At 45.2% G+C, this 112,488-nt stretch overlaps 2 protein-coding genes across 5 annotated transcripts; one reads left to right on the top strand and one right to left on the bottom strand.

Moving 5' to 3' along the window:
• Positions 1-32,695: 32,695 nt before the first annotated feature.
• PRKAR1A (protein kinase cAMP-dependent type I regulatory subunit alpha) lies at positions 32,696-54,487 on the top strand. 3 transcript variants are annotated; one of them, XM_025436573.3, is made up of 11 exons: positions 32,696-32,847; positions 36,163-36,345; positions 41,720-41,890; positions 42,697-42,788; positions 42,982-43,043; positions 46,904-46,950; positions 47,841-47,999; positions 49,253-49,313; positions 50,428-50,549; positions 51,492-51,573; positions 51,954-54,487. In XM_025436573.3, the coding sequence occupies exons 2-11, from the start codon at positions 36,169-36,171 to the stop codon at positions 52,124-52,126; spliced, it is 1,146 nt and encodes a 381-aa protein (XP_025292358.1). In that variant the 5' UTR covers positions 32,696-32,847; positions 36,163-36,168; the 3' UTR covers positions 52,127-54,487. The 3 variants fall into 3 exon arrangements, with proteins under 3 accessions (XP_025292358.1, XP_025292361.1, XP_025292359.1); XM_025436576.3 differs by having other exon boundaries at positions 32,700-32,834; XM_025436574.3 differs by lacking the exon at positions 32,696-32,847 and adding an exon at positions 33,915-34,300.
• A 4,197-nt stretch (positions 54,488-58,684) lies between these two features.
• Positions 58,685-107,821, bottom strand: FAM20A (FAM20A golgi associated secretory pathway pseudokinase). Of its 2 annotated transcripts, XM_049113958.1 has the most exons (12): positions 107,601-107,796; positions 107,287-107,375; positions 69,933-70,117; positions 69,160-69,210; positions 67,176-67,254; positions 64,666-64,758; positions 63,586-63,701; positions 62,898-63,078; positions 61,774-61,883; positions 61,294-61,375; positions 60,736-60,795; positions 58,685-59,319 (listed from the first exon to the last, which is right to left on the bottom strand). In XM_049113958.1, the coding sequence occupies exons 1-12, from the start codon at positions 107,688-107,690 to the stop codon at positions 59,055-59,057; spliced, it is 1,401 nt and encodes a 466-aa protein (XP_048969915.1). In that variant the 5' UTR covers positions 107,691-107,796; the 3' UTR covers positions 58,685-59,054. The 2 variants fall into 2 exon arrangements, with proteins under 2 accessions (XP_048969915.1, XP_025292437.1); XM_025436652.3 differs by having other exon boundaries at positions 107,287-107,821.
• Between the last annotated feature and the right edge of the window lie 4,667 nt (positions 107,822-112,488).

Genomic DNA, 112,488 nt, shown 5'->3' with positions numbered 1-112,488 from the left:
GCGCTGCAGGCCACGTGGTGGTGTTGTCATTGCCAGATGCTGCGAAGCGGGAGTTGGGAAGCAGCAGCGCGGCTGAGGCCTCCGCCGCCGGCGTCCGCGGTGGGGCTGCGGCGACCAGGGCGGGCGGACGCGCTCGGTCTCACCCCGCCCAGACCGCTGTCACCAGTAGCTCTCTGCCTATTAAACTTAACAGCGTTTAGTAGAGAGCGTGAGACGCGGAAAGCCTCACCCTTTTGTAGAGTCTTCAAGCTGCCTAGGGAAAAAAGTTTCTGAGATGGGGATGCTAAAGCCGGAGAGATCTCAAGTTATTTTACCGATTGTCCTGCAGGGGAGAGCTCTTCCTGCATGCCAAGCACTGTCTTAACTGCGTGTGGTATCTCGCTGAATTCTTATAAAACAGGAAAATATGCTTTATGCTCGATTTTTTTTAAAAACAGGGGCAACTGAACAGCTAACGAGTCTGTCTAAAGTAACACAAGTGGTAGAAAGTGGATTTGTCTGATTGCAAGGCCCGTGAACCAGACAATTCTGCTGGAAAGTTTGGCAAAGCCTATCTGATCTGTAGTTGAAAAAAAATGAAAAAAAATGTGGGGTCCCTGGGTGGCTCAGCGGTTGAGCGTCTGCCTTGGGCTCAGTGCGTGACCCTGGGGTCCTGGCATCAAGCTCACATCAGGCTCCCTGCAGGGAGCTTGCTTCTCCTTCTGCCTGTGTCTCTGCCCCTCTGTGTCTCTCATGAATAAATAAATAAAATCTTTTTAAAAATGAGTTTAAGATGGTGTATTTGATGAAAGGGATGAGATCTTGAAGATGGCACAGTTCAGAACTCACATATTTAAGATGAATCCTGACAAGGATCATGTTGCCATGTAAAATACCCAACACAGTGTAGAAATCAGTAGCTCTGCTGGCTTTGGATTTATATAATTCCTGATGAATTTTTTAAAAGATTCTATTTATTAATTTGAGAGAGGGAAAGCAAGCAGGAGGGGCAGAAGGAGCAGCAGACTCCACACTCAGCAGGGAACCTGATGTGGGGCTCCACCTCAGGATGCTGGAATCATGACCTGAACCAAAGGCAGACGCTTAACCGCTTAACCGTAACCCAGGTGCCCCATTCTGATGAATTTTTAATTCATATTTTGAAAGTTGAGATGACATTTTAATTGTTATGCCACAGTAACTTTATCTATTTTGTGACTAAGCTATATATACGTGTGTGTATGGAAAACCGGACCTAGAATGGATGACTGAAGAACACTATTTCACTTAAATTTTTCTGGTTGCATTTCCGGTTTGGATTTTCTGAAATGCAAATATAAGAGTTTCTTCACTCCACACTCTCATTCTTTTCTCCCAACTGATGTAAAAATAGTTCAGCTCACAGATCCACCCACAGATATTGATTGCTCCTTAGTTGATTGAAAGGTGTTGTATAAACTATCCTCCCTGAAAAAGGCTTCTGTTTGGCTGTTTTAACTGCATCATCTTTGTTACCTCTTGGAGCAAAGGTGCTTCTCCACACCACTCCCAGCTTGGCCATTTAGAAAACCAGGAGTCTGGTAGGCTAGGTGCAAGGTTGTTTGAAGAATTAAATGAAATGCAGAATAAGTTTTGTTTTTTGTTTGTTTGTTTTTTTTGTTTGTTTTGTTTTGTTTTTTACAGTGGAAGCTGTTATGCTCAATAGTTTGGACTTTATGGGCTAAAGTTGGGAGCTGGTGTTAGTTTTTGAGCAGGAGTGTTTCATGATAAAAGCAGTGTTTTAGACAGATAAACTCAGCCAGGGTGTGCACAACAGATTAGAAGGGTGAAAAATTTAGACTAATGTGAAATTCTCAGAGTGACAGGACATGAGATACAGGCTATTGGATGGCAGCAAGAAAGGATAGAACAAACCCAAGAGAAACTTTTTTTCTATTGAAATATATTTGACATATAACATTGTGTGAATTTAAGGTGTATAGCATGTTGATTTGATACTTACATATTATAATATAATTGCACTGTGGCTATGATTAGCACCACTAACAAGTCACACGAAGAGATATTTTGAGGCACTGCTGCCCAATAGAAAGATAATGAGCCAAAGAAAGAAAGAAAGAGAAAAAGAAAGAATGAAAATGTCAGCCACAGATGTAAATCCTATTTGTAATTTAAAATTTCCTAAAGCCACACTAAAAAAGGCAAAGAGAAATGAGTAGGTGAATTTTAGTAATATATCTAACACGATATGTCAAAAAATCTTATTTTAATGGGTAATCAGTGTAAAAGTACTAATCAGCCAGTTTCGATTATTTTCTGTTTGACATAAGTCATTAAAATCCAGTGTATCTTTTTTCACATAGAACATACCTCGATTTAGGCTGGCCACACTTAACATGCCTATGTGGCTGGTAGCTATTTTACTGCTCAGTGGAGTTGGGGGAGAATAAACCGCAGAACCCGGTGGCTGATGGGGGAGGTGTGGTGTGGCAGGGAAGAGGAGGGAAGAGTCAAAGCTGATTCCGTGGTTAGGAAAATAGAAGCTTATGGTGCTGCTTTCAGAAACTAGTGGTTTGGGCAGGTATTCAGGAAGATGCAGTTAGTCATATGTTGATGCAGCAGAACTGAATGCTCATTGGGATTATGGTTCAGGCCTAGAGATGTGGGTATGTGAGAAAATTGATCATCTTCCCAGCCCCACCTTTCCTGTGAATGGTCCCCCTTGGGTGTTTCCCATTGAATTAATGGTCCACCGTCCACCACTACCCATGAGCAAAGAACATCCCAGGGTTACCTCAGCTGGACTTATTTTTCCCAAGATAATATCAAAATCTGTATTTTTATATAAATACATTTTAAATAAATATTTTATATACCCCTATATTTTTGTGTAAAAATTTAAAATGTCCATGACCAACTCTTATAAAAAACAAAAAAACAAACAAAAAAAACCAACACTGTGTGGACCAAATTAAATAGACCAGCTGGCTGAATGTGGTTTGTGGAGGTCCAGTGTGTGACCTCTGTTCAAGGCATAAGCAGTCTCTTTGAGAAGCTCCACCCTCAAAAGAAAAAAAAATTCCAAAGAAAATGTTACAAATAAATTCAGAGGTGTTAGATTCATTTCTGCTCAGGCTGATTTTTCTTTTTCTAAGTTCCAGTTCCAGGTTCTGTGGGAGAGGAAACTCCTGATTTATATTGTTATATTTATAGCATCCTAATCCTTCCACATTCTTGGAGCAGAAATTTCAACACCAAGTAACAGAAGCAGAGGTTATCTGGAAGAAGAGGGATATACAACACTTGACCACAATAAAAACAAGACTTCAGCTTTTTGTCCTTCTTCCAAATGAAACACCTAAGTGTCTGTCTTTTCCCAGACAAAATGTCTATTATTTCTAGGGAAACAGTAAATCAGCAAAATCTGGAAGAATAAAGCTGAGCTTGGGAATTAAGTATCCTTGGTAATACAAAATTGCAGACCACAGTTCAGCTAATGGGAAGACTTCCTATTTGTGCAGCAATCAGGTTGTAATTTTAAAATGCTGATGAGGGACTGCACAGGGCAATGACAGGGGAAGTTGGAAATGACACATCCTGTCTGATGCAACCCGCATGTCACCCAATATGGTTGTGCATAACACCCAACTGTCTATAATTAGAGTAACTATGAGGTGAACAAATACCATTCCTGTCCACTTCTTTGTATAAAAATCCATTCTATTTTTATAAAATCAAGTCATAGGAAATAAGCTCCTTCTTCTTTTCTGATATGTTTCAGCACTCAGAACGTGAGCTGAAAGAGTAGAACCGGAATGGACGAGTGTATGGTAGTCCTTTGAGGAAAGGATGAAGGAGGAAGGGCCTGGGGACTCGAGGCAGAATAGGTAAGCCTTGAGGGTAGGGAGAGAGAGGGGATGTGTCCCAGGCTCAAGGAGTCACCCCTCTGCTACCATTCTAGGGTAGGAGGTAAGGGGTTGGAGCGTAGGATGATTTCTGGGAAAGGAGGTGATCCCATCAGATTGGCAAACAGGAAGTACCCAGCCAGAGGCATGACTAAACAGTGGGCACAATTGGCCTTTTTAAAACTAATCACAGGCACAGTCTGTGTGTGAGGGCATGGCTGCAGTGAATGAACAGCCCCTATAACGTGCCTTTGCTCCCAAAATGGAACCACTCTATCTGGCTTTATCAATTAAAAAAGGGAGGGTGGGGGCAAAGACCAATAACCATTCTAACATTCCTTGACTTACATATTTCGTCTCAAAAGCAAGAAACAATGACATTTCATTGAAGAGTGAACTAGTGTCTTTGTCTACATTGTCTCCCATCTGTCTTATTTTTGCTTCCAGAATAATCTTAAAATGCTGAGGCAAAATCACAAGTGGCCCACAAATACTTGCTAATTGGCTGACATTCATGAAGACAGTAGCTTTCTATGTGTGCATTTGCAGACATACCTTAAGCTAATGGTCTGTTAGTCAAGGCAGTATAGAGAAGCTCCATCATGGAGATTTTGTTCACTAGTCCATTTTAAGACCAGCCAGGATTACAGAGAAGTGTTCATTGGGTCAACCAATCGCCCCGACTGAGGTTTTTGAGTATAGATATAGGTGACATCTGGAAATGGAAGGCAAAGCTTTATAGAAAGCTTGGCCTGAAGCCTGCCTCATGCATCTTCTCATTTAATGCTCACTACATGTCCTGTCCCAGAGATTTTAATCCCCATCACACAGCTGTGGAAACCAAGGTCAAGAGATGTTGGATAAGTAGCTCAAGGTCCTAGGGCAGTTTGTGATAGAAATGTGTTTTTTTGCTCACCCTTTTACTGCACTTCCAGGCTGCCTCTCATTCCATGCTTCCTCTCGGACTGCTGTGCCTCAGATCTGGTCATAGAATTGGCATCTTAACCTGTACTCCATTCTCTAAAGGGACAGAGAGGCAAGGGTAGAGAGACAGAGGGAGATTATGCCAAGAGGGCCACTGGCCAAGTGCAAGGGGCAGGACATCCAGCCTAGAGGTTTTCAAAAGGAGCCAAAGCTTTGCTTAGGTTTGTTACTGGTGGTACTACTAGAAGTATCTAGAAATAGCTTTTGCTCTCAGATAAAAGATTAACCTGCACTCACGGGTGATGGTGGCTAGTTAAGTGGTGCTCTAGGACTCTGGGTTTCTTCTTGGTCTAGAGAGCTGGCATGAACAGTCACTATTCCTTGGAATTCTTCACTTCTGGGGAAAAGGTGATTTCAAAGGCCTTAGGGGAGCCAGGGAGAGGGCGAAGAATGCCATGATTCTTGGTGAACAGTGCCATCTAGTGAACCAATTCAGTTCCAGGCTGGTAGGTGGACATTGAAGGAGAGACCGGCTTGTGTGAGAAGATAGAGAGAGCTCATCCTGAAACCCTGGAAGAAGAGTCTCAGACTCTCCATGTGTTCTTCCAAAACCTCTTTACTGTCTGTACATGGAAAATACAGAGGCCTCACTCAGCACTCTTTTGCAGAAGGAGAAGAAATTTGGAAGGCGTTGGCCTGTTCATTCATTTGACACATCTTTATTCAGTGCCTGTTCTGTGCCTGCCATGGTTCCAGGTCCGGGGGATGCATCTTGGGGAAAAAATTAAATAAAAATCCCTGCTTATATGGGCAGAGAGACCATAGACAAGAAAAACAGAATGGAAAGTATCTCAAATGGCCGTGAGAGCCAAGAAGGAAAATAAAGCAGTGGGAGGGTGTTGAAGGCTGTAGGGGAGGGGAGGCATCACTGGAAGGTCCCTTATGAACAAAGACCTGGGGGAGGGAAGGGAATGTGTGGGGAAAAGCTGTCTGGGTAGGAGGAGCCTGAAGGAGGTGAGCATGGTTGGTGGAGAGATAGGAGGCGTGGATAAACAGGAAAAGAAGTGGAAATGGTAATGGTAATGGTAATGGAAAAGAATGTGGGAGAGGGACAAGAAACCACTGGGCATTTTGACTTTCATTTGAACAGAATCACTCAGGCAGCTGGGTTGAAAATAAATTAAAGGTTTCTTGGTAACTCCAGGAGGGGATCCCTGGGTGGCTCAGCACCTGCCTTTGGCCTGGGGCGTGATCCTGGGGCTCTGGGATTGAGTCCCGCGTCGGGCTCCGGGCTCCCGGCATGGAGCCTGCTTCTCCCTCTGCCTGTGTCTCTGTGTCTCTGTCTCTCTGTCACTCTCTCTCTCTCATTAATAAATAAATAAAATCTTTTTAAAAAATAAAAAATAAAAACTCCAGGAGGCCCAATTTATTGTTTCACATTGTTTAAGAAGTACTTTCCAGGCTTATGTAGATCTCTTTCTTGTAGGAACACCCACTAACTTCTTGTGGGACCCAAGAAAATGAAAGTCAGCCCTGATAAGCAGACTGTGATGTTCCCAACAGTCATAAACGAGGCCAGCACGAAGCCAACAGAAAACAGTGTTTTTCCCAAGGCCACACCACAGCTGCAAAGGGGCTAACATTGAGTGATTAAGTCTCTTTTATCAATGCTTTCCACAGGCTTTCTCCATCCCTCCCACCCGCTGAACAAAGATTTGTGAGATGCCCAATTATTAAAGCACCCTACTTCATGACCACCTCCACCCCTGGTCTGATGTCTGTTCCCCTACCCTTCCCACCTTAGGATCACTTAGTGCAAACCCAAACCCTACACAAAGCCCCTTTTCAGAGCCTTTTACTGAGACAGCCCATGGTTCATTGGCTGTACACTTTCCCTTAGCATACCAAGTTAAGAACATTAACATAAATTGGGTGAACTTGGTGGTCTTTCCTACGACTTCATCTGCCCCCAGTATTTTGGAGAACAAAGTTTAGGAAAAGCCAGGCAAAATAATTACTTCCTTCTCTAACATTCTGTGGGCCTAAAGCTGAGATATTGCACCCCGCCTGAAATCTTGTGTACCCGTATATGATCGATGAAAGCGCTGAGGACCGAATTGTCAAATATTTTAAAAAAAATAATCTGGATGTTTCCTATAAATGAGGTGATACAACATGTGACCTTTTGTGTCTGGCTTCTTTTATGTAGCATAGTGCTTTCAAGGCTCATCCATGCGGTCGTCTGTGTCAGTAAGTATTTAATTTCTTTCTACTCCTGAATAATGTTCCATTAAGTTATATACCATAATTTATTTATCCATTCATCAGTTGATGGACATTTGAGTTGTTTCTACCTCTTGACTATTGTGAAAAGTGCTTCTATGAATATACATGTACAGGTGATTATTTGAGTATGTGTTTTCAATTGTCTTAGAGATCTATCTATCTATCTATCTATCTATCTATCTATCTATCTTGGAATGGGATTGTTTGATTATACAGTAATTCCATGTTTAACTTTTTTGAGGAACTGAAAAACTGTTTTCCAAGGGGGCTGAATCATTTTATATTTCCATAGCAACATACAAGGGCTCCAATTTCTCCATGTCCTTGCCAACATTTGTTAGTTTATGTTTTCATTTTTTACAATTATTATAGCCATCTCCAAGGATGTGAAAAACCTTGAGTTTTTTATGCCATGTCTGCAAAGCTGCAAACTCTTGGGACACCAGGTAGTACTGGGTCCCTTAGCACTAAACAATGAGCCAAAGCCATGAAGTATTTCTGGGTCATGCTCTGACAGTTGGACAAAGAGCTTTGTATCATATAGAGACTCATTCAGCTTCAACGTATAAAGCTGAAATGTGAGCCCATGAGGCCAAGTCAAGGGAGAAATATCTGAAGCAGACCCTGGGCTGCCCCTTCTGGCCTAGTCTCTCTGTTCTTATTTTATCCTCCTTGTTAAAAGCTGTTGATGCTATGACATGGTCTTCAGATATTTCATATGATTAACCCCAGCTTCAATTCAGCCGGAGTACCCCATTGTGTGGGTTTCTTGTTAGGATAAAAAGTGGTGCTAACCCTATAACTAATGACACAAAGGACAAAGTCATTTCTTGAACTGTGAAGACCCTGTATGACATCAAAGAGGGAATGTCTCAGAGGCATATCTGGAATACATGGCATAGGGTAGGTATATGGGATTGAGAGAGAGAGAGAGAGGTTTGGAATCATTGGTGAAGATGTAGTAGCTGAATCTACGAGAGGAGGTCAGATGTAAGAAAAATGTGTCAGTGGTGAAGAATTGGGGTGAAATGTCCTCTTTTGATGTTTTGAGTATTCCTTTAATTAATTTTAGGAACACTACAGAAAGGAAACTGGTGTGTGCGCTGAGCCGGCTGCAGCAGCTCTACGTTTCACATTGTTGTTGAGTGAGAACCTCTGTTATAAATGGAAACCTGAACTGGCAAATGCTCATTGGCTAAAACTGAATGCACCAGTTTATTTTGGTACCTATTATCTACACAATCTCCCATTTTGCTTATTGATAGCAAATATGCATGAGGAATAGAAAGCTGGCATGTTTTCCAAAAACAAGACTGAGAGTTTTCACTGCTGCGTGTCTGAAGTAGGTATGACTTGGACTTTTCATCTTTTCTCTGCAATCAGAAATGTCCTTTGGTGGGTTTCTACTTTTTTTATAGAAGTTTGGTTCCAGAGGCTGTTTAAGAGCTTTTCAGAAAGATATCAAGTGTTTGAGGAGACATATCTTAAAATACTTAGGGTAGCTATTTCCTAGGCCCTCGGCTCTTCTTTCTACACTTTCTCTGCAGGCATCTGTTCCCATATGTGGAGGTTTAAGTCAGCCTCTATCTACAGATGACCCTTGTCTGACCCCACTCTCTGGAATGCTCTGCCTGCCTCTGTCTTTCATCCCAGAGCACATCAACACTAACTTCCACTTGGCATTCCTGATAGGATCTCATTCTCCTGAGCTCTTGAAAGAATCTTGCTTTAGCAACTCCCAGGGAATGGTGGGGGAGTTGTTTTTTAAAAAGAGATTTATCCCATACCAAGGACAGCAATAATTTATCGTGTACTGTTTTGTGCATTGATTCTTTTTGGTGGGCTATTCTTCTTTTCTTCCAATCCATGAACATAGTATAGATTCTTAGGTCCTCTTGACCCAGGCATGTAATTTCCCATGACTGCATAAACAATTCTGTACATTCCCAGGGATTCTTTTTTTAAAAGGTTTTATTTATTTATTTATTATTTAGAGAGAATAAATGGGGGAAGGGCAGGGAAAGAGGGAGAGAGAAAATCTCATGCAGACTGTGAGTTGAGTCAGAGCCTGATTCAGGCTTGATCCCCTGAACCCAAGATCATGACCCATGCCAAAACCAAGAGTCAGACGCTTAACCAACTGAGCCATTCAAGTTCCCCATTACCACCGTGGATTCTGATCACATTAACCTGTGTATTTACTTCAAAACAGTCATCAGACCTGAAATTATCTTGTTTATTTGTTTACATGTTTACTGTCTATCTCCTCTATCTAGAAGGTAAGCCCTGTGAGAGCAAGATCTTATGTGTCTTCTCCCAGCATCTAGAGCAATGCTTGACCACATAGTAGGTGCTCATGGAATATTTGCCAACTGATTGACCTAAAGAAACAATAATTGAAAAATCATACAAAAATTTGCTTTCCATTAGCTTCATAAGTGTCATTTCCTTATCTCTCTTGGACAATGTTATTGCCCAAATGTAACTAGAATTATGAATTATGACCAAAGGTCAATTAACTATATTAGAGGCTCTCAAAATTTTTGGAACCCCCCCTTTACACCCATAAAAATTGTTGAAAGCCCTAAAGAGCTATTGTTCATGTGAGTCATAAGTACCATTATTTAGTAAGAGATAAAAATTAAAACTGAGAAGAGCTCAAAATATTTATTAATTCATTAAAAATAATAAACCCATTACATGTTAACATCAATACCATATTTTTTTCTGATTCCAAAATAAACAAAATAACAGGGAAAAGAGAGGCATTGTTTTACATTAAAAAAACATGTTGATGTTTGGCTTAATAGAAGACAGCTGGATTCTCATATCTGCTTCCACACTCAATCGGTGGTGATATCAAAAAAAAAAAATCGGTGGTGATATCACACATCACATAGGCTTTATGCACTTGTTGAGACAATAGGAGTGAAAAAGGCAAATAATATCTCAGTGTTATTAAAAAATAGTTCTGACTTTGTAGATGCCCCAAAGCCCCAGAGATATTCAAAGCACACTTTGAGAATGAGTGATTGATATTAATGGAGAATAATACTTTACTTTTTTAAAAAAGGATTTTAAAAAATTTATTTGAGAGAGAGAGAGAGAGAGAATGAGATAGATAGTCAGATAGACTAGATAGAGAATGAGATAGATAGTCAGAGGGAGAAGCAGAAGCCCCACTGAGCAGGGAGCCTGATGCAGGGCTCAATCCTGGGATTCCAGAATCATGACCTGAGTTGAAGGCAGATGCTTAACCAGCTGAACCACCCAGGCACCCCTTTTCTTTACCTTTGAACCACATTACCTTTAAATAGTGTATCTCCCTCTTCAACTTCCTTTATTTAGCTTACTATGAAAATGTTTATATTCCTCAACACTGCATCAGTGCCAAAAGCAGCCAAGATGCATAGTGAGTGATGAGTGATGGAGAAGCAAACAAAAAGTTAATAATTTGTGACATTCATTCAAGACACATCCACACACAAACAACACTAACAAAAATGCAAGCCTTTACTGAGCATATACTCTATGTTCCACATTTTCAAAAGATGGTATCTCTATTCTTTATAATAATAATTTCAGGTAGAAATTACTAACTTCATTTCAAAGGTAAAGAAATGGAAGCTCAGAAAACAAACCACTTATCCAAGGCCACCAAGCTAATAAGTGACAGAGAAGCGATGGTCATACTCCAGTCTCTCTTACCATCAGAGGCTAAACATGGGGGTAAAAACCCAGAAGCAATTAAGAGTGCCCATCCATAGCCTCTTTCTTCTATGGCGCTGGCAGGTGGCTGGTGAGGCCCTTCAAGATGATTCCAGCCTCGATAATTCCTTCAGCTTCTGTTACCTGGGGAGCTCATAAATCCTTACCTTGTCACAGCTGGGGTAGAGACTTCCCCACTGCTACCCTCTCTCTCCTTAGTCTGCTGGTGGGGGGTGAGGGAGTAGGCACTAGGCTCTATCTTCACATATTTCCCTCCCACATTCAGAAAGACACAGGCCAAACTCCATGGACTTTCCTCCTGTCTCCGCTCAGGCACACTGGGATGGGTCTGTGAGACCTTACAGGGCAACAAATCTCCCAAAATGGACCAGTACCTGATTTACAAGGTCCAGTGCAAAATGGGAACTCAGGGTCCCTTGTTCGAAAAAGCGGGAAAAAGTGTTGATAAAAATCACTAAAATATAAGGCTTTCCCCTAAAAATATGTTATTACTTATAAAGTATAATAGGAGTAAGAAAGATACTTGAATATTAACATAAACTTACAAATTGCAAAAAATAACATTTTGATGTCAAAATTTTATTTAACACAATAAATAATGATTTGTTTATGTGACATCTATCTTGAGTGATCATTCAGTTTTTCTGGCTCATTTTTATGCAAATTCAATTATTAGGCCACCAAAATTTATACTTTCAGCAGCTTCATTTTTTGTTAAAGATTTATTTATTTGAGAGAGAGAGAGTGAGCAGGGGAAGGGCAGAGGGAGAGGAGAGGCAGATTTCCCGCTGAGCCCGACATGGGGCTCCATCCCAGGACCCTGGGATCATGGCCTGAGCCAAAGGCAGACACTTAACTGACTAAGCCACCCAGGTGCCCCAGCAACTTTATTTTTAATTAATGTAATTGAAAGTGATGTGAGTCACTCATGGCAAATGCCAGATTGTAAATAATTTTTAATTTTGAGAAAGATTATTTTGTGCATGTAAGTTTCATATTCTTATATGACTTTTACAAGTTACAGGAAATATCAGAAGAAACATTCAAAATGTCAGGTACAAATTTACATTTAAACTTAATTTCAGGGCCACCTGGCTGGCTCAGTCAGAAGAGCATGTGAATCTTGATCTCAGGGTTGTGAGTTGTAGAGATTACAAAGACAAAACAAAACAAGCAAAAAAACCTTTTTTTAAAAAAAGATTTTATTTATTTATTCATGAGATACAGAGAGAGAGATTGGCAGAGACACAGGCAGAGGGAGAAGCAGGCTCCATGCAGGGAGCCTGATGTGGGACTCAATCCCCGGTCTCCAGGATCACCCCCTGGGCCCAAGGCAAGCGCTAAAACCACTGAGCCATCCACGGATCCCCACAAAAAAACTTTTAAAAAGCCCTTAAATTCAGACTTACACAGAACTGATTATTATGAAGAGATAGGACCATTAATTTAGCTACTGATCTGTCAATGAACCAATCAACTGGTCTCCCTTGGAATGCAGTGTCAATTTCTGGAAAGATGGAGAGTAACTGGAAGGAGTGATTCCCCTTCCCAAAGCCTTTGAAGCTGGAGAAATGTGGTAGGAGGGAGCTTACTCTTTATTTGTATAATTTGCCACTGTTTGGCTTTTTTTCTTTCCTTTCTTTCTTTCTTTCTTTCTTTCTTTCTTTCTTTCTTTCTTTCTTTCTTTCTTTCTTTCTTTCTTTCTTTCTTTTCTTTCTTTTTTTTAAAGATTTCATTTACTTGATAGAGAGCACACGCAGAGGGAGTAGCAAAGGGAGAGGGAGAAGTAGGCTTTCTACTGAGCACGGAGCCAGGTGCAGGGTTCGATCACAGGGCCGTAGGATCACAACCTGATCCGAAGGCATATGCCCAACCAAGCAAACCACTCAGGCACCCCTGGCTTTTTTATTTTTATTTTTATTTATTTATTTAAAATTTTTATTTTTAAGTAATCTCTGCACCATACATGAGGCTCAAAGTCACACCCCAGAGTTCAAGATCCCATGCTCTACCAGCTGAGCCAGCCAGGAGCCCCCTGCCACTGTTTGGCTTTTTAAAAACACAGGCATGTACTCCTCATTCAATTTCAAAACTTATTAACAAGAAAAGGAACTCTTCAAAAAAGGAATGCATGTTACCTTGTAATCTCGGCACTCAGTTGCTCATTGGTAACGTTTTGATTCTTGCCCATCTTTCTGAAGCCGTTCAATACATTTTTTATATTCATTTTATATCATACATAGCTATGTAAACTTTAGCATTCCTCAATTCAGCCAAAAAATGTAAGGCCTGGAACATTTCTAGATTTAGAGCATTAAGTCAGATCCACTCTGCTTTTTTTTTTCCTCCCCTATGTTTTTTGGAAAGGGTAGGGAGCAGCTGTAATTTGTTGGCTGTTTTTAAAAAGATGAGGTGTGCTTCCTAAGGATTGAAGAGAATGCCGGCAGAAGGGTACTTCCTGCGTTGGACATCCGTGCGTGAACAAGAGGAGTTGAGCGCTGGGTAATTTGGACAGCAGTGCCCCAGGGGCCTGCTTGATCTCCTGCTGCCTGATGTCACACGTAGTGACAAGGCTGACAGCAAGCGGGAAGGGCTGCCTCCGGTCCCTGTGATGAATGTTCGGCAGAGCAGGATGCCAGGTGATGTGTATTGCAGCTCCCCATCCAGCTTCTCAACCAGTTTCTCAAATAAAAACCAAAGAATGCCAACAGTCAAAATCAAAACACCTGAGTTTTCCTATGCACTTAAAAAAGGAAGTAAAACATTTTTTAAAAGATCTTAAAAATTCCAAAATCTAAGCTGGATTTATTCCTGTAACAAAAGGGTGGTTTAACACTCAGAAATCACTTGCTGCATTCAAGGCGATTTTAATGTATTAATGGATGAAGGAGGAAAAACAGTCCTCTCAATAGATCTCTTTGTGGATTGATAAATTTCAAGAGCACTTATGATAAAAATTCTCAGCCAGCTGAGGATAGAAGGGAACTTCCTTAACCTAAGAAATAGTATCTACCAAAGACTTCTAGAAAATAGCATATGTACTGCAGAAACATAGCAAGAATTTCCTTGAAGTCAGGTCTATGTGCCCTGTGTTTCTACGTAACAGTTAAATGGCTCAATTAAATTTTCATGTGTCAATGACATACCGAGAAACATAATATTGAGCAAATAAAGCAAAAGCAACAGAAGGATGAACATTGGATGAGACATTCCGTGGAATTCCTGCTTTAGCTTCAACCCAGCCATTTTGATACAGTTTTTTCATTGCTGCTTCTGCCTAAATATTTTCTAATTTCTAATTTCCACTCTGGTGGAAACATATATATGCATATGTGTGTGTGCGTGTGTGTATGTGTATATGTATATTTGTTTATTTATACTAAACTGTATTAAACTATTAAACTAATATACATCAGGCTCTGAGCTTTGCAGAAAGTCTGCTTGGGACTCTCTCTCCCTCTCTCTCTGCCCTTCCCCCAGCTCATGCTCTTTTTGTCCTTCTAAAATAAGCAAATAAATCTCTAGAAAAAAATTAAGGGAAGACATCCAAGACCCTAGAATTTTAAAAGTTTGATTTATTTTTTTAAAGAAATCAAGTAACTTCTAAAAACAAAAAACAGGGGCAGCCCGGGTGGCTCAGCAGTTTAGCGCCGCCTTCAGCCCAGGGTGTAATCCTGGGGACCTGGGATCAAGTCTCACGTCGGGTTCCCTGCATGGAGCCTGCTTCTCCCTCTGCCTGTGTCTCTGCCTCTCTCTCTCTCTCCCCCTCTCTGTCTCTCATGAATAAATAAATAAAATATTTTAAAAAACAAATAACAAAATAAAAATGAAAAACAGGGTCATTGAAATTACAAGTTCATAGACTGGTTGAACAGCATGTTAAATACAGAGAAAGAGAAGATTTGTTAACTTTAAGGAAAAAAATCATGAGGGATGCCGGGATGGCTCAGTGGCTGAGTGTCTGACTTTGGCTCAGGACATGATCCTGGGGTTCCGGGATGGAGTCCCTCATCAGTCTCCCTGCAGGGAGTCTGCTTCTCCCTCAGCCTATGTCTCTGCCTCTCTCTCTCTCTGTGTGTCTCTCATAAATAAATAAATAAAATCTTAAGAAAAAAAAGAAAAAATCATGATAAAATTAGGTGGAACACAGCATAGAGAGATAAGAAAAAATCAATTACCGTGGTAGTGGAGCCCCAAAGACCTCAATTTTATGCAGGGGACTCAATTTCAATTTCCTGCTACAAGTAGGTCCAGCATTTCATCTCTTCTGCCTACGTAGGCACTGCAATCTAAGCCTGTCATTTACCAAGCCTAATAGTCATATCTTTCCCTACCCAGTCATGGCATCAGCTCATCCCCCTTGTGGGTCTGGTTTTCCGTGTGTTTTTGTTTGAACTTTTTACCTGTTTGTGCCATGTTTTTGACTCCTGAGTTTCCCTTTCCTCCTTGAGAACTTAGCTATGCATAAACACATTATTATATTTGATCCCAAATTTCCAGGTGAAGGTGGCCAGAATGTCTCCTCTTTATCACAGTCTCCACCATGATAATTACTCATCTAACCAGCCATTCATTCATCTATTCATGTGATATCACTTGGGGATTCATATGTGTGGTACAAAGATGACTAAATATGTAGAAATCAATAGCACCATACACACACACGCGCGCGCGCACCCACATCCAGTAACTATGTGGGATGATGGGTATATAAACTAGCTTGATTGTGGTAATCACTACATAAGGTATACTTATATCAAAACATCACATTGGACACCTTAAATGTCTAGACATTTTTTAAACGTCTAGAATGAAAAGTTAGCTCCACACAGTTAGGAGAGTCAGAGATCGTGATTGACTTCACCGCCACAGAGAGTGACCAATGCCGAGTGACCTCCAAAACCAGATCTGGCTGTACAGGGTATTATCTTAGACCTCTGAGTTACTCGGTGTGCTTGGATTATGTCGTATTAGTACAGCAGTAGGTTTGCTTTGTAAAAGAGAGAGGGCAAAGGAAAAAGAAGGCATCTGTTACTTCCACTGAGTTAAGCCTTCTAAAAATATTTCCCTTAAAGTGACCACTTGTTATTCCGACCCTTTGATCTTTTATTCTGGAGATGAGATCTTCTAAACTCTCCTACTTCTCTCCCTGTGTTTGTAAAATGGTGATCATGCCTGAACCCCAGAGGCAGAGACTTCATTTTGCATCCACAGCATTTGAACACTGTGTGAATAAAGGAGGAAACATTTCGATTGTTCTGGCACAGCCTAAGAGGGCTACATTTTTCCTCACTTAAAAAAATTATGTTCATTTCATTGATGCTAAACACATAAGCTTTAAGCTCAACGATCAAGTCCTGTGGTCCATAACATATTTAGTGATTCAGTGAGCCGTTGATTGATCAAAATGGAAGAAAAGATTCTCTCAGGAACCAGCCAACTTTGCAATCAATTTCACATTAGTCAAACTGATGTCTGGGCTAGGCAGAAAAGACCCCGTGAGGTTTTTAAAATGTCTGCATGATGATGATGTCTTGAAAGCTAATGGGTTTCCAGGGGACTGTTCTATAAAAATCATCAGGCTGAAGTCTGCTGTAATGTCAGGAGGCGCAAGCTCTTGATTAGAAGCTTCTTCTTATTCATCTTCCTCTCTTTCTCCTTCTCTTACTCCATCTCCTCTTTTTTTCCTTTTGTTTTTATTTTTAAAAATATTTATTTACTTTAGAGAAAGAGAGAACGTGCAAGCATGAGTGGGAGAGGGGCAGAGGAAGAGCATCTCAAGCAGACTCCTTGTTGAGCGCGCAGCCCAATGTGGGGCTCTATCCCACTGACCCTGAGATCATGACTTGAGCTGAAACCAGGTGTCCCTTCTTTTCCTTTTAAGTAAGCTTTCCCTCTCCCTCCTCCTAATAGAAGAATAAATTGAGCTCATTGTAGAAAGTAATAACATAGTGTGGCTATACTTTTTTTCCAGAATCAACCTGGAGTTTGAAACCTGGTTCAAATTCCTAGTCAGGGAGCTGACTACCCGTACCTTGCAGAAGTCACTCATGTAATACACCTCAGTTACCTAAGTCTTAATGGGTACACTAATGTTGGTTACCTCCCAGAGCTGATGTGTGGATTTCATAAGATGTTCGTGCACACACGTATGTGCCAGGCACACGGTGAGAACTCAAAACATTTTATTAATAAAAGTCAGAAAAACATAAATAATAATGAAAAAATCCAGTAATTCCACCGCTGGAAAATACACTTTACCCTCAGATACATTTTTTACATTCTAGAGTTTTCAAATGAAGGTCACCAAATTAGTTCATCAATATTTATTTAGGTCGACACTGTGCTATCTAGGGAGAAGCATCTGGTTATAAGTTAAGTCAACATTTTCTGACTTTCTCTGGTGCCAATAACCTTTCTAGTATTCATTCATCCATCACTGAATCATCCAAATATATTTTTTGGCAACTTTTATATGCCAGATACTATTCTAGGTACTGGAGGCATTATAGTGATCAAAACAAAAACTCTGCTCTTGTGAAGCTTATATTTCTTTTTTTTTTCAATTTTCAATTTTTATTTATTTATTTATTTTAAAGATTTTATTCATTTATTTATTTAAGAGAGTGAGACAGAGAGAGAGTGAGCACAAGCAGGGGCACTGACAGAGGGAGAGAGAGAAGCAGTTTCCCCCTCAGCAGGGAGCCGACGCCGGGCTTGACCCCAGACCCCAAGATCATGACCTGAGGCAAAGGTGGATATTTGACCTACTGACCCACCCAGGCGCTCCTAATTTTTAATCTTTTTTTTTAGGTAAACTCCACACCACATGTGGGGCTTGAACTCACAACCCCAAGATCAAGAATTTTGTCCTTGACTGAGTACACCAGCCAGGCATCCTGGAAGCTTACATTTCTTTGTGTGTGTGTGTGTATGTGTGTGTGTGTGAGAGAGAGAGAGAGAGAATAAACTAGTAAAATACATATAACATGTCATTCAGTGATAAATATGGAGTAAGTGAAAATATAGGGAGTCAAGTGGCATTTAGGCACAGACGTGAAGGAGGTGGACCATGAGCCCTGAGGCTCTGTGGAGAGGTCAGTGTTCAGGTGGAGGGAAGAGCCAGCCTGAGGTGGTGGGCCTAACTTGTGGGGCCGTTGCAAGTCTTCTCTGCTCTGCATACAAGCTCGTTGTCCTGTGATCTGCTTTGACCAATGACATGCACGAAGGACTGACATGTATCCCTCCTTGGTAGAATCTTTAAGAGCCAGTATTTCTTTCCCTGTGCCACAATGTTCTACAAAGAGGTCAGTCTTGAAACCTGAGGCCCATGTGAAGACAATATGGAACCAAATTTCAGGCCACCTGGTGGATAGATGTGGTGTGAGCAAGAGGTAGGTTTTCAGATGACCTTTTCCAGCCTGTTTCAGGATTGGGCTTGTCTTGAAGCTGTATTTGTGAAACACTTTATACAATATTTTTTGAGATTAAATTGTGCATATCAAAAAGATGAAGCGGGGAGAAGCTCCTGGAAGGGCAGAACTCTCAACCTCGCAGGGGCCACTGCCTCCATCATAGAGTAGCTGTCCAACTGGTCTCCCTGCCAAGCTCTTTTCCACACTGATGCCAAAGTAATGTTTCAACAAGCAAATTAATAATGTCAATTTCCTGTTTAACATCTTTCAGTGGAAAAACCCAAAAATACATGGAGAGTCTGAAGAGATTGATCATCAAAAATACAGAATTCTTCACAATGTTGTGTGATAGTTTCTGGGTGGTGGGATTGTGGATGATTTTAATTTGGGGGGTATTTTTCCATATTAATAATGTTGAAAGAATCCACATAGTCCCTCCCACTCCTCAAAAAAGCCCTTTACTTGCTCCTGTATTTCTAGTATGGCAGATTCAAGGTGGTCAAGGACCTTGGTACTCCTTGACTGAGAGATTGGGTTCAATGCCCTTCCCTTTGGATCTGGGCTGTCTGAAGTCATTTGTTTGACCCAGAGAATGTGGCAGGAATAACATTCTGGGACTTCAAGGTTAGGTTGCAAAAAGCTATGCAGTTTTTGTATGGTGGTCTGGGGACACCCTGTGAGAGCTCTGGGCCGTGATGGAAGAAGCTTGGCATCTTGAGACTTCCATATTATAAGTGTCCCAGCCAACAGCTCCACTGGGGTCCATTCGCTTAATCCTCCTCACCACAGCAGCAGACATTTGAACCCCTTCAGACCAGCGCATCCTCCAGCTGAATACCACCCAGGGACCTCAGTTGATACCACATGGAGAAGAAGATTCACCCAACTGAGTTCTGTCAAAATTCCTGATCCATAAAATTATGGTACATAATACAATGATTACTGCTTTAATTGTTGGGTCAATTTGTTGGGTGGTAATAGATACCTGCAATTGCAGTAGGCAAAGAAAGGCTTCTCCATGGGGCTAAGGGCCTCCCAGATCTGGCCTCTGCCTACCTTTCCTCTCATCTCTTACCCGTCCACTCCTACTGCTCTCTTATAATCTCAGACTTCTTGGTCTTCACCCTCTGTGCCTTTGTCCACACTCAGGCTCATTTTCCTTTTATTTTTTTTAAGGAGTTTTATTAAAGCATATTTGATACCCCAAGCCTCCTACACAATCGAGGTAGAAAGCATATCCATCACCTCCAAAAGTGTCCTCATGGCCCTTTGCATGTATGTGAGTGTGTGGTAAGAATGCTTAACATGACATTTACCCTCTTGGTAGATTTTAAGAGCACAATGCTGTGTTAACTCCAGACATGATGTTGTACACAAGATCTCTAGAACTTGTTTATCTTGCACAACAGAAACATTATACTCATTGAGCAATGTCTCCTCATTTCCCTCTCCTCTGGACCTTGGCAACCACCACTCTGTTCTCTGCTTCTATGAGTTTGACTATTTCAGAAACCTCGTGTAAGTGGAATTTTCTATGCTAAGTGAAATAAGCCAGTTTCAGAAGGACAAATCCTATATGATTCCATTTACATGCTGGGCCTCTTTTCTTATTTGTTCCATTTGCCGAGACTGCTTGGGCTAAGGTTGTCCATTGTCCTGCTTCTTGTTGTACTCATCTACACATCACATTTGTTCCCTGTCTGACTTTACTGCTAGTTTGTGTGTTAGTTTCCTGTTGTTCTTGTAACAAATTGCCACAAACTTAGTGCCATGAAATAACAAAAATTCATTATCCAGGGCTCCAGAGGTCAAAAGTCTTACATAGGTCTCACTAGACTGAAATCAAGGTGTTGGTAGGATTGCATTCTTTTCTGGAGGCTCCAGGGAAGAATTTGCTATCTTGCGTTTTCTATTGTCTTGAGGCCACACATGCCTTGGCCTATGGCCCTCCATCCCCTTCAAAGTCAGCAATGGCCAAATAAGTCTTCCTCACATCACATCCCTTTGACACTGGCTCTTTTGCTTCCCTCTTCCACATTTAAGGACCCTTGTGATAACGTCGGGGCCACCCAGATAATCTGGAATAATCTATCTTAAAGTCATCTGATTTGCAACCTAATTCCATCTTCAATCTTAATTTTCCTTGGTATGTAATATAACAAATCATAGGTTCTGGGGAGTGACATGGGGACATCTTTGGGGGCTATTATTCTGCTGCCTCTAGTCTGTGAACTTTTACAGTACAGATGCTGTGTCTTGGGAGAGTCTCCCAAATGTACCAAGAGTCCACTACATAGCAGGCTTTCAGTGGTAGGTATTCCAGGATATGGAGCTATGAATGAGATGGAAGTTTTATCTAGAAGAAGCCTATACTCAAGAGCAGAGGGTCATCAAACTATGGTCCACCTATTGTTTTTCTACAGCTCACAAGCTAAGAATGACATTTACATATTTAAGTGGTTGAGAAAACTCAATATCTTGTGAAATATGAAAATCATTGAGATTCAGTTTTAAGTGCCTATAAAGTTTTATGGAACACAGCCATGCCCACTCATTTATGCATTTATGCATTGTCTATAGCTGCTTTCATGCTATGTTAATGAGGCTGAGTAGTTATGACAGAGACCATATGGCTGCCAAGCCTAACATAATTACTATCTGGCCCTTTTTGGAAAAATATGCCAATCCTTGTTTTAGACCTGCACTGTCCAATAGAACTTTTGTGTTAATAGAAATGTTCTTTATCTGTGCTGTCCAAAATGGGAGCCATTGGCCACATGTGGCACTTGAAATGAGGCTAGTGTCACTGAAGAACTGGCTTTTACACTTTTCTTATTTATTTAAATGATTTATTTATTTATTTATTTATTTATTTATTTATTTAAGTGAGTAAGAGAGAGAGTATGGGGGGAGGGGCAGAGGGAGAAGGAGAGAGAATCTCAAGCAGACTCTATGCTGAGCACGGAGCCCAATGCGGTGCTTGATCCCACGATCCTGAGATCACAACCTGAGCCGAAATCAAAAGTCAGATGCTCAACCAATTGAGCCACCCAGGTGCTCCCTGACTTTTGCCATTTAATTACAACTGATATTAGTTTAAAGAGTCATGTGTGGCTAGTGGCTACTAGGGACACTAGTAGCCACTCTAGTGGCTACGAGAAGAGGGACAGCTCAACAGCTACTAGTAGAGGGACAGCTCAACCCTTGGGGAGATGATTATGAAGATGCTGGTGATTTCACCATGTGCCAGGAGCTGTGCTAAGAGAACAGGGACAATGCTCTTATAATTCCTACCTAACAGATGAGAAGATTGGGGTATGGAGATGAAGCAATTTCCTGGAGGTCAGGCAGCTGGTGGGTGGCAAAGGGGGAACCCAGGTAGGTTGACTCCAGAGTTGTCGCTCTAACCAAGAGGCAGTACTGCTTCAGTAAGATAAGACCTATACACATTGAATTAGGACATCTAGTCGAATATGATGGGTGCTATGGAATTTGTGGGAACAAGGCAGGGAAGTGACATCTAACCAAGGAGGAAAGAGACAGCTTCATAGGCACCAAACTCTCAAAGCTGGGCTTTGACATTTGGGCAGGATTTTGACCATCAACTATGTGCTTGTAAGCCAGGAGGGTCTGATGCCCTAAACACAGGCATGGCTTTGGGAAAGTTGACCGGCTGTTAAGGAACTGGAGAGCAGTCCAGTTTGGGAACCCATGTCAGAGCTTCGCCAGCCAAGGGCCACAACAATTTTCTTGACAGATGGGGCATTTCCTCTTTTCTATCAATAGCAACCATGTAAATGACCTTGTCTCTCTTTTTGCCTTGTCAGGAAGCTTAGCAGCAAACTTGAACTTAGCTATAGCAACAGTAGGAAAATCTTACAGCTTGGATATTTATGTTTCATTTTCCCGCCCACCACCAGCTTGATTTCTGCTCTTATTTATGGTTTCTCTCCCCGCTTTGATCTTACTATTTATCCTTATTCATGTTTTAATCTGATTTTATTACATGCTTTTTTTTACTAAAATGCTCCTCAGTCCTTTTGTGAACGTGTCTGAGTATACATAGGAAACTAGGTTCCGGGGCACCTGGTGGCTCAGTGGTTGAGTGTCTGCCTTCATCTCTGGTCGTGATCCTGGGGCCCTGGGATTGAGTCCCACATTGGGTTCCCTGCAGGAATCCTGCTTCTCCCTATGTCTCTGCCTTTCTCTCTGTGTCTCTCATGAATAAATAATTTTTTAAAAAATTTTTAAAAATTTAAAAAGAAAGAAAGAAGCTAGGTTCCAGTCGGGTGCATATCTCAGGTGAGTGCAGGCAGGTGAGTCTGAGAAGAGAAGAGGACAGTCTGAAAAGACACTTGGTGTCAGGCACTGGGCAGTCACGGGCAGGTGCAATCCCCATGTCCCTTTCTCCTGCAGCCTTGACTGGCCTCCTGCCAGCTCCTCACTCAGCTCTTGGAAACTTGGCAACTGACTTTAATTCCATCCCATGCTCTTGCCCCTTGCTTCCTGACTTGGCTGATGTGTGTTGATATCTCCTTCGAGTGTTAACTCCCAAACATCCTTGGTGTCGGCTTTGCTGTTAGCACCAGAGAACACGCTGGCATCCTGTGGCCTTTCTAAAGCACACTTGACCAAGCCCCTCTTTCCACTGAGGTCTTCAGTTGCTCTCAGGTGAAAGCCCAAGTGCCTTGGCTTGGCTCCGGGTCTTGGTTCACACCGCAAATCTACCTCTTTCTACCACTATGGCTTGGGGCAAGTTCCTTAGCTTCTCCTTGCCTCAGACTAATCTGTAAAATGGAAATGACAGTAGCCCCTGCCTTAGGAAATTGTGACGAGGATGGGCTGAGTTAGCATGTATAGAACACAGGAATCACTCTAGGCACAAGCAAACACTGTGTGTGTGTGTGTGTGTGTGTGTGTGTGTGTGTGTTAGCCTTATTGTCATGAGCTCTTCAGACTCATCTTTTGCCAGTTCCCCTCACACAGTTTCTGGGGTCCCGTCTTGAACTACTTGCAATTTCCTAAATGTCATCCAGAATGTTCCCCTGTACCTCCGGGTGTTTTGCACAGGTTTCCTCTGAAAAGGGTTCTTTTCTTCTTCTTCACTGACTCTTCCTCATTCTTCTTGTATTGGTTTAGATGCCACCTTCTCCGGGAAGGCCTCCCTGCCTACTCTCCATCCTCCTTCCCCAACTTGTGTTTTCCTGTCTCTCTCCCTAGAGACCAGCCACTGTGATCGGCTCACCCTTGTAGAGACAATCACAGTTCCCGGTAGAGTAGGTACACATTAAACTGTTATTGAATGCCTGGATGATTCCCCTGGTCAAGTCAAGACACAGTACAGACAAAAATGTTGGAAATTAGATGACGTAAATTTCCAGCCACAGAATTTCAAAGCTGGCGTGAATCCTTAACTCGTGTTTATACCGGTGCCACTTGGTGGCGCCACTTTAGCCATGAATAGCTATCAGCCTTCCTCGGGGTCAGTCTCAAATAATGAGTGTTTCTGGAATTTATGCTTTGCATAAAATCCTAACATCTTGTACTCCCCACCAGGGCTGAAGAACAAGTGCATACCATGATGGGTGGTAGGAAAATGGGGAAGAGCAAGGGCAAACTGAGACAGGACATTAGACTCCACTGGGGATGGGAAGATAAGAAGGGTCTCTGAGAACCTGGGGTCATGGCCAGGAGGTCAGGGGCAAATCTGGAACACCAGATTCAGTTCAGAGGGCAGGGATGTCATGGAGGCAAGAGAAAGGGAAAGGAGAGGGATATGAGTAGGTAAGACCCACTTGGCAAGAATTGATGAGAAAACATTGAAAAATGGAGCACTGAATTCCACCCTGGAATCCAAATCTAGAAGCAGGCAGGGCTGGGGCAGCAAGCCAAGATTCGGGCCAGAAGGACCAGCCATAAGAGCTGCTTTATTAAGGCTCACCATAACCATCATTAAGATTGGTGCATTTAGGATGTTTATTTCAAAGTGGAAAAAGCACATAGGTTTTCTCAATGTAGGTGGTAGAAAATTTTCTATGCTTTTCTCCAGCTCACAGAGGAAAATTACCGGTGTTAGTCCTTTATGGCCGAGATGGCCATTGCACTGTGCAGTGATGAGTTGTAAGCAAGAGTCACTGATCAGAGCTCCCTGCTCTGGGCTCCTACCTTCAGGCATGGCTGGATCAGGGTTGGCCAAAGTGTGGCTAGCCAGCCTGGGGTCTCCAAACAGTTGTAACTTCTGGAGTCGATATCTCACTCACTGACCCAGCCACTCACTGGTCACTGTCTCATGGTCTTGCCTTCTTGGATGACGTAAAGACTATACATGAACTAACAGATCACTTTATAATTATCCAAATAGAAGTCTAGGGATTTTTATACTGTTATTTTCCAGAAACTTATATCAGTCAGTGTTCTTACGTGTAAGCAAAGAAGCAAACCATGGATGACCTAAGTGGAAAGGAATTTATTGAACGGGTATTGGGTAACTCACAGAACTTCTGGGAAGGCAGACAACCAGGCTTGGGGAATGTGCCAGTCGGGGCAACACTCAACATCACACTGCGGAAGTGCTTGGGTGAGGACACGGTTCAGGATTCACTCTATGGGATGTGCCTAGAAAAGCACTTAATGAAAACAATGCAGTCTTGACATTCTGTGCAGCTTCCCTGTGCCTTTTGATACAAGTTTCAGATGAACATTAAAGTAGCGACAGCTTCCTGATTATTTATTCTCTAATCTCTTGCTGGCTGGTCAATGTAAATGAGGTCATGTGGAGAAACAGCCTGGAGCCTATTTCCTCCCTGATGGCAGATCACAAGTGGCATCTTGGTTTCCGGTGTCCCACCTGTGTTGTAAATTGCCCTGACTCTTCATTTCTCATGCCATCCCTTTGTAGCATCTGTCTCCTTCTGGAAACACTTGCTTCCTTTGGCTTCTGTGATCCCATTCTCTCCTGGTTTGCTATCTGCTTTTTAAATGTTCCTTCTGGATCCCCTTCTTCCCTTTATCGCTTCATTCGTGGTCCTCTTCATGCCACCTTCCTTCTTCCCTTTTCTTCTCTTAATATCCTCTACCGGGAGGGATGCATCCCATCTCCTGGCTTGGTAAAGGATAAGCTGGTGATATGAAAGGCCTTAGCTCTCTCCTGGACTTCCAACCAGCAGCTGGATGGCCCCTCGAGGATGTCCCAAGGCCCTTCAAACTCAGTGTATTCCACCTGCCCTCACTGCTCTGCATGTGTTCTCTACATCAATGAATGGCAACACTGTTCATTCATTGTCCGAGTCAGAAATTCAGGCATCATCCCTGGATCCCCTCTCCTGTGTACCCCTCACATCAATCCTTGGATTCTGTCCCTCTTATTGCCTTAATATCTCTGGAATCTGCTCAGCTCTGCTCACCTGTATCAACACTTTTTTTTTTTTTTTTTTTTTTAAGTAGGCTCCACATCCAGCATGGAGCCCAAGGTGGGGCCTGAACTCCCGACCCTGAAATCAAGATTTAGGACCCCATCCAGGCGCCCCATCAACACTTTTTAAATGTATTTATTTATTATTTTTATTTATTTTTTAAAAGATTTTCTTTATTTATTCATAAGAGACACACAGAGAGAGGCAAAGACATAGGCAGAGGGAGAAGCAGGTTCCCTATAGGGAGCCTGATATGGGACTCAATCCCAGTACCCTGGGATCATGACCTGAGCTGAAGGCAGATGCTCAACCACTGAGCCACCCAGGTGCCCCAACACTTTTTAAACATAAACCATCACTATCCTTCACCTGGATCACTGCAACAAGGCCCCTACCAGGTGTCCTTGCTCTAGGCCCCCCTCGTGCTTCCTACTCCCGTTCTTACTTCATTACAGGCAGAGTGATAAAGAGGATAGTTGGCCACTCTTTATTGCATGTGACTAGTCAGTGACTTCCCAGTGGCTCTGAGAAGAAAATCCACTTTTACGGCAGAGGTTGGCACATGACAGGCCTGTGGGTTGAATCTGTCCCACCGAGTGTGTTTGCACAGCTCACAGGCTGACAATAATTTTTATGTTTTCAAATTGTTGAAAAAAATCAAAAGGATGACACACTTCACCAAAAAAGATATACAGATGGCAAATAAACATATAAAAAGATGCTTAACATCATATACTGTGAGGGGATTGTAAATGAAAACAGCAGTGAGACACCACTATACATCTAATAGCAAACCTAACACCCCCAACACTGAAAATGTGAAATGCTAGTGAGGATTTAGGGCAACAGGAACTGTCAGTCACTGCTGGTGGGGATGCAAAATGGTGCAGCCACTTTGGAAGACAGTTTGGTGGTTTCTTACAAAACTAAACGTACTCTTACCATATGATTCAGCAATTGTGCTCCTTGGTATTTGCCCACAAGAGTTGAAACACAAACACATAAAAACCTGCACATGATGGGCACCTGGGTGGCTCAGCTGGTTAAGTGTCTGACTCTTGGTTTCAGCTGAGGTCATGATCTGAGGGTTGTGAGATCTGCATCCGGCTCCACACCCTGCAAGGATTCTCTTGGGATTCTTTCTTGGGATTTTCTCTCTCCCTCTCCCTGTACCCCCTCAACCCCCCAAAAAAACCTTATACACGAATGTTTATGGGAGCTTTAGTCATAATTGCCAAAACTTGGCAGCAACCAGGATGTCCCTCAGGGATCCCTGGGTGGCGCAGCGGTTTGGCGCCTGCCTTTGGCCCAGGGCGCAATCCTGGAGACCTGGGATCGAATCCCACATCGGGCTCCCGGTGCATGGAGCCTGCTTCTCCCTCTGCCTATGTCTCTGCCTCTCTCTCTCTCTCTCTCTGTGACTATCATAAATAAATAAAAATTAAAAAAAAATTTAAAAAAAGATGTCCCTCAGTAAGTGAATGGATAAATAAACCGTGGTCTATCCACACAATGGGATATTGTTCAGTTCCAAGAAGAAATGAGCTATGAAGTCATGAAAAGATATTGAAGAACCTTGAATACATATAATATCAAGTGAAAGAAGCCCATCTGAAAAGGGTACATGCTGTAGGTTTTCAACTGTATAACATTGCAGAGAAGGCAAAGCTTTGGAGACAGTTAAAACATCAGGGGTTGCTAGCAGTTCAGGGAAGGAAAGGAGAGATAAATAGAATCTGATGGACTTTTAGGGCAGTGAAACTTTTCTATATGAAAGTATTTTATAAGGTGTTGTAACAGCAGATACCTGTCATTATACATTTGTCAAAACCCATAGATTGCACAATACCGAGCGAGAACCTTGATATGAACGATGGACTTCAGTTGATAATAATGCATCAATATTAGCTCATCAGTTGTGACAAACGACCCACACAAATGCGAAATGTTAATAGGGGAAAAGATACAGTGGGTAGGGGTGAGGTGGTATCTGGGAATTTCCTGGATTTTCCACTCAATTTTTTGTAGACCTAAAACTGCGCGTGTGCGCGCGCACACACACACACACACACACACACACAAGACTACAGATTTAAAAATTAAATCAACTTCAGTGTTCCTGAAGTATTCTTGGAACACATGCACGTCATTCATTTACATGTTATCATGGCTGTTTTTGTGCTACAAAGGCCACGTTGAGAAGTTACCATGGTGACCAGATGACAGGAAAAGCCTAAACCGGTTACTACATTGCCTTTTCCAGGAAAGAATGTGTTGACTCCTGGTCTAAGCCCTTCTGCATCAGGCTATCATTTACTCTTCTAGCTCCATCCTCACCCTGGCATCCCCCATCTCATCCTTCAAAAACCTGGGAAAACATTTTCTCTAAAAACCCCCACTTTCTCTTGCCCATCAGTTTCCTCTGCCGGAAAGAAGAGGCAGGATTCAGGCCCTATTCCACGTGTCCCAGGACCTCTTTGGGGTAGCCTTCTTTGACCTCCCGAGCCTGAGTTAGGTGCCCCTTTGGTCCTCCTCACCCTCTATTTCTCACAATTCACCATTCCTTTGGAAAACACTATGTTCTCGCTGATTCTGTGAGATGTGAGCTTTTGAGGGTGGGGCCATGGATCATTGTTCTCTGCATCCCTGCTGCCTTAGTGCCTGCCTGCTAGGATTTTGGGTGGACATTTTTAAAGGCTTCTGAACCTGGCATCCATGCATGGATGGGCTTCAGAATCTGTGAAATCAGATGGCAAATGTCATATGTATGTCTGTTTAGGCATATTTTCTGGGCAGAAAGCCTATTGTTTTTATGAGTTTCTCAAAAGAGGCCATGACCCCAAAACAGTTTTTTTTTTTTAATTTTTTTTATTTATTTATTTATGATAGTCACAGAGAGAGAGAGGCAGAGACACAGGCAGAAGGAGAGGCAGAGACACAGGCAGAGGGAGAAGCAGGCTCCATGCACCGGGAGCCTGACGTGGGATTCGATCCCGGGTCTCCAGGATCGCGCCCTGGGCCAAAGGCAGGCGCTAAACCGCTGCGCCACCCAGGGATCCCCCAGTTTTTTTTTTAATTAAAAAAATTTAGATTTCCTGCAAGACGTATAGATACATGGTCAGTAAAATGCCAGTAGGGATACATTAACAAGATTTGTTGACTTTGTCAGTTGGACAGAATCAAAGTTCCTGATCCTATTCAACACAATCAAAAGGTCTTTGTGGGTGGCAGCCCCACTGCTATTTTTTTAAAGCCTCATATCCATGACCAATTATATAAAGTTAGCATTAGTTAAAAATAGCATAGGCATAGGAGATGGGTGTCCAGAGGAAGAATATTTAGAAGAGATTCATACAGATATCTGAGCTTGACTTGATTCATGCTTAAGATGATTAATTTTACATGTCAACTTGGCTAGTCCTTGGTGCCTAGTTTTTGGTCGAATATGAGTTTGTATGTTGTTGGGAAGGTGTCTTTTAGATGTGATTAACCTTTAAATTAGCAGACTTTGAGGAGACCAGATTATCTTCCTTAATGAAGGGTGGGCCTCACCCAATCAGTTGAAGGCCTTAAATGAAAAGATTGAGGTTCACTTAGGAGGGAGTTCAGCCTCCAGGCTGCCTTCACACTCAAGGCTGAAAGGCCAACTTTTCCTTTGGTTTGTTTCCCACTGGCATACCCCGTAGACATTGGAATTGCCAGCCCCCCACAATCACCCCAGACAGTTCCTTAAAATAAATCTATCTACCTCACTTTATACAGCTCTCTCTCTCTCTCTCTCTCTCTCTGTCTCTCTCATTGAACATCATGGATTTAAATACATTATTTTGGAGGAAGATGTGTTTTGGATGAAGATGTTTTCACTTGGAAAACTCTTGAATTAGACTCAGAATTGCCACTCTTTTGGTTTTGTGGTTTCATATTTTCAGTTAATGCTCAACATAAACACCCCTTCTCAGTTTAAATAACCATTTGCCAGTGAGAAAAGCTTTGGCATTTGAATGCTTGCTGGGTTTGAGTTACGTTTGAAATCACAACCTTGGGTTCTGTCAGAAGCACAAAGCTCAGCACTCCTGTGTACTACAAATAGGTGGTCATAGTCTGAAAAGTTCTCCTTGGAAATATATTTTTAAAAGAGTTTATTTATTTATTAGAGACACACACAGAGAAGGCAGAGACATAGGCAGAGGAGAAGCAGGCTTTCTGCAAGGAGCCTGATGTGGGACTCGATCCCAGGACCCCAGGATTACAACCTGAGCCAAAGGCAGATGCTCAACCGCTGAGCCACCCAGGTGTCCTTCTCCTTGGAAATCTGAACTATATGGATCTGTCCTTAGCCAATGGAAACCGTAAGCATAAGAAACAGGAAGAAACGGGCCACCAAAATATTCCTTCCTTTTATGTATGGGCTTTCTTAGTCCTACTTCTGCTTACTAAATGCACCACTGATATTTATTTTGCTTTTAAAATTGTTTGCTGTCATTTCACAAACATTGTAATGACAATTAAGGGATTCTTTTCTTAAGAGAAAAATTTACATATAACTGCCCTAGAAACTGATTTTGTTGAGTTTTTCAGGGTCACAGGCTAAAGGAAAGGCTGCCAGACCTTGGAATCAAGGGCAGAAGGCCTCTGGAGGAGGGAAAGCCACACGGAAACTACAGCGGAGCAAGTGTCACTTCCGAAATGTAATTTACAAGTTAGTCTCCCAGCAGCAGGGCGGCACTGAAAGAGCATTTGCACCATTTGGAAACCACGGATGCTGTTTGGTTTTTGAGAACAGCTGTCTCCGTGACCTCTCCCCAGGCTCAGCTATCTACTGCCCAGTTTCCCTTTTTGTCTTTTAAAGCCCCGGGGTATGAGGATTTGGCAGCTAGCATAGGGTTGAGCACCACTGACACAGGAAATGGTCCATGGCTGGACTGGTGCCTGAATGCAGCTGAATGGGGACACACACCCAGGCCTTAGCAAGGAAGCAGCTGTCACTCAAAGCACTCGGCTCAATGTCACCAGCTTGCTTGTTTCCCTGTTCGAAGTGTTTTGATTATCTTGGGAAGGTAACACTAATGGTGGGAGACAGGATAGCTCAGTCTTTTTTTTTTTTTAATTAAAGATTTTATTTGTTTTTTTGAGAGAGAAGGAGAGCGAGAGAGCACGAACAGGGGGGCAGGGGTCAAGGGAGAAGCAGACTCCCCGCTGAGCAGGGAGCCCAACTCGGGTGGCTCGCTCGATCCCAGGACCCTGAGATCATGACCAGAGCTGAAGGCAGGCGCTCAACTAACTGAGCCACCCAGGCACCCCAGGATAGCTCAGTCTTAACCTTGTAGTTTAGGTGCTTCTTTAGGAAGAGAAGGAAGTGGGAGGTACACTTGCACTTATTCATTATATCCCACACTATGCTGGGCACTTTTTTTGTATATGTTCTGCAAAGGAGGGAGAATGGTTAAGATCCCTGCCTGGGTGTGAGCACTAGCCGTGTGGTCTTGGTCATGTCACTGCACTTCTTTCTGCCTCATTTTCCTTCTGTAGCACTAGCAGCAATACCTATTACCACAGGGTTATTACGAGGAGTAAGTTAATTATTATGTGTGAAGTGCTTAGAAAGTACCAGGAACATGTGTGCCATTATTAGCTTTCTTGGTTAATTTTAATACAGCTCTGCTTATATCCTTTTATGATTGGGGAAACCGAGGCTCATGGAGATTAATTCAATTGCTGGAGATGGGAGAGGCTGCAACCAAACTCAGATTTATGTGCCTGCAGTGTTTTCTTCTCATAACATGACTGGGCCTGTTCAATGCTATGGAATTCCCTCTCCTGTCTGCCAGCTTTGGGTCCAGTTTATTAGGCCTTCTTTGTGCCCACGGGGGTGAAATCCTATATGACTGAAGCTCTGTGTTTAATCCCCCATTCCACCCATCCTGGCCAAAGGCCAGTGGTCACCAAGTGGGGGCAGGGGGTAGGAGGAAACTCCCTTCTACATTTCCCTCCTGTAGGCCTAATCCGCCCTTTCTGATGGTGCCTATGCTGCCTCTGACTTTCTGAAAGCGGGAGTAACCATAACTGAATAAAAGAAATATTCTGATGAGCAGGGCCCTTATCAGCCTGGTGGATTTAGGGGAGCAGATGGCTGCTTAGGGCAGTGCTGTCCCACAGAAATGTAACATAGGCTGTATAGCAAACGAACATTTTTCTAATACCTGTATTTAAAAGGCAAAAAAACAAAAAACAAAAAACAAAAAAAAACAACCACTCACACACACGGAGAAATAAGTAAAAAGAAAAAGGCAAAGATGAAATTCATTTTAATAATATTTAACCTACTATTACCGAAAGATTATCATTTAAATCCCCTGTATTTTGCACATACAGCCCTAGAGCCATCTACCGCGTGTCCTCCGAGGGCCTACTTTATTGATTTCGCGACCTTATAGGCTAAACCGGTCACCTGCTCCCCCTTTCTTCCTCTACGGACAAATACCCCGATTGGGAGAGAAAAAAAAAAAAAAAAAAAGGCCGGAGCAGTAAAGGAGCCTCCTTTTCTCCCCGCCTGGAATCCGATTCATCCTCGATGAGTGCTTTTTGCAGGCAGCTGAGATTTGCCGTGCGGGCGGGCTCTGTGCATGTCACCGGGCCGGGTCAGGCACTGCAGGATCTAGAAGCACCCGGGCCAGTCCCCCCAGAGGCTCGGGCCCGCGGGGCTGGACCCCGGAGGGGAGCGCGGCCCGAGCAGCGGGGCACACACTTGGCAGGGCTCGGATTTCCTGCGCCGGATGGCGGGCCCAGCCCGGAGGCCCGCGCGGAGTCGGCGGGGCACAGGATGCGCGGCCGGGAGTGCGCATCCTGGGCACCCGCCCGCGCTCGGCCGCCGCACAGCTGCCGCAGATCCGCCGCGGCCGCCGCCTCCTCCGGGGCCTGGAAGCCGCAGGAGTCTCCCCGCCCCGGGCCCGCGGCCTCCCCCGGCGGGGGCCACGGGGCGGAGTCGCCCACCTGTCATCCGAGACGCCCCACGTGGGTCCGCCCGGCCGGGGGGGGGGGTGGGGTAGAAAAGGGAGGGAGAAAAGGCAGAGGCGGCGAGGGAGGAGAGGAGGCGAGGGGCCGAGGAGAGAGGGGAGCTCCCGAGAGCCGCGCCGAGAGCCGGGGAAAGAGCAGGAGGAGGAGGCAGGGGGACCTGCGGCATCCAGGTAGAGCAGACAGGTAAGGGGCGGGCGGGGGGTGCAGGTGGACGGAAGGACGGGAGCGCCGGGCTGGAGAGCTGCGGAAAGGATGAGAGGCGGGCGAGACGGCAGGGCTGCCAGTGAGGGACCAGGTGAGGCGGAAAGGAGAGCAGGAGAACGATTCTAGGGCGCGGAGGGGCGAGGGTCCTTCTAGGAGAGGCGGGAGGGGAAGCCGGGCCGCAGCGCCTTTAAGGTTGCCAAGGCGACGGCTCTGGCCAGAGCGAGGCGCATTGACGTCAGCAGCCGCGCGCTGATTGGCCGCGGCCGGGTCGTTTCCGGTGGAGCCGCCGCGGAGCCGCTATCGCGGAGTAGAGCCGGGCCAGGAGGGGAGCGCCGGGAGAGCTCAGCTAGCCGCAGCCTCGCACCCGCCGCCCCGCGTCCGCCGCCGCCCGTCCCCAGGTGAGTGGGGTCGGCTGGGAGCCCCGGCGCGCCCCGCCTCGCCGCCCCGCCGCCCGTGTGGGGGCGCTGGACCGATCCAAGATGGCGTCACGGGGAGCGACCTGCAGGGGGACGGCCGCACCCCCTGCCCCTCCCGGGCCTCGGCGGACGCCTCCCCGCGGGCCTCGCGCCGCGAGCCGCGCCCCCGGCCCCGGCCCCGAGCTGCTCCGGCGCAGGGCTCAGCGGCCGCCGCGGCCCCCGGCCCCCCGCCCTCCGCGGCCGTCGCGCCCCCGCCGCCTCCGCCGCCGCCGCCTCCGCACCCGCGCGCCGCGGCCGCCTCGCTCGCCCTCCCCCGTTTCCTGAAGGACAGCGGCTCGATTTTACTGGAATCCGCCAGTCGTTTGCCCCTGCGTTTCGGGCTGATCTGGAGACTCGGCAGTCGGCGTTTTCCCCTTTCTAGTGTCTCCTTGTCATCTCCAGCGGGGGCTTCCTCTCCTCCCTGGGAGCCCACCCCGCCCCCACCCCCACCCCCACCCCCACTCCCAGCGGGATTCTGGCCCGGCTTCTAAATTCCGTTTTTGTCCCCCTTTTCACCTAGCCTTTCCCGATCCCCTCCCCGCCCCCCTGGTTCCCCGGTTCCCCTGCAATTCACCACCCTTGTGGCCTCCCGACCAGAGGAGGATGAAGGAAGGACAGGCCTCCCTTCTTCATTTTGTAGCCGTCACGGCGGCGCGAGCCAAGTGAAGGGCACGCTCCTGCCCTTCCTCTCGACAGAAAGGGAGTACGTGGTCCCCGTTAGCCCCCGCAGCGCGGCGCGGTGCAGCGCAGGTGTGACGCCCGGCGACTCCCCGGCGGAGAGGACCCAGAGGAGGTGTTCCCCGCGGGTCTCGGGGGCTGCGGTCTGAATCAGCAGGTTTCCCGGCAGCGCGTTCTGTTACCTCCCCGCGAGCGAGCCTCGCGAAACGGAATTTCGTTATGGCAGTTGAGTTTCCAAAAAAGAAAGAATCTTGAGTGTTTTCTGATGGGTCGCTAGGAGTGCAGTGAAAAGTTTCAAAGTAGGTGAATAATTTTTGGGCTGGGGGGGGGCGGGAGGGGGGCGGGGAGGGAGAAGCCAAACTGTCGGGCTCTCTAGTTTTAAGGACAGGTAGGGAGTTAACCTTGGTCTACCCCATTAAAGGCATGAAGACTTAGGTTTGGGTTTGAGGGGGTTCAGTGATGACGTTAGTCTTGGAGGGTCCTTGTTAGTGTGCTGCTTCAACAGCACTGGTGTGTGCTTTCTGATAGTGTTTGAGACAGGAAGCCCGTTTCACTTCTTAGACCCGGTTCTTTCATTTCTACCAGCCAAAGATCTGATCTTTGATTTCTTTGACCAGTGGAGTACATGTATTGATGATATTCGTGAAATATCACCGAGTATTTTGAAGCATAAAGGATCTGATTTTATCATTGTTCTTGGTGGCCTTTCGTATTATTTTACATGCAGAAAATTCTGCCGAAGTGGATTATCAGTTCATGGGATTGTCTGACCTGCCAAAGTGCCTGGTATAAATCCAAAGCAAACTACCCCTCCCCCCATTTTTTGAATGTATATTTCTGAAGTAGCAGTAGCAAGATTCTTTTTTTTTTTTTTCCTGTGGCTTTTAATTTATGTGCTTGTCAGGGAGCGACAAACTTTCTCATGGTCTGTTAGTCTGCTTGATGTTGACCTTTGTCATGAAAGTTGTCAAAACAAAATGACTAACAGTGTAGCATTTGGCTCTTGATTTTGGTATTTCTTTTTTCTTCCAAACTTACAGTTTCATCTCTGATTTTGTGTGCATTTTATTTGGGAAAAAAAAAACTGATTTGTATTGAATCCAGTTGGGGAGAGAGAGGGCCTCACTTTTATTTTCTTATCTTAATTGCTTAATAATTAGAAGTCAGGAGGAAAATAATTTATGACTGTTGTTAAATTATTAAGCTTTTAATTCCTAGGTAAAGTCAGCTGCTCACTCTAATATTTCTACTTATTTTACTTTATATCAAGGTAGTTGGAATCCTCTCAGGTTCATTTAATGCAGTTTTATCTCTTGAATCTTCATGTAAGTTTAAAATTTAACCTGTTCTAGCATTTTTTTCCTGTCCGGCCAAAGAGAGTGTTTGACATTTACTTGTCCAAATCTTTTTTGATTTAATTGGTAAGGTGGTTTTTTTTGTTTTTTTCCCTGCAGAATTTTTTTCTCTGACTGGCGTGTTATGTTAGTGTGTGCTGTTATTTAGGGCTGAAATTTTATAGAAGAGTCTGGAATAAAAGGCTTCTTATAAAACTCATCTGGGGTTCCTTTTGTGTTTTTAGAATTTTGGATTATGCTGGTAGTTGGCTAATGAGATACTTTGCTCTGGTGGTTTGCTAGTGACATTAGGACACTCCCCTAGGGTAGGAGTTCTATGCACGGGGAATGTCAGATGTTCTTCATTGCGCTTACTTGCTTTCACTTAGAGCCAACTTGTGTGCCCTCGTAATTCTCTGTCCTGTTTACCATTTACACACTCCCCACGTCATCATGAGTTCTTTTGCAGGGGGAGAACTGAATGAAATTCCCTGAGGGGCCTGACTCCTCAGCAGCCCGCCTCTGCAGGGGATAGTGGCTCATACTTCCTCCCAGGAGCTCAGGTTCTTGCCTTTTACCTTTGCTGCCTGCAGAATGAGATCCTGCAGCAGGAACGAAATGAAACACTAATTTGGGAGAATGCTGTTTTCCTACATATTTTATTCCTGAGCTCCCACCTCCCCATTAAAAAAAAAAAAATTACTTAGGGAAAAAAAAAAGTTCTTGTGAAGCAGTCGCCTGATGAATTTATGAAGCCAAAGGCCAAATTGGCATTTGCTCTTTAGAAATAGTTTATACAAGCATATGTGTGTTTTTTTTCCTTGTAGAGAACCATGGCGTCTGGCAGCACTGCCACCAGTGAGGAGGAGCGCAGCCTCCGGGAATGTGAGCTCTATGTCCAGAAGCACAACATTCAGGCACTGCTGAAGGATTCTATTGTGCAGTTGTGCACTGCTCGACCTGAGAGACCCATGGCATTCCTCAGGGAATACTTTGAGAGGCTGGAGAAGGTAAAAATAAGTGTGGGGAGAAGATGACCCTGACAGTTGTTAAGTGTAACTCTGTAGAATGTCGCTAATTTGTACCATTTGGAAGAAAAGGACTTCTGACCGAATAAGAAATCTAAAACAGAATTTCAAAAAAGAAATGCAGTTAAGGCATTTGTAGTAATTTTTAACTTTGTGATTGGTAGAATTGATCATAAAACAAACCTGTATGCCAAGTTTAGTTGGGTAACAGAGGGCTTGTACACATAGTTCTTTGTAACTGTTTGAATCGGTAAAAATGATCAAGTAAAATAAACAATTAGATCCAGTAGATCAGAAGTAGCAGTTGTATGACAAGAGAAATTCTGCAGCACTTGAAAGCAGTTAATGGCTTTTGTCTTCAACCAAGCAAATGCACTTAATAAACCTTATCTCACCTTTTAAAACCAATGTAATGAAGCATTTGAGTTTAGCTTTTGACTGACGTACCAGAAGTTCTGAATTAGAGAAGTCTGTAGTAGTGCAGATACTAATATAGCTCAGATGACTCGACTATAAAACAGAGCTATTAAGATCAGCGGTTATCAGAATTTTACTTTATTTACAGTTTTGTTCAGGACGTGTTTCCTCTTGAAAAAAAATTAATTAGGTTTTTATTCTTTGTTGTTTGTCTTCCTCGTGTGTATGTCACTGTGACCTGAGCACATAGTGTATGCTCTATGGTGTATGCTCTTTTAAGCAAAATGGTAATCAAGGGCAGTGCTTTAATTTTACTTCCCTCAAGAAATGATGAATGAGAACGCCTGGAAGGTTAAATGTTTTGAGTAGTTTGATTTGTTTCTGTAAATCAGCGTGAGGAGTTTACAGGTTTTCTTATGCATATTGAAGTTTTGATGTTCTTAGTGATTATGAACCAATTGGGAGGCATCTCTCTGGGATATGATCATTAATTATCTAATTGTGTAATAGAAGTATTTGTGATACATCTCATTTGTTTGGAAAATCTTTTAGGTAGCATACTTTATCAGTACAAGAATTTGTTTATACTAGGATTTAAAAAATACTTAGGTAGCTCAGTAATCAGTTCCTACTGTTTTGTTAAAAAGATGTTTATTACAATTGGTGTTTACTGCCACAATTAAAATAATTAGCAACAACAAAAACAGTCCCCATGGATGTAGCCTTGCTGTCTTAGAATTGTGTTAGAGAGTCTGGTTTTCTCCTTTTAAAGCTATTTACAAATAAGTTTATGAAATACTGTAGAGCCAGGCTGCCATGGGCGTTCCCTGTTTTGGAAATAAAGTGCGTTCCTGGAGATCTGGTTCTGAAATGGGTCACTGTAAGTTGATCCCTCGTCACTTCGGACATCAATAGAAACCCATCAAGTGAGGGAATGAAGTTGGTGAGACATTAAGTGAGTGTCTTTTTATAGGGAGTGTTGAATGTGTGGTGCTAGTTTCAAAGCCTGGGTTTACCATAGCACTGTTAAAGCACTAAACAACAGGGAAAGCAAGAAATCGTTATTAAGGTGGGTTTTTTTTTTGTTTGTTTGTTTGTTTTGCAGATGGGATTTTTAGATTTTATGTGTTTCTTTTGGCTTCTTTACCTCTTAAAAGAAGTTGTAGCCTAACCCAATCTTTACTATATATCAAGGTTCTTGATTCACTTGGAACTTTCCTTTAGCCAGCATTGAAAGTAGGCATCTGGGCTTTGAAGCAACTAGATTTTCAACTTTTCAACAGATCACTGTTCTGTACATTAGGTGTTAGGTTTGTGTGTCTGAAAATGTACAGTCACATTTTTGTCACCTCCTTTCTTATGTTAACTAGGGGTCATGTTTCTGGTACCCTTAGCTACTCAGTAAGAAATGTACCAAAAAACTCACAGTTGGTCCATTGAAAGCTTTTGCATTTTATTTAGGACTGTCTCCTGGAATTTAAGTCCTCATTTATGCATATATTTATTAGACCCTTGTGTGTCTGATAGATCAGAGGAATTTTAATAGCTGTGTCCATTGGGTGTCTCCAGTGTGCCAGATACTGTATGAAGCACTTTGCATAAATACGTTCTCATTATTTCAAATATGTCGGGTAGGTGATTATCACCGATTTAAGAGGTAGCAGGTAAACCTAAGAAATGGAGTTACGTGGCTGTGGTCATGCAGTGTTATAGCTAGTTTTTGTTGTGGCAGCATACAACCCCCCCAATTTCAGTGATTTACTCTATATATACAATCCCCCAATTTTAGTGGCTTACTACAAAAGCCTTATTTCTTTATCATGTACAGCTCTTCTGGGCTCAGCCCTTCTTGCCTTCGTGACTCCACAGGTCTTGTTCTGGGGCTGAGTGGAAGGAGCCGCCACTATATAGAATGTGCTGTTCTCGAGGCAGAGAAGGACCAGCAGCTCAAGGGGGACAGACCATAAAAGTGGACACAGGATGGCAGGTCCACTTATATTCCATGGCCAAGGCAAGTCATGGCCAGACTCCAAGTCCATTTGGTTGGAAGTTTATTTCACCTCCAGGGAAGAGTGGAAAGGCTAGGACAGGGAGGGAACAAGTAATTGTTGAGAACGGGTTAAGTCAGTGGCTGGGGCAGCTTAGAACTCCAGAACGTAAAGAGTGCCAGTAGCCAGTGGCAGGAGGAGTTTTTTGGGTTTTTTTGTGTGTTTTTTTGGCTTTTAATAAGTGGGACAACTTGAGGGAAGAGGCTGATGGCAGAATGACAACAGGCAAGAAAAAGGACATAAAAATGAATCCTAATCTATACTCTATGTGATGTCAGTGGCTCTGAGTTGTCAAGAGTAGGTTATGTGTGATTGCTGTTTAAAGAGAATCCATGAAATGAAGTTAAAAATCAAAATGCTTTCGGTACTTAAAAATTATCTTAAAAATTCATTTAGATACAGTTTCAAGTGAGATGTTATTTGTGTAATTTTTCATGAAATTTTTATGAAAGGTCAATGACAGATTTTTGGGGGTAGAATGTTTTTATTTATGGTCTTAAACTAAATTTGGGGAAACTTGAGTTTTACAGTTCTGTATTAGTATGAAATGGGAAAAGCTTACTGGTCATTGGAATTACTAGAATGAAAATGAAGTGAGTTTTCTGGAAAATATATTTTTAAAAAATTGGTTGCATATTTGCATATGTTTCAAAATTTTACAGGCACAAAAGGGTGTGACATAATAAAATACAATGAAATACAGTACATTTTATACAAACATGGGGGCAATATAGCATATAATATATAAAACATATTTTATATATGTAAGAATGTATGATAATAGTATATAAAGATATTTTAAAAAATCTCCTTCCCACGCTGTTGTCTTCCTTGAATGCAGTGAGTTTTCCATAGATAAGATATAGGTATTTACCTACAAATTCATTTATAAAAGAGCTTCTTATTTTCCAACAGGTGCATGGTATTCTACTGTATGGCTAGATACAATAGATAGTTTAATCATTCCGTCGAGGGCCATTTTATTTGTTTCCACTGTTTTATTACTGTTCTAAACAATAATTTTGTATATATTACAAGATTTTGTATGTTCTATCCCATATATACATATCTTAGAATAAATTCCCTGAAGTAGGATTATTGGATTATTTGGTTAAGAAGTAAATCCATTTGTAATTCAGTAGACAAATATATTAAAATTGTTTTTGTTATATGTTTTTCTTACTTGAAAGTTAGACAATCCAGAGAAATGAGAAAAATAAAGCCAAACTTTCCCTCTGGAAAAGGCTATCAAGCATGATTCTACTAATAGAAATGAATGCTGATGGTTATCATTCTAGACTTCGTTGCTGCATATATAAGTTCTTTTATTTGTCTTGATGCCAAAAGCAGGGCTAAATACGAGGCAGTAGAAAGAGCAGGTATCTCCTTAATTTCTTTTATTTTTTTATTTTTATTTTTTTTTAAATTTTTATTTATTTATGATAGTCAGAGAGAGAGAGGCGCAGAGACACAGGCAGAGGGAGAAGCAGGCTCCATGCACCGGGAGCCCGACGTGGGATTCAATCCCGGGTCTCCAGGATCGCGCCTTGGGCCAAAGGCAGGCGCCAAACCGCTGCGCCACCCAGGGATCCCCTTAATTTCTTTTATTATTGTTAATTTTTTGTTAAGATTATCTATTTGAGAAAGAGAGAGCACGTGCGCATGCACGCATGACAGTGCCAGAGAGCCAAGGGGAGGGGCAGAGGCAGAGGAAGAGGGAGAGGGGAAGCAAACTCCCTGCTGAGCAGGGAGCCGAGACTCAACCTCACAACCTTGAGATCATGACCTGAGCCAAAACCAGGAGTCTGACACTTAACTGAGCACCCAGGCACCTTTCTTTTAATTTAAAAGAAACTAAAAATTTCTTGTTTATCAAAAATTTTTCTGAAATTATCAGTAAATGCTAATAAGTTCATTTAGAATTTGAAAGACGGTTTAGAAAAATACTGGAAATGAGTCAGATGAATGAGAACATAGTAGAGAACACATTCTTATTTTATGTCAGGCTTAGTAACTCATTCTTTACTGCAGAGCTAATTCTTCTTAAGCCCTGGATCTGAAAAATAAGAGTGTTAAAGAGTTTGTCTCCATTTTTATATGAATTGATTTAATGAGTTTTTAAAAACCGGTAAACGTTCTTGGTTTTAATCTTGGTGTAAACCCTGATAATAAAGAAGGCTTCTAAGCTCTGTTGGTAAAAGTATTGTTAGATCTGATTTTATTTAAATTCTTGGTTACCATCACATCATTTTTTGTTATTTGTTTCTATCTGAGTCTCCAGCTCTAAGAATATGAATTCCACAGGCTTAGGACACTCCTATTGGTTTTGATACTGTCTTTTCCTAGCATGAACTTGACATGGCAGATCTAGAGAGAACACTTAATTAATTAATTAAATCAGTGACCAGATACCATTCTTGTATCACTTTGCTGTGCCTGAGTGGTTATTTCTAGGTAACATTCTTTTGATGTGTGTATCTATGTGTGTTGGAGGGGGTCTTCGTGCTTCATGCTATCTGTAGCAGTATACAAAAACTCTAATTCTCCAGGATTTTGTTTTGCAGTTTTATTAGTTGTGTGCATTACAAAGCATTGTTGTCAATATATTACGGTAATGAGTAATTTTTTATCTGCATCGTATGTCTCTTTGTATTAATGGCTTTTGTTTATTACGAAGTATAGTATCTATAATCAGTTGAGGAAACAGAGTGCTTTCAGAGTATTTCTTTTCAGACTTGACTCTACTTTTTTGCATTTGGAATTGGCCTTTCCCCCCTTCACATTGGTAATAGAGGAAGAGATTTGAAGTGGAGATTGGTTCTCACTGGGATAGGAGAATACCAAATCTACCTCTGAAGGATCTCATTTTATAAACTGGTAATTTTTTTCAGGAGGAGGCAAAACAGATTCAGAATCTGCAGAAAGCAAGCTCCCGTGCAGATTCGAGGGAGGATGAAATCTCTCCTCCTCCACCCAACCCAGTGGTTAAGGGCCGGAGGCGACGAGGTGCTATCAGTGCCGAAGTCTACACGGAGGAGGATGCTGCATCATATGTTAGAAAGGTAATCTTGCTACCTGCGCGCTGTGGAGATGTTTTCAGGACCCACGTGGTGCTCAGCTAGCCTCCATTGATGAACGCATGCACTGTTTGAGTAAAACACAGGACGGACTGTACTTCATCCTGTATAGTTCTTGATACAGCTGGGCTGGGGAACTGGTTTCTGTAATAACGTGCCATCAGAGGAAATAACAGTGAATAATTGTATTTGGGGGGACTTCTTTTCCATGTTGTTTTGCAGTAGAAGAGGCATGAGTACTCTTTTTTTTTTCTTTGAATCATGGTTGGTTTTTTGATATCCTATAATTTGTGTTGTGACTTTTAACCTCTGGTCCTATAAGCTTCGTTCATCCTTTTGACTTCCTAAGAACCTCCCTGCCATTTTGAGTTAAACTTTTAGCCTGAACAGGGAAGAGAATTATCCTGGCAAGAGGCTTATGAATTTAATAGTACATGATCACAATTTAAAAAAAAAATGAAAAAAAAAATTACTTAATTCTCATAAAATGCTTACTTTTGCCTCAGAATAATGACCTTGGTCAAGGTGTTAATGGTTTAGTTCTTCAGTTGTTGACTAGAAACCAGATATCAGCATTTAAATACAGGCTTGGTTGTAGGCAAGGGGATTAATTAGTCAATATTTATTGAGTACTTTGTAGATCAAAGATATTATAAATATGTTGTGTTAAATACTTAAGGCAAAGCAGTCTAGTTTAAATTCTGTAATGTGTCTTGACATTTAATTGAAATGCATGTTGAAACATAATCTGTTTTTCATTTATGGGATTGTTATTGGACCTTCTTTTCTAGGTTATACCAAAGGATTATAAGACTATGGCTGCTTTGGCTAAAGCCATTGAAAAGAATGTGCTCTTTTCACATCTTGACGATAATGAGAGAAGGTAGGTACAATTTCTTTGTTATACTGTTATTTCAGTACAATTGTGATCTCAAACCAGTCTCATCATTGTAAGTTTTAAGACTAATAATTGTTCACCTGAGAACAGTCTGGGCTGAAAATCTGTCTAAGGTTAATGTTTGAATTCCATAGAAGATGCAGGTTAGATGTAACTTGAGGCCTTCCGTCTCTTGCAGTGATATTTTTGATGCCATGTTTCCAGTTTCCTTTATTGCTGGAGAGACGGTTATTCAGCAAGGTAAGGACTGCTGCTTCTGTGTCCTGTGGTACTGTGGGACTTAGGATTTTTTTTTTAAATTAACGTTTATTTTCTTCTTTCAGTCCACTATTTTCTATTATAATACTATTGGATTTTCCTCTTTTCTCTTCTTTCTTTTTTTGAGTACATTTGACACACAAAGTTAAATTAGTTTTCAGGTGTTCAACTTGGTAGTTTGACAAGTTTATACATTATGCTGTATTCACCACAGTTGTAGTACCATCTTTCCCTTTATTGCTATTACAATATTGTTGATTGTTTCCCTTATACTGAGCCTTTTATTTCTTTATTCATTCCATAACTGGAAGCCTGTACCTCCCACTCCCCTTCACCCATTTTGCCCAATTTCCCACTCTTCTCTTCTGGCAACCGTTAGTTTTTTCTCAGTATTTATAGGCCTGATTGTGCTTTTCAGTTGTTTATTCATTTGTGTGTGTGTGTGTGTGTGTGTGTGTGTGTTTGCTTTTCTTTTTTTTAGATTCCACTTATGAGAAGAATCATATGGTATTTATCTTTCTCAGTCTGACTTATTTCACTTAGCATAATACCCTTTGAGGCCGTCCATGTTATTTCACATGGCACCATTTTATCCTTTTTTATGGCTGTGTAATATTCTACTATTGTGTATATACACCAAGTTTTCCTCGTCCATTCATCTGTTGATGGGCACTTTGGTTACTTCCATATCTTGGCTATTGTAAACAATACTACAGCAGACATAGGCGTGCATATATGTTTTCAAATTAGTGTTTTCATTTTTTTTTTTTCTGGTTAATACCCACTAGTGGAATTATTGGATCATATAAATATTTCTATTTTTAATTTTTTGAGAAACTTTCATACTACTTTCCAAACAGTGACTATACCAATTTATATTCCCATCAACAGTGCACAAGGGTTCCTTTCTCTCTGTGTCCTCCCCAGCTCTTATTTTGTCATTTTGATTTTAGCTATTATAATTTGTGTTAGGTGATAAATCATTGTGGATTTGATATGCATTTCCCTGATGATTAGTGATTTTGAACATCTTTTCATGTGCCTGTTGGTCATGTATATGTCTTTGGAAAAATGTCTATTGAGATCTCGTGCCCCATTTTTTAATCAGATTGTGTTTTTTTGGTGTTGTATAAGTTCTTAATATATTTTAGATACTGACCCCTTATTGGATATATAATTTGCACACATCTTCTCCTATTCAGTAGTTTGTTTTTTTGTTTTGTTTTGTTGATGGCTTCCTTTGCTGTGCCAAAGCTTTTTATTTTGATGTGGTCCTTTGCTTTAGGAGACATATCTAGAAAAATGTTGCTATGGCCAATGTCAGAGAAATTATTGCCTGTATTATGTTCTCTTACAGGATTTTTATTGTTTCAGGTCTCACATTGACCTCTTCAATCCATTTTGTGTTTATTTCTGTGTATAGTGTAAGAAGGTGGTCCATTTTCATTCTTTTTCATGTGGCTGTCCAGGTTTCCCAGCATCATTTGTTGAAGAACCTATCTTTTCCCCAGTATATATTCATCTGTTCTTTGTCATAGATTGACCATATACTTGTGGATTTATTTCTGGGCTCTATATTTTGTTTCATAGATAGATGTATCCCTTTTGTGTCTGTACCAATCTGTTTGGATTACTACAGTTTTGTAGTATATCTTGAAATCTATCTGGTATTGTGATACCTCCAGCTTTGTTGTTCTTTGTCAGAATTGCTTTGGTTATTTGGGATCCTCTGTGGTTCCATACAAATTTTAGTATTATTTGTTCTAGTTTTGTGAAAAATGCTATTTGTATTTTGACAGGCATTGTATTGAGGCTGTAGATTGCTTTGCGTAGTATGGACATTTTAACATTAACTTTTTTGGTCTATGAACATGAAATATTTCAGTTGTTTTTGTCCTCTTTAATTTCTTTCGTTAGTGTTTTATAGTTTTTGGAGTACAGATTTTTCACCTCCTTGGTTTATTCCTTCATATTTTTTGGTGCATTTGTAAATGGTGTTGTTTTTTTAGATTTCTCTTCCCGCTACTTTGTTATTAGTGTATAGAAATGCTATAGATTTCTGGCTATTAATTTTGTATCCTGCCACTGTAGTGAATTCATTTGTTATTTCTAGTAGTTTATTGTTGGAGTCTTTAGGATTTTTTAGGTGTAATATTATGTCATTTGCAAATAGTGACAGTTTAAACTTCTTTACCAATATGGATGCCTCATTTCTTTTTCTTATCTGATTGCTTTGGCCGAGGACTTCTGGTACTGTGTTAAATAAAAATGGCGGGAGAGTGGACATCCTTGTCTTATTCCTCACTTTAGAGGGAAAGCTCTCAGGTTTTCACCATTGGGTATGATGTTAGGTGTGGGTTTTCATATGTGGCCTTTATTATATTGAGGTATGTTCCCTGTAAAATTAATACCTATTCTCCTCAAACTGTTCAAAAAAATAGAAGATGAAGAAAAGCTTCTAAATTCATGCTATAAGGCCAGCATTACCCTTATATCAAAAGACAAAGACACCATAAAAAAAGAACTGCAGGCCAGAATCACTGAGAACATAGATCCAGAAATCTTCAACAAAATATTAGCATTCAGCAGTACATTAAAAAGATCATTCACCACAATCAGGTAGGCTTTATTTTGGGGATGCGGGGATGGTCCAGTACTCACAAATCAACACCATACACCACATCAACAAAACGAAGGACAGGGATCCCTGGGTGGCTCAGCAGTTTAGTGCCTGCCTTTGGCCCAGGGCATGATCCTGGAGTCCCGGGATTGAGTCCCACGTCGGGCTCCCTGCATGGAGCCTGCTTCTCCCTCTGCCTGTGTCTCTGCCTCTCTCTCTCTCTCTCTTTCTGTGTCTCATGAATAAATAAATTCTTAAAAAAAAAAAAAAAAAGATAATAATCATGATCATCTTAATTGACCCTATTTCTTTAAGTTAAAATCCTTGAGCTAAAAGGCACACTTTTCCTAAAGGGCTACTATTTCTCTAGTAACTGATACAGTTTTGTTTATAGTAACTTTTAAAGGATATTCTTACATTTTAATTTTGAATGTTGTGTGGGAGTTCAGAACCATATATACTTCCTGTATCTTTTATGTTGATTATTAATCACTTATATAGTAGGAAGTAGCAAAGCACTTGCATTTTTAATCATACAGCCCATGTATTTATAAGGGTTCGTGTCTTCTACTGTTTCTTCTTTTTTTTAAGATTTTATTTATTTATTCACGAGAGAGGCAGAGACATGGGTAGAGGGAGAAGCAGGCTCCCTGCAGGGAACCTGATGTGGTTCTCCATCCCAGGACCAGGGGATCATATTCTGAGCCAAAGGCAGATGCTTAACCACTGAGCCACCCAGGCACCCACATTCTACTATTTCTTACCTTTTTGCCCTGTACACTGACATGGATCTAACCTTATGGGTATTCCCCCACTTTGTAAAATTCTTGATATTTTCGTAGGTTTCCATAATCCATGTATTTTCCAGCTTAGTGACAGTCTAATATTTCGTTACTTGCTCTTTGAATTGTTTCTTATTTTGTGGTTGTTACAGATGATGTAGGACTTAAAATCTTTATTCACATGTAGCTTTTTTTTTTAAGTTATTTTTCAGAGCTGTTCACTATGAGATGACTAAAAAAATTGATCAGTCTTATGACTTTAAAAATATATTGCTGGACTTTTTTTTTTCCTTGAAAGATTGTGTTAATTTATAACACACTTTTCTCTCAGTACCTCTATAAAATAAATGTATTATTTTACATTAATTTGGTAGTTCTGATGTGTGTGTGTTTTTTTTTTTTTTTTATGTTGCCAATCTAACTCTATTATTCTCTTTTAGGTGATGAGGGAGATAACTTCTATGTGATTGATCAAGGAGAGATGGATGTAAGATTTAATAATAGCAAAAATAGATTGATAATCTTAGAAGTTAATATATTGATATTTATTACTATTAAGAATTTCTGAAGGGCTGTTATAACCCTTGCATGTCAAATTCCATCAACGTCTTTTGCTAAATATTTTAATGACAGAAACTTTTACTGAAGATAATTTCTTTAGCTAGACATTCAGTTTAATATTTTTTTTTTTTTTTTTTTTGAGAGAAAACATTGCATATCCATGAGAGTGGGGGAAGGAGGACCAGAGGTAGAGGGATAATCTTAAGTAGACTCTATGCCCGTGTGGAGTCTGATGCAGGGCTCTGTCTCACAACCCTGAGATCATGACCTGAGCCTAAATCAAGAGATGGACATATAACAGCCACCCAGTTGCTCCTCGGTTTAAATGTTTGCTGGAGTCACGGTTGAAGCATATGTGTGTGTGCTATGTGGTAAGACAGATGTAAGGGAGGGGCTCCATCCTACCTGGTCATTAGCACTGAGACTTGGTACAGCTCTCTTGATTCTGGAAGTCTTGTTTACAAGTGAAATGCAGATAATAACAGCATTGCTGTCAGAGGATTGTTAGTTCAATGCCTTCTGCAGGTGAGATTGCTTAACATAGTCACTCTGTAAATATATGTGGTTGGTAATGCTTAGTTTACCTTTTTGCCCTGATCATCTCTATGGGAACTTTTTCTTATTAGGTAGTTAAACCAGGGAAATCAGAGACACTGGGTTTATTTAACTCACTGTTAGACATTAACTGTTTTGCTCTGCTGTATAAAAACATAATATATTCTGTATTTTGAACAAAATTCAGGATTCTGACCCCTTAGAAATAAGTTTTACAGGTTTTTAATATGTAGAAAAAACTGATTATCATTTGTGTTTTAGGTCTATGTCAACAACGAATGGGCAACCAGTGTTGGGGAAGGAGGGAGCTTTGGGGAACTTGCTTTGATCTACGGAACACCTAGAGCAGCCACAGTCAAAGCAAAGACAAACGTGAAATTGTGGGGTATCGACCGAGACAGCTATAGAAGAATCCTCATGGTGAGACGGCGAGGTTTTTAGAGTGTGATTTAGAATTCCATTCCGTGTACCTAACGTTTGAGTAATATCACCAGATCTTATAGAACAAACGTCTGGCCAAAAAAAGCATGGGGAAACATTGTGACATGTGTAATGGTCAGCTCATTGGAAGTCTGTCCCTTTGCCCATCTTCACTTTATCTTTGCTTTTGAGATAGCTTGACAGGTGCTACTTCCAAGTGCATAAAGTGACTTAAAGCCATTCAGAAGGTAATCGGCTTCCCTCAGCTGCAAGTGGGTTATCAGTAGTGCAAATGTCCCCTCTCACTGAATGAGTAAACAGTCATAAAACCCATCGGAACAATCTGCTGGTAATAGACTTTTTGAGAACTTTGTGACAGATTTATAAGGTAGCTTTAGATGTCTAAGTGCCAGCTAATGGCATTAGTCATCCTGAATGATTTCTGTAAATTTATGCAGTGCCTATCAATCAGTCTATTTGACAATGCGGTTGGACGTACTTCGAATATACTCTGTATTGGGCATGTGTATGTATAGATAAGTAATGTATGTGCATGTAAAGATATTACAGAGGACTATGTTTACCCTTCTCCTTCTCCCAGATATATTTAACAAACATTACAGATAAGACAGTTTGGTTAGGTTTGGGGCTATGGCACGGTTTTTGGTGGGAGGTATATAAGTGGTAGCAATTTTATTTCCCTCTGTGAAGGATTGGGGTTGTGGGGAAGAACCCTGGGCTGGAAATATATTCAGCTATAGTCACACATTTATGTTGGTTGGTTTTTTTGAGAACTGATTCTTTGGTATTTCACTAACTGGTGGTATTAATCACCTTCCTTGGCCATATGTTTGGTGTTACTCTTTTTTCTTTCCTTTAAGTGGGGAGGGAAGGAGAAGGGAGAGGCAGAGAATCCCAAGCAGGCTTCATGCCTAGCACATGGAGCCCAACCTGGGGCTCAATCTCACAACCCTGAGACCATGACCTGAACCAAAATCAAGTCAGACTCTTAACCAACTGAGCCACCTGGGTGCCCCCAGCCTGGTGTTACCTTTAAGAGCAAGTTACTAAGGTTTTTATTGAGTTCAACAGAGGATTTACTATTACCAACCTGAAGAAAAAAAATCCTGTATCAGGAAGTGGCAACAAGGTTTGACATTTTTGTTTACTTAACACTTAATGTTTATTGTTCCATAGCATTATGTGATAATTACACATTTTTGAGGTGACTTGTAATTTTTTTTCATTTATAGGGAAGCACTCTGAGAAAGCGGAAGATGTATGAGGAGTTTCTTAGTAAAGTATCTATTTTAGGTGAGTTTGGGAAGATTGCATGGAGAATCATTGAAGTGTTGGTAACAGTTAAGGAGAACCTGTTGTATTACATAAGAACTGCTCCGGTTATCAACTCACTTTTTCCCAATTAATTAATAGTAATGCAAAATATATAGGATACAAAATTGAAGTTAGAAGTAGTTTTACAGTGTATTTAACTTGCTAGTATGTGACATACCTATTAAAACTGGAAATGGTGGACCTGGGAAAAGCTTTCTGGAATTACGTGCTACTTATTCATCCCTCTGGGAGAGACAGGAAGGCTAAAAGTGTCCTTCTTTGATGACAAACATTGGTAGTCATTCCTCCTATGATATCTGTGTCTCTTGTCTGTCGATGAGTTTATTGGTTCAGGAAAGTGATTGTTGCTGAGAATGCCTTTTCTCTGATAGAAAGATTAGGTGTCATTTTCTGGCTTTCTCTGAAAAAGTGCTAGAAGTTTGGTGAAGTTTAGACTAAAGCAGATTAATAGGAGATAGTTGAATTTTGTTTCGTGGCCTTAGAAAGCTGTTGCAACCTGTTCTTTCCTGGGGGGTGGTGATTCTTAAGTAATCATCTGCTGCTATGGTTTTGTTCAACCCAATGCACCTTTTCCCTTTTTCTGAAAGGGTTACATTTACTTAGTGACTTGAGTTTTAGTTTGGCCTTTGGGAACTGAAATTATTGTCTAGTCCTCCTCGTTGGTTTCATAAATACATTCAACTTAGGATTTAAATAGAGAAGTTATTGCTGCGAACCTTTGGAATGGTATGGTTGGTGACACTATGACTTTTGGGTCTTGTATATCTTGTAGGTTTGATTTGCATTTAGGAGGACTTAATGATTACATTTTTTTATTCCTTTACCATTGAGTGCTGTTGATATAAATTAACCTGGCCACTGGACTCCTGAAGTAAGGATCTAAGGGTTACCTGTAAGTAATAGGATCTTGCTGAGAAGTGAGGTAATTGAGGAGAGGTGCCATGTTTGACCCGCAACACTACTGGACTATTGGATGTGGGCACAGCTGTCTGATTCTCTTTGTAGTCTTGTTTTGGCATTTTTAGCAGTGACAACTAATGTAGAGAAATTCTTTTTGATTCTTGCATTTCAGAATCTCTGGACAAGTGGGAACGTCTCACGGTAGCTGATGCATTGGAACCCGTTCAGTTTGAAGACGGGCAGAAGATTGTGGTACAGGGAGAACCAGGGGATGAGTTCTTCATTATTTTAGAGGTAAAGGCGTTTGCGCTGGATCCTTAAAAAAAAAAAAAAGCTTGTATAGCATAAGAGAGAATAAAGAAGCTAATTCTGGTTTATAGCTTCATTTTTTTTTTTTTTTAAGAATACCTGATGATTTTATTAAAAATTTGAAGTGGTGCTGTTTGGTTTTCTGCCCGGCCACCACACTTTAAGTAGGTTTGAGTCAGAAGGGCTTTCAGGAAGTCATAGCCTACTCTACTTATCACACAAGCCAAAGTAAACTCAACTGTTTAGCATGACCAGTACAGTTCTTTACCATCCTTGTTAAAATCATATATCTGGACTATTTGGCAAACAAGGATTGAAAGCAAGTATTTAAATTCTGACAGTTACTGTGTTTTATATCTTCACAATTCATGGAAGCGTATAGCAGATAGATGTTCTTGCCCGCCAGTAGAGCGAAAGGGCAGATTTTCTTTGAATGTGGCTCAGTGGATGCTAATTGGTTAAGGCAGGAGTCGAGGGACTCTGTGAAGGGCTAGTTGGTAAGTCATTGAGGTTTTTGTGAGCCATAGGGTTTCTGTTGCAAAGACTCAGCTCTTCATCATAGTACAAAAGTAGCCATAGATAGTGTGTACATGAATTGGTGTATTGTTCCTATAACATTTTATTTATAAAAATACGTAGTGATCTTGGGTCTGGCTCTCTGGCTGTAGTTTGCTAACCTGAGTCTGAACCTGTTAGGGTTCTTAGCGTGATGAGGAGAACCTCCCAGCAGCAGCTGCTGGATAGATGGGTTTAAAGCTCCTGGCGGGACTTGGTTATCTTTCACGTGGGCAGGAGGATTGAAATGCCTGCTGAGTCCTTTTTTTTTCCTTCTTTTTTTAACAAAGTAGTCAAAATTGCATAGGATATTTAAAATGTCACCCTGGATTTGAAAGTATTTGTTTTGCTGTTTTGGTGATTTTATTATAGGGTTCAGCTGCTGTGCTACAGCGTCGGTCAGAAAATGAAGAGTTTGTTGAAGTGGGAAGATTGGGGCCTTCTGATTATTTTGGTATGTGCATTTTCTTGAAATAAATATGTAGCCTAAGTCTCCTCTCAGTGAGATAGCATAGACTTAGTTTTGTCTTTCTTCCAAAGTTTATATTTTAATTGTTTTCCTTCCTGGCTCTCAGAGAGCCTATGAGATTTTGACCTTGACCCTGTTAATAATCAAGTGACTGTCTCCTATCTATCAATTGGTTGGTTGTTTTTTTAAAGTGCAGATGTCATGTGGCCTAAGTTATTGAGTTATTAGGACAAATAGGACAAATAAGTAATTGTTTTCTTAATGGTGTCAGAAGTGCGCCCCTGTGTGAGCGTTCCCCGCCCCCCCCCCCCCACACACACACCCGATGCTCACCAGGCCTTCCTCTTGTCTTCTCGCCTCACCAGGTGAGATTGCGCTCCTGATGAATCGTCCTCGTGCTGCCACGGTGGTGGCTCGTGGCCCCTTGAAGTGTGTGAAGCTGGACCGACCCAGATTCGAACGCGTTCTTGGCCCGTGCTCAGATATCCTCAAACGAAACATCCAGCAGTACAACAGTTTTGTGTCGCTGTCTGTCTGAGATGGGCCTCCTGTGCCTCCCTTCCCACCCCCCCCACCCCCAAGTCCAGGCCTCCCTCCTGCAGACTGCTTTCTCTTCCTCTTCGCAGCGCCATGTGGCCGCTGGTACCGCAGCTTCTCGTCTGTTTATATTAAAAGTTGCTTTTATTGCACCGTTTTTAATTTGGAGCATTGACTGAATGCTCCTACACAGTTAAATAAATAGAAAGAGTTCTGTGGAGACTTTGCTGTTACTGCTTCTCTGTGTGCAGTGTTAGTGTTCAACCTAGGCAGCGCGGGCCCTGCTTCCTGGTGAGGGCGCATCCCTGCACCACGTGAATTACCGTAGAGTAATGGTGTAACAGTGCAAGATTTTTTTTTTTTAAGTGACCTAATTTTCCGGTTATCATAAGCATATTTTAGACTGTGGCCATATATGCTGTGTTTCTTTATAGAATAAATGATTTCTCATTAAGCTCTGAGGATGAGGAGAAACAGATCTAGAAAAATCTTAGTAGAGTAGAAAGACATCTGCCTGTATTTAAACTAGTTTAAGGGTGGAAAAATGCCCATTTTTGCTAATTATTGGATGGATATGATTTGTCGAATTCTTTTCTTCTTCTTCTTTTTTTGTTTTTTCCTCTTAACCAGAATTTTTGTCAAGCTCATCCGCCTGGTTTTTTTTGTATCTTGTTACTAGTGTTTCCTCCAATTCTGAAGCGTGTGGGTGTGGCTACCTGTGCCTGCCTTTGGAGCTTGAAACCAAATCATAGACTGCAGATAACCGAGTTAGGATTTAACCACATCTGCCTCAGCTCCAAAATTCTGATTAGACCTTTATTTTTCCAGCGAGTGCCAAATATTGATAACCAGATGCTGAATTGAGAATAAGAATTTGAGGTCTGCATTCTTGGTTGTTAACTTAGAGCTTTTGGCGAAATGTATATCCTTCATTTGACTCCAGGGTTCTCTCCTGTGTTCATTAAATGCTGGCTCCAGGAGATTGGGTTTCCTGGGAGTAGACAGGATAGATGGAACAGATGTCCTAACAGAAGAACGGAGGTGATGTTGGTAAAGGAGAAATGCCAGGGGGACAAAGTTCAGTGTTGGGGACTCTGTCCCACTAAATTCACTGGGACATGAGATTTGGGAAGAAGTGTTTTACTTTGGTTTTACCTTTTTCCCTTCTTTTTACATCAACTAGAATTTGTGATAGGTTGGGGGTGGGGTAGGGTGTGTCCGTGTTGTTTCAGATTGGTCTTAAAGGCCATCCTGCTGAAAGTCCTGCTTTTCTATTGAGCATTTATTTCTCTGGCAAACTTTTTTGGTTTTTTAAAAATAAACTTGTGTTTCGAGTCTTAATTGTTTTTCCGTATTTTCCAGCCTTATCATCCTTATGTGTTACGTTATTCCATGTGCACCAATGATACCCAGCGGTTTATTTTTATTATTATTGATTTTTTTTTAAACAAAATCTCACAGTTCTATAACGTTAGGCACTTTTATTTTCATTGTGATTTATATGTAATGTAGGATTCTATTTGGGAGTGACTGCAAGCATTTTTCCATCTGTGTGCAACTGGCCCTGATCATTAATCCCCTCTCCTACCCTTTCCCGGGTAATTTAAATTGGTCATGGTAGATTGTTTCATAGATTTAAACAGTCTTTAGGTTGTTACTAAGTTTGGAGTATAGATCTGGGAAAGAGGTATTTTACATTTTAGTGTGAGATAGCCACCTATTACAAATTTTTTTATTTTTTCAAAATCTGTATTAAATGAGGATTTTCTGATCTGTACTTTGTGTTTAGCTACCTTTTTCTATTTAAAAAATTAAAAATAAAAGTTATGTTCTTATTAGCTTAAAGCTTGATTTGACCTGTTTAAATGCCAAAACTGTACTTAAATGAATTATTTAGAATGCCATAAATTTGCACAGTTTTCATATATGTATATAATCATGTTCATGTACATTTAGATACATATAATGCTTTCAAATGAGTTTTGCTCTTAAATCATTTGGCTTGCTGTTTACTCCCTTTTGTAGTTTTTAATCTAAGGAATTTTAAGTCTAAATTTAAAAATAATCACATTTAAAGCTTTCTCTTGTGCAATCTGAGTATATGTGAGAAATCACAATTGGCATAATTTGTCTTAGTTGATATTCAGGGCTTTAGAAGGCATTATTTCTGGGAGTGGTAAGTGAATTTAAGTGATCTACTGCTCTAGAAAGTATAGATGGCCAAAGGACCATTTTGTATCGTTTCCTGGTTACTAGTCTGATTATACTGTGTGTGCTAATATACTCTATTCTTTTTGTTATAGATTGTCTTAACAGTAGGTTAAGTATAATAAAAAAAGATTAAATAATTTAAATTCTAAAATGGATCAGTTTTTCTTCCTCTTCTCCTTTCCTTCTTGTCTTCTTCCCCCTTTCCCCCAGAGATTTGTAATCTGGTGGGCAGGAATGAAAATCAAGAGGCAATTACAGGATTAGTATTTGAAAGAATAATGTTTGTTTTGTGTTTTCCAACCCATTCCAAAGAATGAATCTCAGATCCTTACTTAAAGCATGATTGAATTGAAGCAGATCTCTTTACTGTATAATAGAAGGAGAAGATGAAATCAAAAGCCAAAAAAGTTTCCTTTTTATTAGAGACAGACTGGTTCTCTGGTCTTGGAACTTTCCCAGACTTCTGGGAAAAGTCATTTCTGGATCAGCGTACTCTGGTTTAAATTTAATACATGCCTTTGGGTATTTGGGCATGCTTACTTGGGTATACTTTACATTCAGTAAGTCTTAGTTCTGATATTCTTCAGATTTCTGAGATGATTAAGTTATACTCATTAGTTTATTGGTACTAAATCCTTCACATCCAGTGAGGTTGGAGATGTTCCTGTTCTAGAACATTCTTGAATTTGTGCTCCTTTGTAACAGGTGCACTTTATCAGGATTCAGTAGGCCCTTCCCCTCAGCCCACTGGACGGGGAACATTTAGCATCACCATATATTAGAACCGAAGAAAACTTCTTTGGATTGACTAGACTGGTTCTAGTTTCATTCTCCTTCTAAAACACTGGCTCATGTGAAATTGTTTGTTTTTTAATGACTTCAATATTGACTATTTATTTATAAGATTTTATTTATTCATGAGAGACAGAGAGAGAGGCAGACACAGGCAGAGAGAAAAGCAGGCCCCATGCAGGGAGCCTGATGTGGGACTCGATCCCAGGACTCCAGGATCACGCCCTGGGCTGAAGGCAGGGGCTCAACCGCTGAGCCACCCAGGCACCCCAATATTGACATTTTAAAATTGAAGTGGCATGTTGTTTGTTTTCTTAATACTGCTTTATCTCCACAATCACAAATTAATAACTGAATCTTTTTGTATTTTTGTTCAGTCCTGGCTGTATATTGCTAGATGAGCTGGAACAACATTGAGAGGCAGGGCCAGCTCACCTTTAATATGTCCCCCAAAGTAGCTGTCATGCCACTATCAGTAAAGGCCATAGATGGGAGATTCTAAAGGAGAGTCTTGAATCTCTCCCTTCTTACTCTGTGGAGCTTTCGCATAGAAATCAGTATTCCTGTGTACATTTATTGGTGAAATTTGTTAACATTAAGTTCAGAGCTCTGGCTTCATCCTGAGTCCACCTAAAACTCAAACCACTAATGAGTGTAGTTTTTTCATTTTGTACACGTTCTGCCAATTTAGCTTACGTAGCTTTGTGATTCCCAAAGTCACCACTAGATGGAGAGCACTGGTTTTATCATCTCAGTTCATGTCCAAGGAGTTCGGCTTAGTCCTGGTTTTATTTGCGAATTCTGTGGATTTGCCTACCTGCTTAAAGGTATTAGTAACCCCCCAGTCAGTACTCAGAGCACTTCCCCCGTCATTCTCAGACACGAGCGGAGCAGCAGAGACTTTTGATTCTCCCAAAGCATGTGTGCCTAGCTGACTTTGACAGCTTTGCCTGCTTTGTGGTTCTGGCTCTCCTGCTGCCATCAGATGCCCAGCTCATGGTCTATCTAGTGCTGCTCTGGCATTTTTTTGTGCTTTCTGCTGGTGATGTTGGTATTTACTATGGCCCCCAAGTGTAGGGATAAAGTGCCGGGTAGTGTTCCTAAGGCCAAGGAGGCTGTGATCGTGTGTCTTGTAGAGCAAACAGGTGTTTTAACTAGCTTCTTTAAGGCCTGGGTTATGTGCTGGGCCGCCCTGAACTTACGGTAAAACAATGATACGTAATATGGTGTCTTTAACACACCTTAACACGTAAGACAGGATTGTGTATTGATTTGTTTACAGAATTGTAACTAGAGCTTCACGGGAATCTAAACCCTTTATTTCCTCTAGGAGCAAATGGTTCAGTCTCCACTAATTTGATGTCCATGGTGACTTCATAGACTATAAAATTACCCCAAATAAGAGGACCAACTACATTTAACAGTCTTCAAACTCAGATTGTCCTGGCTTTTGGGTAGGCAAAAACAAATTCCTTCAAACCCCTCTCCCTACCAATTTACGTACTGTACACTTTTCATTGTTACTACTACATTGTCAGTAGTAAAGTGAACGGTTGTTACAGAGTGACAGGAGAATTTTTGTGTTATGGTAAGTCAACGAAAAAGGACATGTTGGGAGAAGCTGACCATTCTAAGAAAGGAGTCTTGTTTTCTGGTATTTTTTTAAACAAATGATAGAGTCTTAATCTTTGCATTAGTGAAAAATAATGGGGTGTTGAAGTAATAAATTAGGTAACTTGGTACTTTACATACTGTGATCAAACTCCATGCTATTAACCCTTTTAAAATACACCACAATTTTTATTGTAGGCCATTTGAAAACCAGCGCACTGTCCTAGACGTGGCTGGGTTTGGGATGGAGCTGTGGCTTACCTTCCTTAGGCTCTACAGTTTGATATGCCAGACCATTCAAGTGCTGTTCTTTGAGTGTCTTTGCCTAAATATTTTTCTGCCATTCCTCTGTGTGCAATTATCTGGTCCCTCCACCTAAAGTAGGAGACAGTTCGTGAAGTGGGAAGCCCTGAGCAACAGTAGAGCCCACAAGTGATGGAAGCCTCTGGGGTGAAGGTTCTACTAAAGGGTTGATTTTTTTTTTTTTTTTTTACATAAACATAACTTCACGCATTGAAGTACTCTCAGGTTTTTGTATTATGAAAAGAACACTTGGGAGTAGGTTTAAATCATTATATTTTATGATTTTGTGAGATAGTTTTTTTTTTTTTTTTTTTTCTGTGTACCTTGGAGGTAAGGGATTCTCTGTGTGGGAAGAGCTCAGTGAGTGGCTCTGATGTTACTGTCATGGAGACATAGGGTCCGAGGTAATGCAGCAGTGATGTGGGGTACCCGGTGGGTCAGAAAGACCCGTGTTAACTTGTCCTGTCAGGGCTTGGACGACCTCTACGGTGCCGGACCTGGTACCCACCGACAGCTTCGTTCAACATCCCCCCTACACACACACACACACACACACACACACACACACACACACAGACACACTTGTAGAATTGAGCCTCTGGCCTTTCTCAGAGAAGTGGATGTGCTGATATCAGCCATTTTTACTTGTTGACTGACTAATTGCTCTATAGTGTGAATACATTCCTATCATTTGGGTTTTCAGACATGAATTACAAAAAAAGAAACCAAGCCTCCTATGGAAGGCGTCTCAGATGTTGGCAAGTCAGTAGGGAGAAGGCTGAGGGGATGGGATCCCTAACACAGCCATTTTTAAGAGCGGCTTCGAAACTTGAGGGGCACCTGTGAGGGGGCGCTCAGTCAGTGAAGCGTCTGCTTTCAGCTCAGATCATGATCTCGGGGTCCTGGGATGAAGCCCCGCGTAGGCCTCCCTGCTCGGTGGGGAGTCTGCTCCCTCTCCCTCTGCCGTTGCTCGTGCTTGTTCACTCTCAATCAAATAAATAGAATCTTAAAAAGTCAACTTGATTTAGTCGTTTTTTGATAATGCAACTCAGGGGTGGGGCATCTAGGGTGTCGGACCTCAGAGCCTCCTGCTTCTCTTGGAGGCCGGTGGGTGACTACTGTTCTGGGACCTTATGGGAAAGAGGATTGTGGTGGGTGGGCTCTGGTAGGTCTTGGCTTCTCTCCTGCCTGAGTCCAGGCTCATGCACCTGCTAGGCTCCTTCCTATGCTCTTCCATCTTCTACTTGTACAACCAGACTACCCTGGTTTTCCCTTCATTACAACTCCTTCTATTGTTGCTGGAGGCTAAATTTGACATACTTGATGTTATTTTGGTTGATACTTAAATACTCTTCAGATTGAAAACATCCCCTTTGAGATATTCTGAGCAAATCCCTATGTTATTTTTTATCCCTCATAATAACATTTTTGAGAGCTTGCTTTGGGACCGATCAGTAAGGGATTACTATATTCAGTTTGGGCCACGGTGACTGGGACATACATAGAAAGTGTGAAGTCTACTTTGAACCAGCTTGAGAGCTAACCATTTTTAGATATTTTTTTTGTCTCCTCGTGAGATGCCAGATGTTTTATCTGGATCAGAAATGATCCTTGTAGATATAATAAGGATCTGGAGGTCAGCTAGGTGTCCATTGGTGTCCTTTAATTTTATTTGTTCTACTCTTTTTCTGGGACAAGGCTTCCAATCCTTCCAAGCCCAACTCATATCCAGATTGCCCGGTGGGCTCAGGAGATGGATGGTCTGTGGCCTTGATGAAGCAGTGCTTTTTGGGAAAGAGGGAGTTCCACTAGAGAAGCCACACACCAAGGAAGAAAGTTGAGTGGGTCCCTCTTCTTTTTTTCTTGTGGAATCATCCCAGTGCCCTGCCTCTTCCAGAGCTCATGACCCAGCACCGCCAGCATGGACAGGGACGCAAGGAAGCAGTGGTCCACCCCCAAGAGTCCACTGCTGGCTCCAGGTACAGTTCCCGAAATCTGGCTTCATCCAGCCCTTAGCTTGTCAAGTTAGCCTGGCTAGAGTCCAGGGCTGACTGTTCTGCTGAGTCAAGGGCTATGACACTCTGTTCTCCATGGACCTCCACACACCCCTCCACTGTCTGTAGGATGATTTGGAGTCTCCGGTCCAGGGCCAGGAGGTGGGGCTCTGTGAGGACTGGGCTGAGCTGGTCTTCTAGCAAAGATTCCCGCATCACGTCACTGAGTCTGTAGTCGGCCTGGGCCAGCAGCTGCAGGTGCAAAAGCGTTTTCTTCTTTATCCTGGAAGGAGAGAGTCAGAGGAGGCAAGTAAGTAAATGTGAAGAGAAAAGGCTTGCCTCAACTTTCCCCACAAACAGCTGTCGTAGCTGTTCTGGGAGCCTTCTCTCCCCCAGTGTTTCCTCAAGCACATGTGAATGAAAACTGGGGAAAAGGAAATAAGTGACCTGTTCACAACATCTTGAGATTTAAAGCCGCTGAGAGAAGTTTCTGGTAGGTGAAATGATGAAGATATTTGCCATCTCAAAAGCCATAGATACCCTCCACCTCTAAGCTGTTTTCTTGCCAACTTTATAATATTTCTCTGTATCAGACTATTGGATGGAAATGGGGTGGAACCAATCTCGACTTGAGGATTTTGATTTCATTTTATGTGAGAATCTTGACTTGCACTCAGATGTGTAAGCCGCTTAATTGTCTGACTTGTCATCAATAACCACTGCCTGTCCTACTCAGGAGGAGAGGGAGGGATGGAGGGAGGCACGTTTAAATGAGCCGAAAAGTGGAAAAAGAACCTGCTTTGCTCAGTTTTCCAGCTAGAAATAAATGAGGTGGTTTTGCTAGGCACGCAGCACGTATTTCTAGTTAGCTCGGAGCAGGCGGGCCATTTCACAAGCCTGACTTCGAGAGGTATGGAAGTGGGTTAGACATTCTCTAGCGAATGGTGGCCAAAGGTCAAAGGACTTCCTTTCAATCTGACACGAATTTGTGGGACTTTTTAAAAGATTTTTTTTCATTAAAAAAATTTTTTTTAAAGATTAGTTTTATTTCTTTTGAGGGGAGAGGGGCAGAGAGAGGAAGAGTCTTAAGCAGACTCTGTGCTGAGTGCAGAGCCAGACCTGGGACTTGATCCCATGACCCCAAGATTAGGACCTGAGCCAAAACCAAGAGCTGGATGCTCAACTGACTGAGCCACCCAGGTGGCCCTAAAGATTTTATTCTTAAGTAATCTCTATACTCAACGTGAAGCTTGAATCCACGACGCTGAGATCAAGAGTCTTATGCTCTATCGACTGAGCCAGCCAGGCGTCCCCAGTTTATGGGGCTTTAATCAGGATTTTACTTAGATGGTGAGCAAGTAGTAATATTTACGAGCTTATGTTAAGTGCTGAGCGAAGCAGGGAATCTGATTAGTCGTGTCAAAGACTATCAGGCTCTGTAAGGGTGAGCTCTTCTCTGAGTGGGTTCGAGATTAAAGTTGGCGACTGAAGGGTTTAAAAAAGTCCTCATTCATCCTCTGCTGACAGATGGGAGAGATGGGGGTTGCCGGGGAAAATTCTGTCAGTGGACAAGAAATGAGGTCATTCCTGCTCCCCTACCCACTGGGGGTCCTAGCCCAGTGAACACTGAGACCTTCTGAGCTCGGCTGTGGGGGGATGGAGAGTCACCTTGCCACCTGCCCTGGAGCTGGAGGCTCACCTGCAGCACTGGGACAGCGGGGACAGGATGGAGAGTTCGTCCTGGGAGTGTCGTCCAAACCTGGAAGGGGACATGGGCGTTCAGGGTGGCCTGCAGCACTTCCCTCCTAATGGTTTCCAGTCTCCTCTCCCTCAGCCTTGTTTGGACTCACAGCGCGGGGTAAAGTGCCAGGGGCCATGGAAGCTGCCTCTCCAGCCCCCTCCTTGTCCATCAGCTCCCAAGAGCCTCTGTGCCAGCATCATTCCTTCTTCCTTCCTTCATTCACTCATTCATTCATTCCCTAACTACAGGGGGCCAGACACTGAGGATGGGCCATGCGCTCTGCCCCCCAGACTGAAGCACTGAGTAAAGAAATGTGGGAAACATCAGTCTGTCTCACCAGGATGCTCTCGGGTTGGAGGAGAATCCAGCGTTACTTAGCAAAGATCAGGAGAAAGAGGAACTGGACCAAGTCGGGCCAGGACACAGGGAAGGTGACCATGCAAGGGCCTCATTCTCGGGGGGCCTCGGGGTTGTCCTGAGCAGCTACGGCCGGGAGAGCCGTGTTGGGACGCTTACCCTCTGGCGTTGTCAAGGTGGATGAGGAACCCATCATCCCCGAATTTGGTGAACATCTCATAATGGTGCCGGTCCATATTTCCTGTAAAGGAGGGCGGATGCTTCGGACGTCTGCGTCCTCCCTGGGCACGGAGGCCTGTTCGCAGTTGTCAGGAATCTGAACCCAGGGCCCCACGCTTCCCACGGTTATCAGCGACGGTGCAGAGGGAGAAGGAAGCCAACGGAACAAACAGACCCTCGTGTGGACGGTTTTCACCTGGTGGAAACCTGGGTCCTGGGGGCCAGCCTTGAGTGAGGTGCCCTCTGACCAGGGGAGCACGTTCACCTCTGTCCTCTGGGGCCTCTGGCACTTGGAGGCCGTGGGTCGTGCGAGGTTCCTCGGGCCTCAGAGTCCAGGCTCTGCCTCGTTGCCCAAGGTCACGGCGAATCCCAGCCCAACAGCCGGGGCCAGGGCCACCAAGTGCCCCAGCGGGGACCTACCTATCAGGAAGTCGAAGATGGCCATGTCAATGATGTTGAGGAGGCGGTTGCTGCTGTTGTACGGGTAGATCTGTTTGACGGTGTCGCAGTAAAGCGGATTGACCTCCCACCTGAGGGGGAGAAGAAGTCCTGGGGCTGGAAGAGCCAAGATGGCGAGGTGTTGGGGGCCCTCCTCACACCTGCCCTCGCCCCCCAAGTCCCGGCTCCCTCACCCCAGCCCGGGCTCCCGGCAGCTCCTGGCCTGCAGGCTGTAGGTAGCTGGGTACATGGGGGGCCCCGGGGCAAAGACACGTGGCAGGCTGCAGACTCCACGTGGGGGAGAAGAAGGTTCTGGGTCCTGAGCATCCATTCTGCTGGGCTGGGTTACCGTGGGCCGGAGGGGAGGCGGTGAGGCAGGAGGCCACCTGTCCCTCACCTGCTTCTCTGCAGCTCCTGTCACTGAGCCCCCTGGACCTGGCCCCCTAGTTCTCCTGGACCATTCAGAGCCCCCCTTCCCTTCAAGGCCCCCATTCTCTCTCCCAAGCTCCGGCTGCTAGGATGCCCCCTTGTCCCTCCATCTACTGGGCTCGGGCTCAGCCTTCGCGGGTCCCCTAGGATCTGTCGTGTCCTCCAGGGACCCTTCCCTGTTCACTTCTCTTCCCATTCATTCATTCAGCTGATAGAAACCAAGTACTACCATGTGCCAGGGGGTGCGCTTGGCCCCGGGGGGCCTGGGGTGGGGGGAACACCTCTGGGGCTTGGCTTTCCGGGGCTTACTCAGGTGGAGCAGGTGGAGCAGGTGTTGCTCCTTCCGGCTCTGCATGTGCTTCTCCGGATTACAGCAAGGGAGCCACTGTGTTTTCATAATCTGGCTACTGGTCTGACGCCCCCCGCCCAGGACTGGGAGCTTCTGGAGGGAAGAGCCTGTGTCTCTCAGTTCCGTACCCCCTCGCACATAAGAGGCTCTTCGTGACTGAGTACCCCAACTAAAGGGGGGAGAACAGGCACAGCTGGCCCCAGGATCCGGACGAGATCAGGAAATGACTGGGGTTTGGGGATCCGAGAGCCAGGCTGGCTGCAAGGCCTTGGTGCAGGGACTGCAGCCCCGCGCAAGGGACGGCATCACGGCCAGGGGGCCCACTCACTCTTCTTTTCCTGCCAGCGAGTAGGAGCGGATCCAGGGGTTGGGCACAGACAGCCTGGGGGCCAGGTTGAGGGACGGCAGGAAGGCGGACAGGGAGCCCTCCAGCAGGTGCGGGTTGCCACAGACGGCATATTCAGTCTTGCACATATATGGGCACTTGGCAAAGAAGCACACGTTGCTGGCTGGAGGGTGCGGGAGGAGAGAGAGAGGAGGCCTAAGAGAAGGAGGCAATGCCATGTTCCTGCCCCCACCCCCGCCCCCCGAATCCTCCAGGAGGGAAGGGAAAGCCTCAACGCTCAGCCAGGGAAGAGGCCAAAGAGGAAACTATTGCTTTCCCCGGCGTCGGGGCTCATGAACGCTCCTAAACCGAGCATCCTGGGTACCAATTTTTCAGATGTCTCAGGGCGGAGAAAGTGCGGGACCCAGCCCCACTGCATCCCATCCAGGTGACTAGAATGCTCTTTGCTTGAACAGGTGACATCTGGTTCCAGGAGGCTGGCAGGGCAGTTCCCGTGCACACAGGCCACTTGGCATCTCACAGACTACCTTTCCCACCCCCAGTTCACCTGGGGTGATGCTCAGGTGGGCTGGGGTGGGAGGGCCTGAGGGCAGCCTATAGCCATCCCAATGAGGGCGGGAGCTCAGGCCATGCTCTTCACCCCAGCACATTGCTCTGGCCAGTTCTCTACCTGGAGAGACGAAGAAAACGCTCTGCAGGATTTCATTCTTGGTGACTTCCAGGATTTCCTTGGTGACATTGACTAGCCTCCCCACTGTGGGTGGCACCCGGCGGAAGTCCAGAATCCTGCAGGAGAGAAAGCCCTGTTCATGTCTGAGGACTAGTCAGGGGGTCGGAGGGTGGCCCATTGGAAATGGCATTCCTGACCGTACCCAGCCCGGCCAGTACTGAGCCGACCGCGCCCGGGGCCAACCTGTATCTAAAGAGGCCGGAGGAGGGGTGGAGAAGGAATCCTTATTCTAGCAAGCCTCCTGGGCACGCCTTCCCACCACCTGTGTTCTAGGTCAGAGCTTTCCATACTTCAGTTGGGCATATGTGTGACCTGGGATCTCGCTCACACGCAGGCTCAGATTCAGTGGGTCCAGGGGGAGCCCGAGATCCCGGATTTCTGAAAAGCTCCCAGGCCCCGACTGCCAGCCCATAAAACACACCTAGAGGAGCCACGACAGGCACAATGGAGGGGAGGAAGTTCAGCAGTGTGCTTTCAACCTTTTCTTTCTTTTTTTTATAGGTTTTATTTATTTATTCATGAGAGAAACAGAGAGAAAGGCAGAGACACAGGCAGAGGGAGAAGCAGGCTCCATGCAGGGAGCCCGATGTGGGACTCGATCCTGGGTCTCCAGGATCACACCCTGGGCTGAAGGGGGCCCTAAACCGCTGAGCCACCCGGGCTGCCCTCAACCTTTTCATATCACAACCTTAAGACTCCTGGGATACATGGGAGTGGATGCATTCTTCCCATTTCCAATCAAAAGACTAGAGCAAAGAGCAAGGTCAGGTCCAAGGCAGCAGCCTGAGCAGCCTGGCAGGGTTGGTTCTCTTTCTAGGTCATTCATTTCATCACCTTAGAGGCCTCGTGTTGTTCAGACGTGGGGTTAAATGGGAAATGTGTTGAGTTCAAAGGCGCCACTGAAGTTCACGAGGAAGAGAGGAAGACAGGGTGCCAGAAGGAAGAAGTGCCAGGGAGGCCCCACCTGAGGTCTGCCCAGCGGCCCTGTGGTGGTCCGTCCTTGCGGGGGCCCAACCCTACCTGTCCAGGTGGAAAGCTGCGATCTCGGCGTTGTGTCTCTGAAAGTCAATGAAGTAGAAGAAGTCCTCGGGGGTCTCTTCATCTCGCTGCTGTCTGGAAGGAAGGGAGGAATCAACGCCCTGGACTCAGACTTCATGAGGAGCCTGAGGAGAGAGCTGAGAAGCATGACCGGAGGGAAGAGAAAGCAGGCTTTCGCGCTCTTAATGTACACGTGCATGATGGAAAGACATGCCAGGGACAGCCCCCGGCCCCCTTGGCTGGGAGAAGACTCACGGGCTTCTTGCAGGACCTTGTCCTGCAGGCACACCCCGTACCAAGTCTCCTGCCTGAGCCACTTTGGTGCCAGCAGCTGATACTTTTAAAATTAGTTGAGTTAGGAAGAAATATAGACATTCTTCGGCAGGTATAAGCAGAAGAGAGGGACTGGCCAGCCAGCCAGAGGTAGCACAGACCCAGATGTCAAGAGTTAGAGGTGGGGTAGGAGGCTGGGCTCTTCTAAAAGGAAGAGTGTCCTAGGGATGCGGTTTAATGCAACTGACATTTGAAGACCAGAAAAGGTCCAGGTCTTAGGGTGACGGGGTAATAAATGAGCTTGTCCCCTCAGAGAAACCTCAGCGGAATCCTGAGAGGGAGCCCAGCCAGAGGCTTGAGGGAGGCTGGTGTAGAGGAGACTGATTTTATACATTTAAAAATCTCTAATGGATTCCTGAAAAGCAGCAGGCCTGCCCGAGTGTGATGGGCCGGCCAGGTACGTATGTACAGAGAGCTGCCTCCCGATCATTCCGGGCAGCGTGGCCTCTGGCCCCGAGGTTGACTTTGCCTTGCTGCTAATACACACGGAAGAGTGATGATCTGTGATGATTTTTATAATCCGCCGCGTGGGACTGCATGAGGGCTGCAGAAGCAATTCAAATGTAAATACACATAATTTTGCAGAAAGCTGTAAATACACAGCTCCAGCGATCGAAAGACATAGTGATGTGCACTTGGCCAAAAAACACAAGTCCTGGAGACCACGGTGAAGGGCTGCTACAAGCAGGTGTTCTGTTTTACAGGGTGCATCCTCATTTCAAGGACAGGTCCCTGGGCTGAGGCATGCCCCCCACCTTCTCACTAGCGGCGCCGCTGGATGTCTAGGCACCAGGGAGCAGACAGGGGTCCCCCTCTCCAAATATTAATTCCTGAATTCCCTCCATAAGAATACGCAGTCTCCCCGACACCTTTTAGAATTTTCTAAAACATCATTTCCCTGTTTCTGGATGGCAAGTCTGGATGTGATTTTAAATTTGAAAACCATTTTTACATCAGTGCCTCTCAGGCTTTGGCAAGCGTTGATGTATTCCTCGGTGCCTGTATTATATATATATATTACACGAAAAATGCAATCTTTAATTATGGTCATATTTATATTATCCAAAGATAAATTTCTACTTTCCCTTTTTAACATGGGACAAATGTTTTTTTTTTGCTTTCAATTACCTATCGAAAAAAATGCATGCCTTTCCGAGAAATACGTCTTAAAATGATGCTTTTTGGCTTTGGACTAAATTGTATACAAATGCGGATTACAGTTTACGTTATGGCATAAGAATAGACAAAATGGCTTTTATGACCCAATGTTGGAGAGTTTGCATTCTATTCAGGAGGAAAGCTGGTTCATTTGAACAGTCTTTGCCTGTAGTTTGTAAGTGATGGGGGGAGAGGAGAGGCTGTAGGCTGGTACTTCCTGTGCTTTCCTGCATATAAAACACGGCCAGTGTGAGTGCTTTTCCTCCCCACGTACGGAAAGGGAAAGCAAGGCTCTCCTGCTGTATAATGAGCTTTAAGTTTTAGAGAAATCACAGCCATCCTAATGTGCCAGATAAGAATTCTCAGAGAATGCAACTCACGGATCTGATGCTGGGTGGTGGATTTGCAGATTTATCATTGTTTTTATGCTTCCCTTTGATGTCTCCTGTTTCTACATCATGTTCCCTTTGCCTCCTCTCTTTAACCAGGGCTCACTTAGGAGTCTACACTAACCCCCATGACTGACCATAACAATCCCTAAAAACCCTGTAATGCCCAAACGTGGTGGCTCTGTGTTCACCTGACAGGTGCACCAAAGAACCACCTGCCTGCTTCTCGAGCCTTGGCTAAACCAGCCACGCATGCTCACTGCGATCGCTCCCTTTTATTTTTTTAAAAAAGATTTTATTTATTCCTGAGAGACACAGAGAGAGAAGCAGAGACACTGGCAGAAGGAGAAGCAGGCTCCATGCAGGGACTGGATCCCAGGACCCCGGGGATCACGACCTAAGCCAGAGGCAGATGCTCAACCACTGAGCCACCCGGGCGTCCCGTGATCACTCCCTTTTAAAAGGAACACAACTTTTTCTCCCCAGCATTTTATATGCTTCAATATCAGATGAGATCCCCTCCCCAAACTGTCCACATTTACTAATTTTTGGTCAAAAACTCCCTTACGGCTGCCGCAGCTGGACGTGGAGGTGAGGAAGACGGTCACTTACCTCATGGGTTTGAACATGGCCTTCCCGAAGTCTGAGAACCTCAGAACCAGCTTAAGGTGGACCCCACTGGGTTTCACGACTGTGAGGGGGAGAAGGGAGAGTTAACGCTGTTTCTGGGCCTATGACCTCAGGGCTTGTAACCTGTGTTCACTCAAAAAAAAAAAAAAAACCCACTAGATTTCTTCTTTCTGCTCTTATGTAATAAGACCCCAGAGACCAGCATTTGCTTTTGAAGCCGCCAGGGTAAGTCTAGCATGTCAGGCCTTGGAGAGTGTGTCTGGGGGGCTCAAAACAATGCTTTGTCTGCTCTCCTGGGAAAGGGGGAAGTGATGCAGTTTCCCCGAGATAGACACTCACTGAAAACCCCGCAGAATGTTTTCCTAAGAAGAACTGGAGTCTTCCCTGTGTGCTTCTGTGGCACCCCGATGGGTTCTGATTATGCCACCTGTTACATCCCGTTGGACTAATTTATCTCCATCTCTCTCTCTTTTATATTTTATTTATTTATTTAAGAAAGAGAGAGAGAGAGCATGAGCAAGGTCAGAGGCAGAGGGAGAAGGAGCCTCCTGCTGGGCAGGGAGCCCGACGTGGGGCTCGAACCAGAACCCTGGGATCATGCCCTGAGCCGAAGGCAGACGCTCAACCACTGAGCCACCCAGGTGCCCCTCGACGTCTTTCTATTTAGGACTGTATACCTGGGCCGGGACAGGGTTTTGATGGATAAGACACCTGGGCGCACCTACCTCACCCTGCGGTCAGTACTGTCTTCTGATATGTTGTGTTCTGGGTACTTCACCCGCTTTGCCCTGTCCTGGCCTTGCTAGGACCGGGCAAAGTGTTGGGACAACGTCTTACTTACCTTTGTGTTCTATATGATGGCAACTAGCAGGCAGTACTGAACTAAAGCAAAGGGAAGCCCCGGGCCCTAAAACCTTTCCTTTGAACCTTTAACATGTCACGACACAGATGAGAATTTCTATGTGTTCAATATATTGAAGCAAAGAGATGAGGTTACTCATTACCGGGCCAGGGAGCTTGGTGTCCAGGGACCACCATGTCCAATTCATAGCCCCCTGGGAGCTACTATATCTCAGGTCTGTCTTTTTGAGTCTGTTCATCACTTGCCCTGGTGGGTCTCAATTTTGGCTCCATTAGAATCACCTGGAGGGCTTTGCAGTTCTGATGCCTGGACCTCACCTTGTGCCACTGAACCGAGACCCTCTGAGGTAAAGGGCAGTCCTCAGTACTTTTTAGAGCTCTCCAGCGAACTCTAGTGTGTGGCCAGCTTAAGAACTACTGTCCAGGGGCGCCTGGGTGGCTCGGTGGTTGAGCGTCTGCCTTCATGATCCCGGGGATCCTGGGATCGAGTCCCGCATCGGGCTCCCCGCAGGGAGCTGTTTCTCTCTCTGCCTATGTCTGTGCCTCTCTCCCTGTGTGTCTCATGAATAAATAAAAATAAAAATAAAAATAAAAAAAATAAAATAAAATAAAATAAAATAAAATAAAGTAAAGTAAAGTAAAGTAAATAAAATAAAATAAAATAAAATAAAAAAAAATAAAATAAAATAAAAAAACAACTACTGTCCAGGACAACTGCTTCTTAAACCGATGAATGTACTCTAACCCCTTGAGGATTTGGTTAAAATCCAGATTCTGGTTCGGAAAACCAGAGCAGGGACTGAGATTTTGCATTCCTAATAAGCCCTCCGATGATGTTAATGGTGCAGATGGCCGCACAGGACCATGCACTCTCCAGCGGGGCCCTAGTTACAGCCCCTCCTGAGCGCTTTTTCTTTGGTGTGGGTGGGTGGGTGGAGAGCATGTTGAGGTCTCAGAGATAAGGCAGAGAGAGTCTCGCTCCTTCAACTTCCAGCCAGGACCCCCACGGGATGGACGGTGGGCCCCTCCCGTTGCTGTCAGGCCCTGCGGTTCCCCGGGTGGTGGCGATGAGGGGATAGGACAGACACAGGGCTGGGCCACTTACTCTGGGTACAGTCACATGCCCCGAGCAAAGCCTTCTCGTCCTGACTGTAATCTGGAAAGGAAGAGAAAGGCCGTGAGAACGCCCAGCCTTGCTCCTGGGAGAGCCCATCACCCAGGGCCCTTGACTCTGGTTTAGACCACAGAGTGGGAGGTGGTGAGGAAGCGGGGGACCCTTGCCCATTCAACGGGGGATGGCTTGGGGCCCCAACTGCCTGCGGCCTCCATCCTGCTCCATCCCAGGCCCTACATCCTCTGGCCCTTCAGTGGATGCCCCTGCAGCGGTGAGTGACTGATGCTAGATTGGTCCCTGTTGGGGACTAGATTGTTAGAGCACTTGAGAGCACAGACCTGGGGCAGGGGGACTATGTTTGAATCCCAGCACCACCGCTGTGTCTTTGGCCAAGTTGCTTCACCTCTCTGAGTCTCAGTTTCCCCACCTGTAACATGGCCATGATAATGTCCACGTTGTCTCGTCTCTGTATGAAAGAGGGTTGTCAGGTTCCAAAGAAGCGCTCAGTCAATGGTAGCAACCCCCATTCTTTAAGTGTTCAGAAACACTTTTTCTTACAGCTCTCTGATGGGGTCGTGATGAAATTAAAATGGTAACATCTCATGCAAAGGGGAAAAGATCAATGTCTATGTTTTTCTTTTTCTTATCCTATCAAGTGTCAGAGCCAACCCTTTAACATTTTACGCTACAGCCCAGTCTGAATTGGTTTATGCAGCCTCCCCGGGAGAAGGTCAATGCATCCCGCCTGAGCCTGTGCATCTCACCAGCACTGATGGTAGGAAAGCGCCTCATGTCCTGGAGGAGTTGGCTGACGACAGGACTGGATCGGGAGTACAGCCCACGGCGGCTGATCCCCAGGTGGAACTGGACCCAGCTGGCCTCCTGTCGGAGCTGCAGGGGAGCGTCCAGGGAGGTGAGGTTGAGCTGCTCTTTGTACATCTTGTGTCGTCTGCAAGAGCAGGGAAAGTTTGCTTTGTTTTGTTTCAGTCAGGGCTATAAGAAATGCAAAGACATGGGGCGCCTGGGTGGCTCAGTGGTTGAGCATCTGCCTTCAGCTCAGGCCGTGATCCCAGGGTCCTGGGTTCGAGTCCTGTATCAGGCTCCCCGCAGGGAGCCTGCTTCTCCCTCTGCCTATGCCTCTGCCTCTCTCTGTGTGTCTCTCATGAATAAATAAAATCTTAAAAAAAAAAAAGAAATGCAAAGACTTGTCAAAGTGCGTTGTCTGGACTCTACTCATTCTTTCATTCATTCAACAACAGTAGGGAAGCATCTCCTTTGTATGTGGCTTTATGCTGAGTTTAGGATACCATGGGGGGGCAAAAAGGCACATGCCTTCCTGGCCCTCAGAGGGCTTATAATCCAGTGAGTGCAACAGGCACCCTGGTTACACAATGCCACACACAAATACACAAATACCTAACTACAAACCATGACAAATATGAGATGGTTAAGAGTAAAATTAGGGACCTCATATAATCTGGGATCTTAGGAAGGTGTCCTGGATCTCTTTGTGCACTTTTCAATGAAAAAGTCTATATGTGATATTCCCCACTATTTTCTGACCTACAGAAGTAAGCAGATGGGGGACAGAAAGAAGGTCCCTGGTGAGGAGGAAATGAATAGAGAATGAGGATCTCTTCAGCAGGGCTGGAATCTAAGTAGATGAAGCAATAAGTCATATAGGAAAAGAAGAATCCATTAGCCACTTACTGTTTGTTCCGCTCAAGAGCCTTTTCTGCCAGGGTCAAGGAAGAAAGTAATAAAACAACGCCAATGCCAGATAGGGCCTAAGAGTCTAGTTTAGGAGACAAGTTGTATGTCTATGAAATCATTAGAGCAAAATTCAAAGCAGTTGTAAATTGACTGCTAGATAGGTGGTTCAGACTAAAACACCCCAATATTTTGGAGAAGGGAAAGATGCTTACATGATGAGGTGGTCAGATGGAGACCACTGTGGAGGAAGGTGGGCTTCAGCAGGATCCGAGAGAATGGATGGTGTTCGGATTGAATGGCGTATTACATGGGTGCTCCTGGGTTAGGGATAATATGAGTGGTAGGAGAGGCTGGCAGGGGACAGTTGTATCTGAGGATCAGAGAGGCAGGTTGAGTAAGTAGGTGGTTAAGTGAAGAGATGGAGGCCTCCAGTTAGAAGGTAGAGGAAGTGAGCACGATGTCGTCTGGTGAGGTAAAGCTGGCAGTGGAGGCAGGTGGGATTATGGGGGCAGGGAATGGGTGTTCCTATATATTTTTCAAACTGGTGCCATACCTCTGAGGTCTGTGATGGGGTGGGGGTGGGGGTGGGTTTTTTTTTGCTGAAATTTTTGAATTCTGAATCCATCACTTTGAATTCTGTTAAGAATAAAAGTATTTAGTAATACAACTGAGTCAACATTGACTCATTGTTTTGTAAACATTTAATTATATATGAATTTATTTTGATTTGGGAGTCTTCATTTTCGAGCCAATACATTTTCTTTGTTCGGGTCTTGGAGCACTTGAAAAGCTTTTGTGTATTTTAGGCACGGCGTCCACATTGCTAATGGATAAAGAACCCTGACCTACTGGCTTAGTCCAGGCTGCCCACATCAAACACCACTGGCCAGGGAGCTTCCACAGTAGCCATTTATCCTCTCACACTTCTGAGGGCCTGCAGTCCGAGATCAAAGTGTGGCTGGGTTTGGTCTCTCCTGGGGCCTCCCTCTAGGGCTTGCAGAAGGCTGTCTTCATTCTTGCCTCCTCATGTGGTCTTTTCTCTGGTATCTCTTCCTCTTCTTATAAGGACACCTGTCTGGGACACCTGGGTGGCTCAGCGGTTGAATGTCTGCCTTTGACTCAGGTCATGATCCTGGGGTCCTGGGATTGAGTCCCATATTGGGATCTATGTAGGGGCCTGCTTCTCCCTCTCTCTGCCCCCCCCCCCGTCCCTCATGAATAAATAAATAAAATATGTAAAAAATATATAAGGATGCCCGTCTTATTGAGTTAGGACCCACTCTATATAGGACTCTTGGGGGGACAAAAATCAGTCCAGAGCTCCCCCACAAGCTTTGCTCTCATCACCAAGAAGGTCCACTTCAGAAGACTTTCCTCAATGCAGTCCAGGGGGTCAGGAGGGAGGAGGGGGGTGGGATGGCAAGGCAACTGTACAGCGCTGGGACTTCCTACTTAAACACACTTCCACCCATCTGTGGGATTTGATCAGACTCATTGCTGTCAGCTAGGGCTACATACTCCCATTTTTTCTCTAGTCAGCTTCTTCTGGGGGCTAAGGGAAGTACTGGGCAGCAGCATATGTATATTAGTCTGCTCTAGCTGCCATAACAACACTACAGGCCGGGGGTGCTCAAACAATAGGCATGATTTCTTGTAGTTCTGCAGGCTGGGAGACCCAAGATCAAGGTGTAGGCAGATTCAGTTACAGATGAGGGTTTATTTCTGGGCCTGTGGATGGCCACCTTCTCACTAGGACCTCACATAGAGAGAGAGGAAGCTCTCTTCCTTCTCTTACAAGGATAGTCATCCCATCATGGATCCCTACCTTCATGACCTCATCTAAACCTATTTATTTTCCAAAGATACCCCCTCACCTCCAAATACCATCACATTGGAAGTTAGGGCTTTTGACATATGGATTTGGTGGTGGTGGTGGGGGGAAGGGAGCCTCATAAATATTCAGTCCATAAAAATATGAGCCTATTTTTCCACCCTGAACTCATCTGGAGAGAAAACACTTACTTAACATGCAAGGGAGAGCACACTCCCCATCTAAAGGGGACAGCTGCTATTAAGTTTCAGCTAACAGTAGTCATGCCTTGTCATTGCTCATTCATTTATTCATTCATCAAATATTTGTTGACTGCTAGACACTGATCTACATCCTGGAGCTAGGGATGTGTACAAAACAAAGTCTATGTTGTCATGAAACTTACATTTCCCAGGAAATCATTTATTCTGGGTTTTGAAGAGAAGTTAGAAATCTAGATTTTGATCAGAGTGAGAACCTCCTTTATTTTTTTTAAAGATTTAATTTTTTAAGGATTTTTAAAAGATCTTATTCAGTCATTTGAGAGAGAGAGAGAAAGAGAGAGCACAGGAGCGAGGGGGGAGAGGCAGAGGGAGAAAGAGAAGCAATCTCCCTGCCAAGAAGGGAACACAATGTAGCGCTAGCTCCCAGGATGCCAAGATCATGACCTGAGCCGAAGGCAGACGCTGACCATCTGAGCCACCAGGGAACCCCCAGAATCTCCTTTTTAAACACATTGACTTACTGGGTATACATACGAAGGAAATGAAACCAGTACCTTGAAGAGATACCTGCACCCCCATGTCCATTACGGTCCTATTCACAACAGACATGGAAGGGACCTACATGTCTGCCAATGGATGAATGGATAAAGAAAATGTGGTACAGATACGCAATGGAATATTATTCAGCCTTAACAAAGAAGAAAATCCTGCCACGTCAACATCGTGAACCTGAACCTGGAGTTCAGGTTCATCGTGAATGAACCATTATGCTACGTGAAATAAGCCAGACACACACAGAAAGGCAGATACTATATGATCTCACTCACCTATGGAATCTAAAATAGTCCAGCTCAAAGCACTGGAGAGTAGAATGGTGGTTGCCAGGGGCTGAGAGGAAGGGGAAATGGGTAGCTGTTGGCCAAAGGGTACCAAGTTTCAGTTATGCACGATGAATATATTCTGGAGATCTAATATACAGTAGTCTATTTTTAAAAAGATTTTATTTATTTATTCATGAGAGACACAGAGAGGCAGAGACATAGGCAGAGGGAGAAGTAAGCTCCATGCAGGGAGCCTGATGGGGGCCTCGATCCTGGGTCTCCAGGATCACACCCTGGGCTGAAGGAAGATGCTCAACCACTGAGCCACCCAGGTGTCCCTACAGGAGTGTATTTAATTGTAGAGTTAACAATACCTTATTGTATGCTTGAAATATGCTAAGAAAATAGATTTTTAGTGTTCTCTCTACACACACACAGGGTAACTATGTAAGGGGATGGATACGTTAATTAGTGTAATAGTGGTGAATTATTTCACGATGTATGAAAATACTAGGTATATCAAAATATTAAGTTGTACACCTTACAGACCTACAGCTTTTGTCAATTGTACCCCAATAAAGCTAGATCAACAGTGACAACCACAACAAAATAGCAACCCGTTCGTGTTCAGGGCCCTGTGCTGTTAAAGCAGATGAGCATTCGATCTGAGTCAATGCAGGGTAATTTTAAGACACACATAGCTCTGGGGAAGTCCATGTGCAGAGGAGACAAGGCAAGGCAAGGGAACTCTTATTTTAAGACTTCGGTCTCCAAGAGCAGAAGAGGGAAAGACGGCTGAGACCTCTCTCCCAAGTCAGCGAGCCCGTGGCGGCTGTCCAGCCTGGGGCGGGGGAGGATTGGAGCCACTGGTGTCATTCTTTAAGACTGGGGCCATTGGTGTTAAACTGCTTTTATGAAAATCAGGCGAAAGGACAAATTGTTGACCAGGTCTGAGGCCTCCTGCCAACTTTTCCTTATGTTATTAACATTTATTTTTATATTAACAACTAGTCGGGCCAGGCTCTCCTTCCCCAGCCTACTTTTTGAGGCCTAAAGCTAAGTGACTGCTAACCTCTCCTGGGAGTCTGATGGAAAGATTGCCCAGTCCCGAGCTAAGCCAGTCACCCTGAACTAGAGCAGCGCCCAAAGCAAGTTAGGAGGAAAAAGAGACATTCTGGCGAGCTGGGTTTGGGCAGCAGGGGGAGGGGTGAGGGTGGGGTTTTCCTAAGTGGCTCTCTGAGCTGATGAGTTCCAGCAGCATCCAAAGGAAAAAAAAAAAAAAAAAAAAACCACATGTGGTGAATTGAGTATAACTTCTGGACGGGGACAAATGGCTCTTTAAGGCATTCTCATTTGCCTCTAGGTGGGGACACATGGCTCTCTGGCCTGCTGTTCTGCCCTTGTGGGAGCCTGCCAGCGTTTCTACCTTGGGGACAGAGGGTGGGGACGGGGAAAGAAAAGGTATCAGGTATCTTTCCTACTGCATAATTCATTTCTTGTCAGAAACTTTGCTTGGGTGCCTTTGGGGACAACCAGCAGGGTGTGCTAGAGCTGGCTTGGATGGAGAGCTTGGAACTGGCGGTGATGGGAGATTGGACACCATGGCAATTGGCAGATGTTACAAATCAAGGTTTTTTTTTTTTCCTCCCAAAAGGAGAGCTGGTTTTGTAGCACACCACTGGCCTGTGCTCTGATTATGGCTGTGTGTGCGCAAGTATAATTGTGTGTGCGCAAGTATAATTGTGTGTGTGCAAGTATAAAGTGGTGAACACAGAATTTACCTGCTTTCTTTCCTGAAAGACAAAAAGAGTTTTCTAAAAGAGCAGCTCAGTATGTCAACCATATATACTACTGTGTGGTTACAAAGATGTGTGTGTCTGTGTGTGTGTGTGTGTGTGTGTGTGTGTACATATACATATCTTGTTTGAGTACCTGGATGCAAGCTGCCATGCATGAATTTCATGGTCATCTGAATGGAACAAGTCCTCTTCCTCTAGCTGGTTTGGGTTGAATTTCCACCACTTGCCCTTTGAAAGCTATAGTTCCTGGTCCTAGTGTTGCATGTTTGCTCCGGCTTTGGGAGATGGGGTCTGGTTCCCCCCCTTATGCTGCACAGACACACTCTGGAGGGACAGGGCCTGGCCATCTAACCCTCAGGTTCCAATCAGGACTCTCAAATTCATTCCTCATGCCCACAATTATTAGGGATTTTTTTTTACTGTACTAGTACTTTTTTTTTTACTGTAAACAAAACCACTTCCCTAATCCTATCTTACACGTGGACAATGTAGTAAGTGCCTTTCTCAATAATCTTTATTACTCAATGCCTAATTAAACCCTTGCTTCACCGCCAGACTCAGTTAGAGTTATTGGTTTGCTTAGTTGGTTATTTTCGAGATAACCTTAAATCTCTTCCTTATGAGGCTTCCAAGACGTACGGTCCACCGTGATGGAAATCTTCAGCTACAGAACTCCTCCAAGCACCATCTTCAATGCCCCCATCTCCAGCCTGAACATTTCCTTGATGTTCCCAAGTAAAGAAGAAACAAAAGGAAAAGAGGAGGCCTGTTTGGGGTGACAGTACCGACAATGGCGAAAGTCTCCTCTGGCTGGAATGAGGTGAGTGTGTCACAGGAGGCACGGTGCGTTAATAATTAATCGGCACAGTGAAGTAGACCAAGAGCTAATCACCAGTGCAATCACAGAAAAAGGACACAGAGTTTGTGTCACAAAGACCTGGTTCTGCTTCTTACCCGCAGAGTGAGTCACCTTGAGGACTGGGCTAGGTGCCATTGCCATGCACGCAGTACCCTCTGTTGAGCCTACATGGGATACATAGTCTCATGCCCAACTCGCAAATGAGAAGACTGAGAACAGGGCATGGCCTTAAAAATAAGTAGATTAAGCCCTCTGAGCCTCAGTTTACCGTTGTGGAAAATGGGCATACTGCCCATCTACCTCACTGTGTCCTAAGAATTAAGTGTAGTAAAAAAAAAAATTAAAAAAAAAAGAATTAAGTGTAGTAATATCCAGCCACAGAGAAGGCATCCAAGAATGGCTGCTGCTTTTAATTATTATTATTACTGTTCATAACGACTGGAGATCCAGCGAGAACGTTTTCAGAAAGAGGGTTGTAGTGGGTAAATAGAAACAACCGGCTTTGCAAGCTGGAGTGGAGTCCTTGGAACATGCCACGAGCAAGGAAATGACATCTAGGTCATCTGTTGCATTAGACACCGCCATGCGCATGCTTTGGCTCATCTTCAAGGTCAGGGATCTTCCCCGGGACCTCAGAATTCCTCTGTGACTTGACTCTTGATGTGCATACGAAGCACTAGCCAAGGTGCCTTCGAGGCACTGGGGAGGGATGCCATGTTCCATCTTTTGAGTGTTCAGGCAGGTCTGGCTAGGTGGGAGCCTGGGTCCTCCTTTGCTTCCTGGCAGATGGAGAGGTGCCAACCTCCCCTGTTCCTCCTGAGATCCTGAGGGCACAGCCACCGGGGTGCGGTATTAATTAGCCAGGTGCTGTGAGCCCGTCAGGTAGGGAGGGGAGACAGCTGTGACTCAGGGCTCAGGGAAGATCTGGAAGGTTCTCAGCAGCTTGGGTGAACTCCCCACACTCCCTATCACTGATCTCATGGCTTCAGGTCTGAAAAAAAATTCCTCCCTGGTGCATAAATTTCCTTGTCTGGGGGAAATACAAAAACCAGAATTCACCACCTCTGCCCCTAAACAAGGCCTAGATGCTTCTATTATATTCAGAGAGTCCCTGTGGGTGGGGGTCAGGTCCTTTTGGAATAATGTTGGCACCGGGCCATGCAAATATGCACACAGCAGTGCTCTCCTCTGCTGGCTACTCAAGTGGAGAGGCCAGGGCAGCATCGGAAGGGGAAGGTGAGGCCACGGCCTTGCCAAGCAGCAAGCTCGTGTCCCAAAGTTACCAGTGGCTTAAACTCAGACATCTGACTCCTTTCCCCTCCAGTTTATTTCTAAAACCAGTAGTATTGCCTCCATGACCTCTAAAATTTCCCTTTTATTCCTGCTGCCTCGTCAGCTGGGCCTTCACTTCTGACCTAGACCCTGGGATATCCTCTTCCCTGGTACTCATAACTCGGTCTCCCCCCTCTGCCCTCCTGGCCTCCCTCACAGCCAGAGGGACTCTCAAGCACAGCCTCAAGTGTGTGTCTCCCTACAAAATCCTCACTAGGTCCTCACTGCCCACAAAATCCAGTCCCAAACCCTCGCTCTAGCATTCCTCAATGTGGCCTCCCCAGCCTTGCAGGCCAAACTCCATGGAGCTTCCTCTCTGAAGCTTTTCCAGTCCAACCACCGGATATGCTCTTTCTTCCTCGTACCCACACATCTCCATACAGCTCCCATTTCTTCCGTCGCTCTAGCCATCTTCTGAGTTAATAGTGATTTAGACACATTTCTCATTCTTTTCTAGCACATCGAGGTCAGGGACAATGTCTTGTTCATCTTCGTTCCCCTTCCAAAACCCGACACAGCCCCTTGCACATGGAAGGCACTCAACATTTATTCTTGAAAGAAGTCGGAAGCTCTCAACTAGAACCAATACGTGCTATGGCTCAAGTGTATCTTTGGTATTAATGTGCTGCAAAATATTTCAGGGATTTGACGGTCTATAATTCAAAATGAATCTGGTCTTTCCCAGATTATTTTGCCTCAATTGTCCCAAAGAAAACTTTCTAAGTAAAGAACTCCCCAGGAGTGAGGGAATGACATGCAAGAGTCGGAGAGGGTAACTAGCAGAAAGATTCGTGAGGATGGGCCCTCTTTCTCTGAGTTTAAACATCCCAGCATCATACATACCCAAGACCTACCATAGGTAGTAGGGATATCTCTTATAGATATATCATAGTTTTTAGTTGCACTGTGCCAAACGAACTTCCAAATAAATTTTTAAAAGATTTTATTTATTTATCAGAAGGGGAGAGAGAGAGAGAGAGAGAGAGAGAGAACGAATCTCAAGCAGACTCCACACTGAGCATGAAGCCCAATGTGGGGCTCGATCCCAGGACCCCAAGATCATGACTTGAGCCAAAATCAAGAGTCGGATGCTTAACCGACTGAGCCACTCAGGCGGCCCCTTCCCAATAATTTAATGCAAAATCATTTTGAAAGTCCTGGAGAAAGCACATTTCTTTTGATGGGTGGTTTAAAATGCTGATTGTCCAGAAGAATATTTAAAAAAAAATTCAATGTCCCAAGACATAAACATGAATGAGTAGCACAAATAATGTTTTTCTGGTCTTTGGAATTTTAGGGAGCTTGCTAGGTTTTGCTCCAACCTTTCTGGTCTCTTGATCTGTTTCCCATTCAGCCTTCCTTGATTTACCATGAAATGCTAGAATTCCTGAAGGCTCTGTTCCGGCTCTCTCTCTCTAGCCCCACCTTTGATATGATTGCATCCATACCCGTAGCTTCACTTGCCACTTCAAGTGAATTCAAACCTCCAGCCCTTTGAGCTGGAGACCCATATAAGCTGTAGCTGCTTGCCTCTATAAAGGACCAGACAGCAAATATTTTAGCCTATGCAGGCCGAGATCATCTCTGTCTCAACTGCACAGTTCTCCCACTGTGGTATGAAAGGAACCTTAGACAAAACAAATGAATGGGTAAAGCTGCCTTCTAATACTTGCTCTACTTACAAAAACAGGTGATCATGGGCCAGATCAGGTCTGCAGGGTGTAGTTGCCAAGCTTTGTTTTAAAAGCATCTGCAGTCAGGGGCACCTGCGTGGCACAGTCAGTGGTTGAGTGTCTGCCTTTGGCTCAGGTCGTGATTCCAGGGTCCTGGGATCAAATCCTGCATCAGGGTCTCCGTAGGGAGCCTGCTTCTCCCTCTGCCTATGTCTCTGACTCTCTCCCTGGGTCTCTCATGAATAAACAAATAAAATCTTTTAAAAAAATAAAATAGAATCATCTTCAGTCAACAAGTTCAAACCAAACTCATGCTCTTGCCTCCAATCTGGGGGACTCAACTGTGGTTTCTGGCCACTGAAGGTCACCTGTGGTTTCTTCTCCCTGAAGCTGACCCTGGGCTTTGGGTTAAGGAGCAAACTATATGCTAAGAGAAGCCAGAGAAGGTGTGTGGGAAGCAAGATGGGGAAGGAAGAAGCCAGACAAAGGTGCAATTTTAGATGAGGTCCTCTCAATCAGTCTGATCCTTGGGAGATGAGGTGGGCTCTGCAACTTGTTACATCTAGAAGTTTGTCCTCCATGGGGAGTCTGCTTGAGGTTCTCTCTCTCCCTCTCCCTCTGCCCATCCCTCTGCTCTCTCTGTCTCTTTCTCTTTAAAATAAATAAATATTAAAAAAAATATATTGGCAGGATTGCAGCCTCTGAAGGCTCAAGGGATGAAGGCTTCCTGTTTCTTCCAGCTGGTGGTGGCTCCAGGCATTCCTTGGCCTGTGGCTACATCACTCTAATCTCTGTGGTCACGTGGTCTCCTCCTCTTCTCTCTTCAAGGACACTTGTGACAGCATGTTGGGCTCATCCAGATAATCCAGGATTATCTCCTCATCTCAGGATCCTTAACTTAATCATATCTTTGCAAAGACCCTTTTTTTCTGAATAAGGAAGCAAACAAAGATTCCAGGGATTTGATGTGGACATCTTTGGGGAGCTATTTGCTTGTAACCTAATGCAAAGAGTAAAACTCCCAGGGACTTCTGGCCCCTCCTAAGGGTGAGGCCGGTAGCAAAGCGTACAGAGCTGGAGGATGGGTGTAAAGCTGGCAGGGAACCAGCCGTGTGGATTACACAGCTGTCCTTCTGGCTAAGCCAGAATTCTAGGAGTCATTCTAGAAATTTCCCTCTCCTTCCCCACAATGTCCAAAATGCTGATACGTGTTTTTTAGATGTGGCAGGTAGGCATTTCCTCTGGTTTCCACTACAATAAATAATAGGCTCATAAAACCCATGACCTAGAACGGGGAATTTCTGTTGTTCATGAGGACCATGGCTTACTTTTTCATTGTTGGGCTTACTAAAGAATCTCGAAGTCTTTATAATTAGAAAGAAAAAAGTAAAGAGCTCCTGAAATCAAAATGATTGTTTTTCAAAACGCAAAGCTCATCCTGCCAGCCTCCTGCCCAGGAGCATTCTGCATCTCCCTATTGGGGTTCAGTGACCTTCTTTATCATTGCTCAAGGCCTGTGTTTGGTCAGTGTGATAGCTACGAGCCATACGTGGCTATTTAAATTTAAACTAAAATTAAATAAAATCAAACATTTGGTTCCTTGGTCGCATTTCAACAGCCCAGTAGCCACATGTGACTAGTGGCTACTCTTTTGGACGGTGCGGATCATAGAACGTTTTCATTATTATGGAGAGTTTTATGGGATGACATTGGTCTCAAGCCATGCTTCTCTACTCCAGCCACGAAGTTACTGATCTGTCCCACCGCAGAGACTTGGAACATACTATTTCCTCTGTCTGGGGTGCTCGTTCATTCCCTCTTTGCCTAAATCCTTCTCATCTGGCCTCCAGCTCAAGCCTTACTTCATTGAAAGTCTGCATTGACCCTAGATGGGTCCTACGTCCCCACCTTTGTGTTCCATTGCACTATGTTACGTCTTTTCCTTCGCTCAAGCCACTCTTAAAATCCCACGCATGCTTGTGTTTATCAACCCCATGCACTGCAAAGGTAGAGTCTTCTTTTGTTTCCTTCTTGACACTAGATCCTTAGCCTTTGGCACGTAAGAGGTGCTTAAGAAATATGTGTGGAGTGAGTGAAAGTGCTCTTTAGCTCACTCACAGCAGATGCACAGCTCTGAAAGAACTACCTACTGTATTTTTCTGGAAAGACAGTTAATAGAAATCACAAACTTACTCAAGAGAAGCTGATTTGCATGCTTTTTAAGATATCATATGTTTGCTATAATATTAAAATCTCCAGACATCCTACCTGCCATCCTTTCTTCTTAATAATTGTGTCATCTTTCAAATTCCCTGGTTCTCCAGCGTCAGGACAGAATGAGCTGATCTTGGGAAATAACCTTTGTCCTTTCTGCTGAAATAATAAGTCTCCCTTTGGCATCCGAACTACAATTCCCTTCCAAAAGCAATGCAACGATGCCAAGCCCTCTTCAGCATAGCTATTTCGATTGTGCACCACAGAATTTATATTTTGCTAAATTCGGTGGTTATGAAGCTCTTATGAGAAATGACACTCCTTCTGCTTTGAAAGCTCACACTGAAGTCCCCTGCAGAGGAATTTGGTGATAATCCATTAATTATTTTCTAACTACTTGAATCCCTGTTCATTTCCTGGAGCTGTTCATTCCTGAGAAATTCTAGAAGGTGCTGTGCCAGGTGCAGAGGTCTCACGGGGCTTCCCCCGCTCCATCGCCTAGGCTAGGATGGATGATTTTTGGCAGTTTGTGGAGCACTGGCCATCTGCACCCAGGATCCTGAACAGAGGGAGGAGGTGGGAAATGGGGCTATCAGGCACTCAGGCAAAATTCTTTCTGTTGGAAACTCAGTATAGGGGTCATTATGCCACAGTATCCGAAGGGAGACAGAGCAAGAGTGAAATATTTCAGAGTCAAGTGTTTTCCCAACTAAGCTCTGCGTTTCTCAAGGGGAAGGATCCGCCTTGGATTTCTTTTGCTTCCGCCTCAGTATTTGGCAAAGTGCTGTGCACACAGCAAGTGCTCTATAAATAATGATTCCAAGATGTCTGAACAAGTTTCCTGCTGCAAAGATGCCATCGGGTTCCAAAACACTAGTATCAAGACTTGGTAAGGGGATCTCTTGAACCTGGGAATTGCACTAGATTTTGATCTCTGTTAGGATGGAACTTAGGGGATTGGTTTTCTTCATTTTATGAATTTCCAAAAGCACTCTGCTAGGAAGAAAATTTAAAAAGCATTACAGTGAGTCTCTGTGGGACTTGGCTTTCCATTTAAATCTGTGCACCTGCTTGATCCATATGTCTCTTTCAGTATTCTTATCCTTGACATTGGTCTTAGAAAGAACATTTATTCAGAATTGTTCATTGTGGTGGTAATGAGTTTGGAAAAATGCTCCTTTCGATTGTTCTATATCTCCTGTGACCAAGAAGGATCCAGGTTTACTGGGGCCTGACACACATTTGGAGGACCATTTTAAAGAAAAAGTGCAAAATTATGAGTACAAAATTAGGCACTAGGGTGGCTATTTAGAATGAGAAGAGATATCAACAAATTAAGAGTGCCTTGAAGATTTAGATCCCTTTCTTCTGAGATTCCATATTTATCTAGAAATAGGTCTTGACTGCAACCTGGCTCCATCTCTAGCTAGCTTTTCTCCCCACCCCATGGCTCCCAGTACCCCCAGAGGAAGTCGGGGAGCCTGGGCTGATGCTTTATCAGCATCATGGTAAATCTGCCTTGGACCGGCAAGTACGCAATTCATAACCCAGGAATATTTAAGTAGCACCTAGCATGTCACTTTCAAGCACTATTGGACCTTCTCGATTCTCTTAACCAGTAGCTGAGTATGAGAAGGTCAGAACAATAGCATCAAGCAGAAGTGATTGAGGCCAAGAAGGATAGGAGCTTTTGGAAATAGCTTTTCTTTTTTAAGGATTTTATTTTTTTATTTGAGAGAGAATGAGAGAGAGCACAAGTAGAGGGGAGGGGCAGAGGGAGAGGGAGAAGCAGACTCCCCACTGAGCAGGAAGCCTGATGCAAGGCTTGATTCCAGGACTCCGGGATCATGACCTGAGCCCAAGGCAGCTGCTTAACCAACTGAGCCACTCAGGCGCCTCTGGAAATAGCTCTTCTGTTCACCATTCGGATGGAATTTATTTCTGAGACCCAAGCATTGAGCTCCTGCTGGTGGCATGTGCTCACTATAGAATTACGTAGAATGACCAGCTTTCAGCAGACTGCTTGACTCACCATCAAAAGCCTATGGCTCATCATATGCAGGTCACGGGCTGCTGACTGATGTCTCCCTGCTGCTCTGTCACACGGGTTCAAAGGGCATATTCCCCATTTCTTCCTTTTCTACTCATCTGCCTCCTCATCCATTCATCTCTGTACCCTCGAGGCCAAGAGAAGCCCACAGAAGCTGTGATGCAATAGTAGTGACCTGGAGCAGCAGACCTCAAAGTGACTTCCCTGACTGCTCCTCGTTTCCTTGTTTCACTTCCCAAGATAGAAATGCACTCACCCACCCCCGCCCCACCCCCGCCCCAGAGTCTGTCTTTCAGCTCTGAAGGAATATCTGCTTCAGTTAGTTCATGGATCAAGCTTGATTTTAGGGGTAGGTGACAGGTGGTGATGCTGCCGTGTCTGTAAATGAATGATGAGCTTGCAAATCAGAGATGGGAGGGTGGGAGAGGCAGGTGCTGAGTCTTGAGTCCTGGCTCTGCCAATCACAGCTGTGTGACCAAAGGCAACTAACCTGACCTCTCTGTGCCTCACACCATCTGAAAAGTAGGGACGGTAATTGTACTCATCTTATGTGATTTTAGTAAAGATTAAATACATTCATTTTTATTTATGTGAGTTATTATTACTGTGATTTCTGGGACTCCATTTTCATAGGGCTCTGTATGACTCAGTCGGTGGGGAAGGAGGGCCATGAAGAATTTTGCATAACAGCTGCTTAATTTCCCAGTTACCTGAGTTCTTCTCATGAGGGTCAGAACAAGAGCTCTATTCTACGTTCCCTGGGATGGCTCCTGCGGTAGGCTGAGGAACGGCTCCCCCGAGATACCCATATCCTGATTCTGGAGCCCGTGAACATTTCCCTGTATGACCAAAGGGACTTGCAGAGAGTGATTTAGTTGGGGATCCGGAGAGGGGGTGATGATCCTGGACTGTGGGCATATAATCACAAATATCCTTACAAGAGGGACACACAGGGGAGGAGACAGAGAGAGGAGGGGGAAGCAATGTGGCCACAGGGACAGAGATCAGAGTGAAGGGGCCTGAAGCCACCAGAGCTGGAAGTGACAAGCAATGAGTTCTCCCCTAGAGCCTTAGGAGAGTACACGGCCTCTCCTACACCTTAACTTTGGACTTCTGGCCTCCAGAAAAGTAAGAAAATAAATTTCTACATCTTAAGCCACCCAGTTTGTGGTAATTTGTTTTGGCAGCACTAATGCAAGCAGCCATGGGCAGGGACAGCCAACGGAGTAGGTTCTTGGCACCGCAGTTCCTGAGGACCAGTCCACAGGGCGTCCCCTAGGAAGCACCTTTCCCATGCCCAGGAGCTGGCACTGGGGTGGCTGCTAATAGGTTGGAGAGAAGTCACTGCTTCTCCATTCCATCCCAAATTCTGAACCCCAGCTGTGTACTAAGTTCTTTAAACAGATCTGGCTGGACAATGAAACAAGCTTCCATAAAGACGCGAGAGCCCAGTGACAGGCAACAAGGGGGTGCTCAGACAGATCCAGATCCAAGTTGCTGCGCCCTTGCCCTGTGGCTGCCGAGACCCAGCCCCTCACACCTGTTGCCAGCGCCCTTCACTTCCCCTGTGCTCTCGAGTATGGTGGTCAAAGGTCAACACGATGGAGCTCTTGCTCTGTGCAAGGCACTTCACAAGCACTGGCTCATTACTTGTCACAGATCTCCAATGAGGCAGGTCCACTGTCAGCCTCATTTTACAGGTGAGGAGCCTGACCTGAGTTAGGGACCTGTGTGGAGCTGCCTCAGGGTCACCGGGTTGGCGGGTGACATCTTCAGAGCAGGGATGCAAATCTCACCTATTGCCTTCAGAGGGTGTCTTTTCATCACCACTCTGGATGTCGGTGGCAACCCAGGCCCTTTACCACCCACTGGCTCCTGGTACTGGGGCTCTGAGCTAGGCTCCTTGATGACTCCCCAGGCACCTTCCCAGGAAGAGGGATCTGTAGGCCCATGGATGCAACCAGGAGGTCCAACCAGATAGGGCAGGCATCACTGTACACATCCTTCACACTCAGGAGCGGGTATGACGGAAGACGTTAGCTACATGTAGTTGGGAACTTAGGCATGAAATGACTTGCTTAACTGACATGGAAATCTGAAATAAAAGAAGAAACCCTCGGTCCTCATGACCCAAAGTATGAAAAAAATAAAGATCTTATCAAAGTGTCCAGACTTATCCATTTTGCTCAGACCTTGTTGATTTTGGATGGCTTAAGAGAATGGGCTAGATGCTCATGGCAACTAGGAGGGACATTCCAGGGGCTGAGACAGTGACCTGCTTCTCTATCTTCACAACAAGGTAAAGACCAATTGCTGAAGATGGGAATAGACTGGACACCCTGGAGAGGAAGGCAAGAGCAATCCTTGGTCTCAGGGATCCCCAGACTCAAGTCACAGAACCAGCAGATCCCTTCCAGCTGGGCTATGTTACCCAGATTCTAGTCCTGGGTGTAGAGCTAAGCACCAGCACGACTCACAAACATCACTGGCTGCACACAAATAAATTTGGAAAGAGCTGCACACTGTAACCTCTCTGGGCACGTCACAGTTGTGGGAAGAGAGTAAAGGCTCTGGGAAGACCTGTAGCCAGCCCTCCTGTCCCAAGGGCCCTTCCTTTGCACAGCCCATGTTGGCACCCACTGGACTCTGGCACACACCACAAATTTGGGAAACCTTAAAGATTAATACTTGACCAAGGAACCCTTCAGCCTAACCACAATGTGATGATTCATAGAGCAGGGGCCCCACAGCTGTCACCCATTTTTTCCATAGGACTGCTGCCTTCTGGCGAAGACCAGAGCTTCTCAACGAGAGGCAATTTTCAGCCATCAGGGGTGGAGATACTTAGAGACATTTTTGCAACAGAGTTGGTGACGTGCGTGCTAAGGGATGCTGCTAAGACTCTCTACAATACGTAGGAGAGCCGAGCACAACAGAAGATTGGCCCAAAACATCAGTAGTGCTGAAGTGGAGCAACCCTGGGCTGGAGTCACAGAATCATGAGCAAATAAAGCACTTAATCCTCTGATGATGACCTGAAAATCGCTACGATGGGTTCTGGACTCTGCAATTTAATATTTTCCATAGACAGCATAATGGCCCTCCTCCGGGACTCGCACACTCCTCCTTTATCTTCTGCACAGCAAAAATTTTAAATATTACTTAATTTAAAAAAAAACCCCAAATCTGTGTCAGCAGTCATTTACTGAGCTGTCAGACTTAATCCCAACCTAACAAGCATATTGCTAAAATGCTAACACACCTGTTACCTGCAAGAGATGCAGTATGGATCTAATGAAATATCATAATTTTGGTTCTTTTCATCCTCCAGTTGTGCAATCCCCAAATAAACGGGTAGAGAAGCCTCATGTATACACACATGCTACGCATGAATATGCGTTACACACACACAACACTGTTAGCGAATGATATTGGTGTTGGGTGGACGTGGGTCTTCTCTCTCCTGTACCATTTTTCCTGAGTGCAGAAGACAGAAATGTGGTCTAAAGGCACTCAAAGTGGACCACAAATAAGGAGAGACCTTGAAGATCCACACCTGGGATCTTCTGATAATCAAAGATTGATCAAAATGTACTTATTTTCAAAAACGTTTGAGCTTGGTCTTACTGCCTATCACACAGGCCCCGGGCATTTAAAGGACAGAAAGGTCTAAATGAGGTGAGATCTCATTTCGGGTGGTTCCAATCAGGGGTTAGGATGGGGGCACATATTTTCATGGTTTGTAGGCCAGTTTCCTTGTGGCTCAGCCACAGATGAAATTCTTTCAAGTCCCTGGCCTGTGAGCTGGGCCTAATTTGCATGGCATTCTTTTCTCCATCTGATTTACAAAGCGAGAGAGAGTGATAGCAGATCTTGGCCTGTCTTCCTCCTTGGCATGAGCAATGGCCCATGTGGTAGGATAATTTATTGAGGTATTAACGTGTGCGGTTTTTTTTTTATTCTTGTGAAATTTTTCCCACTCCTTGTTCCGAGAAGGTAGCCAGGCTTTTGAGTTTCCTGGTCTCGGGGGTCTTTACGGTGGAGGATCAAGCAGGCATTTAGACAGGCTCCCCCACTCCTTCTCTGGCTTTTTTGATTTTTGGAAATCCTAACCTCAGTGAAGGGCTGTGCTAGACAGGGAGTTCTGACAGTAGGATGTGCCCACCGAAGCACAAACTACTGATGAAAGTATGCAAATTCCGCAAGCTTAGGAAAGGAGAGCTGGCTAGGGCTCATGTGTCCGGTCTGTTTCCTGGGTTAGGGTGGCCCAGGTTGGTACAAAGTGTGTGGAGTGACTAGGAAGGTGCATTTCAGGTACCAGAAACCCACCTCAGCAAAAAATCCTACGCTTGTGCTTGAGCTCAGCATGGAGGCAACAGTGCCCCTGCCCCCCAGCCCGACACTGAGAGGGTTTGGGGAAGAGGGATCCCATCATGACTTGGATTCAACTTCTATCCTAACAGGAAAGGGGGCTCAGGGTTTCATTTGATTGGATGTTTCAGAAAAAGAAATTTCTTTCCCACATGGGTTTGTGGAGTAAAATCAGGTTCTGTTAAGAGTAACAATTCTGAAATCTCAGTGGCTTCACACAATAAAGACCTCTTTCTCACTCCTGCTACTTGCTGAATGAAGGTCGGGGCACGATTCAGGGACTTGGCATTAGGGACACACAGAGGTCCCAGCGTGAGGCCTTCCAAGGTCAATCAAGGTCCCAGTGTGAGGCCTTCCAAGGTCAATCAAGGTCAGGAAAGAGACTCACTGGAGGGTTAACTGCTGCCTCTTAAGTGCTTTGGCCAGGAAGCGATGCAGGTCCTCTCCACTCTCCCACCCCGGGCTGCAGGTGCCTCGGCCCCGGCCTCGTGGTAGTTATTTAATGCAGGATGCATCTTTTGATTTGACGCTACTAACTTGCATTTGTGTAGAGCATATTACAAATGTATTTTGGGGGGTTCTGTGCATGTAATATCTTATTCTCGTTCCCTCAAGCCCTGTGAAGGGAGCATCCCTCCAAGCTCCAGAGGGAGGAGGAGATTTAAGGTCCACAAAGGTGTAGTGACAACGTGGTAAGTGAAAAGGAGGAATGAGCAGCCAGGGGGTCCGACCCGAGCCTTTTCTGCTCTTCACGGAGGCGGCAGAGAAAGTGATGCTTTGTCAAGGATTTATTTAGATTATTGGTGGGGCTTGGGGGGTGAGAACGCGCCAACCGTGCTTATCTGTTCGCTGTTGGGAAAACAACTACCATCCAGAATTTAGTGAGATTTTGCCCAGTGGCCTGATTTCTCAACACAAGCTTATTTCTGTCTGGTTGAAACACGATCACTTCCTCCTCCCCGAGCTGGTTCCATGCTATGTTGCAACGGACCACTTGTTTTCACTCTGCCTGGGTCCCCAACCCCATCCTGGGTCCCCAACCCCATCCTGACCTCATGGGGTCACCGCTCTGGCTCAGCGACTGAGTAAGCCCTACCTAACGTGACAGGGGCTTCTGAGTTGGAAGGGACCCAAAGGGCAGCAGGCCTGAATCAGACGGGGTATAGTGGGGACCACGTGCACCTCTGTTCTCACGAGCAAAATTCAGACCTAAGAGGAACCAAGTGACCCCCCCAAACGGGTCCATGGGTCTGAATAATAATAAGGCACCTACCCTGTGCCAGGCACTGTTTGAAACACTTTACAATTTTAACCTCTGGAATCCTCACAGAAATTCCCTATCAAGTCAGTACTATTAGCGGTACTTCCCTAAAGACACGGGGACCAGTCTCAGGCAGCACAGGTGACTCTCGTCCAAGGTCACGATTAAACCCAAGCCTGGAATCAGAATATGGGTGAGACATTGTACCATAACTGATTTTCTGATTCCCCGCCCCCCTGATTCCAAAAGCAAAGTTTTAAATAAAAATAAAAATAGGGCAGCCCGGGTGGCTCAGCGGTTTAGCGCCGCCTTCAGCTCAGGGCCTGATCCTGGAGAACCGGGATCGAGTCCCACGTCGGGCTCCCCCCATGGAGCCTGCTTCTCTCTCTGCCTGCATCTCTGCCTCTCTCTCTCTCTGTCTCTCATGAATAAATACATAAAAAATCTTTTAAAAAATAAATAAATAAAATAAAAACAAATAAATAAAAAATTTAAAAATAAAAAAAAACGGGCCTACGGTGCAAAATGATTGATGAGTTGAGCTGTTTTTTGCAAAGGCCTTTGGTGCTTATTGCCAACCTGCCCTCTGGGAAGACCGCAGCGATTGGCGTGTCCATAGCAGAGGGCTGGGAGCATTTCTGGCTCGCCCACCTGTGGGTCCCAATACAAGGGTGCACTCTGAGAGCACGGCCCCCCACCCTCGGGCCTCCTGCACTTGAATCTCATTTCAGAGATGCAGCCAGGACCCTATCTAAGTCAATGTTGAATTTCTGCCTTTGCAGTGCAGTTTCTTGTGTAACCTAGCCTGCCTGAGCCCTTCTGCTCAACTGAAGATGGGTGCAATAATAGTACCTCTCTTACGGGGTTGTTGTGATGATTAACTGAGATAGGTTTTTTAAAGATTTTATTTATTTATTCACGAGAGACACATAGAGAGAGGCAGAGACACAGGCAGAGGGAGAAGCAGACTCCCTGCAGGGAGCCCGATGTGGGACTTGATCCCAGGACCCCAGGATCACAACCTGAGCCAAAGGCAGATGCTCAACCACTGAGCCACTGAGGTGTCCCTTGACTAAGATAGTTGATGAAGGAAGCAATGCACCCCCTTCACCCCCCACCCCTGCAGTAAGTGCCCCTCAGGTTTCAGCTACTGCCAATGTCACTGGCTCACTGGAGGCTCGGTTGCAAGGGGAAGGTCTGCAATGAGCAGAGAGCAGCCTGTTCAACTGGCTGAAGAAATTGCTTTGTGAAAAGAAAAGAGAAAAATAGAAAAATAGAAAAAGAAAAGAAAAGAAAAGAAAGAAAAGAAAAGAAAAGAAAAGAAAAAAATCTGTTATTCTTGGAATCTGCATGATTCCTGTCATTTCAAGTCATGTCATTGAGCAAACATTAGCTGACTGGTTTTTACTCAGAAGCGTGCGTGTGGGGTGGAGAGCAATGTGATTTCTGAAAGAGGTGGGCTAATTGCACATTGACCCAGTTCTGTGTTTTATCCATTGGCAAGCACGGGGTGTCTGACACCCAGGGGACTGTGGAGAGATCAATACTGTATTTTCTCTCTCTGGAAGCACCAGATGTGGCCAAGGCAAGCCAGGGCACTGGCTGGGCTGGAAGCAGTGGTGCCCTTCCCTGGCACTGGGAGCTGAGCAAGGCTGCTGCTGCTGCTTCATCATCAACCCAAGTATCACATGTAAATGCATAAGGCTGGATCCAGAAGGTAGCAAGTAACCCATATGGAACACGAAGGAATAAAGGACCATTGGGTGGCAATTTGTTGTTGGCAACTCAGTGCCATGGGAACCAGGCCCCTTGCTCAGTGTGTTACATACCTGACCTCACTCGGCCCCCCTGATACCCCTCGGGGTGGGTATTACAGCCCACACTGCTGCCCAGGACCCTGGGTCTCCAGAAGAGGAGCCTCAGGCCTTTCAGCAGCTAGCAGCAGCGCCAGGATTTAAACCCAGAACTGCCCTAACTACAAAGCCTCATAAGTACTCTTTTTCTCACTCATTTACCAAACATTTATTAAGCACCTACTATGTACAAGCCAGCCTTTTAGATATCGGGTTATGTTGCCAAAGAGGCAAGCAAGGCTCTGTCCTTCTGTTAGGCTCCTCAGGGCTGCGGTAACAAATGATCACAAAGTTGGTGGCTTTCCAGAAACTCCAGAACTCTCTCAGTTCTGCAGTTCAAGAGTTTGACATCGAGGTGTCCGAAGGCTGTGCTCCTTCTGGGCGCCCCGGGGGAGATTCCATTCTTTGCTTTTTCCAGCTTCTGGTGGCTGTTGGCATTCCCTGCCTGGTGGCCACATCACTCTGCTCTGTGCTTTCTTGGACACACTGTCTCCCCCTCTTCTGTGTCTAGTCTTCCTCTGTTTTTCCTTATAAGGACACTTGTTTTAAGATTTAGGACCCACCCAGATTACCCAGGACGACCTCCTCAAGATTCTTAGTTACATTTACAAAGACTTTTTCTTTTTTCCAAATAAGATACTGGTGATAGATGTTGGGGGTTAGGAAACGGATATAGCCATTCAATTCAACACAATTCTTAAAAATCTTCTGATCTAGTGAGGTTATATGCTAAGCATATCAATAAACAAGAATGTGTTAAGCCCTGTTAAGAGTCCTGATGAAAATAAGGCAAATGAGGCCCTGGGACCCCTTTAGGTCGGTGGGACGAGAAAGACCCCTGTAAGGGGGCCATTCTGAAAGGAGACCCAAAGGGCAAGAAGGAGCCGGCTGCTTATTTGGGGTGCAATCATTCTGGTCCATCTGCTTGCCTTTTACACTTAATGAGTAACTGCATTTTGGGGATGAGTTGGGCACAGCATCCCCTGCCAGAAAAATCAGGAAGAAGCATTTTCATATATGCAGATAAAATAGTTTTCATATCACAGATTATAAGTAACCTTAACAGGTCACTAGCTCTGTTATTGCCAGAAAGAAGGGCTGCGGAACGACCGCCATAAATCCAAGCTCATCATTTCTGGCTGACCTCCTCGGACCTTTTAATGGATTTACAGCTCATAACAGAACAGGAAGCCACCTCATTCAGTTACATTTTGCAATGAGTTTAACCCGCAGGGGCCACAACTAAATTCTGCTGCTCAAATTAGGCATTCACTGGTTGCTTTGTTGATGGTTTTTTAATATCAAAGGTGGGCATTTGGTTATAATCTCTTCTAATGTTTTTCCAGCCCCAACTTTTGCAGTCACATGCCGTGGCATATGGCTTTGCAGTATTGATTAGCCTTTGGCCCGTCTGTCAGAGCAGATCCCAGAGTATTGTGTAAAGAGGATCCAGCCTGCCCTTGGACCTTTGGCTCCTCGCTGGACGGAGGTCAGTGGCTTTGCATTCACTCACCCATCCTGTTTGACCACAACCTTCATATAGAACCTTCTGTTCCTACTTCCAAGTTTAGCCGATTGCCAGGTCTCCTTCTCTGCGCTGAATGACAACTCTGAGAAGCTGCGCTCCAGGTGATTCCAGGCATTTTATTCTAAATACACTGCCACTCAATGTCGATCAGAAGCTCTGCTAAAAAAGCAGGATTGGTAGAGGTCTGCCCAAAGGATGTGCCTGCTATTCATTCTTCTGGAACCTCAATGCTGCCAATTCTCTCCTTAGATATGACAAGCCAGCCGGCCTGAGTGCTGGGACTGGGCCGTGCAGGGCCCTTGGGGACGTGATTGTATGGACTTGCTCTGGGACACAGTGCCACTTACGCTGGGCAATGCGCTGAGCTGCCAGTGGGAAAGTCTTCCCAACTGGAGGACCCTGGTCCTTACGCCACATAGTGTCCTCTGCGGTGTAGGATGTGAGGGAGGCGGAGAGCAGGGAATTTCCAGGAATCCCTGTGCTGTCCCTGGGCCACTGGCCAGCTTTCACCCTGTAGACATGACTGGTGGTTCTCCCGAGCACAGCTAACTCTGGGGTGGGCAGATTTTCATAGAAGTGTTCTGAGAAGTTCTTTTTTTTTTTTTTTTAAAGATTTATTTATTTATGATAGACACAGAGTGAGAGAGAGGCAGAGACACAGGCAGAGGAAGAAGCAGGCTCCATGCAGGGAGCCTGATGCGGGACTCGATCCTGGGACTCCAGGATCGCACCCTGGGCTAAAGGAAGGCGCCAGACCGCTGAACCACCCAGGGATCCCCTGTTCTGAGAAGTTCTTCACTCTAGGCTCCACTGGTCTTATTTTCCCTTTGATTTATTTTTCTCAACTATTTTACATTTATTTTGTAATGAGATATGTCATAATTATCTTTAGGGTAATTACTTATCAGATAATCTTTTATCTTTTATGTAAACTTTTTTTTAAAAGATTTATTTATTTATTTATTCATGAGAGACAGAGAGAGAGAGAGAGGCAGAGACACAGGCAGAGGGAGAAGCAGGCTCCACGCCGGGAGCCCAATGCGGGACTTGATTCCGGGACTCCAGGATCACGCCCTGGACCGAAGGCAGGCACCAAACCGCTGAGACTCCCAGGGATCCCCTTTTATGTAAACATTTAAAAAAATGTATGTTTCTTTAAAGAGTCTATTTATTGAGAGAGAGACAGAGAGTAAGAGAGCGAGTGAGAGAGTGCAAGAGCTTAGGGAGGGAGAAGCAGACTTCCTGCAGAGCAGGGAGCCTGAGGCAGGGCTCAATCCCAGGTTCCTGGGATCATGACCTGAGCCAAAGTCAGATGCTTAACCGACGCACCACCTAGGTGGCCCTAAAAGTTGTTTTTTTAAAAAAATAAAACAATGCTAACTGACGGCCTTTGTATTCATAATGGAACATGACTGCAGTGGGCTATAGGGTGGTCTCCCCAAAGACCTAATGTCCATGACCTAAACCCTGGGACCTGTGAATGTGACCTTATTTGGAAACAGAGTCTGTGCCTATGTAACAAAGTTAAGGATTTTGAGATGAGATGGTCTTGGATTATCCACATGTGCCCCAGATCCAATGACACATGTCCTTATAGGAGAGCGACACAGGCAGACGCGGAGAAGACACAGACTCATAGAGACAGAAGAGGAGGTGATAAGACCATGGAGGCAGAGTAGTTGGGAGTGATGCAGAGGGTCACAGGTCAAAGAATGCTGGCGGCCACTAACTGTTGTAAGAGGCAAAGAACTGGTTCTCCACCAGGGCTTCTGGACAGAAGGCTGTCCTCTGCCAAGTTGACACCTGGGTTTCAGCTTCAGCCTCCAGAATTGTGAAAGAATAAATTTAAATTACAGTATCCCTAGGAAACAAATGCCAGTGACTAAATTCCCTTCTCAGAACTTGCTCAGGAAATGCTAACATCCAGTGGCTTAGGGACATGACTTCTGGCTTCTGAGAAGTGGGACAGACATCTCGGGCACATAGCCATCGCCCTACGTCTCGTCAAGTGTTCTCTGCCCAGAGGTCCAGGCCACTGAGCAAAACAGTGTATGGCATTAAAATCCATCCTTGATGGTATATTTAATTTTCTGATAGCAAATTATACTAGAAGACCTCCGTTTCTCACTATGATATTATCATAATGCAATGATTATGATTATAAGAAACATGGCACACAGATTTTTCCCTGTGTTGCTTTAATGCCATCAAGTTTCACTGAAGGGGTTTTTGCTCATTTCAACAGAAAGTTCTCTGAGAGGGGTGGCCTCCAAAGGTCTCCACAAAGACAGCACTTTGCTGCCCAGGGGTCCTACATAGAGTCCACTGCAGACAACTGAGGCCGGGCCAGCCCAGGCTGAGGCCAAGGACGCTGTTTTATATCAAAACACAGATCGACTGCATGTCTTTCCATGAGGATACTCAGGGCAACCTCTTACTGGCTCTGAAGACCCATCCTTGTCTATGGTGAACTAATTACAGACTGTTTAAAAGAGCTTCAGGAAGTAGAAAGAACTCTACATATTCATGCCCTTAATAATATTAACAATTATCATCATAAATGCCTTACAGATAAGTGAATGGGTAATGGTCTTTGGAAATTTGCTTATAAAATACAGGCTTTTAATACACCTGATAAATGAAAACCAATCTTCATCATTGTTCTAATTATTATGTTGGTTCATATGAAAGGAAGTGCTTAAAAATTTACAAAACAGGGGCACCCGGGTGGCTCAGTGGTTGAGCATCTTCCTTCGGGTGGCTCAGTGGTTGAGCATCTTCCTTCGGGTCAATTTGTGATCCCAGGGTCCTGGGACTGAATCCTGCATTGGGCTCCCTGCGGGGAGCCTGCTTCTCCCTCTGCCTTTGTCTCTACCTTTCTCTGTGTCTCTCTCATGAATAAATAAATAAAATATTTTTAAAATAAATACAAATGTACAAAACAAGTTTTAAACACTTTGTGAACTGCTGTGTCCTGGACCCATTCGATCAGAGCATCTGTGGCCTTGGGGAAGGCTAGGACCATTGTGGGACGGATGCAGGGACACAGCCAAGCATCAGCCTCGGACCTCAGAAATGGTCTCCAAGGGAAGGAGGAACTTCAAGTCTATCCATAAATGGGTAGATTAAAGAGAGACTGAATGAAGAGCTAAACAAACACTTGGCCCAAAGGAAGGGATTGAGGCTGTCTTGTCTGGGCGTGACGGAGTTCTCAGGGGGTTGAGAAGGGAGGCCCAGAGGCCTCATGAAGCTGGAAGAACTGCACCAAGAGGAGGGGACCATTTCACAGATGATTTTACCTGTGCCCCAGGAGCTGAGGGGGAGCCAGGCCTAAACCAGCAGATTAGTCATAACCATTCCCCATCACTTAGCCTCTAGATTAGTCTGCTCAGGCTGCCGTAACAACATACCACATACTGGTGTGGCTTAAGCAATAGAAGTCTATTTCTCATGGTTCCGGAGGCTAGAAGTCAAAGATCAAGGTGTCAACAGGCTTGGTTTCTCCTAAGGCCTGTCTCTAGGGCTAGAGGGTGGCTGTCTTCTCCCTGTGTCCTCACCTGGACTTCCCTCTGTGCAGAGGTATCCCTGGTGTCTCTCCCTCTTCTTTCAAGGGCACCAGTCATAGCAGATTAAGGCCCCACCCTTGTGACTTCATTTCACCTTAATGGTAATTATCTAGTCTTCAACTACAGTCACATTTTGAGGTGTACTTCAGGTTAGAACTTGCACAAATGAAGTTTGTGGGAACACAACTCAGTCCATAACAACTTCTTTCAATTTTTGAAGGGTTATGCTAGATTTCTTTGTCACTGACCTATGGGGCAGGCTCTTGCCACAGCTAAGTGATGGGGACTTCCTCTGAGCCTTTATGCAGTGGAACAGTACTAAGTTACTAGACCTCCTCCTCTTTGATGGCCAGGAGACTGAGTCTCCCCACATGGCCTTTTTTTTTTTTTTTTAAAGATTTTTATTTATTTATTCGTGAGAGACACACACAGAGAGAGAGGCAGAGACATAGGCAGAGGGAGAAGCAGACTCCTCACGGGAACCCTGATGCGGGACTTGATCTCAGGACTCTGGGATCATGCCCTGAGCCAGAGGCAGGCGCTCAAGCACTAGGCCACCCAGGCATCCCACCCACATGGCCTTTGATCTATCTTGGCCAATAAAATGTAGCAGAAGTTACATTTAGCAGGTTCTGGCCAGGACCTAAGGGACTATTCTCTCTTGGTAAACTGCTACCACCATGTGATGAAGCCTGGATTAGCTGACTGGGGGATACCAGGGCATGGAGAGCCACGATCATCATCTCAGCCAGGATCCCAGACACGGGACCTTATGGGAGAAGGTACATCCAAGATGAGCAGAGCTTATGTAGCAGTGAAGCACAGATGTCTCAGTGATCCCAGCAGAGGCCAGAAGAACACTCAGCTGAGCCCAGCCCAGATTGCTGACTTGCAGAATCATGAGCTAATAAATGGTTCTTTTTCTTTTCCTTTTCTTTTTTTAATGGTTCTTGTTTTAAGTCACTATATTTTGGAATGATTCATTGTGCAGCAAAAGCAAACAGTATACAAGCTCTAAAAGATGTTCTCTTATGCTCAAGTAGCCAGAAGCATTGGCAAAGCCATGATGGGGGGCGTGGTCATTTAGAGAGCGACTGCTATGCTCTCCTTACTGCGAACAGCTCGGGGAGGGGCACGGGATTTGGGTTCTAGGCACACTGATTTTAGAGAAAAGAAGAAAAGATGTTTATTCTATTTCCACAAATTCCAAATCAGTGGTTTTCAAAAATTTTCTAGAAGTGGAACCTCCCTTACAAAAGAAATCTTACACAGAGCCTCCAATGTATCGAATAAACAAAATTTATAATTTGTCATTATGAACCTAATTTATGGGGTAAAATGTGTAAACTTATTTTTAAAAGCTAATCAGTAAGAATGAGAGGGATAACAGGATTATGAACTCAAGCATCCAAAATTGGGGGTAATGGAAGACAGTTTAATTTCAGTACCTGATTAATTTCCACACATTGTTTTGGTAGTAGAGTACAAAAAATTCTGATAAACACACATAAGTAGTTGGGACGGGAGGGAGTTTTTAACAGCTCACCTTGCAATCTCAGGATACTTCTCAGTTAAACAGAGAGAGGAGAAGCCATCTGTCCGCATAAATTACCTGCTAGAGGCTCAGTGTGCTGCCATGTGCATAACACAATCGGGTGTGAGCTTTCTCATATTGCATCAAAATCATCTTAAAGTACACTCTTTCAAGGTGAAAATTAATCATCTGCAGGACCTGAGAAGTGCCTCCCAACACCCTGGAAGTTCATGGAGCGCACTTGGAAAATGACTATCCCATATTTTCGCTCTGGTAGACTTTGAAGCAGAAACGTTGGTCAAAGATGTGCCATGCTTGCAAAACAGGGTGGCAGGGAGCCTTGAGGGGACCACAAACTCCCCTCTTCATTTCCTAAGGAACGTAGGCCTGAGGACAGGCACCTTGGCTCCAAGTGGAATCTCTTCTCAGGAGACAGAGACATGAATGAGCCTGTGAATGAGCTGTGTCCACATCAGTTTCTTCTTTGGACTCTCCCGGGAAGGGAGTAAAGTTGATGTAAGCCCCAATACATAAAGCTGCTTGTCTTCTTGAGAGGATTTTAGTGGTTGGTGTAAAAAGTGTGCACATGCTAGGAATGTGTTATCAATGAATTTGCTATTATTTTTTATTTTTATTTTTTTAAAGACTTTGTTTGACAGAGAGAGAGAGAGAGAGGACCAAGTGGGGGTGAGGAGCAGAGGGAGAGGGAGAGGGAGATGCAGACTTCCCACTGAGCGTGGAGCCTGATGTGGGGATCCATCCCGGGACCCTGGAATCATGACCTGAGCCAAAGGTAGACATTCAACTACCTGAGCCACCCAGGCACCCTTGAATTTCGTTTTAAAAAGTCTTAATTACACTTGATGGGATAAGCACTGGGTGTTATGCTATATGTTGGCAAATTGAACTCCAATAAAAAAAAATGCCAATAAAAAAAAAAAAAAGTCTTAAAACTCCAGAACAGTGTCTACAGGAGTCAGAAAGTGCCCTAGGCTTAAGCTGAGAAATGTTCTAGCATCACTAGTCAGGGCAGTTCCTCCAGGATCCCCGCAGGCTGTCCGTCCACCAAGCCCCCCCACTTCCAGGACTGCTCTTCCCCATCCTGAGCCACCTGCCCAGAAAGAAGTCTCCAATGGCTCCGCCCCCTGGCATCTGTGATTGGTTGAGGGGTGGGCCGCCCCTTCAAGGGTGAACCCATCAGAGCCCTGTTTGGCCCCCCTGTTTTCTCAGACCGGGTCAATCAGCATCTCAGCTCAGAATCTTTCTTTTTGAACTTGGGAGAAACCCGTTTATCCCTCCGGCCCTAGGGCTGCAGGGACTTGACTCTGCAGTGGGGGGGGGGGGGGGGGGGATTGAAACTAGGAAGACAGAAAGGACAGCTGCCCTTTACTGAGTTTTGGTTCCTGGAGTCCCCGCATGTCCTCCTCTGGCCCGCGTTACTCTGAGCTGGGTTTCTGTCACTTGAAACCAAAGTATACTTTTTGGAACTAATAAGCTATTTCTTGGGGGAAATAAGCATATGCTCAGGATGCAAATTTGGCATCACTTTTTTGGGGGGGCATCACATTTAAGTACAGACCTCATCACTTGAACTCAGTGGGGTCCAATGAGCCTGTGAAAGATGCCCCGCGACGGACCCGTGGTTGATAAGGGGCTTGATTTGATTGTGAAGCTGTGGTTGGTCTCTGCCTTGTGCCTCTGACTGCACAAAAAGCCGCTCCTGGTTGAGCATCATTCTTGCATCAGAGCTGAAAAACACGAGCTGAGCTGTGAAGTGCAGATAAATGCACGGTTCCTACAGGATTTGCAACTATTCAGCCAGGGAAGAAAATGAGTCAGAGATAGCAAACTCCCATTTGGACTGATGAGACAGAGGCCCTGCGGGTCACTGGAGCGGGCCAGGAGAGACCCTTTGTCCCAGCATGCAGATTCCATTTGGGTCAGCATCATCGGACAGATTTCCCTGGGACCCACCAAGCTTGCCCAGGCTCTGATGGCAGGTTTGCTAGCTGAGCGCGGTGCTTGGCTTCCCAGGGCCAGACAGCCCTGGTTTCCTTCTGCCAGCCGAGATCTTTTCTAACCCGCCCATGTCTTCCAAGTTTTCTAAAATTCCACCTCTTCCCGGGCCAGCTTCTCAGTCCCTGGGTCCCCGCTGCCAACGCTTCTCAAGTTTCTCTTTTACTCTCCATAGTTTGCTGAATTTTATTACAGGTCCTTGGCTTCTCCTCCACCATTCTCTGCTTCCCTGTGGCTTCCCAAATGGAACTGGTCTGTTATTAGGGGATCCAATAAATTAGACCTTTTTCTGATTCTTAGCGTGGTCTGTTGCCCAAGCCAGATTCCACTGGCCGCCCCTGGTGCCTGGCCTTGGAAGTCCTGGATGCCAGCATCGCCACGGCACTCAAACTCCCGTCTGTCCTGATTTCACATTTCAACCATAGGACACGCTGCCAAGTGACAGAGGTAAGCTCCCCCTCCCACCCCCCTTTTTTTGTTTTCTCCTCGCTGTGGTTTTCATCAGGCATAGATGTGTGTGCCTGCCTGTAACAACAAGTTCACAGATGCTCCTCTGCCTGGTAACTTCTGTTCCACTCAAGTGGCAGCTGTTGAGAATGGTATCCCCACTGGGCTTTCGGCCACATGCAAGCCTACTTCAGCAGAACCCACAGGCTCTTGTCAGCCTCCCGCTTAATGAATAATCACAAGAAAAATACAGGTCAGCATCTGCCAAGGGGGCAGCACAGGGATTGCTCTGGCGAAGTTAGGATCTCTGTGTTTCCCACTTGCTTTCATGCAAACTTCTTGGCTGCTCTTCCTCAGAAAGTGCAGGAAGCTAAGGAAATTCCCTCTTCCTGGCACTTGACACCTTCTCAACTTTCCTTCAGGGCTTTCTTTTTTTTTTTTTTTTCCAAATTGATTTTATTTAAGCTTATTTTATTTAAGATTTATTTTTTATTTATTTATTTTATTATTTTATTTAAGATTTTTATTTATTTTATTTATTTATTTTATTTAATTTATTTTATTTTAAGAGAACACCCACCCCAGATTCGGATTTCAGAATGTCTAAGTAGGGTGGTTTTTGTCTTAGACCTTCAGAGGGAGGAGTAGAAATCACCCCTTCAGTGGGGTGATTTTACAGTTGGGATTGTTTTAGTTTGAGGCTTTTTTTTCATAGGAGATAACAAGCCATTTACTAACAGCCCCCAAATCCTGATGTTGTCTGTTCCCAATTATTTGTTTCATGGATATTTACTCTGGCTCCCCCCGCCCCCACCCCATGGGAAACCATGAAGCAGATATATTAATGTGACCATGGGCTATCTGGGGGCTTTTCATGCCAGGAGCAAGTGGCCAGTCATTCTCACAGGGAGCTTCACACAGCCACCATGAAACTGGATGGTGTCCAGTCATAAAAAATAATATGGTATTATATGGAGAGGATGCATACAGTCAGGGAGGGACCAGAGTGGGTGGAGGTAGTTAGGAAAGCCTTTCCAGAAGAGGGAAAGAGGGCCTGTGGACCTCAAAGGATGCACAGTGGTGGAGCTGATGGTTAGGGCATGCATTCTGGAGCCAGACCCTCTGGGTTCAAAGCCTGCCTGTGGTTTGCTAGTTGCCTGACCTCGGAAGGCAAGTTATGCAACCTTCTTGTCCCCAGTATCCTCTGTGAAATGAAATAAACAGAAGCACTGTATTTGTTTGTTATTGCTGTGTAACAAACTACTACAAACCTAGGGGCGTAAAGTCACACCCATCTGTTAGCTCACAGAATTTGGAGGCCAGAAGGCCAGCGCAGCACAGCTGTGCTCTCCGCACCAGCTTTGCAAGGGTGATGTCCAGCTGTCGACCAGGTTGAGTTCTTGTCCAGAGACTCGGGGGAAAAATCTGCTTCCGAGCTCATTCTTGCTGTTGGCAGAATCATATCCTTGTGGTTGTGGGACTGATGTCCCTGTTTCCCTGCTGGCGTCGCCTAAGGGACAATCTTAACTCCTGAGTGTCCTTTGCCACGTGGCCCTCCCCATCTTCCAGTCAGCAATGGTCCATCAGATCTTTATCATTCTTTGAATCTATGAATTCCTTTTCTTCCATCAGCTGGAGAAAACTCCTTGCTTTTTTCTTTTTTCTTTTTTTTTAAGTTTTTAAAAAATTTTTTATTTATTTATGATAGTCACAGAGAGAGAGAGAGAGAGAGAGGCAGAGACACAGGCAGAGGGAGAAGCAGGCTCCATGCACCGGGAGCCCGACGTGGGGTTCGATCCCGGGTCTCCCGGATCGCGCCCTGGGCCAAAGGCAGGCGCTAAACCGCTGTGCCACCCAGGGTCCCGCTTTTTTCTTTTTTAAAGATTTATTTATTTATTTTAGAGACTGAGAGTGTGTGCCCCAGCAAGAGGAATGGTGGAGGGAGAGGGAGAGAGAGAGAATCCTCAAGCGGATTCCCTGCTGAGCATGGAGCTCAATCCTAGGACCCCAAGATCATGAACTGAGTTGAACACTCAACCAACTAAGCCACCCAGGCACCCCCGAACTCCTCCCCTTTAAAGGGCTCCTGTGAGGGGTATCTGGGTGGCTCAGTGGTTGAACATCTGCCTCAGCTCAGGGCACCATCCTGGGGTTCTGGGATTGAGTCCCACATCACGTTCCTTATGGGGAGCCTGCTTCTCCCTCTGCCTATGTCTCTGCCCCCTCTGTGTGTCTCTCATGAATAAATCAATAAAATCTTAAAAAAATAAAAAATAAAATTAAAAGCCCCTGTGATTAGGTCAGACATACCTGGATAATGTCTCTATCTCAAGGTCAACTCATCTGGGAGTTTAATGACATCTGTAAGATCCCTTTACAGCAGTACCTCGGTTAGAATTTGGTTGAATAATGAGGAGAAGGTGTGTGTACACAGGGCTGGGAATCTAATGGGGCCATCTTGGAATTTTGTCTACCACATGCCCCTACTTCTAAGGAAACTATAAAGCCCAAGTTAGCAAATGTATGGGAGGTACCTGGACCAGGTCAAGCATGTTTCTGGTAGGGGGATTTGCATGCAAATAATTAGCCAGTTGAGTTCCCAGGACTGTTGAGAACTTTGGATGATGAAAGGAGGTGTTTGGGGTTGGGACTAAGGGAACCATTGACAAACATGCCTCCAGTGCTTGGCCGTGGGACTTCGTTTTGATATCACTGGACATAGGAAGTGCCTGTCTTCCTTGGATGGACATCACTACTACCCTCCCTGATGTAAGTCTTTGCTGCAATAACGGTGGTAAAGACTGGGTTCTGGAATGACAGAGAAGAAGGGCCCCCCAAAGGCCTCTGGATTAACCCTCTCAGAAACCATCTGTTTGGAGTTGTGGCTCAGAGAAGAGTGCAGAGGTTTCTTCCAGCTACAAGTCCAGGGATGTAGAAACCGCTAAAATAATAGCTCTTCCCAGATCAGCCAAGCAAAGCTCTAATTGGAAGAGAAAAATGGGAGTTAGGATTCCCACTCCCTCTGCTAAGCACACATGGGTCTGGTCAAGGTCCATCTGCAGATTGAAGGAGGCCATTTCCTTTCTTAGCCTAGCATCCCGGGCCAAAGAATCCGACAAGGGGCCAAGGCCCTGGTGACTCTGGGAGAAAGGCAAGTGGCCTCCATCCAGGAGGGAGAACCTGGACACTGATCTGCCTTGCGAGCTGAACTGCTTGCTCCCAGTCTATGCTCCACATGGTCTGGGGCCAGCACGGGACCAACAGGAAAGAGACAAAGAGGTACAGGTGCAGGGAGACGGAGGGGGTGAGAAGAAAGAGATTGTATTGTTCATTCCACAGATGCCATGGTGGGAAGAAGCTTTGCCTTCAGAACCTCACAGACCAGACAGTTCTCGTTTCCAGCTGACTTCTTTTTCATCTCTCCCGCAACTTCTCCACTGCCCCCCACCCCTCCTATCCCTGCCTCTGCTGCTGGATCTTCTCAAAGCTTCCCCGGAAAAAACTTGAGCCAATTTACTCCCCTTAAACAACTGTCACTTTTGAAAAGCTGCCCAGTCTCTTTGCTGTGATTTTCAAAGAGCAACTCAGGGCTCGGCTTGCTTTCGGTGACAGCAAGGAGGTAGGAGGAGAGGGAAAGACAGGTGCTTCCTGTCTCTGGGCTGGTGGGAAAAACACAGATACACACACATACATGCTCCTGAGAAATGTTGAAGCTATAATTGTAGGAAAATACAACCTTCCTGATACCTGAGGAAATGTCAAGGAAGAAAAGCAAAGAGTAGGGGACTCGCGTGTGTGTGCTAGCTGCTGGAGTTTCGACACCAGGGGGGATGACCCTGTTTGACCTTGCCTATCAAGACCAGAGGGTTACAGAGGAGCCAACGAAAGATAAGAGGGCAAAGGGCCAGGCCAAGCTGGACCACTTCTGACATGTCAAAGGACAGATGTTGGGCGGCCTGTGGGCAGAGAAGAAACCCAGCCCACAAACCCAGGAAGCCCAGCCTCTAGGAGGCAGAGAATAGCAACAAGGTGAGCAGCTACCTGTGCCCCAGGTAAGCCTCTGCTTTCCATGATTACTTTGAAAGGAAAAGGCCTCATCTGGCCTCATCTGGCTGGTTGGTTTATGGCCTGAAGTCCTGCAGTCTACACCCTCCCCTCGCTCCTTCTGCTGTCTCCTTTTCACTATTCAAGACAGGTGCCACACATGTCATCACGCCTGATGGAGCCTGGCGTTGTCTCGCTCGCTGCGATCAGCGACCAACAACCTGACAGAAACACTTCCCTGATTGCATTTTTAACTCGGACGGTGCCACACTTGGTTACGTCTTGAGGGAGGAAGGAAGAGGATGCGAGGGAAAAACAGTGGGTTGAGGGAAGTTCGCAGACGTGGCCGAGTGTCAGACAGCACAAGACAGTCCACACGACACACGATGCATCTTTCGCATTTCAACTTCGCCCAACATGGACCTACAATGAGCAAATATTGATCCCAAACCAGAAATGTCCCAAATCAATGTCCAAGCTCCATCTTGCACTGAAATCAGAAAGGAATGTGCTGGGGTGGGGGTGGGGGGAGAAACTAGGTCATTACCTACCTTTTATTGGTCACGAGCTCACGTTGTAGAAAGCCACCTTCCGACTTCAAACCATTACTTATTAGTGTGGTGGTTAAAAAAAAAAATTACTCAAATTGATGGTCTCTTCTGGGCGAGTGGTGAAGAATGCTGATTTGGCTTAGCTCACTCCCTGAAACTCCCCTGGTGGGGCCGATGGCTTGCCGCTACAATTATTTTCGATAACACTTAACGTTAGGTAATTATTGGCATGATGGCAACCGTATAGGTGTATAAATGTCTAGTTTTTCAACACTGGCTGGGTTGTGGCTGCAAACAAGGAGGGCTCGTCCGTGCAAGAGATACACAATTAGTAAGGTCATTCCCTATTTCTTCCTTTGCTGTCGGTTCTAATTATTTGTCCGCACAGAACTCTGGAGGCTTCCCTGGCCCAGAGTAGCCGCAGTAGCACATAGTGGCAGATGTGTGGGTTTCATCGATGCCTCCCTGCGCTGAATATTCACCAGGGCACCACCTCGCTTCAGGTAACGAGTGACTTACCTCTGACCATAGAACCCTGGGCGTGATTCACATTCACACTGGCTAATGAGTCTTCCACGTTCCGTCTTTAACCCTGACATAGGTAACAACGCCTACGCCTACGCTAGGTAGCATCATCCTGCTGACGTTCGCCATACAGGTGGGGTGGGGGTAGGTGTTCTCTGCGTCCGAGGTCAAGTTTCAACACTTGAGAGCGCAGCTTACTCGCCTGTTACAGCCCCGAAACCTCACTCGGGACCTCAAGTATCCAAAGGGAGAGGAAAATACAATATCACAACTGTCACAGTCAACCAACCGCGCGAAACTACGCTGTGGCCTCTGAACACAGCAACGTGAGCAGCCCCCACTGACCCTCTGTGAAACGACCAAAATCATTTCTGGGCAGTAACATGGGTTTTTGTGACACATAATGGTGCAGAAATCAAGCTCAAGATCGACTGTAGGACACGCTGGTGAGAAAGATTTTTGCTTTTCTGGCAAAACAATCCCCCCCGGACTTTCCTTCAGGACCAAGGTAACCTTAAGAAGTTGAAGGCCGCAGAAATGTGAATGCGTGAATGCTGATCTACATTTACAAAAGCAAGTGACTTTGCTCCACAGTCCCCTCATTCTCGAACCTTCAACAGACGCACAGACAATTTTCTAAGGGCAAAACTTCCTAGTCCATTGATCCCGACGCCCGTGTTATTGGTGAAATCAAGGTAATGCTGAAAATGACAGCGTCTGAGAAGCCGTCCCAAACTGCCTTGTTATCCCACGCAATTAGCAATGCACTGGAGAGCCACCTCCTTTCTAACTTAAAGCCATCGGCCACCGAGCTGCAACCGAAATCCACCACAGTGAGTTCAGCCAATAGCTCCCCATTTCCACCCTTCCCCCCCTCCAAAGTCCTCCCTCTCTCAAGCCACAGCCGGTCTCAGGACTGCAGAAGAATGAGCAAACAGTTAAACTGGGCTAGCACTGAGTCTCCACCGAGATTTATGGTCTACCCATCCTCCGCAGGGACTCTAAAACCATCCGATGACATCTCATTTTGAAATCTCTTGTATTATTAAGAAAAGTGATGGGTGTGGTGCAAAATGAACTCTGGATGTGAGTGATATTTAGACAAGTCTGTACTTCAAAACAGAATTCTAGCTCATGTGAAGGTCTCTGTCATTCGCTGGGGAATATCAGTATTGACTATTCCCTCCTCTCCAAAGCACCTCCCTTCCCACCCTTTTTACCAAGATAGCTTCTTCATTGAATCCTAAATAGATTGGGTCTTTTTCTGCCCCCCCCTCCACCCTCCCCCCCTCTACATTTTGCTTTGGATCTTAAAAATTCCCAGGTGGATTTTTATCTCCTCTGTGAAAGCATCAATCGTCAGCTCCAAATCAGCCCCAATTACCACAACACTAACTAAAACCACCTTCAAAGTTAGAGCATCGACCAGGGGGACAGCCACGGTTTAAATAGAACGGGGGGGGGGGGTGGGGTGGGTGGGGGAGGGTGGGAGGAACGACTTACTCTCTCTGCCCCAGCTGACCTCCTGTGATCTCTGACCTGGGCAGAGGAGTAAGTCAAGAGAATGAGCTGGGTTTCCAGGGGAGTAGCATTGCTTTCTGGAAGGCACCCAGGTCCAAAGCTAAGTGCGGAACTGAAACCGGCTCTGGAGCTGGGCTGTTTGGGAACGCGCTCCGCAACCACCCAGGTCCCACGTGGGGACAAGGAGAAAGCGGAGGGGGCAGCGGCGCCGGGAACAGAAGTGGGGCCAAGGAGTGGATTAGGGGCTCCGGGGGGGGGGGGAGGGGAGGGGAGGCCGGGGCAGTTCTTGGCGGTGCTACCGGCACAGAAACTTTTTCTCCCGCTGAGATGCGCTCGGGGCTGAACGCTGCGGTGCGCGGCGGCTGGTGGGGGCCGGGGTGGGGACCGGGCGCGGCGGGGTCCTCACCTGTTCCAGCGGGCCACCTTCCTCCGGTAGTACCGCAGCGCCTCCTGGCTGGCCAGGAGCGGGTCCTCCGGCCCGAGCAGCGGCGGCTCCTGCGGGTCGCGGTACAGCGGGTGGGCGAAGAGGGCCTGCAGCTTGGAGCCGCGGCCGCCCCGCCGCTCGGTCCCGGGCCCCGCTCGGGAGAAGTTGCGCGCGGCCGCGCGGGGGGCCGGGGAGGCGGGCGCCGGGGCCGGGGCCGGGGCCGGGGCGGGGGTCGCGGCGCGGCGGGCGCACGGGCAGCCGGGCGGGTGCTCCCGGGGCCGCAGCTGGCGCCGCACCTGGGGCCAGAGGTGGAAGTAGAGGTCGGCGGAGAGCAGCGCGCCCAGCAGCAGCAGGGTCAGCAGGCGGTCCCGGCGCAGCCCGGGCATGGCCCCGCCGGGGCGCGCGCGTCTCCGGGGACCCGGGAGGGCGCCGGGCGCAGAGGGCCGGCCGGGGTCGCGCCGTGCCCCCTTTGAGGGGTGTCGCCCCTGAACCCGGGGACCCGCGGCGCGGGGCTGGGGGGTGCTCGCGGCGTTGGCGGGCGTCCCTTCTCCGCGCGGAGGGGAGACCCCGGGCCGGTGCCTCCCGGGCCCTGCCTCCCGCACCTGGTGTCCTGTCCCCGCGCCGCCCGCCAGGAGCCCGCCGCAGGGAAGGGCCGGGGGCGCGGGTGCCTGCTGCCCCCCCGCGGGCGCTCGGGCGGCGGGGGGCGGGAGCGCGGGGAGCGGGCGGGGGGAGGCGGCCGCGGAGCCTGGGGCGTCTGTCCAGAGGATGCTGTCGCTGGGCGGCGGCGGCGACCGCGGCCGCGGCTCCTCCTGCGGGTGGCGGGGACGCCCGTGCCCCCCGGCGGCTCCGGGCGAGCTCTGCTGCGCGCCCGACTCCTAGAGGCAGAGGTGACGCCGGGCCTCCCCCGCCTGGCCCCGCGCCCGCCCCTCCGCCCACTCGCAGCTGGCACCTGCCTCTGGCGCAAGCTCGCCAGCCAACTCCCGGGGCCGCTGCGGGCTCTGCCCCTGCACCTTGTCACCCGGGCCGCTCGGCGCGCCCATCCCCCTCGCCCCAGGCCTCCGGCTCGGGGGCTCAGTCCCAGCACGGGGGGGGGGGGTGCGGGCGGGGGGACTCAGGGTGTGTGCGTGCCCGTGCGCGCGTGTGCGCCTGTGTCTGTGCCACCTTTTATTCTCATTCTCCTCTTTTTTAGAAAAAAGACAGTTCCCCCGAAAGTCTTTCTTTTGTAAGATTTGCCAGGTGTGTGTGTGTGTGTGTGTGTGTGTGTGTGTGTGTGTGTGTTGTCTTTCCCGTCTTCCTCCCTTGCCCCCGGGGCACACACTAGGTCCACAGCCACTACCTGCCCAGCGCGCCGAGGAAACACCCGCTTAAGGAATAAAAAAGTTTGTCCTTTAAAAGGAAGGCCCCGACTTTACCTAGAATGTTGGTGATTTCCTGTTTGGATGGAGTTTGGTTCCAACTGTGCTTGCCCTTTTACGAAGAGGAAATTTCTCCCGCACTCGAGGAGGGAGGGGCCTCCCAATCACCGACTCTGAACTTTTGCATTTAGTTTGGTGGGAAAGTAGTCCACCCAAATGAATCACGGGAGGACACATGCTAGACTTTCTCCGGATAGCTTGTGAAGTCGTTTATACTCCCCCACCTCATTTCCCTTTGGGGGAAGAGGCAGGCCAGGCCTGAACACCTGGCTCCTCTACCTAAGGGGGAACCGCGGGGGAGGGAAGCGCAGGTCTGGGGAGGGAGGCCGCCCTGCCCTGCTGAGGGCTCAGACCACTGCGTCTTTGCCATGAGCTGCCTGCCCAGACAGTGAAGCTGCCCATGTACGTTAATTGTGCTCTTTAACCGCCCACTTTCCTTGCTGGAGTCAGGAATCCTCAGACACACTTTGGCTTGTGGGTTCAGATCAGAGGTCTCTCCCCTGTGGTTGGGGTGGGAGATTCTTATGGTCTTTGCCATCCACCCATCTGTTACTGAAGACAATAATAGGACCTACCCCTTAGGACCTACCCCGGTGCTTGGAACAGACCCCAGGACCTGGTAAATAATTGTGAAATATGCGTTTCCTAGATATATCACAGCTTCTTGGTTTCTGTAGCCCACTGGGTTAAGTTAGATACTATTTATGAGCAGGACAAAAGTGATAAAGTATGGGAAAGGGGGATGTCAGACAGGGACCGCTTTCCAGAGCACATCGTGGCCTAAAAGTCCAGTCCAAGTGAGAGACCCCCAAGATGATACTCTTGCCATCTGCTTCACTCTGCTGGGTCTGGTGGTGGGCATTTGTAGGGCTTGTTGGATGAGCTCCTTCTTTTTATCTGGAATCAAATTTTAACTGGTCCTCAGTTTTTTTTTTTTTTAAGATTTATTTATTTATTTATTTATTTATTTATTTATTTATTTATGAGAAGAGGTGGTGGGGGATGGGGCGGAGAGGAGAGGAAGAGCAGAGGGAGAGGAATAAGCAGACTCTTTGCCGAGTGTGGAGCCCAACATGGGGCTCGATCTCACAACCCTGAGATCATGACCTGAGCCCAAATCAAGAGTTGATTGCTCAACTGACTGGGGCCCTCAGACACCCCTGATCTCCAATTTCTGAGAAACATTGTAACTTCTGATGTATTAGATCGGGCATCATGGCCAGGGGGTGAAGAAGTCAGGCACTGACCAGGGTGCAGGATCTGCACTAGCTCTGTGGCAAACTGGTGTGCATTTTTCTGGGCTGGCAAAGGACATGGACATGGAGCTATCACTATCTCGTGACTCGGTTCTCCCCTGCTCATGGGGTCACGCTCCCTTAGTAGACTCTGTTGTCTGGCCTCAGTTCAGGGAACAATATTTCTAACTTGATCAGAGATTGTCTAAGCACGTTTCTCCTGCTCTATCAAGGTCAAGGGTAAAACTGCACATGGAAGTCAGATGTTAAGTGTGAATGAGGTTGAGGTGGAGACAGGATATCCTAGGAGCAGGATTGGCCGGTCAGATGCAGGGCTCGTCAATGTCTTCTTCCCCCCTCTCACAAAGGGGCCCTGCCCTTCTGCTCCTGCTCTGTCTCTCCACACGTTGGCTCTGGCTTCGTCCTCTACTTAACTTCAATCCACATCCAAGTTATCCCCCACCACTGTTGACCAGAGCCCGACCTTCTGTGTCAAGCCTCCCATTGTGAATCCAGCCCCACCTTTCCGTTCCCATTGGTCTTGGATGCAGCCAGGGTCTCATCATTTCTTGTTTAGACTCTTGCAAATAGTCTCCTAACTGGTCTCTTGGCTTCCAATATGGCCCCATTTTGGTGCCCACCTGTGTTATGATAGAATCAAAACTTTTGCCAGAGTGAACTTTCTAGCATGTAGAAACAACCACGATATCCTCCTGTTGAAAAGCCTCCATGGTTTCTTATTGTGTCTGGATTAGACACCTCACTGGGATGTGGCCTTTCATGGTTTGGCTTCTGTCTCCCCTTCCTGTGTCATCTCCCACTTCTCCTTTGTATGCCCCCCAGGTTTCACCCCACAATACTTTCTGCAGTTCCCCAAGTGTTTCATGCTCTCGTAGACATACTTTTATTCAAAAGCTCTTTTGCATGTCCCCGCCTGGAGAATGTCTATTGTCTGCCCAAGCCTTGGCCACTTGTCTGACTTTCTCTTTTGTTTTTCCTCATGCCTGTGAAACGCAATACAATGTGCTTTCATGTACCCCCATAACTCTTTGCATACACTCCTATTAGGGCATTAACCAGGCTGTGTTTAGCTGTTTGTATGTTAGAGGTTGAATTATACCCCCCACTCCTGCCAATTTATATGTTGAAATTGTAACCCATAATACCTCTGAATGTGATCTTTTTTTTTTTAAGATTATTTATTCATGAGAGACACGGGGGGGGGGCGGGGAGGCAGAGACACAGGCAGAGGGAAAAGTAGGTTCCCCATGGGTAACCCATGCGGGACTTGATCCCAGGACCCCAGGATCATGCCCTGAGCCGAAGGCAGACACTCAACCACTGAGCCACCCATCTCTCCAAATGTGATCTTATGTAAAAATAGAGTCATTGCAGATGTCATTTAGTTAAAATGAGGTCTTCTTGGAACAGAGGGAGGCCTTAATCCAATATAACTGATGACTCCATAAAGAAGTGAAATTTAGACGCTGAGCCGTGTACACTGGGGAATCTCCACATGAAGATGTGGGCAGAGATCAGGATCATGCTTCTACAAGCCAAAGCTCGCAGTGATGGCCAGCAAGCCCCCAGAAACTAGGTAAGAGGAAGCAGCTGATTCTCCTTCATAGTCCTCGGTGGAGACTATCTCTGTCAACACCTTGATCTCAGACTTCTGGCTTCCAGAACCACGAAATAACACACTTCTGTTGTTTGAACCCCAAGTTTCTGGTCCTTTATGACCACAGCCCTAGACACCAACACAGTCCCCAGGCCTGGCTTCCTCACTCCAGTGCAGAGGCCGAGTGTTGTTTATCTCGGGGCCCAAAGCTCTCAGAATAGGGCCTATCACTTGCAGGAGCAGTTGGCACTCAGTGAAGGAAGGGCAATCTTTGAGGGCAGGGATCTCAGGCTGTCTCTGCAACTGTAGGGTGTCACATTGAGCCTGGCACATGGGAGGGGCTTAACCATGAGTTACAATAAAATGACATAGTTTCAGGCCCTGGAGGAGACACAGAAGTATCAGACGTGGTTCCTGCCTTCAAGCATCTTTTATGATTATTGGAGAAAAGGGATCTGTCTGTGCCTACGAGACAGTTGAGGAAAAGTCTGGGGTGATATGCCGGCCAGATTAGGGAATCCGTGCCTCCGTGTGCATTAGGGGAACAAATGCAAAGGGCACTTGTGTTTTCTTTCAGTCTCGCTAAATATCACTCTTTACTTCCAGGAATTAAATCATAAGAACAATGAGTCAATATTTAAACACAAGGGTTCCTCAATCTACAAAGGTTATACACCATTTTTATCTTTCACATGTCTACGTGTTGCTTAAAACAAAACTAGCTGTTTCTTGTTTGTATGATTGGTTTTCTATGCTAGATTGTAACTCTGAGAAAGGGCCAGAAAGGTTTCTTCTTTTTCCTGCTTTTTACAGAATATCGTACATAGCAAGGCAGGAGCTGAGAATGAACACATTCCTATGGAATAAATGCTGTCAGTGTACATGGGTCTAGGTGTGTTCATGCATGCGGGGGGGG

The sequence above is a fragment of the Canis lupus genome, chromosome 9, assembly GCF_003254725.2.
Source record: "Canis lupus dingo isolate Sandy chromosome 9, ASM325472v2, whole genome shotgun sequence".
Lineage (NCBI taxonomy): Eukaryota > Metazoa > Chordata > Mammalia > Carnivora > Canidae > Canis > Canis lupus.
Note: the sequence above shows the minus strand (reverse complement) of the source record. Positions and strands in the feature narration are given on the sequence as shown.

What these genes read in the sequence shown, in the direction of transcription:
- PRKAR1A (XM_025436573.3), top strand. Translation starts at nt 36,169, where the DNA reads ATGGCGTCTGGCAGCACTGCCACCAGTGAGGAGGAGCGCAGCCTCCGG. An exon ending in GCTATAGAAGAATCCTCATG is followed by an intron (nt 48,000 to 49,252) that starts GTGAGACGGCGA and finishes TTTCATTTATAG; the next exon opens with GGAAGCACTCTGAGAAAGCG. An exon ending in GGGGCCTTCTGATTATTTTG is followed by an intron (nt 51,574 to 51,953) that starts GTATGTGCATTT and finishes TCGCCTCACCAG; the next exon opens with GTGAGATTGCGCTCCTGATG.
- FAM20A (XM_025436652.3), bottom strand. Translation starts at nt 107,690, where the DNA reads ATGCCCGGGCTGCGCCGGGACCGCCTGCTGACCCTGCTGCTGCTGGGC. An exon ending in GCCATGTTCAAACCCATGAG is followed by an intron (nt 64,759 to 67,175) that starts GTAAGTGACCGT and finishes CCTTCCTTCCAG; the next exon opens with ACAGCAGCGAGATGAAGAGA. An exon ending in GCAGCTTTCCACCTGGACAG is followed by an intron (nt 63,702 to 64,665) that starts GTAGGGTTGGGC and finishes TCTCTCCTGCAG; the next exon opens with GATTCTGGACTTCCGCCGGG.